The sequence below is a fragment of the Vidua chalybeata genome, chromosome 23 (genome assembly GCF_026979565.1).
Source record: "Vidua chalybeata isolate OUT-0048 chromosome 23, bVidCha1 merged haplotype, whole genome shotgun sequence".
NCBI lineage: Eukaryota > Metazoa > Chordata > Aves > Passeriformes > Viduidae > Vidua > Vidua chalybeata.
In genome coordinates this window covers 3269410-3396400 of record NC_071552.1, presented here as the reverse complement: position 1 = coordinate 3396400, position 126991 = coordinate 3269410, and the positions used below count along the sequence as shown (strand labels likewise).

At 45.3% G+C, this 126991-nt stretch overlaps 3 protein-coding genes across 10 annotated transcripts; all 3 read right to left on the bottom strand.

Moving 5' to 3' along the window:
- Positions 1–8246: 8246 nt before the first annotated feature.
- Positions 8247–26142, bottom strand: JHY (junctional cadherin complex regulator). Of its 8 annotated transcripts, none has more exons than XM_053963562.1 (10): positions 26047–26142; positions 24526–24983; positions 23705–24113; positions 21111–21594; positions 16795–16905; positions 14008–14567; positions 13017–13272; positions 10752–10832; positions 10030–10155; positions 8247–9328 (listed from the first exon to the last, which is right to left on the bottom strand). In XM_053963562.1, the coding sequence occupies exons 3-10, from the start codon at positions 24079–24081 to the stop codon at positions 9131–9133; spliced, it is 2193 nt and encodes a 730-aa protein (XP_053819537.1). In that variant the 5' UTR covers positions 24082–24113; positions 24526–24983; positions 26047–26142; the 3' UTR covers positions 8247–9130. The 8 variants fall into 8 exon arrangements, with proteins under 8 accessions (XP_053819537.1, XP_053819539.1, XP_053819540.1 ...); XM_053963564.1 differs by lacking the exon at positions 26047–26142 and adding an exon at positions 25924–25981; XM_053963565.1 differs by lacking the exon at positions 26047–26142 and adding an exon at positions 25758–25809.
- Positions 26143–27203: 1061 nt separating this feature from the next.
- CRTAM (cytotoxic and regulatory T cell molecule) lies at positions 27204–42898 on the bottom strand. Its single transcript, XM_053963237.1, has 10 exons — positions 42850–42898; positions 39245–39397; positions 37238–37390; positions 36935–37066; positions 33588–33758; positions 32638–33075; positions 30648–30794; positions 28861–28944; positions 28025–28172; positions 27204–27652 (listed from the first exon to the last, which is right to left on the bottom strand). The coding sequence occupies exons 1-10, from the start codon at positions 42896–42898 to the stop codon at positions 27622–27624; spliced, it is 1506 nt and encodes a 501-aa protein (XP_053819212.1). The 3' UTR covers positions 27204–27621.
- A 1768-nt stretch (positions 42899–44666) lies between these two features.
- Positions 44667–115510, bottom strand: UBASH3B (ubiquitin associated and SH3 domain containing B). The gene is made up of 14 exons (XM_053963457.1): positions 115264–115510; positions 69969–70022; positions 69292–69478; positions 68667–68865; positions 65520–65689; positions 64861–65069; positions 62016–62151; positions 61046–61166; positions 59326–59448; positions 56062–56154; positions 54858–55002; positions 53084–53190; positions 50013–50122; positions 44667–49031 (listed from the first exon to the last, which is right to left on the bottom strand). The coding sequence occupies exons 1-14, from the start codon at positions 115413–115415 to the stop codon at positions 48894–48896; spliced, it is 1944 nt and encodes a 647-aa protein (XP_053819432.1). The 5' UTR covers positions 115416–115510; the 3' UTR covers positions 44667–48893.
- Between the last annotated feature and the right edge of the window lie 11481 nt (positions 115511–126991).

The window sequence follows — 126991 nt, the reverse complement described above, 5'->3', positions numbered from 1 at the left end:
TTTGCTCGGAAATCTGGGGCGGGGGGAGTGAAACGAGCCGAGTTTGCTTTAGGTTCCCCCTTCCCTCCGAAGTGTCGGAGTTTTCCTCGTTCCCCGAACTTTCCTCGGGTGTAAAATAAATGTATACTCGTGGCAGCATGTTGTGGTTCCTGGGAGCGGCAGGCAGGGCAAATTTCACCCTTTATTCCCCGAATCCCTAAATCCTCGCCGCTCTTCCCACGCTCGCCGTCTCCATCCCCAGTGCGGGAGGTCGGGCAGAGCTTCCAAGAGGTGCATAAATAAAAAGAATTGTAAGAAAAGCCCTCCGAAGAAACAGGTAAGGCAAAAATTCCGCTTGATTTCATTCCGCTACGGGGAAGTGAAGGGCGAGCATCACCAATAACTCGATCTTGTCGGGGCTGCACGGAGCAAACGGCGCTCCCAGCCAGAAAAAAAAGGGATTTTCTACAGCTTGGAGAAGTGTCGGCAGCCTGATTCCTGCCCGGCTTCCAGGTGTGGATCCCGGATAATTCCCTTTTCCTCTGAAACAGCCCCGGAGCGGGTCCCGCGTTTGGCTCCTGCATCCCCCTCCCGCCTCCCCGCGCTCCGTGCCGCGCTCAGCTGGAGCAGCCCCGGCCGTGCTCGCTTTGCCTTTACCTTCCTGCCAGGGAAATGGGGTTCATTTCCAGGTAAATTCTGATTTTTTATGATTTAGTTTTGGTTTTGGGCCGAGCTGCTGGCTGGGGAATGCTCCGGGAGCGCGGCGGAGGCTCAGCGTCTCCGGAGAGGAGATATTGGGATTGGGAATTTTCCCGGGAAAAGCCTGGAGCGGGGGCTGTGCTGGCTCAGATATTCCCTGCTGCAGCAGCACCACGGCGGCGTGGCGGTGTCTCGTTAGGTTATTTAATTTATTTCCTTATTTTTCGGTTTTTATCGGAAAGTTCATTTGATCGTCTGGCGTTCTTAGCACTTTCAGGGCATTTTGGATTTTGGGACATGTCGTTTTGTGAGGGAAAAACCTTTAATTTTCCTGTTTAATATATAAAATATAGATGACTGAAATGTGTATGTTGGCTTCCTTTTTTTCGTGAGTCTGCCTTTCCAGTTTTTTACATGTAAAATAAAGCTCACACACTGTGTGTAGAGGAAAACCCCCAACACCCATCCACCTATCCAGGAAAAGCTGCTCGTCTTTAATAAATCCTTTCAGGACAATCATTTCCACCAACAAAATGCCACTCAACTCCCTAAAAATCAGGGTTCAGAAGGCAAAGCAACCGCTTTCCTGAAAGCTCGGCGCGGTTTGAAGCAGAGCCGGCTGGAAATGCCGCCCCCGGCTCCGGGCTCTCCCCTTCTCCCAACTCCCGCGGGCAGGGAAGCGATGGGAACTGAAAAAACCTGGAAATTTCACACTTCTTCTGTGTACTTCGCTCTGTGATTATTGTCAGCATTCCCCCACCCCGCACGCGTTTCATTGGGAATTATGAAAATTAAGATCAGATCCGCATGATTGATATTGATGGGATCCACATGATATTGATGGGATCCACACGATATTGATGGGATCCACACGATATTGATGGGATCTACATGATATTTATGGGATCACCATGATATTGATGGGATCCACACGATATTGATGGGATCCACACGATATTGATGGGATCTACATGATATTTATGGGATCACCATGATATTGATGGGATCCACATGATATTTATGGGATCTACATGATATTTATAGGATCTACATGATATTTATAGGATCCACATGATATTTATAGGATCTACATGATATTTATAGGATCTACATGATATTTATAGGATCCACATGATATTTATAGGATCCACATGATATTTATAGGATCCACATTATATTTATAGGATACACATGATATTTATAGGATCCAAATGATATTTATGGGATGTTTTTTTGGCCATGTCTGCCGCTGCTGTTGCAGGGTGGGGAATGGCTCGGGGCTGGCCTGGCTCTGCTCTGGGGTGCCAGATCTATGAGAAAAGGTCAAAATGCGACTCAAAACCCCTCGAGTCTCTGCTGTTGCTTCCCCTGCCACTCCAGGAACTCCCTTCCCAAAGCATTTCTGCCGATCAATAAAACAAACCCCACAACCGTCTTCACCTCTGGGCGGTTTTAGGCACCTTGGCTGGCAATTAAAGCTAAAAATCAGATTAAAAACCGATGCCACACAGGCAGAGTGTGAATATTCCCAGTCCAGGGATGTCCCCATCCCAGCTGGACATCAGAGCCTTGCAGGGAACAGGAAGATTTGGGAATCTGCTTATCCCACAAAGTTTGGTGCAAAAACCCCTGAAATTGAGACAGCTGAAGGAAACACTCACTGCCAGAGAAATCCCCTGGGTCACCAGCCAGCTCCTGGCCAGCTGGAGGTGGAAAAATGTCATTTCCAGAGAGTCTGGGCAATTTTGGGAACAGGTTATTGGGGAACGGAGATGGGTCTGGGAAAAAGGAAGGGCTGGGCAGGTGGATTTTTGTTTCTAGCAGAGATTTTTTCACTTTGAATTAATGAAATGAGGTTTTATTCAGAGATTTTTTTCACCTGGAATTAATGAAATGAGGTTTTATTCAGAGTTTTTTTTCACCTGGAATAAATGAAATGAGGTTTTATTCAGAGTTTTTTTTTTTTTTTTTTTCACTTGGAATAGATGAAATGAGGTTTTATTCAGAGATTTTTTCACTTGGAATAAATGAAATGAGGTTTTATTCTGGGATCCTGATTTATTCCGAGCAGCCGACTTTTCCCTGCTCTTCCCAAGAAGCTTGAGGAGTTGGGGAGAGATTTAAAGCTGCTCTCTCTCTTAAAAAAAAAAAAAAAAAATTAATTAATGTGTTCATTTGGGGAATGCTGGAGTGGAAGTGACTCACAGGAAATAATTGCTGGAAACAGGAAATGTCAGTGGATTTCCTATTTTTCAAGAAGATTGATTTTAATCAAAATTCTTCAGTGAGTTTTCTGAAATGAAATTGTGTTCTGGTGATTAATTTAAGACACAAGTGGTTAATGCTTTTTTTTTGTTGTTGTTTTCACTATAGAAAATCAAAACCCAATCTATAAAATCCTGCCATGAACCTTTGCTTTCTGTTTTGACTTTGAGCATTTTCCTGCATGCTGCCTTAAAGAATTTGAACTTTGATGGGTTTGGAAAGCATTCCAACCCCAATTCTTTCATTCTATGGCCAGAGCTCCATAAAAGCAGATCGGATATAGGTTTTAAGGGCATTTATAGAGCAAATAATTTGAATTTCTTGCTGTTATGCACACATGGAGGAAGTGGGGAAGGTGTAAATAACCCACGGCCAAGCCCAGCAATGACCTGGGCATGATGTAAAATTCTTTCTGTGAGTCTCTCCTCATTTCTCATTTCTGCTGCCTGCTGGATTCAGAGCACTTTTTTATCACTGATGTCCTGAGGGGTGTGGGCCATGCTGAGGAATTTTTCCTCTCTTCTAGTCACAGCAACAACAATCAGCATCACCTCAATCAACTGCGAACTCCTGCTTGGATGGTCCTGGCTTAAAAAGTGGCTGATTTTGGTCTTGGGTTTGTCTTGTTTCTAGATTTCTTGTTTCTTGGATTTATCTTGTTACCAGATTTCTTATTTCTTGGATTTATCTTGTTTCTAAATTTCTTGTTGCTAGGATTTTTTTTGTTTGTTTCTAAATTTCTTATTTTTTTTGGTTTATCTTGTTTCTAGATTTCTTGTTGCTTGGATTTATTTCTAGATTTCTTTTTTCTTGGATTGATCTTGTTTCTAAATTTCTTGTTTCTTGGGTTTACCTTGTTTATAGATTTCTTGTTTCTTGGATTTGTTTCTAGAGGTCTGATTTCTTAGATTTCTTTCTAGATTCCCATTTTCTTGGATTATCTTGTTTCTAGAGCTCGGAGAGCCACTGGTGGCTGCCCTGCAGGGGTGGGGACAGCTGCTCCAGCATTAATGCTTGGGAAGGCAGGAGGGTGGAAATGTGTGATCCTGATCCCACAGGTGGCTTTTCTCCCCACATTTTATCAAGGAAGAAGTTTGTTTTAAGGTTTTAGCACCCAGCTTTGTGGTGGCAGGAGCGAAGGTGAGCTGCCCACACTTCAGCCATTCCTGAAACCACTGCAGGAAAACACTGCAGCAAAGCACTGAAACCATTCCTGAAACCATTCCTGAAACCACTGAAACCATTCCTGAAACCATTCCTGAAACCATTCCTGAAACCACTGAAACCATTCCTGAAACCATTCCTGAAACCATTCCTGAAACCATTCCTGAAGCCACTGAAACCATTCCCGAAACCATTCCTGAAAACACTCCAGGAAAACACTGCAGGAAAGCACTGAAACCATTCCTGAAACCATTCCTGAAACCATTCCTGAAACCATTCCTGAAACCATTCCTGAAACCATTCCTGAAACCACTGAAACCATTTCTGAAACCATTTCTGAAACCACTGCACAAAACCACTGCAACCATTCCTGAAACCATTCCTGAAACCACCACAGGAAACCACTGCAACCATTCCTGAAACCATTCCTGAAACCATTCCTGAAACCATTCCTGAAACCACTCCAGGAAAACACTGCAGGAAAGCACTGAAACCATTCCTGAAACCATTCCTGAAACCATTCCTGAAACCATTCCTGAAACCATTCCTGAAGCCACTGAAACCATTCCTGAAACCATTCCTGAAACCACTGAAACCATTCCTGAAACCATTCCTGAAACCATTCCTGAAACCATTCCTGAAACCACTGAAACCATTCCTGAAACCATTCCTGAAACCATTCCTGAAACCATTCCTGAAACCATTCCTGAAACCACTGCACAAAACCACTGCAACCATTCCTGAAACCACTCCTGAAACCATTCCTGAAACCACTCCTGAAACCACTGAAACCATTCCTGAAACCATTCCTGAAACCATTCCTGAAACCACTCCTGAAACCATTCCTGAAACCACTCCTGAAACCATTCCTGAAACCATTCCTGAAACCACTCCTGAAACCATTCCTGAAACCACTGAAACCATTCCTGAAACGATTCCTGAAACCATTCCGAAACCACTGAAACCATTCCTGAAACCATTCCTGAAACCATTCCTGAAACCATTCCTGAAACCATTCCTGAAACCACCACAGGAAACCACTGCAACCATTCCTGAAACCATTCCTGAAACCATTCCTGAAACCATTTCTGAAACCATTCCTGAAACCATTTCTGAAACCATTCCTGAAACCATTCCTGAAACCATTCCTTAAACCACTCCTGAAACCATTCCTGAAACCATTCCTGAAACCACTGAAACCATTCCTGAAACCATTCCTGAAACCACTGAAACCACTCCTGAAACCATTCCTGAAACCACTGAAACCATTCCTGAAACGATTCCTGAAACCACTCCTGAAACCAGTCCTGAAACCATTCCTGAAACCATTCCTGAAACCATTCCTGAAACCACTCCTGAAGCCACTCCTGAAACCACCGCAGTGCTGCCCCAGACTGGGATCCTCTGGCGGTGTGCATCCTTGTGCTGGCTCTGCCGGGGCTGCAGGACAAACCCTGCGGTGCTCCCAGCACACAAAGCCAGCTCTGAGCAGCACCTGCAGCTCCCCGCTCTGCCCCTGGCATTGTGCAAAGCTGAACATGCTCCAGGATTTTGGCTCAGCAGCACTTCTGACCCACCAGGATGTTCTCCCTGCCCTTACCCATCACTGGGTTCTGTGTCTCTGGCTCCTCCTCACACCAGAGCTGCTCCTTTCTCCACATTCCTGCTTTTCCTCACATGGAAAACTCTCAGGTTTGGGCATCAAGGACAAGATTGTCCAAATTAAGATTGGATCCTTGGCAGGAGATAGCAGCAATCAGGTGCTTGGTTTGGGGACAGCAGAGCTCCTTGGTGGCTGTTTGAAGCACTCAGGGACTGCAGGACTTGGGCAAAACCTCACCTGGTTTCAGTCCTCATCTTATTTTCAGAGCTGGAATGTTTGCTGTGAGGTTTTGCCTTGTTTAATGTATTTGACTGATCAAATTAATGCTCTTGAGGGTGCCAGCAGCCTGCTCGTGCCTTTTGTGAGGTGCTGGGAAGCCAACTTTGGTTATTTTTGGAAGAAACACAATGGGGATTTAATTACAGTGACATTTTTCAGGTAGAACTGACACCAAGGCTTTGCCCACTGAAGGTGATCTCAGCTGCAACACTTCCAGAACCTCAAATATTGAGAAATGATGGCACTGGAAAGGTGTCGCCAAGAAAATGTTGGGAATTTCCATTGGGTGGTGCACACAGATTCCTCTCTGTGCTCAGTGACACCACTCAGCCCCTCCTTCAATAACTAATTCAACATTTGAGGTTGCTTTTTATTTAAATATTTTGCCTTCCTAATCTGAAATACATTAAATTTTGGCCTTTGGCTTTAAGCAGCTGGATGCTCATTGGTCTCTTTTGTTGTGCCACCATATCTGTGAAGCACAGGGAAAATCTGAATTTGTATTGAGGTAGGTTGAAAGATTTTCTTTCCATGCAAAAATGTCATTTTGTGGGATTTAAAACACCCAAAACACCAGGGCAAACAGAATTTCTAAATGGTTTGTGAGATAACCATCATCAGTATTTATTAAAAAAAAAAGTGGTTATTAAAATAATAATAAAATATATTAAAAATTTACTCTTCAAGATGCAGCATCTTATCCAAGTTTTGCAGAGGTTTAATATTTAAACGTTTCCTAAACATTCATTGTTTTATTAAGAAAAAACCCCAAATGAAGAGATTTCTCCCCTGATTTCTGGGAGGAGGATGCCAGCTAGGGAGGAAGGCGATCAATTAAGACATTAAGCATTTTGCACCACATGGACACATCTGCATGGCAGCCAAATAATGCAGCCATCAGCTCATTTTCAGGGGGCTGTTGCCTACTTCAACTCAGCCCTCAGATCAAAGAGAAAATGTCTGCTTGCATTTTCTCATCAGAAAAGGGATGCTAATTTAGGTTCCTTAATGTATGGTGATAAGAGACTTCTTCAATTAAATGAATTCTATGGGCCAGAAAAGGAAAAAAAAGGAAAAAAAATGGGATACAAAGGGAGTCAGGCTGGAAAGGCAGAAGTTCTCATTAAATCAAAGGTCCAATATTCATTACCTCCAGCATCTGGGGCTAAACACTGAACATGGAGCTCATCAAAGGGGGTTTAATGGGTTAAATTGAGAATATAATCTAATTAAAATATTAGATACGAGCAAATAGCTCTTTGATATTCATCTGAAGGTTTCATTAAAACAGGCACTTGAAGTTTGGATTAAGGGGGGATTATCACTTTTAAGCAGGAACAACAAGTTGAGGTGCCCTGAGCAGAAATGCTTCACAGTGTTACGGTTTGGTTGAAAAATAAAAGTAGGAAAGCAGAGCATGGAACCATTTCCCAGCCTGGCAGTGCCCAAAGGAGAGGGGAAAGAGGCTGAGGAGGAGGAAGGTTCCCTTCAGAAGCTGGAATTGGATGCTGTAAGCGACAAAAATGTCATGGAAAACATTCCCCCCCCAGCCTGGCCCGTGTTCCCATGTTGGACAATGCTTCTTCCACCAAGGCTTCCCAAAATATTCTTAATATTTCTCAATATTCCCAAAATGGCCTGAGCTTCCAGCTGTGAATCCAAGGGGATGATTGATCAGGTTCCTGCCCCTCAGGAGGGTTTGAAGCAAGGCCAGGTCCCTTCTCCACGAGGAAGGGCAGAATTGAGATTGCTTTGTCCAAAATTAAACTGGGAGCCCCCCATAAAAAAGAGACCCAATAAATGGGATAAAACAATTCCACATCATCACAAGGTGGTTGGGTTTGTCTCAATATTCCCCAAAATGTCCTGAGCTTCCAGCTGTGAGTCCATGGGCTGACTGAACAGGTTCCTGCTCCTCTGGAGGGTTGGAAGCAAGGCCAGGTCCCTTCTCCATGAGGAAGGGCAGAATCAGGATCACTTCTCCCATATAAGTTGGGAGCCCCCCATAAAACAGACACCCAATAAATGGGATAAAAAATTCCACATCATCACATGGTGGTTGGGTTTGTCTCAATATTCCTAAAAATGTCCTGAACTTTCATCCAAGGGGATGATTGATCAGGTTCCTGCCCCTCAGGAGGGTTTGAAGCAAGGCCAGGTCCCTTCTCCATGGGGAAGGATCACTTTTCCTCAAATTAAATTGGGAGCCCCCCATAAAAAAGAGACCAAATAAATGGGATAAAGCAATCCCACATCGTCACAAGCTGGTTGTGTTTATTTTTGCCTTTATCCAGCCTGTTTTCCAGGAGGTTTTAGCCCAAATTCCCTCGCTGTGTGCTCTAATCACATTTCATATGGTGACTTAATTCATAATTTGCTAAGTTAAAGAAATGGAAGCACCCTAAGAAACCCATCTGTTTGTTGTTATTTTTACAGCCTTAATCTGTTAAAAGCTGTTTCCTCTCAAACATGCAGCTCTCAATTATCCTCAGTTACCCAATATATTTTCCAACTGCTCCTGGCTAATCCCAGATTGTCTGCATGCTCAGCCAGGACTTGTTTGGAATTTTCTTGTCCCAAATGAAGCTTCAAAATTGTGACCTTTTTGTGGAAACTCTTCACTGAGAGATAACAGAGTAACAATTAAATAATTAGCATTTTGTCATTACCAGCTGCTGTGTTTGGAGCATATTTTTGTTCTTTTTTTTTTTTTTTTTTAGGAGCAATGGATTATTTTTGCTTTTATTTCTGGTCAAAAGTCTCTTCTGTACTTCAGAAAGAGAATATTGCTGGTGGTAAGATCATCAGATGAAACAGAAGTTTATTTTTAATGTTTTGTAGATATGTCTACCTGTTTATATGTCTAAAAATGATCCAGCTGTGATAAGCCAAGAGCTGATTGGTCTGGAAGATGCAACTGGCAGATCATTTATTTAAAAAAAAAAAGAATAGAGGACTATATTTAAAACACTATAAATGCAAATGGTCTATTTGTTAAACAAAAGAGATGCAATTCTAATATTTAAAAATAATTAAACCAGTTTAAATTTCAGGAGACTGGGAAATGAAGATGCGATGGTCACAGCTGAAAATAAACCAATTCAGGCACTTTAGCCTGGATCCCTGAGATTTCCCAAATGCCTATAAGATGTGAAGGGCTTCGAAAGCAGCCACAACTTCCTTCTCCTTCTCGTGCCTGCTCCACAAAGATTCCAGGGATGGGATTTTGGGTAAGCTGGTTCCAGCTGGAGCCTGGGGCAGAGCCTCCTTCACCTCTTGCTCTGATTGCCTCGCAATGAAAGTCTTTGGTCTTGGAATCTTCTTGGCATATTCCAGAGCCTAAAAGCAGGAAAACTGGGGGAACTGAGGGAGAGAAAACCTGGCCAATATTTCCAAAAGTATTTAGGTGGGTTAAGATATGTCTAAATTCCTGATCTTGTTTCTGACAGAATTCAATCCCAGATCCTTCAGTGGTGACTGCAACATAACCCAGCCCACGATTTGCTTCCTGACACCACTGGAAGCCACCTTAGACACTGAAGAAGTGTTTTTATTTGAAAAAAGAAAGAGCAACACAAATCTGTTACATTTATAAACATTTTTTCCCATTAGGCTCTTGCCCTCAGGCAGGGAGTTTTGCAGGTTAACAGGACAAGCTCAGTGAATAATGCACTTAACTATCAAAATGAAAAAGCAAAATAATGCCTGGAACGTGGAATTGGAGAGGGAATGGAAAGAGTTTTACAGAAATGCTGGAGCTGGCAGAGCCCTGGTTTAACCTGGGATGGGTTTTGGTGCCTGTGTGTTGCAGGGATTTGGGAACACCTCATGTCTCCAGTGGGATTATCTCATGTTGCTGGTGAAGCCTCCTAAAAGAATCCAAACCCCTTTTTGCCACCCAAGCAATAAAGTTTTGTCTCTTAGTGGTTTATGTTTGGGAATAAATGCAAGGAATTCTGATATTATTGAATTCACAGCCCTGTCCTGGAGCCTGCAGTCCTCACCCCTCAGAATCAGCTGGGAAGGGACTCAGCTCTTACCTTCTGTCTGCACCCTGAAGACACCTGGGGTTTTGCAGGCAGAAACCTCTGAAGCACAATAATATTCTTCATGTTATATTCCTTAATTTGCCTGGAATATTCCTTCTGCAGCTTTAGCTTTTCTTTCTGAGAAAAGCAGAAAAGGGGACTGGAATTCAATGGGGGATCCATCAATGAAAGCCTTTTCCCACCAATATTCCATTTCCACCTCTGCTGCTGTTCAACCTGGCTTTGCCATTGATCCCTCCTCAGCACACAACAGGAAGCCCTGATAAATGGCACAGCTTTTTTTAGTTGCTTTTCCCTTTTAAGAGCTTTTCCCTGGACTGAATAGAGGATGGAGCTCAGCAGAAATCTGACAGGTCCATCTTTATTCTGTCCTGAACAATCTGTCTCCATTTCACCAGAGTGCAGCCAAATATTTTCTCGTGTTTACACAACTTTTACTTCCTCTTTGAACATTTGGTGGATCTTTACGCTGGGAATAACAACTCAGCCACTTGAGTTTGTCATTTCCTGATGTGCAGTCAGCCCCGATTAATTCCTATTTCTGGATTTTAAAAATTAGAGGGTTAAAATTATCCCCAGGAGAGCTGCCTTTGCTTTTATTTGAATTTTCCTGTAGGATCTCCAGCTAGCCAAGGATATAAAGTCCCAGATAATCATAGATTATGATTTCTCTGCCACTCTCCCCTGTCTAAATTCACTTTTGGTTTACTCACTTTCTCTTTGATTGTTTCATAGTCAGGTCCAAGGCCTCCAAGCTTCATACTCAGATTGAAGCAGAATTTGGAGCTACCCAGCTGAAAACCAAACAGCAAACAGATTTTCCTTGATGTGATTTCACAGAGAGAATAATTCAAGGAAGTCTTGTAGTGGAAACCTCAGAATTTCATTTGCAATCTCAGTCCCACCCCAGGCAAGTCTCATTTTAAATAAGTGACCAACAGGAACGAGTTAATGGCGAAAGTTAAATGAGACAGAATTTCCTTTGGATCCAGGTGGAAATTGCCAATTATGCCAATCACAAAGTGATATTTTCTCAGTCAAAAATGACCTTTTGTGAGCTTTATTTGGAAACAGCTTGAAGCCACTCATTTGACTGTGATTAGAATGAGACTCCAAAGACATTTTTTGTAAGAGAAGCAGATAAATTATCTGACTTTGGTGGCAAAAATCAGGCAATTGATGTTAGAGAATAACCTTTCCTTGTTCTCAAAGTTGCCCACAGACAGCTGAAAAATCCATGTTTTGCTGCACAGCAAAGGCTTTACAAGAGCACAGTGAAGGCAGGAGTGGTGGGTGAAGCCATTCCAATATTTCAGGACATCACACAAAGACTCCAATGCCTCCATAATATTTCTATTTTCTTTCAAGGCCACATTTTTAGAAGGGAATTATGTTTTAAACACTTGTCAGTGAAGCTCATTATGATCATCTCCGTGATAATTTCAACCACAGAGTAATGCAGAACACCAATTTCTGTATGCAAATAAAATGAAATAAAATAAAATAAAATAAAATAAAATAAAATAAAATAAAATAAATAAAATAAAATAAAATGGGCATTTCTTCAAAACACAGGTTCAAGTTAAACTCAACTGCAGCTACATTAATTCTGTGCACTAAACTTCCTATTTGAGGTTTCTTTGTGTCAGCTATCCCTGTTCTTACTTGCTATAACTCACTAATTTTTAATTTGAGGTACAGTGAGGAGTTAATCTCGCTATGTCCCACAAAATCAGTTTTTTTTTTTTTTTCATCTAATGATCTAAAATATTTTTTCCAAAATCGGGTAGGAGTCGTACAAGAAGATTTTTTTTCTTTTGCACCTTTCCCAATTTCTGAATGCTGGCTTTGAGAGAATTCTGTTCACCAAACAATGCATTGCACAAAACACAGCAATAAGCAAGCTGAACAAATGAGCCACCAGGTACAGCCTTTAAAATCCAAAATATGACTTGAACAAGGAGGTTTTTGTGAAGATTCACAGGCACTGTGCAATTTGTCCTCCACGAGGTCAGACTGCCTAACCATCCTACATCAGCACAGCACACGTAAAGGGCACCCTGGATGTTGTGCTTTGTAGTATTATAAAACATTTTCAAATAATAGTTGGGATGAAAAGACTAACAGAAAGTTGCAATGAGCATGAGTGCATTTGTTTATTAGGAAAAGCTGGATTTTCCTGGGAGCACAAGCAGTCTGATTCGCTGTGCATTCCTCACATGTGAAGCGTGAGAAAACTGCTGCAAGCACGGGACAAGAAACAATGGTTTGAACAGAAAGGGAAGGAGATCTGCCCTTCAGTTACCATCATAATCCTAATTCTTCTTAGGGGCACTCAGGCAGCAATACCCAAACTGCATGAAATCATTATTCCAGCTTACTTTGTCTGCCCTGAGACCTGGAGCAAACTTCTCAAACATTTCATTTGTCACGGGCAGCCTTCTGCTGTGCTAAGTGGTGACACCAGGACAAGTGGGCATGCAGAGGAGACAGAAATCCAAGTTTTAATAAGGACCATCAGGAGGTTTGGGATGATGTTTATGCTGTTGGCTTTACAAATCCTCCAAATTTGGGGTTGGAATCCCTTGGACAGCAGGAGATTTGAGCTGGACAATAAAGGAGTGTGAGCAGGATAATGGATGGCTCAGATCTGAGCCTGCCTGCTGCTCCACACTAACAGCCTGACCCCAAATAATTTCATCTGTGGATAAATGAGAGGACAAACACTGCTCTGTGTGTCCCTGGAGCTAAACCAGACTGATCCAAGTGGATCCCTTTGCTCTAAAATCATTTCAGTGTCTATTTCTACCTTTGTTCCATGATTTTCAATGCTCTGCTGCGTGTCCATGTGCTTTTACAACATTTCTCAGTCCCTTTTATAGGGTGTTTTTTTAAAAAAAACCCTTTGCTTTATTAAGAAGAAACATTAGAGGGGGAATGGAAATGTTTAACCACCCAACCCACATCTATTTTCTCACCTTCTTGCTGGCTTTGGGCTGGTTTTGCTTTTCCCTTTGCAGGAGAGATCCTTCTGAGCTGCTTCGTCTCATTTTCCTTGGGTTTCCTTCAGAGCTTCCTGAATCTCCCTGGGAGCCCCTGTGTCCCTGGGGCAGGGCAGGTGGGAACAAACCCCACAGCCACGTGCCAGCAAAATCATCAAAATCAGAAATTCTTGGCTGCTGCTGCTCCTCCGTTTCTCTAAAATGGGAGATTCTACAAGCAGCTGTCGGTGAACTGTGAACAAAGCATGGAAAAGGCCTTCAAAAGTCAGGGGGAAAGAGTAAAAATCTGAATTTACACACAGCAGGGAGCTCAGCAAAGAACCTGAACGTGAAGATGGGAGCAGGGAGATGGGATGATGAGGAATTCACAATAAATGACTTTGCTTGCACCCAAGTGTATGGAAAATAAATGGGAAAAAACCCACAAATGGGGAAATTTTAGCCTCAAGCAAAAGTAGCTGAAGCCTATGAAAGGTTTTGGATCAGGCCTGCTGAGTACTGATAGAATTATTTGTTTATGTGAAATAAAACCTTCATTTTTTTAAATCAAGACAGGTGAAATTCTACATAATTGAGGATTTTCCTGCTCTCCCCTTTAGGGACAGACCTGACCCTGGATATTCACCCTGCAAAGCCAGTTTTGCTACAAACTCTTAATTTATGCACAATGCCCTTTCCTAGCTATATTTTAAATTTTCCCACCCAGCCTCCTAAAAGGAAACTTTAAATTGTGGAAATTTCCATACCTGGAGGACACAACTGTCCTTTTCCACTGCCACATTTAAAAATCAATAGCTATAATGAATCTTCAATTAGTGGTGAATTACAATGGCAGGTTTGTACCAAAATAACTTTCTACTTTGGACTTTAAAGCATTTTCTTGTCCATTTGTTTCTTTTCTGGGCATCACAGGGTTATGATAATATTATTTTATCACTTAAATCCTTATCGCAAACTATTCTAATACCTGTTATCCTCATGAATATGATTTTTGAAATCTGGAAGCGGTGCTTGATCCTTCACCTTTTCTTGAAAAATTGCATTAAAATCAGATGAAATATTCCCCAGTTCTGGATGTGCCTGGCCACTGCTGCAGTTATTCCTGGAAAAATGCTGCCCAGGGATGGCATTGGCTGGGAATTGATGTGGAATTCCAGCTGGAGAGTCACGCTGGTATTTCTTGTCCTCCTTACTGGCATACTCAGGATTTAAAACCTCTGCTGGGTAAAAATTCTGGAATACTGGGAGAAAATGATGGGCAGGTGTGGTAAGGATTGAATTTGGGAAATTATTAAAGCCACTTTGGGATTTTTCTGCTGGGCCAAGAGAAGAATTTGGATTTGGTGCAGAGCTGTGCTCCTGCCCCACTGCGGGGGGAGCAGCCTGAAATCCTGGGATTTGCTGGATCCAAGGCTTTGCTTCTGCTGCTCCTCCTGGGGCTTCTTGGCCACCACTCCTTGGGAAAGCTCTTCCACTGAGAGGCTGCTTGGATCCTGTTTGATTTTTCTGCAGGAACTGGTGCCGCTCCTGAAACGAGTTTCCAACAGCTGGGTGAATTTCACAGAGGATATTTGAGATATTCGTGCAGAAGCTTCAGCACTCACATCAAAATCCCTCTGAGCTGCTTGGATCTAACCCTGCTCATGGCTGGATTTAACCCAAAATTCAAATATGAAGGAACCCTCAGTGCAGAACAGGAGCAGGGATGTTATTTAGGTGCTGCTCAACGGATAATTCAGCATCAAAACTTTGCTTGGTGGCCTCAGACAAATTCTGCAGCTTTGGGCTATAAATTCAGGCCCTTGCAGATGCAAACCAGGTGTGGTAAATGTGGATGGAGGGAGTTTTATCTGCATGAGGTGCAAAAATAAAGTGCACAGATCTAAGCCTGTGGATAAGTGATACCTCTCTGCCAACCGCCTGGAAAAAATGCTCCAAAAATCAAATCAGTTCTTGCTTTTTATGTGCCAAATGTCAGGGGAAAATGGCTTTGCACACACTGTTAGACTGGCCCGTGGTAGAACAGCCTGATGCCAATTATATAAATAATATTATATAAATTATAAAATAATAGTAAATTATATAAATAAATAAGTATAAATTATATAAATAACATTACAGTATATAAATGATAAAACAACTATAAATTATAAATCATAGATATAATCTTATATTATATAAATAATACAAAATTATAAACTATAAATTATACAAATAATCTTATTCTAAACCAAGCACTCCTCCCTGCAAAACATAATCCAGAATTCAAGAACTGAAGCACACCAGGACTGCTATTTAGAGCCAAACTGCCACACTCTAAATCTGAAACTCATTTAAATCTATCACTTCCCAATTACAGCATCAGGTGTTGCCCACTTGGAGGAAAGACTCGGATTTCCTTCCAGGGAATCCACAAATCCATTCTCGACCCATTAAATCCCTGTGAGGGCTGAAATCCTCCACGTCACCCTCCCGGGTCTCCGGGGTTCTTTTGTGAGCAGCCCCAGCACGGGAAAAACGCTCAAAAACCGAATGAAAGCAGGTGTGAAACCCACCCAGCTCCAGGGTTTGGGAAAAGCTTCAGCCCTGGGAATCCTGACTCCTGGAGTTCCATGGCCTGGCACAAGGTGGAATTGTTTATTTGGGACTGCTCCCACTTTGGCTGCTGCCAGAATCGTGATCTGCTTAGGAGATGATTTGGTTGATAACTTAAAATTACAAATTAGTACATGGCTGTGTGTGATGGTTTGGGAGGATTGTGAGAATTTATTTAGGAGATGATTTGGTTGATAATCTAAAATTATAAATTAATACATGGCTGTGTGTGATGGTTTGGGAGGACTGTGAGACAGAATTTGTTTAGGAGATGATTTGGTTGATAACCTAAAATTATAAATTAGTACATGGCCGTGTGTGATGGTTTGGGAGAATTGTGAGAATTTATTCAGGAGATGATTTGGTTGATAACTTAAAATTACAAATTAGTACATGGCCGTGTGTGATGGTTTGGGAGAATTGTGAGAATTTATTCAGGAGATGATTTGGTTGATAACTTAAAATTACAAATTAGTACATGGCTGTGTTTGATGGTTTGGAAGGATTCTGAGAATTTATTTAGGAGATGATTTGGTTGATAATCTAAAATTATAAATTAATACATGGCTGTGTGTGATGGTTTGGAAGGATTCTGAGAATTTATTTAGGAGATGATTTGGTTGATAATCTAAAATTATAAATTAGTACATGGCTGTGTGTGATGGTTTGGGGGGAAGGATTTTGAGAATTTATTCAGGAGATTTTTCAGTTGTATTTTCTGGTTTACGGCAATTAATTCACTCCTCCTTAATTTTAGGGGACAAATCAGGCAGAAATGGTGAAGTTCTGGTTCAGAATTCTCCCAAACCATCAAACATGACCATGTACCAGTTTGTAATTTTAGATTATCAACCAAATAATCTCCTAAATAGACAATAATAGATTCTGTGAGCTCAGAATTTCTTGGCATTTTGCTTTAAATTTATCTAGTACATAAAGCACACATACATTAAATTACAGTGCTCATCTATTGACAAATATTTAAGGATTTATTGTCAGTAATAATTACTTTAAAAGCCACACGATGACAGCTTTAAACATCCAAATTCAGTGCTTTTATAGACATATTTCAACTGAAAAGTCTAAATTTTTAAAATATAAAATTCTAAAATTATAAATTCTACTGAATTTCCATTATTAAATTCTCTCAAAAAGGAACCTTGAGCTGCTGTCCTTTTGGGTACCGTTTGTCTTCAGGCTTCATTTTCCCAGTCTGGAATGCTGGGACATTCTGGAGTGGTTCTTCATCAACTGGTGTAGGATCCGTGACCTAAAAACCAGGAATGTTCATGGTCACAGCAATCAGGGGATGGGGAAATAAAGAGAAATCATTTGTGGCCTATGAAAATTAAAATTTGGCAGTATGGAATGGATGACAAGGAGAGAAATGGTTAAAGGAGAAAAAGAAGCAAAAGCCAATGAATGGGAGGGAGGATTCCTTCTACTTTAAAGAGGAATAAAAGAAAGGAAAATTGTGCAGCACAGAAACTCTCAAATGTCTGGGCTCCTCCATTTCCACGAGAGCCTCTGGATGCACCTAATAACAGAAAAAGAGCCAGAAACCATCCCTGGCCAGCAATCACACAAGAGGCTGGCAGGAAAAGCTGGCAAAACACAATAATGGGGGTGAAAAAGCACAGGAGGAGCTGCAGAAATAAAGTCTGGAATACACAGAGCCTGGCAAAACAAGGATAGCTCCACATAACCACGGCTGCAAATTTCTTTGGAGCAAGTTTTTTTGAGTTTGTGCAGTTATCACTGCACAAAGCCAGGTGAGATTCTTGTAAATATAGCAATGTATTTTTTTTTTCTTGAAATAAACTTTTTTCCTAATCTATAAAATTGCAGGAAATCTGATTTTTAACATTTTTTTTAGTTTCTATTTTTTGTCCCAAACTATCCTGCTGAGTATTTTAGTGGAAGTGTGTTGGGCAGTGTCTCTGTGACAGGAATCTCTGCTCCACCCCAGAGTGGTCCCACAGGAGAACTGGCAGTGGGAAGATTTTTATGACCAAGAGAATTATCAACTGAAAATCATCAGTGGGAAGAAAATGTGGGAAGCTGAGCCTCTCACTCTGGGGGTAAGAGATTAGGGCAGCTAAGAAAAGGTGGGCAGGGTTTATTGCTGAATTTATGGGTGATCTCATGGCTCCAAATTCAACGTAAATCCCTGGAAAAATTCCCAAGAAAATTAAAAAATACCACAGAGCTAGGTTTTCCTGAGCTGTGGACAGCCACAGATTTGCAGTGGATAAGATGTTTTTGGTGGAAGCAACTGACTCAGTGCATTGATGGAGTGCTGGGCAGGTAAAACATACTTCTACATTATCTCTTTGAAAGAGGAACAGGACACAACCTCTGCCAGCATTTTTTTTTTTTTTTTTGTGAACCATTCTATTAATACCAATCAAATTGAGAAAATGATCAAATGAAATTGCATTTTGAGAATCATAAGCTGTGTAATGCCTATTCTGTTAAATTGAGGCCCATAATTGCTTCTCCACTGAAAAGATACAACAAAGGCAGCAATCATGGCATGTCATTATCCCAGACTGGCAAACCAGCCTTTGCAGGGAGGACTTCAAAGCTTTGTGGTTCTCGAATTGCATTTGGCTGCTATTGTTGAAGCACAGGCAATCTTGATTAGGTGTTTACACCGAGGGAAGGCTCAGTGCACAGAGAGTCTGAGTGCCTTGCTCTAGAGCCATTAAAAAATTGTACATTATGTTCCTGGCTTTGAAGTAAGGGGCTTGGAGGTAGGAAAGCAACTCGGATTGAGCACAGCTGAGCTAGATTGGGCACTGCTTCTCCTTCTGCCTCTCTCTCTCTCTCTCTCAAAGAAACTCATCATGGGGTTCTTTAGGAATCAGGCAACACTGCAAAGGACTTGATGCTGTATAAAATGCTATATGAATTAGTAAATATACAGATCAGCACGGTTTGTGGTGTGTTTTGCTACCTCCAGCACAGAGAAAATCTGTAATCTGTAAATTTAAATCTTGCAGAACGAGGCTGGAAGTATTTTAACTCAGTTGTGCACAAAGTCCTGCCCTCAAAGCAAACACTATTTCATTACCACAACCCCTGGCAGCCAGCAGTGAGCAGATCAATCAATTCAGCTTCAACCCCCTGCAAAGCTCAGAAAAATCATTTTAGGGAAGCAGAGTTTGATTGGTGACATGTGGCTCATTTGTTTCTTCACGTACTTGGTGGTTTTGCACTTTTGGATAGAGTTTTCCAGGTGGGGTGACCAAAGCTGGCTCCTGAACCACCACAATCCTCCCCTCAGGACTTTTTTCACCCGTTCCAACGAGACTGAGCCATGGATATCTTGGTTAGGAATCAGTAAATGAACTGTCAGTTAACAGTAAATTAATCAGTAACTCCTGCCTGTCCTGCAGCAGATCCAGGGGTGGCTGACAGCAGGTGCTGATGCCACTCATGGAATCACAGAATCGTGGAATGCTTGGCTGGGAAGGGACCTTAAAGCCCATCTTGTCCCACCCTCTGCCATGGGCAGGGACACCTTCCACCATCCCAGGTCGCTCCAAGCCCTGTCCTGGAACACTTCCAGGGATGGCAAGTCCACAGCCTCTCTGTAACTTGTCTAGGTCAGGAATACACTTTCCTTCAGCCCCTCTGCCTGCTGTGTCACCTCTCTGCTGTCCCCACGGCCACTTCAGCACGATAATCTTAGCTCATAACCCTGACTTCAACTGATTCCTTTGCCCATTCCATATTTTTGAACTGTGTCTGCACAATGAAGTCCTGATCCCTGGCTCCAACACTTAGACAGGAGCGATTTCCAGAATTCCCTGAATAGCAAACATAATCATATCAACATAGCTCTAATTAGCATCCATCCTCACTCATTATTTTTACCATCATCCAAATTAGAACTGAAAAAAACAAGTGCTCTTAATAGCTCTACTAGAAAAAAATCCTGTCCATCATTCCTGCCACTGGAACAAAGTCAGAAAATTCCCTCTAATGTTGTGTCAACTCTTCATTAGCCTTGGCAGAGGTGTCACTTGAAGAACGACATCCCTAGAGTTTTCCAAGGTAAGAATTTTCTGTGTGGAGTGATTTATTGACTCCCCCTTTCTCATTATGCATAATAAGTAGCAAGGAAAAGCAATGAACTCGTTTCTAATGGTTCATTAGGAACTGTAATTACATTTCCTCTTGAATCTTGCCACAAGTTGTCTGAGGCTGTGCATAGTCAGAACTTCAGACCCAAGTGCTGATGTCCAGCATCAAATTTGGTTTGGGATCCTGACAGGCTTGGGACATCAGCCCATGGAAACCTCATGGAGCTCGAGGCCAGAGGAAACCACGGAGCTGCTGCAGGGCTGGAGCCCCTCTGGAGCCGGGCTGGGAGAGCTGGGGGTGCTCCCCTGGAGAGGAGAAGGATCCAGGGAGAGCTGGGGGTGCTCCCCTGGAGAGGAGAAGGATCCAGGGAGAGCTGGGGGTGCTCCCCTGGAGAGGAGAAGGATCCAGGGAGAGCTGGGGGTGCTCCCCTGGAGAGGAGAAGGATCCAGGGAGAGCTGGGGGTGCTCCCCTGGAGAGGAGAAGGATCCAGGGAGAGCTGGGGGTGCTCCCCTGGAGAGGAGAAGGATCCAGGGAGAGCTGGGGGTGCTCCCCTGGAGAGGAGAAGGATCCAGGGAGAGCTGGGGGTGCTCCCCTGGAGAGGAGAAGGATCCAGGGAGAGCTGGGGGTGCTCCCCTGGAGAGGAGAAGGATCCAGGGAGGCTTCCAGTCCCTAAAGGGGCTCCAGGAGAGCTGGAGAGGGACTGGGGACAAGGCACGGAGGGACAGGACACAGGGAATGGATCCCACTGCCAGAGGGCAGGGATGGATGGGATATTGGGAATTAGGAATTGTGCCCTGGGAGGGTGGGCAGGTTAACACAGGGTGCCCAGAGCAGCTGGGGCTGCCCCTGGATCCCTGGGAGTGCCCAAGGCCAGGCTGGACAGGGCTTGGAGCACCTGGGACATGGGAAATGTCCCTGCTCATGGATGGGCTTCAAGATTCCTTCTAACCAACTTTGCATTTGCTCCATGGAGAAAAATCTGGAATAAGGCATAGCAGAGAGAATAATTGTCAAACTCATGTTGGCCAAGCAGAAAAAATGAGAGGCAGCATAAAAAAGAGCCACTGATAAGGGGCAGTGCAGATGCCAGGAAAGAAGACAGAATTTCCTTAGCATCAAGATTAAAAAGTAGTGTGACATCTGTGACACTTCCCTGGTCAGGAACAGGCAGCTGGAACGTGGCCACCACTGGGCTTGGGAGCAGCTGGAGATTTGTCAGTTATTCCATAAAGGGTGACTTTATGGAATATTTCCCTGGAATTCCAAAGCTGTCACTTACTTGCATGATGGATTTCAAATCTGCTGCTCCCCTCTGCAAAGCTGAGAGTTCAACACTGGACAGACCTAATTTACAGAAATTAGGGAATTTATAAATTTACCCACCTGCCCTTGAAGAACTTGCTGCTTTTTATTGTGCAGTTCAAGATAGGAATTAATCTTCTCTGACTGTAACCCCAAAGTCCGTTTATTTTTTTTCACAAAGTTTTTTTTTGCTCTTTGGGGTGGATCCTGTTGATGCTGGGGAGGAAAGGCTTGGCCAGGATTATCTTTGGAATGAAATCCATCTGCAGGTTCCTTCCTTTTGGCTTGTGGCCCAACAGGGTTGTTGCTGGCCACATTTGCTCCATAAAAGCTGAATAATTCTGGACCAAACCCTGGGAGTGAATCCTGGGTCTTTGCCTCCTGCTGATTATTTTCTGAGGAGCCATCAGAATGGAGATAAAATGAATCCAGTGAAAAGTCCCCACTGCTTCCTCCAACAATTTGGGATGCTTTCTCTGCCTCAAAAAAATCCACTCCCTTTTTTGCACTCTTCCAATGAGGATTGTACCTCAGGCTGGAATATTTGTCCACAGGCAGTTTTTTCCTAATTAAAAAACAAACACCAAATTATTTCTGCATAAATTGTACAAATTCTGTATTATTTCAGTGTGCAAACAGATGTCCTGCCGTGGCCAAATGAATTATTTCAGTGCATTCAGTATGGGACTGGGATCAGCACAGTTTTAGCAAAGATTTTTTGGTAGAAAATTTAGGCAGGACTTCCTCTTCCTTTTTAATTTCCATCATCAGTGAATGATAAACTGGTCTAACAGATCACAGTGGAATACAATCATTATCATAAATTTGGCATAGAAATTTTTAAATCCTAGTAGAATCAGCTAAAAGGTGAAATGATAAATTGCATTGTTCTGTTGTCTCTTTAAAAATTTTATAGTCTACAAAAGGCAGTTTGTGTTGTTCCTTCTTCAAAGGCTCTGCTGAGTGAAATAAAAGTGAAATCCCTGGTAAAATCAGTTTTTTCAAGTGTCCTTTTGAGACTGTCCAAGCAAGAACAGCCTTCAGCTCTGTGTTCTTATTTCCTCTCCTCATTCCTGTGAAACATCATGATGCTTTGATTAAAAAACTCTTTCTAGAAAAGATGTAAAATCACTTTTTATTAAAAAACAGGCAGTGATTAGATAAGAGTAGAAAAACATAAATGAAAAGTCTGTGTGTTTGACAGATTTTTTTAACAAGTGGCCAAATTACTGCTCTGAGTTACATTTGTCATAAAGCAAAGCCAGATGCTCTGCCTTAAAAAATCCTCAGTTGATCCAATTTCTGATTTAAGACATGATCCAATGGGAGGAAAACCAACTGCAGGAGTCAAATCCATCCGAAGAGGCTTCCAGGAGATGTGCAGGCAGTGGCAGGAGGAAGGAGTGGGGGAGAAAAAAAACACTTTTAACACCATTTTTTCTTCCCTGGACCTGCAGGATAGCCCTGGTTTCTTGGTGACTCTGCCAGAGGACATTTACAGGCACTGAAACCTGGTTGATTCTTCAGCTCCTGTTAAAGAAATCTGCTGGGTTCCCCAACCTGTGGCCTTGTTAATGATATTAAAATAAATAAATCATTTATACATCCTTTCTCAAGGAGTTACATGCCTCTGCCTATATTTCAAGTGGCTCCTAATGACAAAACAATCATAACACAAATAACAATAACAAAGAAAGTTTGTCTTTGCTTTCCAGGTGAGCATGGCTGCCACGGTCTCCTGGAGCTGATTTCCACCAGGGAAAAAATCATTACTCCCAGCTGGCAGAGGCTGCAGGTAAACAGCACGAGGTGAGGCTGTTCTGAAGTGAGTGCAGAAATATGTGAGCTAATTGCAATGATTGAAATGGCAGAGGATAATGCTAAAGAGTCCCTTTGTGCTGAAATGTGTGCACAGAACCCAGTTGTGGGACTCAGCCCAGGTCACTGCACGGGGACAAAATGAGTGTGAAGAGCTCCTTCATCCCTAATCATCCCCAGACAAAAAGGGCACCTTTTATTCCTGCCCCCAGCTCCGTGGGGAGGTTTGGATGGACTCTGTGCTCCTCAACAAAAGTGTGGTGAGCAGACAACAGCTGCAGCATTTCCTCTTCAAATTCCGAGGTTGGTAATGGATGTAGAGAGGGGGTTTCATATGTATGTGCTGTGATATTTGCTCTGCTTAATGGACTGCACTGGAGTACTTACTGGGCTGAGTTCAAACAAAATAAAATCAAATTTCCATTTAATGAAGAGCCTCACATTCAGCACAGTATTCAGTCCAAAAAAATTACTAAAAATTAGAGCATGTTTCTAGTACAATTAACATCATTTGCACTCACAATAAAATATTCAATAACTGGCCATTTTGCTTGTTGAGGAGGTGAATAAAAGCATGCTATTAATCATTTAGCCTTCATTTATTTGTAATTTTATTTTAAGTAGACTATTAAATTGAAACTGCACATTGTTATTACTTTGGGTTTAATGTAATCCCTTTAAACTCAAGAATTATTCCCAATTTATCCGGGGTTAAACCTCCCATGCATATGACAGGATATTCAATTTTATTTTATGTACCGAGTTAATGCTTTCTGAAGGATGTTTAAATGTGGCCTTGAGGAACATCAGGTTAAAAGTGTCAGAATTATTCTACTCCACTAAAGTTTTTGCCTTACCTTCCACTGCCATAAATCTTTGGTTTTCCTTTCTTTTTTGTGTCATACTCAGCTCCTGTCTCCTCAGAACTCATCTCCTCCAAGCTGTCCTGTTCCACGATGTCATCCTCCAGGATGTCACCAGCCTCCTGCCTTTCCAGCTCCTGATTTTCCAGGATCCTCTGCTGGAGTGCCAGCTGGTTCTGCCTCTCCTTTGCCAGGCTCTCAGAGTCAGAATCCTGGGAATCCTCCAGACTGGAGGCAGAGCTCCTTTCCCTTTCCCAGCTCGCAGGTTGGAAAACGGGAGGCACGAGGATTTTCGGAGGGACGTCGATGTTGTTGGTGGTGTAAGTGTGTGGGGAAGAGACTGAAATGTATTTCATGCTTGAAGGATTCATCCCCTGTTTTGCACCGATGGCTCACACCAGCCCTGCATTTGGAGAACACAAAGAACATTTTAATAATATTTAAAAGCTGCATTTGGCTGCTACCATTGGCTTAGGCTCAGAATTTGACCTTCTATTGTTCAAACAATTCTCTATTCTCATCTGTCCCACTGATTTGCCTTTAAGCAATAATGTCAAGATCTCTACATATCAAACACAGGATTTACTGCTATGAAATCTCAGCTATTGGTGGTAATAAATGATGCAAAACCAGCTTGTGACAAAGAAAACTAAGCTGAGGCAAAGCATCTGTTAACTTTGAGAGTTAAAATGAATTTTGTTTGTTCTCTTCATGCAACTTTATACCCCCTGGCCATGTAAAATCAGCAAGAAGGTGTGACAGGGAGCACAGGGAGAACTGGAGCTCTGTCTAAATAAGCATTAGAGTTTCTTTACACTCGGCTGAAGTGTTCAGAAGCCGTTTGCACTGCCAGATATTCCCGAGTTGAAGTGGGAGGGAGGAAAAGGAGTGCTCTGAGCTGAGATGTTCTGAGCTGGGATGTTCTGAGCTGAGATGTTCTGAGCTCAGATGTTCTGAGCTGAGATGTTCTGTGCTGAGATGCTCTGAGCTGAGATGTTCTGTGCTGAGATGTTCTGAGCTGAGATGTTCTGAGCTCAGATGTTCTGAGCTGAGATGTTCTGTGCTGAGATGTTCTGAGCTCAGATGTTCTGAGCTCAGATGTTCTGTGCTGAGATGTTCTGAGCTGAGATGTTCTGTGCTGAGATGTTCTGAGCTGAGATGTTCTGTGCTGAGATGTTCTGAGCTCAGATGTTCTGTGCTCAGATGTGCATCAGTGCCAGCACACCCCGGCACCAGCACGGTCAGAGCTGCACAGGCAGAGTCACTTCAGTACCTGGGGATAAAGAATTTTGGATATTTTACTCTGCTGCTCACAGCCGAGTTCACCCTGCAGGCAGCCCTGACACCTGGACAATGTCCCCTGTGTGCCCTGTGTCCCCTGTGTGCCCCCTGTGTCCCCTGTGTCCCCTGTGTGCCCCCTGTGCCCCCTGTGTCCCCTGTGTCCCCTGTGTCCCCCCTGTGTCCCCTGTGTGTCCCCTGTGCCCCCTGTGTCCCCTGTGTCCCCTGTGTGTCCCCTGTGCCCCCTGTGTCCCCTGTGTCCCCCCTGTGTCCCCTGTGTCCCCCCTGTGTCCCCCCTGTGTCCCCCCTGTGTCCCCTGCTCCCGTCAGTGACCACGGCAGCCCTGGGAGCAGGGCCTGGCATGGGTAGGGAAGGAGGAATCCCCTGGCCTGGAGCAGGACCTCAGTCCCAGAGGAAAGCCACTGTGTCCCCAAGGCCTCCCCTGTCCCCAGCTCCCTGTCCCTGCCCCCTCCCAGCCCTGGTGCCCTGTCCCGTGTCCCTGTGCTTGTCCCGTGTCCCTGTGCCTCTCACCGCCGTTCCTGTGTCCCGTGTCCCTGTCCCGTGTCCCATGTCCCGTGTCCCTGTCCCGTGTCCCTGTGCCTCTCACCGCCGTTCCTGTGTCCCGTGTCCCTGTCCCGTGTCCCATGTCCCATGTCCCTGTCCCGTGTCCCTGTGCCTCTCACCGCCGTTCCCGTGTCCCTGTTCCCGTGTCCCTGTCCCTCTCACCGCCGTTCCCGTGTCCCTGTTCCCGTGTCCCTGTCCCTCTCACCGCCGTTCCCGTGTCCCTGTCCGTGTCCCTGTCCCTCTCACCGCCGTTCCCGTGTCCCTGTTCCCGTGTCCCTGTCCCTCTCACCGCCGTTCCCGTGTCCCTGTCCGTGTCCCTGTCCCTCTCACCGCCGTTCCCGTGTCCCTGTCCGTGTCCCTGTCCCTCTCACCGCCGTTCCCGTGTCCCTGTCCGTGTCCCTGTGCCTCTCACCGCCGTTCCCGTGTCCCTGTCCGTGTCCCTGTGCCTCTCACCGCCGTTCCCGTGTCCCTGTCCGTGTCCCTGTGCCTCTCACCGCCGTTCCCGTGTCCCTGTCCCGTGTCCCGTGTCCTGTCCCCGCCGTTCGGGCCCGGGCCCGTTCCGGGCCGCGCCGCGCTGTTCCCGTTGCCACGGCAACCCCGGGGGACGCCGGCCGCACCCACCAGGCGCGGCCCGCGGGGGGAGCGCGGTTCCCCCCCTCCCGCGGGCGCTGTGGTAGCGCCCGGGAGCAGCCGCTCTCCACTGAAAAACGGAATTATTTCCATTGGAAAACGGAATTGTTTCCATTGGAAAACGGAATTATTTCCATTGGAAAATGGAATTGTTTCCATTGGAAAACGGAATTATTTCCATTGGAAAACGGAATTATTTCCATTGGAAAATGGAATTGTTTCCATTGGAAAACGGAATTATTTCCATTGGAAAATGGAATTGTTTCCGTTGGAAAATTGAATTGTTTCCATTGGAAAACAGAATACGGCGGGCCTTTTATCTCATTCGATATTCAAATCCCAGTTTCCATCTTTTTTTTTTTTTTTTTTGGAATTTCCAGTGAGATATAATAGTCTGGAATGAGTTTTACTTTATGAGATTTACAGTGTCCCGTTCTGGGCTTCTCGGTGCAGGAACGACCGGAGGGAAGAGCTTCCCACGGAGGTGGTGGATCCCTGTTCAGCTGCCCTGGGAGGTTTTTGGATTCTCCCTGTCCGGAGCCATCCCAGCCCCACCTGGATGTGTCCCCGTGTCCCTGCTCCAGGTGACCCTGCCTGGGCAGGGGGGTTGGACTGGGGGATCTCCAGAGCTCCCTTCCCACCCCAACTATTCTGTGATTCCACAAAGGACAAAAATTCACATTTCCTTTGTTGCAGGGATTGGCTTTTACCCTTCTGGATCAGGAAGGGCTTCTGTAAAGCCCCGGAGAAATCCCGGCTCTCCTGCTGCCCTCATCCCAGCATTTGGGCAGCCCCACGCGGAACATCTCTGAAGATTCACAGCACCGCAGAATCGTAGAATAATTTGGTTGGATTTATTTTATTTTATTTTATTTTATTTTATTTTATTTTATTTTATTTTATTTTATTTTATTTTTAACCCTTTAGACATCAGGCTGCTTCCCAGGGAGAACAGAAAAGTCACGGTTGGTTTGTAGCACAGAGGAGATGACAAAATCAGTCGCAGAGGAGGTGACAAAATCAATCGCAGAGGAGGTGACAAAATCAATCGCAGAGGAGGTGACAAAATCAGTCATAGAGGAGGTGACAAAATCAATCGCAGAGGAGGTGACAAAATCAGTCACAGAGGAGGTGACAAAATCAATCATCAATATCTGAATTTGGGCCTGGGTGCCCTCCCAGGACGCTGAGTGCTGCTGGGGCTGTGGCAGAGCTTGGTGAAATGCTCTCGGCGTTCCAGGTGGCTCCGTCCACGTTTCCAGGAGCATCTCCCGGCCCCGCTGGGTGCCAGGAGCACCCCAGGGTGCCTTTGGGTGCCAGGAGCACCCCAGGGTGCCTTTGGGATGGAGCTCGCTGTCCCCCCTGCTCCTTCCAGTCGAGACCCCTGAAACCTTTGGCGCAAACGTCGGGGAGCTGCAGGTTCCTGCGCTTTGCCGCCCTTACACGTCCGTGTCCCTTCCACACGCAAATATTGCCTCACTTCTTGCCGTGGCTTTGGCACCTCGGCTCTTCTCTGGGGTTCCTGGAATTTTCTCTGGGATTTCTGGATTCTTCTCTGGGGTTCCTGGAATCTTCTCTGGGATTTCTGGATTTCTCTCTGGGATTTCTGGATTTTTCTCTGGGGTTCCTGGATTCTTCTCTGGGGTTCCTGGAATTTTCTCTGGGGATCCTGGAAATTTCTCTGGGGTTCCTGGATTTTTCTCTGGGGTTCCTGGAATTTTCTCTGGGGTTCCTGGGCTCTTCTCTGGGGTTCCTGGATTTTTCTCTGGGGTTCCTGGAATTTTCTCTGGGGTTCCTGGGCTCTTCTCTGGGGTTCCTGGATTTTTCTCTGGGATTTCTGGATTTTTCTCTGGGATTTCTGGATTTTTCTCTGGAGTTCCTGGAATTTTCTCTGGGGTTCCTGGAAATTTCTCTGGGGTTCCTGGATTCTTCTCTGCGGGTTCCACAGGTCCTTCTGTTACATATTGCACGTTGGATTTGAGATTTCCAGCTAAAACACAAGAAAGATTTAATTATTTGGTATTTATTATTAATGATTTGCTATTTATTACTTGCTATTTAATATTTATTATTTTTGCTATTTATTACTTGCTATTTATTATTTATTAGATATTTGTTATTTATTATTTAAATGTTGTGATTTCTTATTTATTATTTGCTATTTAGCACTTGCCATTTATTATTTATTATTTATTTGATATTTGCTTTTTATTATTTAAATTTTGTTATTTGTTATTTGCCATTTGGCACTTGCCATTTCTTATTGATTATTTATTTATTTGATATTTGTTTTCTATTATTTAAATGTTGTTATTCATTATTTATTATTTATGGCTGCCACCTGCTCTGGCCAGTCAGCAGCAATTAAATAAAACAAGAATTATTTATTATAATTAAATATTGTAATATTAATGAAATATTATAATTATATATAATATTATACTATTATAATACGATTATTATATTATTATAATTACTATTATAGTATATAGAGTATATAGTATTATAATAATATTATAATAGTATTACAAATACTATTATAATATTATCTACTATTATAATATTATTATATAGAATATTATTATAATAAGTATTTATTAGAATTAAATAAAACAAGCATTAATTATTATTTAAGCCAATAACATATTTACAATAATATGTTAATTAAAGCTTTTCACCTTGTCCATTCTTCTCATGGCCTGGACTGTCTTCGTTAGATCTGGATTTATAACTCTCCAGTGTCTGCTCTGAAACATCATTTTCTGTGGAAAAACCCACAAACATTAATTTAAAGAATTAAATTATTACATTTTCTGTGGAAAAACTCACAAAAATTAAATTAAACAATTCAATAGTTAAATTTTCTGTGGAAAACCCCAGAAAAAAATAATTTAAATAATTAAATTATTAAATAATTAAAAATTAATTTCATAAAATAAATAAAATCAAATAATTAATAAATTAATTATTTGATTTATATATAATATAAATAGTATATAATAATATATAAAGAATATATAACTATAATTATATATGAATAAATATATTATATAACACATAACACATAACACATAACACATAACACATAACACATAATATATAATATATAATATATAATATATAATATATAATATATAATATATAATATATAATATATAATATATAATATATTTTATAGTATATAGTATATATTATGTGTTATGTATTATGTAATATATAATATATAAAACATCATATATTATATATTATATATTATATATATATATATTATATATTATATATTATATATTATAAAACCATTTTAGAAAATTAAATAAATGAAATAAATAAATTTATTAAATAAAATATAACTATTTAATAATAAATTAAATAAACGAAATAATTGCAACCCCACCAAATTCCGAGCATGAGATGCTGAACTAGGAGAACGCGATTTTCCCCCCCATTATTCCTTCTCGCTCATGAATGTGGATTTTCTGTCACTCAGTGGTTTGGCCCAGAACATTAAACTTGAGCTCTCCAAATTCTTTTCCTTCCCTGTGAGCTGCATCACATCCCGAGTTTTGTTCTAACAGCACCCCCAGGTTTTTCCTTCTCCCCACAATTAAGGCAAAAAAGCTGCAAACCTGCCAAGAACAAATGGTTCATCCTCATAATCGCAATGTACGGCTTAGAAAAGGACAAGAATTAAATTGGCGTTACCCTCCAACCAACAGAGCTTTGCTCGTTTATGCAAAATGAGGATCCAGAGCGTGATCATTTCAGTAAAAATTCTCGCCCCCTGCCCGGAGCATAGGGAAGCTGAGGGAAGAGTGAAGCTGGGGAATTCCTCAGCTGGAGCTGCCCGGGCGAGCCCCGGGCGAGCCCTCTCCTCTCCTCTCCTCTCCTCTCCTCTCCTCTCCTCTCCTCTCCTCTCCTCTCCTCTCCTCTCCTCTCCTCTCCTCTCCTCTCCTCTCCTCTCCTCTCCTCTCCTCTCCTCTCCTCTCCTCTCCTCTCCTCTCCTCTCCTCTCCTCTCCTCTCCTCTCCTCTCCTCTCCTCTCCTCTCCTCTCCTCTCCTCTCCTCTCCTCTCCTCTCCTCTCCTCTCTCCTCTCCTCTCCTCTCCTCTCCTCTCCTCTCCTCTCCTCTCCTCTCTCCTCTCCTCTCCTCTCCTCTCCTCTCCTCTCCTCTCCTCTCCTCTCCTCTCCTCTCCTCTCCTCTCCTCTCCTCTCCTCTCCTCTCCTCTCCTCTCCTCTCCTCTCCTCTCCTCTCCTCTCCTCTCCTCTCCTCTCCTCTCCTCACCTCTCCTCTCCTCTCCTCTCCTCTCCTCTCCTCTCCTCTCCTCTCCTCTCCTCTCCTCTCCTCTCCTCTCCTCTCCTCTCCTCTCCTCTCCTCTCCTCTCCTCTCCTCTCCTCTCCTCTCCTCTCCTCTCCTCTCCTCTCCTCTCCTCTCCTCTCCTCTCCTCTCCTCTCCTCTCCTCTCCTCACCTCTCCTCCACTGCCCGTGCGCTTTCTTCAGCTTCAGCGCGAAGAGCAGCGCGATGATGAGCAGCGCCAGCAGCAGAGCAGCCACCAGCACGGGCAGCAGGAGATTCCTCTGCTTCCTCCCCACTCCTCTGGACTGGGCATCTCGCTCTGCAACAGAGCCCTGCACGCGTTAGGCGATGATATCTAACAATAATTATAATTAATTTGCTGTTCAGTGTCCTGGGAATTCAAACAAGAACGGTTTCACCCCCATGGATATGGTGGGATAATTCACCCAATGAATTGTGAAGAATTCACCTTAATGGATGTAAATTCATGTAGTTTTGAACTTCATTTTAAGATATAATATAGTTAATTATATATATTATAATATAATATGATATATAATATAAGAACAATAACAATATAATTTGCTGTTCAGTGTCCTGGGAATTCAAACAAGAACGGTTTCACCCCCATGGATATGGTGGGAGAATTCACCCAATGAATTGTGAAGAATTCACCTTAATGAATGCGAATTCATGAAGTTTTGAACTTCATTTTAGGATATAATAGCGTTATTGACATACATTATATTGTATAATGATTATATAATAATAATAAACAAATAAACAAATAAATAAATAAATAAATAAATAATTTGCTGTTAAATGTCCTGGGAATTCAAACAAGAACAGTTTCACCTCCATGGATATGGTGGGAGAGCAGAATTCACCCAATGAATTGTGAAGAATTCACCTTAATGAATGTAAATTCACGAAGTTTTGAACTTCATTTTAAGATATAATATAGTTAATGACATATAATATAGAGTGATATATAATATTATCTATAATAATGGTATAGAATAGTTAATGATAGACATAGTCATTAACACTGATTTGCAGTGCTGAAAGGACGGTGTGTGCTGTGTGTACCAAAACTTTGCATTCATAAGAGATTTCCCTTTCCTTTTCACACCCAGCAAAAGCCACAGAATTCCAGAGTGTTTTGGGCTGGAAGGGACCTGAAAGCCCCTCTGGTTCCATCCCCCTGTAAAAGATTGAGGCTCCCTCTCCATGGATGCTGTCCTGGCACGTGCCAGGATTTATCAGAGCAGCCTTTATCAGGATATATTCATTTTATGCTGTTTGCAATCACTGATATATCACTTTTAAACCAATAAAACCCAAGAGTTTGGGCATTTCTAAAGCAGCAGTTGATTTGCCACTGCAGGGCCTGTCGTGCTAAGCAGGTGCAGAACTCTTGGTGGGGTTTTGGGTGATTTTTTTTGGCCTGTGGAGGTTTGGATTGTGCTGGGAAAAACTCCTGAGTTCGGGAAGTGCAGGCTGGTGCAAGCACGGATGAAGAGGAATGGCTGAGGGAGCTGGGGGTGCTCAGCCTGGAGAAAAGGAGACTCAGGGGTGACCTCAGCACTCTCTAAACTCCTGAAAGGTGGCTGTGCTCAGCTGGGGTTGGGCTCTTTCTCCAGGAACTGACAGAATGACAGCCTTAAGCTGCACCAAGGGAAATACAGGTTGGATATCAAGAAAAGGTTTTTTACAGAAAGGGTGATAAAGTTCTGGAATGTTCTGCCCGGGGAGGTGGTGCAGTCACCATCCCTGGGTGTGTTTAACAAAGCCTGGATGTGGCACTGGGTGCCAGGGTTCAGTTGAGGTGCTGGGGCTGGGTTGGACTCGATGATCCTGGAGGTCTCTTCCAGCCTGGTGATTTTGTGAATTCTGTCATTCTCTAAATTCCGAGAAGAGTTGTTGCACAGTGCCATCTAGTGCAGCACATCCAGAGCATCCCAGCCTGGCTCCCACCCTGCTCCCGTCCTTCTTCCTCCAAGGAGAGGGATTTTGGCTGGGAAAAGGAGGAAACAAGCAGGAAATGCTGTGCTCTGTGTCCCACTCTCCTCTGGCATGTGGGATGGAACGCCGTGCCCGGCAGCATTTCTGTAATCCCGATTTCAGCTTTGACAAATTCAGGTGACTGAGACCAAACTCACCGTTAGATGAGACACCTGTGAGGTTTGGCTGGGCTGGCGGTGGTGCTGAGCTGGGAACTGCTGGATTCTCTGGGGATGCAGAGGGGCTGGAAACTTCTGGATTCTCTGGGGATACAGAAGAGTTGGAAACTTCTGGATCTTTTGGGGATGCAGAAGAGTTGGAAGCTTCTGGATTCTCTGGGGATGCAGAGGGGCTGGAGATTTCTGGATCTTTTGGGGATGCAAAGGGACTGGAAACTTCTGGATCTTTTGGGGATTCAGAGTAGCTGGAAACTTCTGGATCTTTTGGGGATGCAGAAGGGTTGGAAACTTCTGGATTCTCTGGGGATGCAGAAGGGCTGGTACCTGCTGGATTCTCTGGAGAACTGGAAACTGCTGGATTCTCTGAAGGGCTGGGAACTTGCGCATCCTCTGAAAGTCTGGTTGCTTGCTTGCAGCCTAAAGAAACCCCCCCAAAAAAGACAAAAATCACAAGAGGCTTTGCCACAGAGCAGATCCTTGAAAAACTACCCTGCCCTGCCCTATGCTCTGGATTGTTTATTGGGTTTTCTGCCCTGCCCCATGCTCTGGATTGTTTGGGTTTTCTGCCCTGCCCCATGCTCTGGATTGTTTGGGTTTTCTGCCCTGCCCCATGCTCTGGATTGTTTATTGGCCTTTCTGTCAGATCAAGGGTCTCACTTCCAGTCCCACCCTCAGCTTTCCTGCCCTCAGAATATATTTGCTGCTCTGGAATGAGGAATAAAACGAAACACTTCGCTGTGGGGAGCTTGGGGCAGGTGCTGCTGCTCAGCTCTGCCACTGAGGAACAGCTCCAAACCCTTTTTTTTTTTTTTTTTTTGCCCCAGGTTGCTCGTTTAAAAGCAGACCCCACACTTCTGTGTGCATCTGCAGCATTTTCACCACCTCGGGGCAGCGAAATCGGAGAGGCAGAGCTGGGGGAGCTGCAGTACCCGTGCTGGGGAGGTCCTGGAGGTGGACAGATGCCACCAGCCCCCGTGCCCCGAGGGCAGGGTGCTGGGTGATGCAGCTGGCTGTCACTTTGGGGCTGTAGCTGAGGATCCTCAGGGTGCTCCTGGTGCTCCATTTCTTCCCATCAGCTCCCAGCTGGTGCCTGGTGTCACCTGCACGCCCGTTGGGAGAAAATAAATAAATAAATAAATAAATAAAAGTGTCTCTATCACCCTGAAACGTCACACTGCGACACGAAATAACTCACAGAAGCAGGCTAGATGTAAAAGGAAAGAAAAAGAACTCAAAAAAGCCAACTTTATTTTCTGACTCCACTATATATACAATAGCAAAAGTGACAGTGGATTGGAGGGTGAAACTGCCACCTCTCCAACCACACTGGGCAAAGCAACAGTCCATCAATTCTCTCCACCCACAAAGAAGAAGGCAAAACAATCATTATTTACATGAACATGTGTGAGAAAACTCAATTAAAAATGTAAATATCAGAAGGCATAGGAACTTTTAGAAGAACTTTAAAACTCTCAAAAGAACAGGGCGACACTGAAATCCTGTTCTCCAGCACTGCTACAGCACATGGGTTTGACTCTTCCCCTTTTCCAGCTGTTGGAATTTACACACCAGGGTTCCTTGCCTTGCCACAAGGAATTTGGGGGAGTCAGGTGGGATTCCCAGTATTACTGATTACCTGATTCCTCCAGGTAATGTTGATGATACGGAAAAATAAATTTGTGTTTGATGTGAGCAGAGAGATGTGTTTGAACAGCCCTGGTGGAGGGGGAGGTGTTTCAGATGTTTGCCTGAAGGGCACAAATATTTCTGTTTAGAACGCAGAGCTTTTGATGCTCTGTTACCCTTAAATGAAAGAAATTCCCCATTTCCAAATGAACCTTTCCAGATCAGCATCTCTCAACCCTCTTTTCCATCCCCAGCAGGGCCAGGTAAGAGCTCCGAAAGGATTTCAGAAATCATCTTTGTCAGCAGCAGCTCAGTAATTACAGCTGGTTTGCCCCTGCTGAGCCCTGGTGTTGTCAGTAATTAAGATTTATTAGCTATTTTCTGATTAGTGTAAATATTTGCAGGAAGTGATTAAAGCTGGGAATGGAAGGGGGAGGAAGGAGAGTTACTCCAAGCCTTCAAAAAACGGAGAAGAACACAGAAATTGGAGAAATACTGGATTAGGGCAATGATTTCTTAACTTTCAAACAATTAAATTTGTGTCTCCCACCTCTTCATGCAAACGTGAAGAGAAAAACACTGTGAGGGACAGAGATAAAATATCAGGGGGGATCTGTTGAGGGTTTTGTGACTTCCCAGCTGGTAATCCCAGGCCCTCACACACAGCCCAGCTCTTCCCAAACACAGGCAGGATTTAAAAACCAGCTTTTCCACCATGCACTGCTCTAAAACACCTTTTCTGCATTGAAAAAACCTCAGGTTTTATCTGCCAACCTGATTTATTCTTCTTATTAACTCTAATTTCAGGCCAGAAAACACAACTCTCCGCTGTTTTCTAGAGCTCTTATTTAAAAATAAACCATCTTGGGCTGTCAGAACCCAAGGTGTCCCTCAGACACTCTTGGATGTTCTGGGCCCAGGGCAGAAGCCTCTGAGACCCTGGCAGGCAGCAGGAAACCCCTGTGGCTTTGAATCTGATCCATGGAACAATTTACCAACTTTGCAGGAAGAAGAAGAAATCACAAAAGTTTAGATATTATAATAGAAGTAATCACAGAGTAAAAGGTAGGATTTTTGAGTGCTGTACAGGGGGGGTTTAGGCCTTGTACAGAGGGGTCTGAGTTTTGTACATGGGGGTCAGAGGTTCTGAGATGGAGAGATTTGGGCGTGCCCTGTCCTCCTTCTTTCTCCTTCCCATCCTCCATGTTCTTGGTGATGTTGGCACTCATAAATTGGTTTAGAGTAGAAAGCCACTGTTCAATATAGGTGATAGGCATTGGGGAAAAACTAGAAACATTTAATAGGTGATGTGTGATATAAAAGATGGCACCAGGCCCTTGGGTGGGGGAGATGGAGACAGAGACGGAGACGAAGACGGAGACAGAGACGGAGAGAGACGCAGAGGGAGAAGGAGTCAGGGACAATGTCAGGGAGTCTGTGTGCCTTGAGATTATTGCAATAAACTGCCTTGAGACCACACGACTGGAGACTGCTGAGTCTTTCCTTGAAGGCACAGGTTGGAGGAGAGACTTTACCTCCCCCAGCCTGGGGAGACTCCGGCACTGGGCCAGGGGAGGTTACAGGCTCAGCTTTAAATATGTTGCTTGACGATGCAAAACACAAGTAAGAGTTTGTTGATGTGTGAAAGAAAAAGCCATTTGCATCCCTGAGTGTTTTTTTTTCTCACATTTTGATACAGATGTGCACTGGAGCTGAGAAGGCAGTGATTTGCAGAATAATGTTATTTATAGCACTGGTAGAATGGCAGTTGTTTGTGCAGCAGGCAGGGGAAAGGAGAAGAAAAGCAGCTGGGGCTTTGAAAATTCTGGCTCCAGGATTTTGGGGTTGTTTTAGCCCCAAATAAAGTGGAATTATCCCAAATAAGTGGAATTCAGTGCTGAGGTTCCAGGATTTTGTGTTTATTTTTATCCCTGTAGAATTTAATGCTGAAATTCCAAGGGTTTGGGTTTATTTCATTCCACTGAAATTTAGTGCTGAAATTCCAAGGGTTTTGGTTCATTTTATCCCAGTGGAATTTAGTGCTGAAATTCCAGGATTTTGGGGTTATTTTATCCCACTAGAATTTAGTGCTGAAGTTCCAAGATTGTGGATTCATTTTATCTGAACTTCCAAGATTCTGGGTTCATTTAATCCCTGTAGAATTTATGGGGTTTTGAAATTTCAGGGGTTTGGGTTTATTTTATCCCATTGAAATTTAGTGCTGAAATTCCAAGGGTTTTGGTTCATTTTATCCCAGTGGAATTTAGTGCTGAAATTCCAGGGGTTTGGCTTTATTTTATTCCATTGGAATTTAGTGCTGAAGTTCCAGGATTTTGGGTTTATTTTATCCCAGTGGAATTTAATACTGAAGTTCCAGGATTTTGGGTTTATTTTATCCCAGTGGAATTTAATGCTGAAGTTACAGGGGTTTGGCTTTATTTTATTCCACTGAAATTTAGAGCTGAGGTTCCAGGGGTTTGGGTTTATTTTATCCCACTGGAATTTCATGCCGACTGTTCCCCAGACCTGCACCAAGTTGTAGCCATGAGTGGCAGACCCAGCTGCTTTTTCACCCTCCAGCATCTTTAAACCACCCAAACCTGATAAAAAAAAACCGATTTTAGTGCCCAAAAAGTCTTTGAGCTCTTACCTAGGAGCTCGATCCCGTTGTCCAGCAGCCAGGAAATCTGGGGCTGGGGTCTGCCCCCCTGGGTGTAGCAGGAGAGTTTGATGCCTCTTCCTTCATCCTGGGAGACTTCCAGCACGGGGTGGGAAGGAGCAGCTGCAGCAGGAAGATTTTGGATCAGTTTTGGGGCATTTTCTACTCGTTTTCATCAGCATTATTGGAGGAGACTGAGTTAAAAGCAAAATGATGGGAAAATTCAGGTGTAGATTTGAGGAGCTGGCTCTGTTCTACTCCTCAAAGGAAAACAAAGCAGGTGAGGGAACTTACCCAAAATCTCAACATTCTGGCTCTTGTTTTGGATGTCCCTGCTGTAGTAGAAGCATTTGTAAATTCCTTCGTCCTGCACTGTCAGGTTGGACAGCTGGATGGACAATTCATCCTTGGAATAACGGAGCAGTTTGTACCTCTGGTCTCTTAAAACTGCAAGGAACAGAAAAACCAGCACACCACGGGGGTTGGCTCAGCAGAGGAAGTCAAAGCATGAGTTTTTATTTTATGGCATTTTAAAGTTTCAGTTTTTTTTTAATGAAAGCATCTCCTACTCTCCTTTCTCTCTCTTGACTTTCTAACCTTTAATTCTTTCCTCCTGCTGCATGATTTACAGGAGCCCTCAGGGTCAGCCCAACAAGCCCATGAACTTTTCCCACAATTGCAGCACAGAAAATGCTGCCCTTAAATTGAACTGAAACTGGGGCTTTGTTCAATCATCAGAGGCCTCAAAACTTCTCTTTTTATCTCAATTTTTTTTTTTTTTAGCTGAGGTTTTGACAAAATACTGAGCTGGAAGGAAATACCAGCAATTTGGGTGAATCCCAGTCATTCTTACAATTAAAACGGAAAGGATTTGACAAGGAATGCTGATTAGCTGCAGAGGGGGAAGGCCAAGGCACTCCTCATCCTGCATTTGGACCAAGAGGAGGAGAGAGAAGGATGGAGAGATGGGAGGGGGAAAGCAGAAATGGCAACTTTGGCTTTGCCAGCACATTTCAAAATCATTGTGATTTCCCCAAAATCTCCTGACGCACTGCACCGAATTCCTGTGAGTGGAAGAGTGTCAGGGCTGTCAGGAATGTCCCCTCCTGTCCCTAAAGCCAAGAGTGGGTTCTGTGCTGCCCTCGGGGTGCTGCTGGCAGCTCCAGCTCGTCCCTGAGAGCTCTGCTGCTGGGGGTTTCCATCCCTCAGGAAAAGATTTGCCAGGACTGCCAGGAAGGGGCTGCAGCTCAAACCCCCGCCAGGGGAAGGAGTTGATGCCTTGGATTTCAGCTTTTCTGTTTTCCATCTATTTGTAACCTGCAGTTCTTTAGTGTAGAACTCCAAACTCCACACCCAGTGTGAGCTGCTGCTTCCCCATTTGGGGCAGACACAACAATTCCTCTCCAGGCCTGGCAATCAAGGACCCCTCACTGCCTCAGGCCTGAGATGGAAACAAAAGTGAGTTGGGGGAGCAAACTTGGGGTAAATGACTTCATTAGCTGAAGCTGTAATTGGCAGATTCACCCCCAATATGCAAATAGACCAAACTTATAAAAGTGTGAGAACTGTGACCTGTTGTCCATTTTTGGGTGGGTTTTGTCTGCCCTAAATGTACCTGAAGGCCCTTCAACGAATAGAACTGCTTTTTATTCCCTTAATTTTGTCTGGCCTCTTTTTATGTAGCCCCAAAAGGCATCAATTTCTGGTGACCAGGAAGGGACAAGATCCTCTGGACACAGCTACAACTCCCCCCTGTTGGCACCTTGGGCATCAGAGTCCCCCTGGCCAGGGTGGCAGCATCCAGTAAAGAGGTGGTGGACCCTGATTCAGGGAAGAAATGCTGGTGTCTGCTCCAGATCAGGAGGCTGAAGGACAGCTCTATTAAAACTCTACTATATTACATTAATATACTATTTAAAGAGATACTATTTTATTCTATATATTTATTTCTTACTTACCTATCTAACTCAAACTCGTGACTCTGCTGAGAGCCCGAGGCACAGCTGGATCCCACTGGTCACTGACCCCAAACAACCTTCACCAGAATCCAGCCCAGCAATCCCTGCAGGTGAACAATCTCCACACCACATTCCACATGGGCAAAACCAAGGAGCAGAGATAAAGATTGTTTTCTCCTCTCCTCTCTGTGCAATCCTGAGAGACAGAACTATGTCTGTCTGTCTGTCTGTCTGTCTGTCTGTCTGTCTGTCTGGAGAATGTGAATGCCACAGCAGCAGCAGGGACAGCTCAGTGTCCCCAGCCCTGGTGGGAAGTGCCACCAGGCTGGGGTTTCACACTTACCCTGGTGGGTGTTGAGGAAAATGGTGAAACCCTGAGGGTTTGACCACTGCAGGGTAAAGTTGGTGTTGCTGGCGGTGCTGAAGTTGCAGTGAAGATTTAGATTTTCTCCTTCCTTCAGAGTCACAGAGTCACTGGCAGCCCCTGGAAACCCCCCTGCCACGCACCGGGGGGAAAAAACGAGTGGGAAATTGTGTCACGAAGCAAAGCAGTGATATTTTGCACAGAGAAATGTGTAAATTTTCCTTTCTTGCAATGGTTTTTGAATATTTCTACATTGCCAGCGTGGTTGTAGGGATAGAAATGAATTATTGTCATTGGACAGGTCATCACAGGCACTGTGTGACAAAGGTGTGGGATCTTCACCTGCCAGCACGACCTGATTTAAATATTGACCAGTTCTTAGGCAAGAAAATATTTCATTATTAAAAAGTATTTCATTATTTTTATTATTAGTTCAATAAAGAACTGAAGCAGACCCATTTCATGCACTCTCTCCCTGTATTTAAACACAAACATTCAATTTTCACTTATTCTATTACTATAACTAAATAATATTTAAGGTCCCTTCCAACCCAAACCATTCTCTGATTTTATGTCCCACTCTGGAGCTGTTGAACCTGATTTGCTCAGTGTGTGACTGAGCAGCAAATGACTTCCCAACACCTCTAAAAATGAGGCTTTTTAAACTCAGGAATGAAACTTCTTTTGAAAAAAAGCCCAAACCTGGCCTGGCACAGGTTACTAAAATGAAATTTCACTCTCTCTTTTCCCAACTCAATTCACAGGTGAGCAGTACAATGTGTTTTTTCTCTCCAGCCATTCTAAGGCAGATAAAATAATTGGTGAAAATATTTGATGACCTGGAATGAATTGCCTTCTCCAGACAAAAACCATGCCCTGGAGAATGCCAACATTGGTGCCTGGCGTGGAGTCAAGTAAATAGGCAGCAGGAGAGTTTTGTTTTCATTCCTGTTTTGTGTGTTTTGATTTGATTCTCCACCTAGCTGCAGTTCCCACTGCAGTTTGGGGAAATGAATCTTTCTGGGCTTTGGGGAAGATTTTCACATTCTTAAAAATTTTAAAGCGCTCTGAAATGACTTTTTTTTTTTTTTTTTTTTTTGTCGGGAATTTTGCAGGAGCTGATTTTTGCACCTCTAGAATCAGCCTTGTCTCCCTGTAAGGCAGCAGTTGCCCATGGGGATTGTGGCTGTGCCCGTCCCTGGGAGGAGCTGTGGCAGGAGGTGAGAGTTGCTCAGAGCAGCTGGGGGTTGTGTGTGGTTTTCCACAGGCCCCTCGGGTATTTCTGTCCCCGTGATGGTTTCCTGTCACCACCAGCAGCGTGGGGTCTGGCAGATCACACCTCTGGGGTGACTGTGGCGAGGCTGAGCAAGAAGAGCTGGGGGTGATGCTTGCTTTTCCAACCCGGGGCAGAAAGGTAATTTCCATGGGAGACCACTGGAAAATGGGTTTTGTTCAGAGCACGACTCACAGGGCAGCTCTTCCCTGCACAGGGGCTCTGCTCTGCAGCCACTGTGGTCACTACACGTGGGAGCTGTCCCCACGGCAGCTCCAGGTGTGGTGGCTTTTGTCCCACGGGGAGCCCACTTGGAAAAACCACTCTGCCATCAAGTGCCAGACCCACCTTCCTGGCAAGAAAGGGCAGCAGTTTGGTGCTGGGAATTGCAGGACGCACCGAGCAGAGTGGTTCTACTCTGGTTGCTATTCTTGGAGCCCCCAGGAAGTGACTGAGAGCTCCTTGCACTGAGACTTGCACTGAGAGCACGGGTGCAGAGTTGTCTGTGAGCCTGTAACCCTCAGCCACACCATTTAATGATTTTGGTGCAGAGTTGTCTGTGAGATTGCAATCCACCATCACCCCATTTAATGATTTTGGTGCACTTATCTGTGAGCCTGTAACCCACAGCCACACCATTTAATGATTTTGGTGCACTTATCTGTGAGCCTGTAACCCACAGCCACACCATTTAATGATTTTGGTGCACTTATCTGTGAGCCTGTAACCCTCAGCCACACCATTTAATGATTTTGGTGCAGTTATCTGTGAGATTGCAATCCACCATCACCCCATTTAATGATTTTGGTGCAGTTATCTGTGAGCCTGTAACCCTCAGCCACACCATTTAATGATTTTGGTGCAGAGTTATTTGTGAGACTGTAACCCACAGAGCCACCCCATTGAATGAATTTTGGTGCAGAGCTGTCTGTGAGATTGCAATCCACCATCACCCCATTTAATGAGTTTTGGTGCAGAGTTATTAGTGAGCCTGTAACCCACAGCCACCCCATTTAATAAGTTAGTTTTGGTGCAGTTATTTGTGAGATTGTAACCCACAATCACTCTGTTTAATGAGTTAGGTTTGGTGCTGTTATAGATGAGTAATGCGATGGTGTTTTTTTATAAGGTTTTAATAAACCATTTAAAATTTTTGGAAGTGACTATTATTTCTCACAGGTTATCTGTGAGATTGTAACCCACAGCCACCCCATTTAATGAGTTTTGGTGCAGTTACCTGTGAGCCTGTAACCCACAGCCACCCCATTTAATGATTTTGGTGCAGTTATCTGTGAGCCTGTAACCCACAGCCACCCCATTTAATGAGTTTGGTGCAGTTATCTGTGAGATTGTAACCCACAGCCACCCCATTTAAAGATTTTGGTGCAGTTATCTGTGAGCCTGTAACCCACAGCCACCCCATTTAATGAGTTTGGTGCAGTTATCTGTGAGATTGTAACCCTCAGCCACCCCATTTAATGAGTTGGTTTTGTCCTGGCTGCTGACCTGTGGATGGAGCTGAATCAATTCTGGAAGCTGAGGCAGCAGCTAGAAATTCATCCTGCAGGAGTCTGGGGCAAAACGGGGGAGAGGGGCTGTTCTGAGAATTAGCAAATTGTCAGCGACAGCCCTGCAGTGGTTTCTGTTCCAGGAGGGAGAGGGAATATTGCTGCAGCCCCAGGATCATGCACCCATTTCTCCTGCAAAGGTCAGGAGTGGAGCCTGCAGGGATCCTGTCATGGATTGCTGCTCTGCTCCTTCCTGCCCTGGATCCTCTGTTAGATCCTTCTTGGATCCTCTGTTTGGCACAGTCAGACATGAACCTGTCACGCTCCTGTGCCCGAAAGATAAAGGAGATCTGAATAAGCTGCCTCCTCCAGCAGGAGCGAGGAGATTGAGCACCTGAAGGGCTTTTCTTTTTCAAAGGACTTTGCAGGTTCTCCCTAAATTGCTCTGACTTCACACAATGCGCCGACAAAGGCACACTTGGATTTCTAACCCGGGCAAAGCGAGCATCCCCTTGGATCCTTTGCCCAAATTTTAGGCAGAATCTTCTGATACCCCAATGCTTTGTCACCTCAAACTGCCAGGGTCTCACTGATCCGGGGTTTAGGAGTCAGTGAGCTCACTGACTCCTAAAATGGGTGACAAAATTGGGAATGGGGTGACAAAATTGGGAATGGGGTGACACTGTAGCTTTGTCACCCAGACACCACCAGCACAGCCCTGTGCCCGGTGTGCCGGAGCTCTGGGAATAGTTTGCCCAGCTGGACTGGGAAGGAGAGCTGGGATGAGATAACCCCGGGCTTACCTCGCAGCAGGAGCAGCGGCACGGTGAGCAGCACCCCGGGCACGGTCATGCTGAGCCGAGCTGAGCTGAGCTGAGCTGAGCTGAGCCGAGCTGAGCTGAGCTGGGCTGAGCCGAGCTGAGCTGAGCTGGGCTTGGCTGGGCTCGGCTTCCTCCCTCTGCGGGGCTGCCGCTGTCACCGGTCCCTTTTCAGCGCATTTACGGTCACCTCAAGTCGCATTTACGGTGACTTCACAGCCCCGGGGTCTCTGCCCCTTCCCTCTGCCCCCACCTCGAGTTTCCTCTGCTGCTGAGACACCGGTGACCTCACGGGTCCCTCCGCAGGAACTGGTGGGCGACAGCACCGGGGACTCCGAAATTCGCCGCTCCAGCCCCGCCTGGCTCAGCTCGGGGAGGGATGCGCGGAGAGGGAGAAGGTGAAAATCAGAGAAATGTGGGTTTGGGGTCACCCTGCTGCCGTGATGCCCCGGGATTTCATTCCCCAAGGGTCAGGAAGGCAGCACTTACTTGGTGGATGTGTCAAGGCTGCTTAAAAACCCATTTTAAAATCCTTGGATTAAAAAAAAGTCACTCGTGGATGTGGCAGGGCTGCTTGAAAACCCTTTTTAAAATCCTTGGATTATAAAAAGTCACTCGTGGATGTGGCAAGGCTGCTTGAAAACCCTTTTTAAAATCCTTGGATTATAAAAAGTCACTCGTGGATGTGGCAAGGCTGCTTGAAAACCCATTTAAAATCCTTGGATTAAAAAAGTCACTCGTGGAAGTGGCAAGGCTGCTTGAAAACCTTTTTAAAATGCCTGAATTATAAAAAAGTCACTCGTGGATGTGGCAAGGCTGCTTAAAAACCCATTTAAAATCCTTGGATTAAAAAAGTCACTCGTGGAAGTGGCAAGGCTGCTTGAAAACCTTTTTAAAATGCCTGAATTATAAAAAAGTCACTCGTGGAAGTGGCAAGGCTGCTTAAAACCCATTTAAATGCCTGGATTATAAATGTGTCACTCTTGTGCCACCGTGCTGCTGCCCAGCAGGGTTTTGGCTGTGCCCGGGGGGATGCTGGAGGAGCAGCAGTGGCAAAAGGGAATTGCTGCTGTGGCGTGTGGCAGAACGGAGGTGCTCGAGGAGGGATGGGGACACAGCAGGTCCCAGGGGACGCAGTTCGGGTTTCCCCTTGCAGGTCTGATTGTTCCAGCCTGGTGTCCCCCCAGGTGTGTGATAACATCACACTCCAAGTCAATCTCATGATTTGTGATTCCCAAAAAGAATTTTTGGCAGATCCTCTTCTGGCCCTCCTTTGGCAACTGCTCAAAATTTGGTGTGGTCAATTATTACAGTCAAAATAAACTGAATTTAATAAGATAATTATGGTTTAAAACATGTGTGTGCTTGAGTGAAGTGGACAAAATTAATTATAAGCACTTTGTGTGTTTTATTCCTGATTTATTAGGATCAGTTTCCATGAAACTTTCAGGTGCAGGGAAGTGCATCACTCAGGGGATATTTGGTTGGTAAAAGCTGTGGCTTTTGTGTTCATCATCATGAATCAATTTTACTGGAAAACAGGGCTGCAGGTCATGAATTTAAAGCAGCTGGGTTGAAAGAGAAAAAGTTTAAAAATCCAGGAAAAGTAAATTTGGTTTGAAAGTTGTGGCTTCAGTTCCACACATCCAAACCCGAGAGTGAAATAACTCCAGGGAAAAGCTGAATTCAGAGGGAAAACCCCATCCCCGGGCAGGGAGAGCCGGACTCGGGAGGATTTTGTGCCATCTGCTGTCAAGTGAGTGAATTTCAGCCTCAGGAAAAAAGAAAAATGCAGCTCAAAATCCACCACACTCCCTCCGGACGAAATCTGAAATAGGAAGGGCGCTTGGAATCTTTATTAAATCACCTACGAGATATTTTTGTCTGACTTCTGAGAATTCCATTTAATGTGAGAAGCAAATTAAAATGCAGTGGTTGTTTTAACAGTTGTTAGCAGTCAAAACTGAGATTAAAAACAACCACCCACCCCCCCTGCCTGCCCCACCCCCAAAATAAAAAAATACAGATGTCACAGGTAATTACAGCTATTTTTGGCAATACAATTATTGTTTTTTTTTTTTTTTAAACAGCAAACTATTTTTTTTTCCCTCAAATAAATACAATCTGCTCACACTAAATAAAAAAACCAAAAACCGTAATAAACAGAATGATACAACAGGTTGAAAATGAAACAAAAAAACAAAAACAAAAGAAAGAGGAGCTGTTGATAACATCGAGTCTGAAGAGATGCCATGGAGAGAAAGTTCAGAAAATACATTTTAATGGCAAGTCATAAAGGAACTGGCTGAGTATTTTCTGTTGTGGGTCATGAAGATTCCCCAGGGGATGAATTTGAGGAAGTGGGGAGCAGCAAGAAGTGATTTAGAGCCTTTGCAGCCAATCTGTTAATTAACAGCCGCTGTTAATTGCATTTCTTTTGTTCAGTGACACCATCCCAAGCACTCTGCTCCCCCGTCCCTCCTACCTGAGACTTCCAAATCTGCGCCTCTTTTGAAAGAAAGGAACCCAAAGCACAAAGCAAAGCCGTTATTTGGGGATAAAAAATGCCACTCGTTAAATTCACTCGAATTTCATAGCAGAAGGAGGCCCCTGGCCTCAGCCAACTGCTGTGTGAAACTGCTCAGTGGGAGTGAAAAGGGAAATACCAATTTTTACTGAAATGATCACGCTCTGGATCCTCATTTTGCATAAACGAGCAAAGCTCTGTTGATTGGAGGGTAACGCCAATTTAATTCTTGTCCTTTTCTAAGCCGTACATTGCGATTATGAGGATGAACCATTTGTTCTTGGCAGGTTTGCAGCTTTTTTGCCTTAATTGTGGGGAGAAGGAAAAACCTGGGGGGTGCTGTTAGAACAAAACTCGGGATGTGATGCAGCTCACAGGGAAGGAAAAGAATTTGGAGAGCTCAAGTTTAATGTTCTGGGCCAAACCACTGAGTGACAGAAAATCCACATTCATGAGCAGCAATGGGGTGAAAGTGAAGCAGCAATTCTTTTGTCTTCTTAACCTCTCAATTAAATTAAAAGAAACAACATTTTTTCTCTTTTTTTCCCTCCAAAAAAGCCTTTTCAACACCAGACTGCTTAACACAAAACCCCCAAGAAAACTCAAAATGCTGAAGAAAATAAGATTCTTCTCCCCGTGATTCTTGACACCTAATTCGAGACAAGACTACAATTGTCAAAATATTTCCCAAACATCCAAAAATATATATATATATTTTTAAAGAAGAGTATTTTAACATCTACCTCCTCAACCAGGACACTTTTTTCTCTGTATCAAAGAGCAGCTAACACCACTCCAATTGTGCATTCAGCTTTTGCTCCCTCTCTGTTCCGTGCTCCTAAAGAAACTCCTTTTAATGTCACTCAACTCCAGCAGCATCTGAGCAATAAACATTAGAATACAACAATATTTCTTGCCCCAATTTACACCTTGCTGGCATGAAACAAAAAATCTGGAGAATTCACACGCCTCAGCAACCAAATTTTTTCCTTTTTTTTGTGTGATTGTCAAGTATTTAATGTAGATTTTTTTTTTTTTTTTGCATGGAGGAAAACAAGAAATGCTCTTCAGAATGTCTGTAGACAGCCAAAAACAGTTTAAATAACAATTAAAAGTGAACCTGACAGCGATAAAACCACACAGGAACAGGCTGTTTGTTTTTGTTTTTTTTTGTTTTGTTTTTTTCTCTGCCCTGTCCTAAATTTTCTCCCTGACTTTTCAGTTCCATCCCTGCTGTAATAAAGCACTTATGAGCGGCCTAAGGTGTGTTACACAGTCCTAAAAGTAGAAATAATGGAATATTCCTATGGAGTGTGGGAATAGCTGGGCTATGGCCAGGCTGGGCTCTGGGTGTGGACAGGAGGTGCGAGCTCCAAAGAAGATTTTGCTCCATCCCAATTCTCTCTCCTCTTTTGGGAAGCTGGAATTGCACTTTGTCAACCCCTGGTCGTGGCGGCAGCTTGGGGGAGGTGTCGGCAGCCCTGCCTGAGGGGAAAAATCCACCAAAACACCGCGAGAATTTGATTTTTCTTTGAGTGATAAACACCAAATCTCACCCATTTCAAACACCTGAGCACTTCGAGCAGAGGCAGAGCTGGGCAGGGACGGCAGAAATCTCTCCTGGAGCAGCCCAGCGTGCCTTGGATGCTGCTCTTTGTTTCGTTGTTTCGTGGTTTCGTGGTTTCCAAGAGGCTCCAAGGCCAGCCTGCTCTGTCCCTGCTCCCGGGGCAGCTTCGAGGTCTTTTCCAACCCAAACCATTCCGGGATGATTCTGCTCCTGGGAGTGCTCACACTTGTGGCCCAAAGCAAGAAAGGAGTTTGCCTAAATCCCTTTTAAACCCAGTTTTAATGCAAGCCTGCACTGCTGAAGTGCCTGCAGCAATTCTTTGACCAAAGCTGATAATTTTAGATAATTCTATCACCAAAAAAAAAATCTATAATTTATTGATAATTGATAATTTATCACAAAATAATTGATAATTTATCACCAAAGCCGATCATTTTAGATAATTTTATCACAAAAAATCTATAATTTATTGATAATTGATAATTTATCGATAATTGATAACTTATCACCAAATAATTGATAATTTATCACCAAAGCTGATAATTTTAGATAATTTTATCACAAAAAATCTATAATTTGTTGATAATCGATAATTTATCACCAAATAACTGATCACCAAAGCTGACAATTTTTAATAATTCTAATCCTAAAAGCCCCTGCTCTGCTGCCACTTTATGTTATAAATACCCTCTGTGGTGTATTTTGGGATGCAGGATTTTTTAGCAGCCTGCAGGCTCTGGCACCAAGAGGATCCCCCTGGTGATCCCAAATTTCTTGGTTAGAGATGGAAACCCTCCTCTTCCACTTTCCCCCAATCCCAACCCTTCCCTCCCTGGATAAATGCATCACATGTTGTTCCTAAATTGAAACTGTTTTTTTTTTTTGTTTTTTAGCTGCTTTGTCTTTATGACAGGTGGCACTTGGGAATTCCAGCACTGAGAATTCCAGCTGAATTCCAGCAGCTTTTTCATCCCAGCATTCCTGGAGCAACCTGCTGGCTGCACAATCTCACCAGGGCTGCCAAAGGGACACAGAGACACTCCTGGTGAATGGCCAGCACAAAAATCCCAGTATAAAAGGGAAAAAAAACCCCTTTTTCCAAAGCCTGAAGGGAATTTAAACAGCACAAACCTTTTAGGCTGTGTCTGGGCACACAGGTGGACTTCAATAACCAAAGTAAAGGACTAAAAACCCAAATCTGAACTTCCTAAATCCCCCAGGCTTGGTTGGAAAAGGCTTCTTTTATCTCCACTTCAAAGAAATTCCTCCCAGCTTTTGTTGTGCTGACTTTTGATGCTCAAACTTCACCTGCAACTGATGTGAAATTTGGAATTTTCCTCTGATCCAGATTTTTCCTTTATATCAACCAATCCCTGCACACTACCCAGCACATTTTGGGCACTCCCATCTCTGCCTGCTCAGAGGAGAGGAATAACCTGGTGCAGCCTGCAGAGGCAATGCTGGACTCATTTCCAGCCTTGGGGAAGGAAATCAAATCCTTTCATTTTTTTCTGGAAGGTGCTGAGGGTTTGGGGGCTGGGAGTGGAGCAAGCACGAGGCGCTGAACGAGGCTTCAGACACTTTGCAAAAATAGCAGTGAGAAAACAACCCCAGCATCCTGCCTGACACAGGGCTCCTTGTCCCTGCCGTGCTGCAGTGGCAGTGAAAGTGTCACCAGAGCTCCTTCAAGGTGAGGAAACCAACCCCGAGCTGTGCAAGAGCCTCAAGCTGTATTTCAATATTTTTTTCCCCCCCCCTCCTCAAATCAGCCCATTTTGGTGTAAATGAGACTTTTTGCAGGGCTGTGGCTGGGTGAGATGTGCTTGGAGCGAGCCACGGGAGAGATGAGGAGGGGATTTTCCTGCTGGCAATAAAACACGAGGGAGAAGAGGAGATCTCCAGCGCTGGGAGAGGCTGTCCTCGCTGGGGCTGGCCCTACTCCTGCAGCAGGGTTTCTCTCCAGTTAAAGCCTCCAGTTGGTCCATGTGTGAGAGGGAGGATGGGAGGGTCTGTGAGCTGCCAAACACCGGTGTCCCCCAGTTCTTCGCAGGAGCAGAACCCCAGGTAGGGAATCTGTGAGGAGAGAGATGGGAATTAAGGCAAAAAGCAGGGGCTGAGCTGGGCAATCCCAAGGGGTGAAGCCCTGCTCTGCTACTCCAGGATTTCACCCTGTTTTTTCTGTCTTTTCCTCACCCAATGTCCATTTCCAGATGGTGATTGACACACTGTGCACCACTGCCTGTGCAAAACACTGGGAAAAAAAAACCAGATTTTACCCTTGGAATGTGGGTTTAAAAATGTAGTTTTGAATGGAAAGTAGTTTTAAGAAGGTAGTATTAAGAAGTCAGTTTTAAGAAGGCATTTTTGATTGGAAAGTAGTTTTAAGAATGTAGTTTTTAATGGAATGTAGTTTTAAGAAAGTGGTTTTGAACAGAATGCAGTTTTTAAATGGAATGTAGGTTTAAATAGGGACCAGCTCCGAGCAAATGTGGTCCCAAACCAGCACAGCTTTGGGGGAAATATGGATGTTCCTGCAGCTCAGGGGTTCCCAGATGAGCCCTGAATGTTCCAGGGAGCCTCTGCAGAGGGCAGGAAAGGAGAGGAAGTAAAAATCCCACTATAATTCCCAGCCTTTTGACGGTTAGCATCTCTTTAGATCAGAAGGGGAAGTGCTGTAGGGCTGAAGTGCTGAAGGGCTCTCTGCACAGCCCCTGGCATCCACAAAGCCCAAAAGAGTCCCTGCAAACCCATCTCATGTGGGCACCTGACCCCACAAAGCAACAAACTGTCCCTGCAAACCCATTTCAGGTAGACACTGACCCCACAAAGCCCTAAAGAGTCCCTACAAACCCATCTTAGAAGGACATCTGACCCCACAAAGCACCAAACTCACGTGGGCCCCTGACCCCACACTCTGTCCCAGCCTCTCAAACCCTTCTCCCTCACCCTCCTGACTCCTGAAATGAGTAAAGCCCAGACCAAGCCCTGCTCCAGCAAACTGCAAATTGTTTTTGTCTCTGCAGAGCCAGGGCCCTGCTCCCTGCTGGCAGTTACCTTTCGGACCATCTGTACAAAATCCTTGGAGTTCTGAGGTGACAGCCCCTGGAGCTGGCAGGTGCAGGCCTCCAGGGAGGATGCGTGAGCCACTATCAGGATGTTATTTCCTGAAATAAAATGAGAAACACAGCCTGAGTTTTGGGGTCTGGGTGTTGGGATGACCCCAAGAGTGTAAAAGTCTCGTTCTCCCAGCCCCACAGCCAAAGGAGGAGTCTGAATGCGCAGGGTCGGCTTCTCAAGGTTGTTCATTTTCCCTTCTCTAGAACATTCTCTCTCTGCCCTGCTGAGCTCTGTCCAGCAGCTCGGCCATGGCATTCTGTCTGCCCTCAGGGCAGTGTTCACATTTTATACCAAAAACTCCGTGTGCCGTGGTTACAATAACGTGCCAATGTCTGTCATTGATGTTGGACAGTGTGTCTGTGCCTTAAACCAACAGAAAAGTGTCACCAGCACAGCGAGACATGGAGGGCAAGGGGAAGGAGAAGAAGGTCAGGACACGCCCAAACCGCTCCATCTTGTCCCCTTGAACACCATTCTAAAAACCCCAAAATTCCACTTTTCCACCCTGTGTTAACTCAACTACCACACTACTCAAACCCTTGTGGTTTGTAATTCCTCACACAAAATTGACAGTTTTTTCCACGGGCTAAAATCAAAGCCACAGGTGTTTTTGACTTCGTGCCAAGGTCCCCGAGCCCCTGCCAGGGTCTGGAGCCAGCCAGGGCAGCCACAGGGATGTGCTGGACTTGGACAGCTGAGGTGGGAGGTAAAGCCAGCTTTAGGGGCTGGTGCCCCAGATCAAGCAGCCTTTTAAAACATTTTATCATATAACAACACATCAAACTGTGAATTAAGGGGAAAATGGGATTTGTTAAGACGTTTAGAGTGTTTCTCAGTTTTCAGGGTAATGGTTAACTCACTCCTACTTGGTTTAAAAATGCTTTCAGGAGAAAACAAGAATTCCAGCGAGATTTCAGCTGTGCTGGGAAGCAGATGGTTTTTGCCTATGCAAAAATTAATTCCTATTACAACAAACACTTTAATTTCACTTGCTGGCTTTGCACAGTGGCAGCTTTGCATTTCCATTTCCAAGATCCTTTACAACCAATGCCCCACTGTGCTTTTGAATTTTGTGTGCAAACCATTAAAACCAAAGCTTAGGATGCAGACACAGGTCAGGGAGATGAAATCAGTGAAACGACCAGAATTTAGGAATTCCCAGAATGTTGTGGATCAACAATAACAGCTAGGGATTTTTTAAAAGTTTCAATATTGTGTTTGGAGAAATGCTCTAAGGTCTTTATGGGAATATAAACAGGGGTTTTAAAAAATTTTAATATTGTATTTGGAGAAATGTTCTTTATGGTCTTTAAGAACAGGAGAAAGGTCTTTATGGGAATATGATTTGGAGGAGGAGCTCAGACAGGGGAGGGAAAATGCCCCATTTAATGCTGGGAACACACAGCAGAGGGCAAATAACTCATTTATTCCCTTGGGAATAAAATCCCATATTCCAACGGGTCGGGATCCCTAAAATAATTCTGCTATTGATCTTTATGGACCTCTCTCATAAAATGAGCATATCTGAAATTCTGGTTCAGTGTCGGAGCCCAGCACATCCCTGTGGCTGCCCTGGCTGGCTCCAGACCCTGGCAGGGGGCTCGGGGACCTTGGCATGAAGTCAAAAACACCTGTGGCTTTGATTTTAGCCCGTGAAAAGCTGTCAATTTTATATAAGGAATTACAAGCCACAAGGGTTTTAGTAGTGTGATATTTGAACTAACACAGGGTGGAAAAGTAGAATTTTGGGGTTTTTAAGATAAGGGGTTCAGGGGACAAGATGGAGGGATTTGGGCGTGTCCTGACCTTCTTCTTAGTTTTCTTCTCCTCCATGTCTTGCTGTGATGGTGACACTTTTCTGTTGGTTTAGGGTAGAGATTCACAGTCTAACAGAGATGATGGGAATTGGTGAGGAAATTGTAAACAGACACACGTTGTTTTGAGTATATAATGTGGGAGCGCCCAGGACTCGAGGCCAGACCGCTGTGGCTTCTGCACTAGGCGGACACGGCAGGTCAGAGAGAAAATATCATAGATAAGAAGAAATAAACAACCTTGAAAGCGCATTCCAGGCTCCTCCTTGGGCTGCGCTCGGGCTAGGGAAGCAAAGACTCTTTTTGGTCTCCCTTGGGGTCACCCTGACCTTAGGAACCCCGAGAGAAATCCAGAGTTCAGAACTTTGCAATGCTGCTGGGAGAGAGCATGAGGGATTCAGGCGCGGGAATTGATCCCCTAAGAGGGGCAGATGTCAGGAATACTGGGATTGCCATGCCAGCCTGCGGGGTGCGGTTGGCACTGAAACATAAACTTTAAGGGAATTAGAGATTTTAGAGGAGCTAAGATTTTATTTAGAGATAAGCTTTACTGGAGTTAATTAAAATGAAGGGATTTTGTAAGTAGGCCTTGATGAAGTTAAGAGTTAGTAGTTAACTAAGAATTGATTGCTTGTCAACACAATGTTTAGTTAGCTGGGTTTGTAATGAAGAATATAGAAACTGACAAACAGCTTTTAGGAACATGAGACAATTGTGGGCCTCCTCTGCTCTGAAACCAACTGAAGACAAGGAATGGGAGTTCTACCGAGGTTCATTTGTCATATTTGCATTGAAAAGGTAGAAAGGTCAGAATGAGGAAGACTTCATTTACTTTCTCATTTTGGGACCCCTCCCCATGAAAGGGACCACCGACCCATTTCAAGGAACAAACTCTGCATGCTTAATAGCTTTGGGAATGATTAGCATAGGAAGCGAGGAATGGGATGCACCAAGATGATGAATATGTGTTTGTATTTTGGGTATTGAATTCCTGTGTGGATAAAAGGACTCTGTAATCATTGGAAAGGTGCGGTGTGTATTTGGGAGCTGTCCCGCACGCTGCCCGGCGCCGCAATGAACATACACTTCCTAACTTTAAACTGTCAGAGAGGTTTTGTCCGTCACAGTTGGATATCGGTGCTAGATCAATATCCAGATTTCTTTAATAAATCAGCGCCCCTGTGCAGCACCCACCTTTGCCTTTACATTCGCTGATGATTTCCTTCGTCACTTGGTAGCTCCTGCTGATGTAGGTGTCGTAGGACTCGGACACCGCCAGCTTGCTGACAGGGATGTGAGGTCTGGCGGAGAAAAGAGCACCCAGGAAATGGGAAAAAAGAATTCCAAGAATCCTGTGCAAGCTCCCTGATCAGGAGGAGCTGCCAGTGATGTGGGAAATTTGGGTTATAATAAGACAGAATTTATTTTATGCATATATTTTAAACAATAAAGAACAAGAACAAGAACAAGAACAAGAACAAGAACAACAATAATAATAATAATAATAACACCACAATATATTAATATAATATATTAGTATAATAACGGTATATAATTATATTTATATAAAATATAATAATACATAATATATAATTAATACAATAATTGATACATAATTAATATTTATATAAAATAATTATATATTTTTAATATACTTCATACATATTGCATATATTTATATACAATGGTATGTTTATATAGTAATATATTATTTATTATTCATAAAATATTATATATAGAATTATATTTTATAAAAATACAATTATATATAATATATTTTTATATTTCATGCATGTTGCATATATTTCATATATGATTATATATATAATATAATTTTGTATCTTTCATACATATAGTATATATTATATATATAATAATATAATTTATATAAAAATAGATAATGTAATGTAATATAATAAATTGTAATAATATAATATAATATAATATAATATAATATAATATAATATAGTATATTTTTATATTTAATATATATAGTATATGTTTTACGTATATTTATATGTTTATATAATTTATATATAAATATATAAAAATATATATACCTATATAATATATAAATCAATATATTTAATATATTATATATTTTTCATGACATAATTTTCAGGTTATATATATTTACATATATATTTCTATTCCTATACTTTTATATATGTCTACATATATAATATTTTATATAGTTTTCAGGTCATATTTTTTTATATACATATTATATATATATTTTATATAAATATACAATAATAGATATATTATATATTATATATAACATGTATTTGTATATATAACATATATTGCATATATAATATACATAATATACAATATACATAATATACAATATACAAGATAAAATATACCATATATTATATATTATATATTATATATTATACAATATACTATATATTATATAGTATATATTATATAGTATATAGTATATAGTATATAGTATATAGAATATAGAATATGTATTTTTAATATATTTTATTTGTATATTTTTATTTATATATTATATACTTATAGATAATATATAATATTATATAAATTTTATTTATTTAATTATTTATTTAAATATATAAATAACTAAATATTTAATATATATTTCTATATAAAAATATATATAAAATAAATAGTTATATAAATATAAATATCTATACTATCTATAATATATTATAGATATAATGTATATAATGTATATTATGTATATAATATATATTATGTATATATAAAATATATAATATAATATATATTATTTATATAATATATAGTATTATATATTATATATAATATATATAATAAATATATATAATATTTATAAAATATATATTTTTATATATATAAATAAAGAAATATATTTATATTTATATTTATATTTATATTTATATTTATATTTATATTTATATAAATAAAATGTCTCTATGATCTCTAGAACTGGATTGAATCCACCCCTCCGTGGTACCTGTAGGTTGTATCGACGCTCAGCGTGGCTGCAGCCAAATCCACCGGCGGGATCCAGGCGGGCAGGGAGCTCCCGGACACCCACTTGGTCCACTCGAACAGGCCGGGCTCCACCCGGATCTTCAGCTTGTTCTCCTGCTGCATTCCTGGAAAAAGGAGAGCGGGCTTCAGGCAGCAAAGGGCAGGAGGAGAGCAGCTCCACTGCTTCACTGCTAGTTTATTGTTTTCCTCTGGGAAATAAAGTGTTTATTTGATGTATGCCCTACCATTTCTTTGTAAATAATTTAAAATTATTAGAATAAAACTCAATTAATTATAAAAATGAAAAAGGATTAAATTTATTTCATGTATTCCCTCCATTTTACACAATGTATATATTGTAGGGAATGTCAAGCTCTGGCTGGCAGCTGCTGCAATTAGAAAAGGGCTCCTTATGGATTGTGCTGATATAAAATACATTGCCATGGAAAGAATGATTACCGTTCACTTAATATATAATATTAATGTAATTATAAGAATCTAATACAAAATTATAATATAATAACATAACAATAAATATTATATATATATAAAAATATATTGCTATGGAAAGAAAGATTACCGTTCACTTAATTTATAATAATGATTAATTCAATTATTAGAGTATAATATAAAATAATGATATAATAATAGAAAACAAAATATAATAATCACTAATATAATAATACATACTATATATAATGTAATGTAATGTAATGTAATGTAATGTAATGTAATATAATATAATGTAATGTAATGTAATGTAATGTAATGCAATATAATATAATATAATATAATATAATATAATATAATATAATATAATATATACATAATATATACATAATACTATATACTATATACTATATTAATAAAATATAGTATATATAGTCCAATATAGTATATATAGTAAAATATAGTATATATAACAATAATATAATGATATAATAATATACGATACAATAATAATAATAACGACACAATGCCATAATAATAAAATAATTAAATCAGCAATAAAATCAACAATAATTGCCATTCACCATGGACTTAGCCCATGCTTTTTATCAGTGTTACCATGCTTTTTATCAGTTTCACCATACTTTTTATCAGTGTTACCGTGCTTTTTCTCAGTTTGTCAGGGTTGTGTGCAGCCAAGGAGGAGAAGTCAGCCTCTCCCCAGGGGCTCTCACCTTTCAGGATGTTGTGGGCTGTCTGCACACACCGCAGGGATGGGGAGCTGTAGATGTAGTCTACGATGGTGTTTGTTTCTAGCAAGGCTTCACCTGCAAGGAAGTTTTGCTCTTTGTCAATAAATCCAGGGAAATGGCACTGCAAGGAGCTGCTCCTCGTGGGTCTGGCCAAAAAATGTAGCCAGAAAAATTGTACAGCTCTTGGATTTCCTTTCATTTGTAAGCCAAAAGTCAAATGATTCAACACAGCTCAAACCCAGCTGAATTCAGCTGGCTGGATGCTCTGCTAGCATAAATCACCATTTCATTACGCAGCTGGGAGACCACTGCAAACCAGATAAGAATCACCTCCACTGCCAGGCCTGTTAATATCAGGGGTTTTAGTATTCCTCTATCAGGGTTTTTAATATTCCTGTATTGGGGTTTGAAATATTCCTGTATTGGGGTTTTAAATATTCCTCTATTGCAGTTTTAAATATTCCTGTATTGGGTTTTTTTGATATTCCTATATTGGGTTTTTAATATTCCTGTATCAGGGTTTCTAATATTCCTGTATTGGGGTTTTTAATATTCCTCTATTGGGGTTTTAAATATTCCTATATTGGGGTTTTTTGGTATTCCTATACTGGGTTTTTAATATTCCTGTATCAAGGTTTTTAATATTTCTGTATCAGTGTTTCTAATATTCCTGTATTGGGGTTTTAAATATTTCTGTATCAGGGTTTTTAATATTCCTGTATTGGGGTTTTTAATATTCCTGCATCAGGGTTTTTAACCATTCCTGCATCAGTGTTTTAATATTCCTGTATCAGGGTTTTTAATATTCCTGTATCATGGTTTTTAAATACTCCTGTATCAGGGTTTTTAACCATTCCTATATCAGAGTTTTAACCATTCCTGTATCAGGGTTTTTAACCATTCCTGTATCAGGGCTTTAACCATTCCAGTATCAGGGTTTTAACCATTCCTGTATCAGGGTTTTTAAATATTCCTGCAGTTCCTGCAGAACCAAAGGAGAGCAGGGATCTGCTCAGGCTTGCAGTGAGCAGCAGCCACATCTTCCTTCTGCTGGAAGAGCGAAGGAGTGGCAGCAAGGAGGGGACACTCACCCTGACAGTGGCTGTCACCACGGCAGGCTGACCTAGAAATGTCTTGAGAGAAGTGGGGACATTGAGGGGAGGGACATCTGCCAGCCCTCTGCCACAGGAGCTGCTCGGGTCATCACCCGAGTTATGTGGAGCTCACACGGTGCCACCACAGCTGCAGCCGTGTCCTTGGACCCTTGAATGCCACGGCAAAATGTGTCCTCAGACCCTTTTAATGCCACCAGAAAAATGTGACCTTGGAACCTTTTAATGGCACACAAAGTGTGTCCTCAGACCCTTTTAATGCCACACAAAATGTGTCCTTGGACCCTTGAAAGCCACAAGCAAAGTGTGTCCTCAAACCCCCCTAATGCCACCAGAAAGGTTTGTCCTTGGACCTCTTGGATGCCACCAGCAGAGTGTGCCCCCAAACCCCTTTAATGCCCCACAAAGTGTGTCCTCAGACCCCCTGAATGCCACCAGTGAAGTGTGAGAGCACTTTAATGCCTCCAGCAAACTGTGTCCTCTAATCCCCTGAATGCCACAGCAAATTGGGTCCTGGGGCCCCTTTACTGCCACCAGCAAACTGTGTCCTCAGACCCCTCAAATGCCACCAGCAAAGTGTCCTTGGACCCTTCATTGCCACCAGGAAAGTGTGCCCTCAAACCCCTTTAATTCCCCACAGAATGTGTCCTGGGACCCCTTTACTGCCACCAGCAAAGTGTCCTCAAACCCTTTTAATGCCACCAGCAAAGTGTCCTTGGAGCTCTTCAGTGTGTCCTTGTGTGTCCTTGTCCCCTGAGTGCCACAGCAAAGTGTCCTTGGGGAACTTCAGTGCCACCCAAAGTGTGTCCTTGTCCCCTGAGTGCCACAGCAAAGTGTGCTGTGACCCTCTCAGGTCCCTCCTGTCCTGTGCAGACTGCAAACCCCGCTGCCATGTGGAGTCTGAGCGTGCTGCTGCTGCTGCACTGTGATTTATTTGTGTTCAAGGCAGGCAGGATAATTTTAGCTGGCCCAGTTTGGATGTGACCAGCACGGAGCGCTCGCAAGGGTTTGGAGGAAGCGCTCAGGGCTGGAGCTCGTGTCTCTGAGGGGCTGGGCTCCTCTCCTCACAGCTCTCCTTGGCTGGCAAAGGATTGTCTGTCTGTGCACAAACCAACAGGCTCCGAAGTCAGGGATGAGGACGGGGAGGGTGGCAGAGCACTGGAAATTATTTGTGACAATATAAAGCCAGGCAGACTGATAAAAGGATACTGGTGTGGCAAACTGGGTGAAAAAAGCAGATTTTGCATGAGGTGATGGCCACACTGCTGCACTTCTCCACAACGTGGATAATAAAATCTTCCCAATGCACCCATCCTTTGATGGCTCTGATTTCCCTCATGTCCCACATTTCTGCTTTGCCTTTTCCTCAGCTGCAGCAGCTGAAGGAGATGAGGTTTCCTTTGGAAGAGGGAAATTGCTGGGAAAGGTGAAGGGACTTTGCAAAGCTCCTCGAAAGATTTAAATCCCGTTAGCTCAGGCCATCCAATCCATTTTTTCCTGCCCTGCACCTTTCCTTTCTCTGATGGGGGCTGTGGGAGGAAGATAATGAAACTTCCTGGGCAAGATCTTCATGGAATCATGGAATGCTTTGTGTTGCCCTGATTTTTAAAAGTGTTAAGTTTTCTTTTATAGTTCTTTTGAAATTTTTAGAGTTCTCATAAAACTTCTTTAGCCTTCTGATAATGCTTACGTATTTCTACTGGAGTTCTCACACACTGTTCATGTAAATAATGATTGTTTTGCATTTGTCTTTGTGGGAGGAGAGAATCGATGGACTGTTGGTTTGACCAGTGCGGTTGGAGAGGTGGCAATTCCATCCTCCAATCCACGGTCACCTATGGAATTCTATAAATACCAGATGTTCAAATAAAACTGTCTTTTTTGAGCTTACCAAGCTTCTGTGTACTCATTTAGTGTCCAATAGCGACAGCTTTGGGTTGGAAAAAACCAAAAATCTCATGGGCAGGGACACCTTCCACTAGCCCAGGTTGCTCCAAACCCTGTCCAACCTGGCTTTGGACACTTCCATAGGTGGACAACTTGTGCCACACTCACGGGGAGCAATTCCTTCCCAAAATCCCCCCCCAAATGCCCAATCCAAAGCTGCAAGCTTTGCCTGCTGGGCAGCACTTACCCACGAGCCTCGCCTGGGTGCAGCCCAGCACGGTGATGGGAGCGTCTTTCTCGTAATCCCTGAAACCACCACTCCTCTGAGGTAAGTTGTGAGGCATGTTCAGGTTACTCCGCATGTACCTGCCTGCAGGGAGAGGTGCCAAGCTGGAATTATTCCCCCAGACAGAGGCAGGAACATCACACCTGACCTTCCCCTCTCCCACCACCTCGGCTGTCCTTTGCAGGTCCTGCCTAGGCCTGGCTCGTGAGCAGTTTTTGTTTTCCCATCTAAACCCACCAGGAATCTCACAAAATTAAATTAAACACCTCTCACCAGCTCAAAATCAGCACAGAATGTTGCTAAGGTTCTAAAATTTTTTTTTTTTTTAGGACCGATTTCCCCAAGGAAAATAATTTCTATCCCACAACAAACATTACAATTTTAGAGGAGGCTGGAATGTCAGAGCTCCTCAGCCATAGTTTAGAAAGAAGGGAGTTGTGAAATCATCCTTTCACTACAAGGTATTGGTGTTTTTGAGTAGAGGAATCTGTCTTTTAGGACAGATTTCTGATCAGCCCTAAGGCCAACACAGCCTGGAGCTCGAATTTGTTCTCTAGCCTGAAACCCGAGCATAATACTGGCTTGAAAACAGCAATTTATGCCCCAAAAGCCACTCTGAGCAGTGTTATTCTCATTTAACAAGTGAATGGCTCCATTTCATGAGAGCCAGCAGTGCAAAATATTTTCTTGATGGCAGCAAATGTTTTCACTGAACACTGACCACCAACATCACGACTGCATTTTCCCTTCGGTGATGCAACTGCAGAGTGCAATCACTCCTGCAATATTTCCCCAAATATTGCCAAATGGAGTATTTCCTCCCTGCATGACTTGCTGCTGCTGGCTGCACAAAAAACATCATTTTATGTTAAACCCACAGCTTCCACCAGGCAGTGGCCACTTCTCCTTCCTCCATGAAATCCTGGGATACCCCATATAACAATAACAGTGAATAACAACGGGCAGAACACTTCAAAGTTCCAGCTGCAAAGGCTCCACTTTAATATCAGAGCCTATTTTTAATCCAGTTTTCCAAGTTATGTTTTATTCTAATGGGTTGGTCACTTTCTTGCCCCTCAGTTCATTGGTTAGGAGGTGCCTGTGTGTGTTTGTGCTAAGACTCTTTACACAGGTGTTTATATTTTTTATTTGTGGATTCTCACAGGAGAGATTCCTTAGTTTTCAGGGATGCAAACTGCCTTTTTCCAAGAACAAATTGTTATGCAAACCCATTCTCATGGCTCTTTTCCAGGGGAACTTAACAGGCTACCTGTTAATTCAGCTGAAACAGCAAGGCCTGACTTTATAATGTGGAAGAGGTTTTACAGCCACTTCTGTGAGCCAGAGAGAAGTTTGGTAAGAGGATCCACGTTTACCCCTGAAAGAATTCTCTACCAAGGTCCTTGACATAGAAACCAAGAAAGAAAGAAGGATAAATAAGAGATAAATAAGAGAAACCTGCAACTGCCTGTTCCAATGAGCGCTTTGTTTGTCTCTCCTGACCAATGAGTAAACTGAAGAGTTTTGTAAGAATGTATAAAAAGCATGCAAGCTGTAATAAAAACAGTTTTCAAACCTTCTGAAAATGGAGTGTTGCTTTGTGTTGTGACTGTCTCAACTGTGACATTAAGAAGCCTTTCTTTTATAAGGTTTTACCTCCATGCAACACCCCTGGGCTCACCTTTGGCATCGAAGCACTGGGACAGCCAGTACTTCCCAAAAACCACGTCCATCCTCTCGCCGTGCCTGCAGACGAACAGGCAGCGCTTCTGAGGGCCCGGCTGGCTGCTGATCCTCAGGGGCTGCAAGGGAATTGATGCCTTCAGTCTGAGCTTTCATATTTTCCACGTTCTGTACTGCATTTAGAACTCTGAACTCCATGTAAAGTGTCAGCAAGTTCTCCTCACAGCTCAGGCACACAGAACAATCCTTCTCCAGCCCCAGAACCAAGGACACCACTGCAGCTTCAGCCCAAAAAGTGCAAACAGCAGGGAATGGAGGGGAGCAAACTGGGAGGATGGGGCTGCATCACCTGGAGCTGGAATTGGAAATTAACCCAATATGGAAATGGACCAAAACTTATAAAAGTGTCAAAACTCGTGACCTGGGGTCCATCTTGGGTGTAGCCATGGCCAAGCTCTTGTACAGCCCAAGGTGTGTCCTTTAAAAGCCTTTTAATAAATCCCTGCTTTATTCCTCTAACTCTATCCAGCCTCTGTTCCAGGCAGCCTCTCCAGGCACCAAAGTGACAGCAGGTTTGACCTTCAGCAGAGTGGAGAGACAACTGAGCAAGCCACAGGAGCCAGCCCCAGGCTCCTCCTGCTTTGCCCTTGTGCAAACATCACAGGGAAGGCTGCAGGATTTATTGCTTTTATGGGTTTGTGGGGCTCTTTGGGAATTTACAATCCTGGTACATTTATATATACATATAGTGCTGGTACATTTACATTTATTGTAGGTGGAATGAAGCTGCTGAAGGGGGCAGAGGATGGGGTCCTGCCACCCCAGCTGAAGAGGCACTCTGGGGACGGGGTTGTGTCATCCAAAAAACTCTGCAACTTGTGCTGCAGGGAGTGGAAAGGTAAATTTTTGTGGGGAAAATCCATTCACTGGAAGCTTGTCCCTGACAATTTCTGGCTGTGGGGTCCCACCTGCACGTTCTGGCAGATGATGGTGAGTGGCCCAGCGTCCCCTGGCCCTTGGTCTTCCTGCTGCCTTCTCTCCAGAGCCCCATCAGCAAAGGCTTGAAGGGATGGGCAAGATGTGGTGTTCAGAATGGAGTAGGACCTGCCAAAAATAGAAAAACATTGTGTTTGGGAGTGCTCATTGTGCTCAGGCTCCTCTCAGGATGTTTCTGTTTCTTCAGGAGCCGGTGGTAATTGCTGTTGTGATGTTATTTCATTATTATTTGGGTTTTAGTGCTGCTCTGAGAGCACCTTGCCAGGTGATGCACACAGGTGAGGAGACCAATTCCATCTCCATGGCCGCTCCCTTGGAAACAATTCACAGAATAATTCCCAAACTTTGGCCTGGGGGGCTCTCTCCACCCTGGAATAATCTCCTGGAAAATGCCAGGACCTTCCTGATGACCACAGGATTCTCTCTAACATCACCTGGGGACCTGTCCCTGTCACTGACCATGGACTTGTGGTCCCAAGTTTGGGAATTAATGGCAACAGGGAGTTTGCACTCACCTTTCTAGCACAAGCTGCGGCTTTAGCAGAAAGCTGGGGCCTCTCCCTGGGCAGTTTTCAGGGTTTCTGTGCCCAAAACAGTTTTTACACCTGCCAGGGACTCAGCCCTGTTGTTCCTGCAGTTTTCAGTGCTGCCTATTCCCCTTCCCACCTGCTTGGGAATTTATTCCCCACAGTGCTTCCTGTTAAGGGCAGCCAAAGGGATTTAAAGGACCCCACTCTACCTGGAGGGCCTTGCCTAATGATGTTCCCCCTGAATAAAGCTCTTATTCCCAGATATTCAAGGACTTTGACCAAAACCTTGGGGACTAAAACGTGACAGGCAATTACAGAAGCTGCCTCGACCCTCTGCTGACTCAGTTACCTCTGCTTAGTCATTAAAAAAATAGAACATTATCAGGTAATGGATGTGGTCATTTAGTTGGACAGAAAGAGTCGCCAGAGCTGGCACTTTTCAGTATCTTAAATACATCAGGAGCTGCTTCCTGATAGCAGCAGTCAGGATAAAATCTCAGAGGGGTTTCAGAGCTGGCAAAACAGCCCCAAGTGACTCTGCCAGTGGGACAAAAATAGGTCACCTGTGTGATTTATATGATTTAAAGGAGGAAAACACCCACAATGGTGTTGGTCCTGATCTATTATCTGCTGGAATTAGGGTGCAAGGATGACACTGAGCTACTGGATTATTCCTGAGTTCCCAGCAGGGGCTGCTCCTGCCCTGAGGAATTGTTCCCCTCGTTGCCCAAATGCAGATGGAGCATTGGAGTCAGCACTGATCCATCCTCAGTGACCCCAGAACTTGAATATCTCAGTGTGAACGGAATCTCAATATGAACAGAATCTCAGTTCTCACTGAGGACCCATCTCTATTTCTGTACAAAGTGAATTTCTCACAGCTGTCAGCCCTTCCTCCCATTTAATCCCTTTCCTGCCTTGCCCATATGACATTTTTTAAGGACACTGGTCTGGAGAATACCAAGGATTTTTTGGTTACCCCACTTCCCTCTGCCCCCAGGAGCTACCACACAATTTCTGAGCCTTTCTTTCTCTCTAAACCTTTTAATAAAGGCCACAAACGCTTCTCCATCTATTTATAGATGGCAGGATTTGCTGGGAATGGGGATGAGGCAGAGGCAAACTCTCAGTGTGCCTGGAGAAGAGCCACCAGCCTGTCTCCAGTGCTGCTGGAAAACACAAACTGCTGAGGCTGCTCCAGCTTAGTCATCTCCTAAGGACACTGTTTGGAAGCTTTTCCCCAGAAACCCTGGATCCATCTCCTGTCTTCTGGATGGTGCCTTGTCTCCCCTGCTCTGGCAGGGATAAATGAGGGGTAAATTAGTGATTTCAGGACCAGCATTCTGTTTAATGAATTCCCACTAAAATCAAGAGGCATAACCTTATTGAAAAGATGAGGGCTGAATTCTCACTGAAGCCAATGACAGGCTCCTGAAAATCTTGCTAAATATCCTAGGGAATGTTCCTGACCCAAAGTCCTTTTCAGCAGGGAATTATGCACGGAAGATGTCTCTTCCCAAATTAACTCTCAAATTTACACCTTGCTGATGGCAGGCCCACCCCAGAGGTGCCTGCACAGCAGTGCCTCTAGCAGCCATCTGCTCCAGCTCCAGCAGCCAGCAGCGAGGCACAAAGAGCTGCTGCAGCATCTCAGCTGCAGAAATCACCTTGTCCTCTAACCCCACGCTAGGGGAGAGCATCTGCTGCTCCTTGGCTGATGAGATGAGGCTCTGTGTGCCAGCTCCTTCCCCTCAGTGCCCTTCTCAGCATCCCTCCTCGCTGCCCCAGGTGAAATCCCAGCTGCTGCTGCTGCTGCCTTCAGTTTGAGCTTTCGTGTTTTCCACGTTCTGTACTGCATTTAGAACTCTGAACTCCATGTAAAGTGTCAGCAAGTTCTCCTCACAGCTCGGGCACACAGAACAATCCTTCTCCAGCCCAGAACCAAGGACACCGCTGCAGCTTCAGCCCAAAAAGTGCAAACAGCAGGGAATGGAGGGGAGCAAACTGGGAGGATGGGACTGCAGCACCTGAGCTGGAATTAGACAATTAACCCAAAATGGAAATGGACCAAAACTTATAAAAGTGTCAAAACTCGTGACTTGGGGTCCATCTTGGGTGTAGCCATGGCCAAGCTCTTGTACAGCCCAAGGTGTGTCCTTTGAAGGCTTTTCAGTAAATCCCTGCTTTATTCCTTTAACTCTGTGCAGCCTCTGTTCCAGGCAGCCTCCCAGGGCATCACTGAGTCCCTTTCTGCAGCCGAGGAAAGGGGAGGAGCAGCTTGACCTACCCATGGAACACCCAGGTGCCACATTCATCCGCCTTGGTGATGTAGTTTTCAGGGAGCAGCCCCGAGCAGCCCGTGGCAAGGGAAATGCCATAAATCCAGCCCTCGCTCGTGCTGGTTTGCTCCACTGGGGACATGAAAATGAAATCCCCCGGGACCAGCTCCAGCTCGTCGTCGTTCTGGGGGGTGTAGGGGTAAATCACTTGCAGAGTCTGGGGGAGAAAAAGCACAAAATGCTGTTAATGGATATCACATCAAACAGGCCCCCCGCCAGGTAATAATTAGCACAGACTGCAATTACCACAGAAGGCTGAATAATAATCTTTATTTTAAAACCCATTGCTCTTTTTTACACCCTAGCTCGCTGCAGGTGGAATGGATTGGTCCTTTAGTTAAAACACCATCACCACTGGCTAATTAAGAAACCACCCTTCGGTAAACAAATCTCCATAACACATTGCACGTGTTCACAACACCAGCAATAACCAGCAAGTGAAGATAAGAATTGTTTCTCGTTCTTTTCTCTGATCTTCTCACAGCCTTTTCCCGGAATGATGCCTGGGAAAGTTGTGTTTGTGGCCAGAGAGCTGCTGCCACAAATGCAAAGGGACCTTCAGCAGAGGGGTGATTTTTTTGGGGTGAAACGAGCTCCAGGAGTTTACCTCGTGGTTGACGAAGCGAATGTCGCGGGAGAAGATCGCGGCCACCCAGTCACAGCCCAGCTTGACATCGATGCTCTGGGCCAGCTTCTCCAGCGTGGGCAGGTGGCTGCTCTGGAAGTGATAGGCCAGGGTCACGTGGAGCTGCTTCTTGTGGGGCTCCACGTGGACATCTGCAATGGGGAGAGGAGGCCTGAAAACCCCTTTCTGCCAGGTTAGTGACCGTGGCTCCAACCCTGACGCTGTCGAGCCAGGGACGGGCGAAATGACTCGCACGGTTTCAGAAGGCAAAATGAGCATTTATTCAAAAGCACTTCTCTCTTTTATAGAGAACATCGTGAACATTCATTCCATTGGTCTTAGAGTAAAAACATCTCACCTGATTGGCACACTGGACTTAGGTCAGTGTGGTAGAACAGATCTATAAACAATGTGAATGGAAAGCAAGATAATAGATTGTTTATAGATTGTTAATAGATAAAAGATAATAGATTGTTTATAGATTGTTAATAGATAAAAGATAATAGATTGTTTACATTCCTCTGGGACTTCTTCCCAGGCTTAGCCTGGCAGAAATCTTTCTCTTTTTCTCTCTGACTGAACTGAGAATATCCACACAACAGAGCTGCACTTGCAAAGATGCTCCAGTGGGACAAGATGGAGTTCAGCTGGAAATCTGGGAGTGGGAGGTTGTTGCTATTGTATTAGGGACAGCTGAATAAAGCAACACAGGCTCCAAGATCTTCCCAGAGGGCAAGAGCAAAGTTTCTTAGACATCACATTCTTTTATAGACTGTTCTGAGAAAGATGGACCTGATGGGTCCTCAATCAACACCCCTCACCTCATTGGCTAATTGGGAACAGCACCCTTCTTGTAATCATCTTACAGGTAAAAAAAAATGTTCAAGACACCAGCTGCAAAGATTAAAGATGATTTTAATCCTTTCTCTGAGCTTTCTCAACGCTCCCCCAGAGCAATGCCTGGGAAAGTTCATCTGACTTTCTCTCTGAGCAGACTGTCAGCAGCCACATGAGGTGTCTAACATTGCACCCCGGTTCAAATGATCAGAGATTCAGGGTCTGATTCAGCCAGGGAGCCAGACAAGGCATCCTTGCAAACTCTGGAAACACAGGATCTCCTGCCAAAAAAAAAAAAAAAAAAAAAAAAAAAGAGATTTTTCCAGGCAGGAAAATCCAGAGGCTTTCATGAGCAGCTGAGGATCTTTCCAAAATAAACAGGTTAAAAATCATTATTTTTACTCTCCCTCCATTGTTCTCTCTGTTGCACTAAATTACAAATCCATGGAATTTTCAGGTTTGTCCAAGTTGATTAAATCTTTTCCCTGGACATTAGTTGGATTATCAGTTTAACCACTGAGGGTGAGGTATTCCCAAAATGTGGAAACATAATAATGATTCAAAATGGTCCTGCAGAAAAAAAAGAATCTGCACCAGGAGATGATTCCAGGTGAAAATATTTGGGCTCTTCCAGTAGATGTGGAAATCATAGGATACATTGTTTGCACATAATTTATTCTTGCTTATTCAACCAAAAATTGCAATTAGATTTGACTGATTATTCAGTCACAATTGCAGCTATTCAAAGACTTGGCTCCGAGTGCCAGCCAGGGGTAGCTTTGCAAGCTCATCCATCTTTTTTTTTTTTTTTTGTTGCTGTTTTTCATCAGCAATAAAAAAATGTGTTCAAGATCTCTGAAAAAAAAAAAAAAACCCTGAGACTTTAATGTGATAACCTGACCAAGCTGTGGCTGCAATGCAGCAATTGCCTTCCCCCAAAAACCCCAATTTGCCCTGAATTGGAGCAGCCTCAGGGCAGAAGATTGTTGGAAGCCACCAATGCTTCTTTATTCTGGGTCAGTGGGGTTTTTTTTGGATAAAAATTGCATTTTTGGCTCTGCTGGAGGGAAACACTGACCCCACTCTCACGTGGCTGCAGTGTCCTTGGACCTACCTAATATCTGCCTTCCTTTTAAAGAGAAAATTCCCTCCCTCTTCTAAAGGGAAGGGGAGTTCCAGGTCAGGTGAAAGCAACAAACTCCAGAGGTTCTGGACACTTCTGGCTCCCTGCTCTGGAGCAGGGACAGACTCAGAGCAGCCCTGCATGGCTGGGGGGTGCCTGCCCAGCACGGGAGCACCCCAGGAATGCAGAATTTGCTGCATTTGGATGCATTTAAGCTCCAGGATAAGGCTGGGATTGGGAAGGACTAAACCAGTTGTGTGGTGGGCAGGCCAAGCTGAGCTCTGCAGTGCTGGAGGGTGGGATTTTGGTGTTGTGGGTGCTGTGACTTCCCAGTTTGGAGGTGACTGGAGGACACTCAGCCAGGTTCAGCAGTGGAGAGGATGAGATTCTGGTTATTCCCCGTCCAGAAGCAGGAGAGGATCATGGACACGGCCCTGTGAGCTCTGAGGTTGGAAAGGGCACTTGGGGTCTTCTCCCAGAGCCCTTTTCACACCTCAGAAATGCAGTGAGAAAACAACCACGGCCTTGAAATGGCCGGGGAAAGTTCTGTGGTGGTGGCTGGAGGCGGCGAGCGGGGCAGGAAACAGCTCAGAGCAGCTCTGTGAAAGGGTAAAGAACCACCAAACGTCAGCTTCCCCCCCAGAAACAGCGCTGCAAACTCAGGCTGAGACATCTCCCAGCTGGAAAGCCAAAGCACCCGCTGGGATGTTTGAGTTTTCACTTAAAAATCAGGGATTTGCTTTTGAGCTTTGCTTCTTGGTGGCGTCAGAGCTTTGGGGTTCTGTAAAGGCCCAAACCGTGAGATTTGGCAGCTGCTTTGCTTCTTCATGGCATCAAAGTTTTGGTTTTTCTGGCAGTGCCTAAACTGGGCTCTCACGGCTTCAAAGTTTTGGTTTTCTATCAATGCCCAAGCTGAGCTCTTTTGGCATCCAAACTTTGTTTTCCTGACAATGCCAGGCTGGGCTCACCTGACACCAAACTTTGTTTTCTCTGACAATGCCAGGCTGGGCTCACCTGACACCAAACTTTGTTTTCTCTGACAATGCCAGGCTGGGCTCTCCTGACACCAAACTTTGTTTTCTCTGACAATGCCAGGCTGGGCTCACCTGACACCAAACTTTGCTTTCCTGACGATGCCCAGGCTGGCAGCTGCCAGAGCAGTCCCTCACCTGCTTTGGAAGCCGCCTCTGCAGCAAAGTCTGCAGCGAACTTCTTGAGCACCTCAGCACTTTCCTCCTTGACGAAGAGCCCGATGAAGTTGGAGGAGGTGTAGAGCTCCAGGGGCAGCGGGGCGGGGAATTTGCATTTCCAGCGCATCACCGTGGCCTGCAGGGCTTCCGTGAGAGCATCCACCTTGCTGTCCTCGCACTGCCAAGGAAGCAGGGCAGGCGAGGCTCAGGAAAGGAAAGGATGTGGGTGGGTGTCAGTGGTCTACCCTTCCCCTCATGCAGTGAGAAAAAGCACAGGGGTGTGTGGGAAAAAAATTTTAAAAAAAATCTGTGTTTAGAGATCCTCGGCCCCTCCCTTGTCCTCAAAGCAGGATCAGCTATCCCCAAGTAACCTCCCCAAGCTCCCCCCACCCATTCTCACGCTAAGGATCACTGGAGAGGATGAGAATTCAGTCTTCTGCTGCTGCTCTTCCCTGAAAACAACAGCTTAAAAAACCAATAACCTCCTCGAGCAGCCCAGACATCGGCAAAATCCCCCCACATCTCCCCCCCCCCAAAGCCAGGATGAAGTCTCCAGGCTGAGCCTGGCAAGGAATGGCTGAAGGAGAGAGGAGCTGTGCTTTACCATGAAGAACTGGCAGAGGGTGATGTGGGGGAAGATGTTGTGAGCTTTGTTCTTGCCACAGATCTGCTTCGACTGCTGCCAGAACTCCGAGAGCTTCTGCGCCAGGGGCCCGCTGGGGCGCAGGTACAGCACGTACTCCCGGGGCAGGGTGTCATCCAGGAACGGGTCACCCACGTGGGAGAAGAGCCTGGCAGGCAGAAAGAACTGTTAAATCGAGAGATAATCAGCGATTTTCTTCCCCCAACAAAAGCAGCTCCCCCTGCGCTGGCTGCCGGTCGTTGTCCCTGGCGGGTCAGGCAGAGCTGCTCTGCCTCACTCGCAGCCCATTAGCGCTGCTCAGGAATACACAAAATTGGGTTTTACTTTCAGGCTGACGCTCTGAAGATCTAAGCCAGGTCACTGCTTCTGCCTTTTCTGCCTTTCAGAGTGCAAACCACAGGGAGGAGGGCACCAGGAACCGCTCCTGCTCTCGGCTGTTCCTGCCTTTGCTGCAGATCACAAACCCTCCGGACCAGCCTCATTTCTGCACTGCTTATTTCCAGCACTTAAACAGCACCTCATTAACTCTGCAGGTGCTTTTCAGACAGCACCCCTGTTTAAACATTCCACATTCTAATGACTCAAACCCTAAATTCACCATTTCTGCTACTTTTTAACATTTATTACTTCATACCAACCAGTCGCATGCTGCTTGAACACTCCTTCCACCTGTCGATGCCAGCGCTTTTTGTCTGCAGAGAGAGTAAAATAAAGAGAATTTCAGTGCTGCTGGGTCCTGCTGCTGTGTGTTTGGACACTCGTGGGATGCTCTTTCCAATTCTCCAACCCCTTGGGCTTTTTTTTTTTTTTGGGTGTGCCACCTGTCAAATCCCCATCAACTGACTGAAGGGCAAAGTCACACAGCCAGCACAAAATATGAAATATGGACCTCTGGGTTTTCCCACTTCCCCACTTTTTCTGGACAGAGAAACACCAGCATTTAAAGGTCTCTTTGCTGGCAATTTCAGCATGAAACCCTGTTGCTATTGGACATGAAATGAGTACACAGAAGCTTGGTAAGTTTAAAAGAGAAAAATAACTAATTTTATTCAAACATTTGGTATTTATAGAATTTTAAAAGTGACCGTGGATTGGAAGATGGAATTACTACTTCTCCAACCACACTGGTTTAAAGATTAATCAATTATTTCTCTCTACTCACAGAGAAATATGTAAACTATTTTATTTATACATGAAATTGTGTGGGAACCCTGACTCTCAAATATGTAAACATTATCAGAATTTTAAAATGAGAACTTTAACACTTTCAAAAGAACTATAAAAGAAAACTTAACACTTTTAAAAATCAGAGCAACAAAACCCCAAAGATTTGGTTCTGGAAGTGCAGGAGTTGCAATGAGGAGGAGAAGAATCCAACAGCCACGAGAGGGCACAAACAGAGATTTTCCAGCTTACAAAAGCTCCCTTTAGTCCTTGCTCTACTCAAAGAGCTCTTCTGCTGCTTTCCCTTCAGGATGTCTCTGAATCCCCTTCCCCTCCAGCTGGGAACACCCAGCTCTCCCGTTCAGCGAGTTTCTGAGCACATGGAACAGCGTTAAATGTGGAATTGTGTTTCCCAAGTGCTCGACAGCAGCACGGGAAAGCAGCTGTGGAGCAGCCCAGCTCTGCAGCACCAGGGACAGCCAAAGGGAGGCATTCACCCAGAACCCAAATGGAGCAAGAATTATGAGTGAAGAAGGCAGAAAATGTCAGAAATTTTAGGGTCATGAGGCAGAGACGGGAAGGTGCAGAATTCCCCATGAAAAGGGGATTTCAGAGCTTCCTACTTAAGGGAAAGGGAGCAGATCCAGGCTCCAGCCCGTGGGTCTGGGGTCAGGGACCCTCCAGGACTTGTGGCCGTGCTGGTGTCACCCCTTCTGTCATTTCCAAATGCTCTGACAGCCCCGGAGGGTGTTCCTGAACGTGACCCCCAGCCCCCAGCCATGTGCTGTTGACTCAGCTGTGCTTCAGCCTTCCCCACCCCTTGAACACACACATTTTGGTTCGTTTGGAGGGTAAGAGGAAGGCAGAAAGATAATGCTGATAATGGTAAAAAAAAAACAACAAAAAAAAAGAGAAAAATAGAGGGCTGTGTTGCAAATGTGTGATGATGAAAATACTTCCTCCCCAGGCTGTTTTGCTGCCCTTTTCTGCCAGCATTCCCTGGAGATCAGCAGAGAGCTGGGCCCAGCTGCCCTCTGGAGGATGGATTTGATGGATTTGGGGTGGTGAACGCTGTGGGTTGGTGCTCCTGCCTCGCTGACCTTGCTCTGCTCTGGAAAATGTTCTATGCAAAGCAGAAACTGCTTTGCTTTGGAAAGCAGCTCAGGCAAAGGAGCTGAAAGATAAGGGGCACCTCTCTGAAAGATAAGGGGGATCTCTCTAAAAGATAGGGGGATCATCTCTAGAAGATAAGGGACACATGTCTAAAATATAGGGGGCACCTCTCTAAAAGATAAGGGGGATCTCTCTAAAAGATAAGCAGGACTTCTCTAAAAGATAAGGGGGAACATCTCTAAAAGATAAGGGGGACTTCTCTAAAAGATAGGGAGGATCTCTAAAAGATAGGGGGAACGTCTCTAAAGATAAGGGGGACCTCACTGGAACAATGCCTGGGCATTCTTCCTGCCCTGCTTCCATCAGTTGCTGTGCTGCCCTTGCTCAGCTCAGCTCCCCTCCTGTCTGGGTTGTTTCTGCTCTTTGGAGAGATGTGACTCTGCAAAACTCTCCTCTGAAGGCTGGCAGTGAAACCTGCCCTGCCAGGACAGCTCTGGCTCTGGAATGAGCAGTTTCTCTGGGATTTCCTCTGCCCAGATCTCAGCACAGACCTCTGGAGGAGCTGTGCACGGTCCAGCTTCCACCAGCCACCCTCGGGGACTCTTCTCCTTCATGACCTGATGATTCCTTGGAACAAATCACAGAGAGGAGCTCTGCTGGAATTAACTGCAGCTCCTGCAGTGCTTGGGGAGCCCGAAGGGAGGCAGAGAACACGAGGCTGGAGCCACACCTTTGTTCACCTGTGATTTCCAGAGCTGCCTCCATCATCCACAGGGACAACCAACCCCCTTTTCAATTTAATTTTCAGTGTGAGGAGGAAATGCTGCATAAAGCAAACAAGGCCAAAGGATATTTTTATCCCAGGACCTGCAACTGAGAGATTTCTTTGGTTTTTTCTCTCTTATTTTTTAATTTAGTGCCAGGAATGGTGCTGATGACTGATAAGTCTCTGCTTTCCTCCCAAAATCCCACCCTGGCCAAAACCTGGAGAGGACCCATCCTCCAGCTCCCAGGCCAAAATCAGCTTTTTAGAATTTGAGTACTCAAAACTGGTCCCAGCCATGCAAAAGTGGCCTGATTTTCACAACTGCTGAGTGCAGTGGGAGCTGGAAAACACATCCTGCTCCTGAGAAAATCAGGTCACTTAATTAGGTGACAAATTATGGCTTAGGTGCTCACATTTCCTCACGCTGGGTAGCAAGTGTTGGCTGTAGCGTTGTAGAAAAAAAAAAAAAAAAAAACAGTGACTCAGATGAACCAGAAAAGAGGAAAAAAGTAAGAAAATGACTTATTTTTCAGAATTTACTGGATGGTATCACTGAGTAAACGCTTCTGGTGATGCAAAATGGGTTCAGAAGCTTTGTGCAGCATTGCTGGTCCCCTGAGGCACCCAGTTCCTCCATCTCTTGGATTCTGAGATGAAGTGCAGGGAAATCATTTAAAAGCACCCAGCAACATGGAATAATCATTTTGAACAGACAGCAGAGGTTCTGTGCAACTGCAGCTCTGGAGAATTCGGGGAAGGGGAAAGAAAATCCTAACAGCAATGACTTCCAAATGCACAGCAGGTATTTCATTCACCGGGAAGAATTAAATGGGTTTGATTCTTCAACCTCAAAGCCCTCCCTGTGACACTTCTCAATGTCAGGGCCCAAGGAAAACCTTTCCCCACTCACTCACTGGTGAAATATTGCCAGGAAGCATCCCAGCTAAAGAGCTGACCCCAAAATATTCCAGCAGAATTGGTGTTGCCTCCCTGGCCCACCCATTGGTGTGTAAATGGTGCCCATTTTAACCCCAGCCCACTTCAAGGCAGAGCACAGAGCTCTGAGGGCTGCAGGATTTCCCTCCTTACTGCTGGAGGATTTTTGGCTTCCTGTCACTTGTGACTGGGGAAAAAAAAAAAAAAAAAAAAAAAAAAAAGGGGGGGGAATGTCAATTGAGCTCGGAAATATATATATCAATAAATATAAAATATAATGGCCAAATGCCATTTGCTTCAGAGGAAATGACTGTAATGGGGAATGAGGTATTAACCATAGCGAGAACCTTCGGCCTCAGAAGCACCACAGGAAAATCCTTCCTCTGCTGAGAGCTCAGCCTTCTGCTTCTAGTCCAGTTTAAAAAGTGGTTGGCTTTATCTAAGCCCAGCTTAAACAAGGAGGGTGAACAGACAGTGGGGAAGCCACTGCAAACAGCAAGAGCAAGGCATAGGGGGGACTACTCTGAGATAAAATGTAATACAGATAAAAATACATCACTAAAAAGCGTGCAAACTTCAGGGGGTTGATGCCCCAGCAGGGATTTCCATTGGCTCTTCTTTAATTTCACTAATTGTGCCATCAGCAGAGCTCTGCCTGCGAGAGGGACTCGGCTTGATTTGGAATTTCTGCTCTCAGAGGCTGCAGAAAACGCCAGCAGCAGCCTCTGCCTCAGCCCCTGCTCCACAGGCACGGGGGGATTTGGGAATGAGCCCTGCAGGGATGGAGGAAAGAGAGGGAATGACCAACTCTGCCCTTTCATCCCATCCCCCAAGCCCACACAAACTCTTTCCCCCTGTGCAAAACCCCTCCGAGGGATGAATTCATCACCTGAGTCTTTGGCCCATCAAATATTCCTCTGTGTAAATAAAGATTCTTTAAAAAAAAATATGCTGGAAATGCTTGGCTCTCCTCATCAGGTCCCACTCACAGGCCTGCCTGACAGGGTAAAATAAGAATTACAGCCCATAATTTATCCCAAATAAGTTTGAAAGAAGGATGCTGTCAAACAGAGCGTTTTTCCTTAGCAATACAAAATAAGCACCTTCATTTTCGCTTGTTTGTGCCTATAAAACATATTTATATAAACATATATTCAACTAGCTCTATGCATCTATTTAAAGCTTGGCTTCTTCCATCTCTGTTGGTTTCTGGTAAAAGAATAGAAAGCAAAATGTTGGCTGGCTCCAGGGAATGGGAAAAAAAATAGGAATTTTCTGGCTGCAGCTGCTGTTTGGAGCAGATCTGTCAGTGCAGGTACAGGTCAGGAACCCAATATTTAAATTTCTCCTTGCCTTACGTGTCAAAGTCATGGGGTGGGAGGTTCTGTTTTCAAACTCTGCTCTGTAACCTACAGTAAAGCTGTCAAAAATTCTCCACAAACAGTAAAACTCCCAGTATTTTTTGTGTGTTTTTTTCCAAATTGTGTATTTTTTTCCAACTTGTGTATTTTTTTCCAATTTGTGTATTTTTTTCCAGATTGCCCATCGAGTGACCTTTACAGATCCCTGATTTTTTGCAGTTTTCACCAATTCTTTATTAACAATCCAACAAGGAGAATGAGTCTGTTTTAGGCTTTCACACAACAACTGCACATTGAGGAATGGTTTTGCAGGGAAAATTTCTGTGCATTCAATGACTTGGTGATGTGAAGTGGGGAGAAACACCCAAATTCCCGGGTGCCATGAATTCCTTAATTATTCTGCACACAAAAACGGCCACAGTGAGGTGTTCCTCCTAAACGTGCTGCGCTCCTCTGGATCCTCAACACGCACAATTCTCTCGGCCACCCCCCAAAAAAAATCATATGGTGCTGCTTCTGTTCTTATTTGGGTGACCTTCCTGCTATAAATAGGGCCAGGACGGGAAGATATCACCAGGGATCCAGTTCCTGTTTAGGGCAGGGGGTTGGGGATGTTCCTTTTCTGCATCTGTGAAGGAAAAAACAACAAAACCCCCACGGTGTTTTTGTGGGGAGAACGACTCCGGTATGAGAGCGTGGCAGGATAATTAATTTCTCTCCCTTCGCTGAGTTTTACCTCAAATTCTCTGTTTTCCTGCCTGATGGCAGAGAGAAATCCCTGCTCATGCTGAATTCGCTGCCTTTAATTGCAGCCACGTCCCCTCCCGGAGCACCAGCTGGTTCTGCACCCCAAGATCCCCTTTGGGAACGTGCTGTTCCCAACCTCTGAGGTCAGCAGGGGCCACCAGCAGATCCCAGCTGTGGAAAACAGCCAGGTCCTGCCTGGAATACAGCAACTTCCAGAGGGGAAGTTCCTGGGAACGTGGCGACTGCGAGCTCTCCGTGCTGCATCCTGGAGGTCACGTAAATGTTTATGGAAGGTGCCTGGTGGGGCTGGAAATTCCCTTCCTCCCTCTTCCCAAGGGCTGGCTGCTTATCCCCAGCTCTGGAATGGCAAGCCCTGGTAGCAGGGAAGAGAGGGAAAAGGGCAAGGTGATCAGAAATGAACGTGGGGAACACGCTGCTGTGTGTTTGTAGTCTCCACAATTCCAAATGTTCCTTTTTTTCAGAGGACAAGCAAACTGCAGCCTGGCCACAGGAGGAGGAGGAGGAGGATGAAATGATGATTTTTATGTGCAAAGAACGAGGGCCTGGGCACGTGTCTCTTGCTTTTTGGAGTTATGTAAGACTTTGAAGGCGGATTTCTCTCCCCACATGTGCACCAAGTCATTCCCTAATCCCCTGCTCAGCCAGCTTGTTAAAGCACGAGGAGAGGGAAGCACAGGCTTGTAAAAAGTGGCCGGGATAAAGGCAGGAATGTGGCAGCCATTTACCATTTCCAAAGAGGCACAGGGTTTAAAGGGGAAGCAGGACATTCCCTTCCTTAGAACATCAACAGTGCAGCTTTTTGTGAGGCGTGGCCTTGGCTGTCCAGCTCCTGCCAGCCACTCCAGGTCCCTGCAGGATGGAGGAGGAACAAGGCACAGGTTTTTGGGCTGATTTGAATCGGTCACACCCCATCAAAATTCCTCTGTCCTTTCATTCCCCCCTTCAGCTGCAAGGCCCTGTTGTTAGGTTTGCTTATAATCCTGATATTGGTTTGCTTTTTAATTTCTGTTTTGGATGATATTTGCTGTCTGGCTTCCTGGTTCACTTCCTTTAGCTTCTCTCCCCATGTGTTAATCTAAGAGCGCTGCTCAAGCAAGCTCTGAAAATAGCAGGAGGCCTGAAGCTGGGAGTTTAAGAAAATGATGTCTCACAATTCCCTAATAAACCCACAAAAATTGGCAGCACCTCAGCTGCCTGGTCCAGGTTCAAATCTGACTGCAGGGCAGCGGGGACTCGCTGAAGGGAGGTGAGAAATAACTGCTGCTGTTAGAGGTTCTGCAGAATTGTGACCATTAGCAAAGCAGCCAGGTAGAGTTAACACAAATAAATTCACACACAACTGGAGCACATCCAGCAGGGGCTCGTCCCCTTCAAAACCTGACTTTAACAGCGGCCAGAACTGACCACGAGTTCACCACTCACAGGGAGCAGCTTTCATCTCAAAGCCATTAATCCATTTTTAGCTAGCCAGGAAGACAATGTCCTTGCAAGGAGCCAAGCTGGAGGTTTAAGGATGCTCCAATGCACCATCTGGAGGCTCGGTGATAGCCAGAAAAGGAAGCAGTTGTCACGCTGATTGGGAAGAAATGAAGTCCCACATTTGAGGCAAGCACGGCGCTTTCTTCTCCCTAATTGCTCCTCTCCCTGTCCAGGAATGAGATTTGCCACAGCTCTGCTTTTTTCCACAGCCTCTTTCTCCCACCAGGAGCGGGGTTTGGGCTGGTGGAGCTGCTGGGGGAATGGGAAGGGGGCAGGTGGCTGCCCCAATTTCCCTCTGCCACCTGGGCAGCTCCTGCCTGTCCATCTGTCACAGCCCTTCTGCAGTGTCCCCAGTGCCCAGCACAGCCCACAAACACCTGATTCAGGGAGGTGGGACAGCTCCCTGTGCTGCCTCTGTGCCCCCGCTCCTCCAGCAGCCCCATTTACCCCTCTGTACATCGGATTTTTCAGTAGATCTTTAGGAAGAGAAGAGGAAAAAAAAAAAAAAAAAAAAAAAGCAAAGCCACAAGTAGCACTTTAAAGTGCCAGTGTTAACATTTTCCAGCTTCTTGGGGTTTCAAAACAGGAAGTTTGGGGGCGGTGCAGTTGCACAATTTGCCAGAAAGCTGCTGTTCTGTGAAGCTGGTGACACGGGGCTGTACCAGGAACTCGAGCCCTGACGGCCACCAAGGATGGGACTTTCTGGGACGAATTCTCAGCAGGTTTTGATGTGCTGCTGCTGCCTGGAGGAGCCCTGTGTGAGCTCCTCTGGGCTGCAGTGGTTTGTCCTGCACAAAGCTGTGCTCAGGGGAGCTTTTCCCAGGCTGAGAGAGGAAGTGAGCAGAGATAACACAGCCCAAAGCCCCAAAAGAGAGCACTGAGCTTGGCTTGGATCTCGTGAGGAAACCTGTGCTGTAAAATCCCTCCTGGGTGAGGTCTGTGTGTGCTGCACACCCTCAGAGGGGCAGGGGAGTGTTGCTCTGAACTTGGCTCTGCTTGAGATTCGAATTGAGCTGCACACAACAGGTTTTGGTCAAAACTTTGTCAGTTTGGGCCCTGCACGACCAAATCCTAGAATCCTGGGATGGGTTTGGCTTGGAGGGGGCCTTGGAGATCATCTGGTCCCACCAGGGACACCTTCCACCACCCCAGCATGGCCTTGGGCACTTCCAGGGATCCAGGGGCAGCCACAGCTTCTGGAAAGCTTCCAGAGCCTCACCACCCTCATGGGGAAGAATTTCTTCCATCAATCCATTCACTGTTTCACTCTTTTTCTATCCAGTGAAGAAGGGAATATCTTGTGCTTGCCAAAAATGGGTGGGGGCTCAGCCACTCCCCTCCCAACATCTGCACTCAGCCTGATGTGATGCTCTTTGCCCTGATCATTTTTTGTCCATTCTGAGCCCTTACTTTCCCCTCAAGTGCTGATTTTCCCTTCTCCAGGGGCAGCGTGTGCTCATCCTGGGGACTCTCAGAGCTTCTGCGTGCTTGTGGGCTCCCAGCTCTGCTGAAAAGGCAAACCCCAGAGAGGGAAAATGGGAAGTGGACGCCTGGCATGAAGCTAAGCCTGCTCTCACACCTAAAATAGACTCAGGCAAAGCAGCAAGAAGGAAGTCTAAGAAATTAAGGAAGGTGGAAGGAAGAAGAAGGGTGGGGTGCTGAAATAGTTGGGTCAAAGGCAAAAAGAGAGACTCAAAATAGCCTCCTGCTCTAGACAGCTCTGTTCAGGAAATTTCTGAAGCCTTGTTGTTTTCAGTAACACACAAAATTCACAATATTCCAAATTAGTATTCCTCACTTTTTTTTTTTTTTGAGTCATCTAGAGAAGACCAATATTAATTATGTCAATATTCATCATGTCAATATTCATCATGTCAATATTCATCATGTCAATATTCACTATGTCAATATTCATTATATCAATATTCACATGGGAGATCTGGCCAAAGAAGCCCAAAATGCTGTGGGGAAAGGGGAAAAAGGGGTTAATGAGGGACATTTGCCACTGACTAAAACACCCCCAGAACAGAATTGGTGCTGGGAGTCCCCTGGTGCTGCAAGCTCCATGTGGGGGTGAGAAAGCACACACAGGGCTCAGCCTCTTGCCTCAGAGATTTTGAATGTGGTTACAGCAGTGAGCTATGGCTAAAGTCAAAGTTTCCATCAGGGGAAAGAGAAAACAAGTGAGGCAGCGAGCTCTGCTCTGAATTTCAGTTTGGGGAGCTGGATTTGGTCTCCTTCAGGTCACTTTGGAGTCCTCAGGTGATAAAAAAGCTGTAAAAATGTACAATTATTTTGCTGTTATAATCATGCTAAGTTGTAAATTCGTGGCCAGACTTTAAACTCTAATACCAGAATCAATATTAAAAATGACCCTGCAGTGTTTGGCTCAGTAATCTGGATTTTTTTTTACATGAGGTCTAACCAAGAGACTCCAAAAAGATTCATTCCTCACTAGGGAAGGGTTAAAAAAAAAAACCCACATTAAAATAAATATGTTTGAAGCCTAAAAGGGAACAGGAAATGAAGAATTGTGATAAAGTGAGAAACAACGAGATAAAGAAGGATCTAAGAATTTAATGAGCAAACTTCACCACAGACTGGGAAGATTTCCCTGCATACTTTCCTGATTTTGTTCTGGCCTGTCAGCTCTAAGTGTAGAGCCTTTTTACTCCTGTATCTGATCCTGCAGAATCTGTCAGTGAATTAGAAAAAAAAGCAAGAGGAAGACTTTAATGAGACCTGGATTTAGTAATTATCCCTACACCAAAGAGTACTTATGCATCTCTTTAACTCCAGGCATGTACTTACAGACTCCAGCCCTGCTCTTGTGCAAAGCAGGTGCTGCAAGTATTAAAAATCATCAAGGCTTTGGGGCCCTTCTTCCTTCCAGCAAAATTTCCAAGGATTTTAAACCAAGTGATGAAAGGAACTTTGTTCAGCTCCCTGAAAACCTGGGGATTTGGTGCTGGCAAGAACACAGGGGTGTGGTTTTTGCCCGTGTGTTTGCTCACAAAAATCCCCTCAAGCAGCAAAGGTCTGGCAAAACCCTCAGCCCTGCATGGTCCCACTGCTTCCCCTCTCCACAGGATCCTCCTTGACCCTCTTCATGGCTTTAATGACAGACTGCCCAATCCAGCACCTGGCACAAAGAATTGTTACTCCAGGGCTTAATTCCCACGTTTGTGGGGGGAAAATGTCACCTTCCTATGCCCCCAAATGTCTGTTTAACACCAAAATAATTCTGCAGCTGTGTCTTGCTTTAAGTTGCAAGAGAGTCAGGAACAGCTCTGGCTTCTCATTTTCAGGTGGTGCTTGCTCAACGTGGTCCTTTGCCACAGTGAAAAACAAAAGCAGCCCGTGGCAGATGCTGGCTGGTGACACCAAGAGCACAGGGTGGAATTCCACTTTCACTCTGGTGATCATCACGTCAGTCAGGGTTACACCTAATAAAGCACATCAGGAAAGAGTTGAGCACTGTAATCCCATTTTTCCTTCTGCACACCTCCCCAGTGCACATCACTGTTTTCCAAGGGCAGCTTTTCCTTGACCCTCTTCATGGCTTTAATGACAGACTGCCCAATCCAGCAGCAGGCACAAAGCACTGGTTACTCCAGGGCTTAATTCCTGTGTTTGTGGGGCAAAAATGTCACCTTCCTATGCCCCAAATGTCTGTTTAACACCAAAATAATTCTGCAGCTGTGTCAGAGACCTCAACAGGACACAGCCATGGTATAGATAATGAAATTCCAGCTCAGCACGTCTCTCCTCCATCATTTCAGTCTCTGCTGAGCTACCTGGGGAAACACGAGCATTGTTAAGTCTTAAAAAGTGCCCAGCACATCTGAGCACAGGGGATAGGAATTGCCAGGGCTCAAGCCCTGCTGAAATCCTGCCAGTTTTACAGCACTGACCAGAAAGGTGCTCAACTCCAATTCTGTGTTTTTGTATCCAGAATTACGTGATGTGGGTACTACAATCTAATGAAATCTCCTTTCCCCCCCTCGCCATTAGCATTTTTATTTTCGACACCTAAGAGTCGGCAGCAACGGGGTGGGAATGGATAAGGGCAGAGTCCTCATTCCTTTTTCCTGAGAAAATCTTGCTGTGTGTGAGCTCAGAGACACAGCCTGGCCTGTCCTCCACCTCCTTTATCGGGATCCTCAGCCAAAATTCCCACGGGTGTTCTGTGGCTGCTTGGGTACCTAAATAGTGGCAGATTTGGGGCTTCCCTTCAGTTCAGACCTTTGCCCGCGAGGACTCCCAGCTGAGCTGTGCTGCCTGAGCATGAAGTGGCTTTTCCCATGTTTTTTTTTTTTTTTTTCCCCCTCTCCCACAGCTCACACCTCATCCTAGCACCTCAGCAGCAGCGGGGACACATTTCCTGCCGTTGCCAGGGCTGTGTGGGATGGATGCTCGCCTCGGAGCCCTCGTTGTGCAGGCTGAGCTCTGCAGGTACTGGCAGACAGACAGACAGACAGACAGGCAGACACACCCCCCCCCCCCCATGAGCAGCACCTCATTTCCAGAGCTCAGCTCTCCCCCGCACCTCGGCAGCGCTGCTGTGGGGGTGTGCTGCTAAAATTATTCATGGGGGAAAAAAAAGGAAAAAAAAAAAAAAAGCCTTTTACAACTGAGAGCTGAGCCCCATCTTCTCTGGGCTTTCGTGTGTGGCTGATATCTAGAAAGCAGCCTGAGAAGTGCAGGTTTTCTTTCCTAAACACAGAAGGAGCCTCTTTTTCCATCTGTTGCAGCCTCTCTTCCCATCCTGCTGAGGAGGCAGCCTGCCCTGGGAGGGAATCACTGATCCAGGGACAATTCCAGGCACTGGCACCAACAGCAGCATCAGGAAGGATGAGAGCACCTTGTGGTGTTGCCAACTCTAAATAATATCTGTGCTTCCAGCAAGACCCCTTCCTCCACAAGTCAGAGTGGGCTCCTGGGAGCTGGAGCAGGAAAAATGGATAAATAAAATGAATGGCAGGTGTTTACAAAGGTTGGCTGTAAAGCTCTCTTGGTTTGTAAAGATTAGTTTGCTCTGCAGGCTCCTGTGGTCATGGTGAAGAACCTAGACTCATGTGAGTTTCCATTTTGGTAAATATTTAAGAGCTGCCTTGTGAAAAATAGGCAAGAAAGGAGAATCTATCATTTGAGAGGAATTCTTTGCAGTAAATTTCAGGGGCTGATACAGCAAGGCATGCCTGGTAAGTGACAGAATCATGGAATCACAGAATGGTTTGGGTTGGGAGGGACCTTAAAGATAATTTCATTGATGCCCTGCCATGGCAGGGACACCTTCCACTATCCCAGGGTGCTCCAAGCCCTGTCCAGCCTGGCCTTGGACACCTTTTAACCTTTTCTGTGCAGTGAGGCCTCTCTTAGGTCTGGTTCAAAGGAGCTGAGGCTCACAGGACTGTGCTGCACCCCCGTGTGTGTCCCTGGGTCTCTCCAGCTTCCCACAACAGCTCCTGAGCTTATCAGGATGTTTAAACCCAGTGGAGCAGAGATGCAGAGCTCTCAAGGGTATTTCATGTCTTGCCACTTCTCTGTGATAGAAAATAAATAAGAATAGGTTCTTGGATAGCTGCAGGAGTGCCCCATGTGGGAAAGACTGGGAGGTGATCCTGGCTATCAGCATCAGAGGACCCTGCCAGACACAAGGCTAGGACAGGCTGCAGACACAGGAGCAGCATCAGTCCCCAGCCAGAGCAAGGACTGGGAGAGGTCCTGGCATTCCCAGAGCTGCTGTTCACAGCAGGCCCAGAGGCACCTGAGCAGCTCCACACGTGGATCTCCTGCGTGGGGAGAGAGGGCTGGGTGCAGAGGGCTCAGACCTGAGAGTGCATCGAGCACAGCAGCACTGATACAGCACAGCTGCAGAGGGAGTTTGGTAGGAAATGCTGTCCTGGGAAAGCCAGAAGAGCAGAGTGTGTGTTTCAACAAGAAAAACGTGTCTGATGCCTCAGGTTTGAGCTTTTCTATTTTTCACATTCTGAGCTGCTTCAGTGTCTGGGTCTGGGCTTCACATGAGGGGATGGTGAGCTCTGTGCACAGAGCAGGGAGACAAAACAATTCCTGCTCCAGCTGGGCACCAAGGACAAATGATCCAAAGCTCAGGCCCAGGAGCACAAACAGCGTGGGCTGGAGAGAGAAAAACAAGCAGGATGGGAGTGCCTGGGCTAAAGCTGGAATGGGACAATGAACTGCAAGGTGCAAATGGAGCAGAGCTGATCCCAGTGAGAGCCCCCGGGAGCGCTCGTGCATTTTGGGACCATTTTGGTTCATCTTGGGTTCATTTTGGGACCATTTTGGTTCATTTGGGTGCAGCCCTGGCTGGGCTCTGGTGCTGCCCAAGGTGGATCCATGGAGGAGATCCTTTGAATAAATCCCTGCTTTATTCTGTAGCTCTGCCCAGCTCTGCTCTAGGCCAGCCTGCACAAGGCATCATGTCAGGCCCAGAAGAAGTCAGCCAATAGTGCAGGTGAAGAGGTCCCAGGTGCAGCCCTGCAGGACCCAGGGCCAGCAGCTGCTGCTCAGGCTGTGCACAGGCACAGCAGAGAGCACAGCCCCTCCTCATCCTCCTCTCCCCCTGCTCCCAGCAGCCCCACAGGACACCCCTGGCAAGCTCAGATAAGGAGGGGTTCCACCAAAAGAGGATTGCTCTGTGTGTGTGCAGGTCTCTCTCCTGTCTCTCCCCACAACCCTGGGGCAATTCAGGATTTCAGGCTGCAGTTGAAACCAGACCCTTTTTTTCAGTGCAATCCTCTTTGTTCTGCAGTTTAACATTTCATACTTTCAGCAAATAAATCGTGTGGAGTGAGGCTGAAGTGAATTTTCAGGGCAAATTCTGTAGGTAGCAGCCAGACCTCGGTGCCATTTGGGGGTTTGGGGATTTTTTTGGATGCTGAGCCCAGCTCTGCCTGGATTGCTGTGTGGAAATGCCTCCATCCTGCCAGGCAGGTGAACGTGTTGAGCTGCACAGAGACCACGAGGCTTTCACAGGAGCTCAGCATCAGCCTAATTTTGCTCCCAGTGGCATTGAATGAGGCAGAATTAGGCTGGAGCTGAGCTGCTGAAAGCTGTATCTTATCTTCCTCTTGCTGGCGTTGCCTAAAAATAAGGAGTCCAATTAAATCTACAGCAGTACAGAGTATGAGGGAATGTATAATTAATTTAAAAAATCAAAGGCTGTCTTACAGCGCTGATCAGCATTTAGCAGTGCTGCCACCAGCTCTTACTCTCTTCATTCTTCCTTTTTAATCAGTGATTATTGTTGGATCTCCTGACAGTGTGATCACATATTCTGGTGGTATTTCAACAACTGCATTCCCTGGGAGCTGTAAACATACCCACAGGAGGAGAAGGAGCGAGGGAAAAATTTATTACCCTGGTCCTGACATTTAACTGGAGCCCTGATATTGGTGAAGGATAAAAATTTGCTCGCTGTGATAGTCAGGGCTTTCATTTCCAGCACAGCCCTGACGAGAAACTAAAAGCTGAGAGAAGAAATTGCATGTCCAAGGTCACCTCCCAGAGTCATCACTCTCCTCATTGCTGTTTCCTGTATCATTATTGCTGTTTTCTGTATCCCAAAAACAAAAAGAGGGTTTTTTTTTTTTTTTTTTTTTTTTTTTTTTGGTCTACCAGGACAGCATAAGGCGGCCACCTGTGAGCACAGGGCTTTGTCACCTCCCAGCCAAGGGTTTCACACTTGCCCTGTCCCCTGCAGCTGAGGGGAGCTGAGGAGGATGAGCTCCTGCATTTCTGCTGGCAGCAATCCCAGGAGCTCAGCTGGATCCACAGAAGCTGCAGTGGCTCCATCTGGGCCCCCAGAGCAAACTCTGCCTTTTATTTTGGGTGCCAGCTGCTCCCAGTGGGACAACAGCGAGGGTGGGTTTGTGTCACCCCTTCCCGGAGCCTCTTCCCTGGCTTGTGCCCAGATTTCCCCACTTTCCCCTTTCCTGGTGCCGTTTCAGGCTGGATCCCTCCCTTTTTATCTGGGTTGTGCCCAGATTTTCCTATTTTCCCTTTCCTCATGGCATTTCAGGCTGAATCCCCCCTTTTGTGGCTGGGTTATGCCCAGATTTCCCCACTTTCTCCTTTTCTGGAGGGATTTCAGGTTGAGTCCCTCCTTTTATTGGAGTTGTGCCCAGATTTCCCCATTTTCCCTCCCTTTCCTCAAGGCATTTCAAGCTGAATCCCTTTCTTTTTAGCTGGGCTATGCCCAGATTTCCCCACTTTTCCCTTTCTGGTGGATTTTCAGGCTGAATCCCTTCCTTTTCATCTGGGTTATGCCCACATTTCCCCACTTTCCCCTTTCCTGGTGCCATTTCAGGCTGGATCCCTCCTTTGGTGGCACAGTTCAAAATCCTCCTGCTCCAGCAAGGACAGGCTTTTGCCTGGAGGGAATTCTGGGGGGAAATCACTCCAGAGGCCAGCAGGGGAGGCAGGGATTGTTCACCCCGTGAGCTGCAGGAGCCCTGTGCTGGTGGCATCGCCCCCTCTGAGCAGGGACCTGCTCCAGCCTTGTCCCCAGCCTTGTCCCCAGCCCCAGGAGGCGCCTGCAGGGCACCTTTGCTGTGCTCTGGGTGGTTTTTCAAAGAGCTCAGATGATTCATGGGCCTGGAAAAAGAGTGAGATGCAATCCAGACCTGAATGTCACCTGCTGCCACATCAGTTTATGTGGAATTCCTCCTTCCCTCTGCCTTTCCTTGCTGTGCCCCATCCTTTTTTTCCTGCGTGTTTAGCCCACGGATTCCCCCTGGCACTGCCAATTCCTGCCCTGGGCGATGTGATCCCAGGGCTCCTTCACGAAAATCACAGTGCAAGGCTCTCTAATTACTACAGGCAGGCAGAAAATAAATAATTGTGAGAGGGAAATTATTCCCAGCCTGGTCCTTGCACTCCCCAGGGTGAGTCTGACTCACCATTTCTCGATCCTCAACTAAATACCTTTTGTAAAAAATAGGGTTTTGATAAAATAATGTTTAATATGTCAATTTATTAACACTAGGTTTTAAAACTTAAAATAAGGTTTTTATAATAATATTTTTTTTTCTTAAAATTTTTTTATAAAAAATATTTAGGGGAAGATCAGCCACCCCTAAGTGCAGTGAAATTCAAGAGAAGGTCTATCCCTGCTGTAGGTTGGTGTAGAGCAGCTCAAGGAGGACAAAAAGGGATCTCAGAGTTCTCCAGGGACTTTTATTTGTACAAACTTCAGCCCTGGGCTGTGTTAGAGTCTTTCTGTCTGTTAAACAGAAAAAAATAAACTTTTCTTTTCACTTTGAAGCATGATTTCCTGCATTATTTAATATTCTGTTCAATGCATTTCGGTGCATTTCTCTGATCACCCCTCCCAATGGATTCAGGGCTCCGGGATCCAGCTCTGCTGCTGTCAGATTTAAAAATAAAGATCTCCACAAGAGTTTTTTTTTATGTAAGGAAGAGTATTTTTTACTTCTCTGCTGCCTTTGCTGACTGGGCACTGCTATAGGCTGCTCTGAACTACGCATTTGAAGTTATTTTTGAAATGTGTTATTACCCCGAAGTTGCATCTCTCCCTTTTTGATGCATAATTTAGATTTTAGCCTCTCATAAATTACATGCCTAAGGAACTGCTGATGCTTCTGGGAAAGAGAAAAGAAAAGGCTCCAACAACAATAATAAGGCTGTACAAAGTATTCTTTGTGGAGACTGCTCTGGATATGAACACATTTGTGCTTCTCTGAGTTTTCCCCTATTTTTGTCCCTGGGATGTTGACACAAACACAGAACCTCTATTGCTGGGTGATTCACCAAGATCAGGGAGATCTCGTGAATTTTGTCCTCAGCTCCCATCCCAGCTCTGTGTGGCGCCCAGATGGATGGATGGGGTGGGAAAGAAAGGAAATCCATTCGCTTTTTCTAATGCAGAAGTTTCTTCCTTGCACAGCAGCAAGGCCAGGCGGGAAATCTCCAGGAAAAGCAGGATTAATAAAGTCATGAGGGGGTTGGAGTAACTCAGTCTCGTGCTGCTTTTGGTTCTATTCTGCTGCTTGATGTTGACAAATCTATTTATTTTTGGGTGCATTTTATCCTCTGCTCAAAATCCTCTGCCTGTTGCTGCTTTCCTTTAGGTTACCATAGAATTTCTTCCAAAAGCTGCTGAAAAATTTCCCAGTGGCTTCCAAATGGCTCTGGCCGTAACATTTCTATTTACAGGTGTGGGAATTTCGGACAAGTGTATGAAATGCCACAGCTCCCTGCTGAACCTGGCTTCAAATTAGTAATGCCAAGTGTGAAGTTAATGAAAATCAGGGAAAATAAACTTTCTGTTGCAAAACAAATGGAAGATTTCTGCAGGCTCTGCGTTGTACCCCAGTAATTGCAACCGAGTTCATCTGCTGCTCCCGAGGTTAAAAAGAAGAAGAAATTATTGCCTGAAATGATCTGTCCAAGGAAAACTGAGATAAAATGGGGGATGGGGGAAAGAAAAAGGTCAAAAATTTGATGTTTTTCTAAGTATTGGAGGCAACATTAGCAGGTTTTTAAGTGTGTAATTTATGAGGGAAGTGATTCAAATGAGATTAGGCACTTTAAAAAATCAGCAAAGTGTGGAGGACATAATAACCTTTGAAGAATTTTAAAAGCCTTTTCACATTTGTATTATTCGAGTTCCTGACTCCTGTAATTTCACCTCTTTTTTTTTTTTTTTTTTTGCTGCTGTTGATGTTTTCATGGCACAGCTCCTAATATCAAGTGATTATTGCAGAATCAACGAGTTTCATTAGAAAAGGCAAAGTCAGTCCTTGTCCTTCCTGTCTGGCAAGAAAAGCTTAAGAAAACAACTTCAGTGTGTCCTAAATCCTTACAGGAACAGAAGCAAATCTCGAGTTTTAATGTTCTAATAATTAAATCTCAGTCTTTGAGCCAGGCCCAGGAGTTTGTGGCCTTTGTCAAACCCTGAGTTTTGCAGATTTCTGTTGGAGTAGGTGCAGGATGGAGAGGAAAAAAAGCTCAGAAACTCCAGCCCTAAAACTCTGTGGCAGTTCCCCAGAATTATTAAAAGTCGATTATTAAAAATCTTTACTTAAAAAAAAAAAAAAAAAAGGCTTTTTGGGGTCTGGCTGATTTTCTGTGTCCCTCTGTGCCATTACTAGGGAGAGCTCCAAGAGCAATTTTGGGGCAAAACATCACCACGTAAAACCTTCCTCATGAAAATTCCCATCGTTCTCCTCCTCTCAAATCAACGTGAATTGAATTGTTTCTGACATTTCCCACACAGAAAAACTTTCCTTCAGGTTTTTAAAGTCCCTGGCCTCCTCCAGCAGCTGTAGGACCTTTGCTAAAATCAGGAATAAAAGATCCTGGATAAAAGCCAAACCAGTAACACCTTGTCCAAATCCACGAGGATCAAGCACTTTATGTAGCCTGAAAAATCAACTTTTTTCCTGTCTGAGAGCTCCACATCTCCAAACCCAACCCTCAATTTTTGTCAGCATCGAGAAGAGGTGAAATTTTCCAAGAGGGATTTATTTTTTGGTTTATTTTTGGTTTGTTTTTTTTCCAACTGAGATTTATTTTTTGGTTTTTATTGTTGTTTTTTTTTTTTTTTTTTTAACTTTTTTTCCAACTGGGATTTTTTATTTTAAATTTCTTTTCCAGCTGGGATTTATTTTTAGGGAGCGGGGTGTTTTGATAACAATAGAGTTCTGCTCAAGCCTCCTGTCCAACATTTCGGCCTCAACTTTACCTTTGTGATGGAAATTTGGGCTTGCAGGGTGTTACAAATATTGACTTTTCACACATATTAAGGTGAATGATATATCTATAAATTTAAAATAACTTTGCTTTTATTTCTGCTATTACAAAAAACTTAGTAGCAGTAGTAGTAGTAGTAATTAGTTATTATATAAATAACTATATAATAGGTTATGAAGTATTTTAACTTTATAAAGTTAAAATTTTATTTTTAGTTTTAGTGTTGTAACTATATAATAGTTATATACATAAATATTATAACTATAATATATATAGTTATATATATATAATATAGTTATATAACTATAAATATATAGTTATATATAACTATTATAACTATAATATATATAGTTATATATAAAATGATTATAACTATAAATATATAGTTAAATATATAACTATTATAACTATAATATATATTTATATATATAACTATTATATAGTTAAAAGTGAACTATTTGTTTCGTCAGGATAACATCCAGTGAACATATAAAGACGACCCTACTATTAATTAGTAATAGAATTAATATATAATATTAATTATAATTAATATATTAATATAACATATATAATTAATAATTATTAATAGAAATGCATTAATATAATATTAATTATAATTATTATATTATATCAACTATCTACTACTAATTAATAGACCAACCATCAACATCTGCCGTCTAAAAAAAGTACAGACCAAGGGCCAGACTAAAAGTGATTAAAAAAAGGAGCTAAAACCACAGCCAAGAAACACACATGCTCTAAAAAAAAAGCAGACCCAAAGAGGGGCCACGCCAAATAGTTCCTAAAATACGTAAATTGATTTCTAGAAAAATATGAATATACAGAAGAGTCTATGGGTATGTGAATATACAACAAACGAGTGTAATAAAAAAGCATTTTCGGAGCGTCCTCCGAGGTAACGCTGCGCTCGCAGCTGAGTCCAAGACACGCCCGACTGTGATCTCTGTTTTACTCTCTGTCTCCTGCTGTCCTTCATGAAACTTTTCCGATTTTCCCAGCAGAGCGAGCCGTGTTTTTCACCCGGGGGTTGCTGCGAGGTCACCTGGAGGCAGGTCGGGTTTGTCATCCCGCAGGGCGAGGAAAGGTAACAGCACTGCCCCGAACCCCCGCAGCCAAGGGCTGGAATTGGCTTCAAAAGGCACTCAAACAATAACCTTTCAATGGATTCCATCACTTCCGTCATCAACAAAACATGATTTTCTCTCCGGCTTATCTGGGTGCCAAGTGCTGTGCCTGCACTACAATGCGCGCATTGTTCTTGCAGCCTGCAGGCTAAAATGTATTTTGGTAACTGCTGCTCTTCCCAACACAATTGCCTGCTGACAGTTATTCCAGCAGAGCTTTAACTCCTTCCAGCCGCAGGAACCTCTCCCAAAAAGGTTTTTTTTTCTTTTTTTTTTTTTCTTTTTTTTTCCCTTCCCCACGAAGAACAGAAAGGCACCTAAACCTGCGACTCTCAGTGTTAGATAACATGTAAATGATGGTGAGTCATAGTGGAAAATCGTAGATAAAAATTGCACAAAGGCTTATTTAAGCAGCATCTCATGATTCCTTCCCTGTGCCTGAGCGTGTGAGATGTACTCACACACACACACTCCGGAATAATGCTACTATTTGTCCATCCCTCTGCCCTGCAGCTGCCTTGGAAGAGTTGAGATCCAGAATAAAAATGAACATTCGTATCCATATTCATATTTTCATCTCCATCTCACATTCCCCACCGAGGCACGAAAACCCTGGACCAGATTTAATCGCTGGTACGTTTGTGACAAACACCCCAATCCCCACACTTTTTCCCATGGGAAAGCCTGCTGGGTTTTCGCTGGGTTACAAATGGGATATTCCTGATTTACAGACTGGAAAAGAGGCAGCTGCTGGGTGATCCTAAGAACCCAAAGACTGGGGATGGATTCCATGGGATGGCTTCCCAAATTTCACTCCAAGAACCACACAAGAACTGCTTGGAAAGAAGGTCAGGACAGGCAGAAGATCTGAGTTGTGGCAGGAAACACTGAGAACAAGGTGCTGGGTTTTTTTCCTCTGTGCATGTGGTATTTCTGTAATTCAAGCTCCAGCAGCAGCCAAGCTCTGAAAACAAACCCAAAAGAAGAGCCAAATATGTCAGTAGGAGCTGGAGAGCAATCCCAGCAGTGCCTGAGAGTTCAAGGATGGGAAATATTCCTGTTTTCTCCTGAATCAGAAACCTGCATGAAGTCCTCTGCTAAGGAAACATCCAGAGGGGAGAGAGAAAACAGCTCAGCCAAAACAAAAGATGATTTTAATTCCTGAAGGACACAGGTTCACAAATAAGAGCCAGAAAGCGTGGCTGGATTTCTGGAGAAAGGCTGAAAAAGTGCATTATATTGTAGAGAAGGAGTTTCCATCTTACTCATCCTGCCCAGCTCCCCACAGCCCAGAACTGCTCCCAGTAGGATCCTTTTATTTCCCTCCCCAGCTCAGCTGAAGGAAGAGGGCCAGCCGACCTCACAATTAGAAATGTTCTTCCCAGTGCTCCCTCCTAATTTGTCTGTTTATTTTCATGCATTAGCCTTTATGAGCTTCACGAGGCCACCTTAATTGCATTCCTTTCTGGCTGCTCAGGGAACGGATTTTTTCTCTTTTTTTTTTTCATGGATTGAAAGCAGGGTTTGGAGCCAGAGTCCTGGGAGCAGGGAGCTCTGGCAGGGACCACCATCATCATCATCATCATCATCATCATCATCATCATCATCATCTCATCCTCATCATGTGGGGAACAGCACGGGGTGCCAGTCCCAGGTCCCAGCCACTCACAATTCCCGTTTTATTCCTTTCATTCCCTCAGGGCACCTCTGGATTTCCCTACTGTGCCCACAGCTCCCTCCTGGAGGTGCCTCAGCGAAGTCTTGGTGATTCTTTTCTTCCTGAGCACCTCGGCTGGGATTTTCACAGCACCCTGAGGTGGGAGCTTCCCAAATCCCACCCACCTGGCTTTGCCAAGCTCTGCCTTCCTCAGCTCCTTCAGCCTCCTCTGAAAACCCCATCCCTGAAAGAATTCCTGAGTCAAAGCTCGTTTGTAACATCCGTGCTGGAATGGAGCTCAGGAGCTCCCAGAGGGAAATCACCAGTGTGGTGTGTCCACAAAAAGTCCACAAAAGATCCCAAAACTTCTGTGCACAGGCAGAGGAGCAGAAAAAAAAAACCAAAAAAGTGCCTGTGCACAGATAGAGGGGATGAAAAGACCCCAAAAATTCCTGTTCACAGATAAGAGGGCCTGAAAAGGCCCCAAAAGTTCTGTGCACAGGCAGAGGAGCAGGAAAAGACCCAGAAGTTCTGTGCACAGGCAGAGGAGCAGGAAAAAAACCCAAAAAAGTGCCTGTGCAAGAGGGGCTGAAAAGACCCCAAAGTTGCTGTGCAGAGCAGGGGGAGGTGTAAAGGCTAAAGGCTGCTCTAACCACCAAGTATCAACTTCATCCCCCACCCGCCTCCCACACACAACTCGAAATAACTTGAAATCATTTATTTAAGTGTGTCTGTATGGCAGCTACGTATTTAATGACTTAAAGGGACGGCATTTCACTTTGGAATAAAGGTGGATTTTCCATCGTTTGAGGGGAAGCAGCGCTCCTGCTCCCAATTTCCTGAGTTTTTTCTGAATGCTTTGCAGCTCTCAGGGGATTGAACTCCAGGCTGCTGTCTCAGGTAGTCATTACCCTCATTAAGAGAGAGAAAACCACAGCACAAATGGGTTCAGCAGCTAAACTTAGCACACAGTAATTCAGCGAGAGAACAAGGAGTGAGATAATTCTCCCATCCTGCTTGCTGAATATTAGAAGAAATAAAAATACATCTCATCTTCCTTCTGCTCCTGTTTGTTGCCTCGGGCATTGTCTTTTTGTGGATAATAATACATTCAGGGCAAAGAGTTAAGCAGAAATGTTTGTGGCAGAGTGCTGGGGACATCGTTCAGAGAGGAGGAGTAGGAGGAAGCACATACAGGGAAATTTCATGTTGGAATTATCCCAGGCTCACTGGGGATGGGAGCATCTGACTGAGTCACGTTATGAATGCTGTTGACACGGTGAAGGGTTCAAATCCCTGGAATTGTCTCTCCTTTTCTCCAAAGACTTTTGCAGTGACAACAGCCACACTCTGGTCCAGCTGCTCCCAGGAAATTCTGATTTTCGTGTGTTTAGCATATCAGTACCTTTGTAGCATTAATTTGGGTTTTATCAGCAGAGGAATATCCTTGAATGTGTTTAGGTTTTGTTTTAACGGGCTCCACTCATTTTGACCTTGCAAATGGGCAGGAGAGGTGATAAAACCAAGTTCCTGCTGTTTTTACCACCACATCGTGACTGAAGTCTGAGAGAGAAAATGAGCTGCAAGACCCAGCTCTTGGGTCTGTGGTTTCTGTGCTCCCAGCTTGGTAGGGACAGGACACCCCAAAAAAAAGGAGAGGATTTCAGCTCATACTTCTGGCATCATTTTCCCCATCCCCCTGAATCATTTAGTTTGGAGAGGACCTATGAGATCAGTGAGCCCAGTCCTTCCCCCTGCACTGCCAGGCCACCACTGACCGTGTCCCCAGGTGCCACATCCACAGTTGTGACAGGGACATTCTTCTCTCTCTCAAGATTTTTTCATAGAGGAGCACAGAGGAAAGAAAGAGAAAACAATTTCTATTTCTGCTCCTTGTTTTTTCCCATGTGGAATGTGTTTGGAGGATTGTTTACCTGGGGTGATTGCTTGGTTGGATTCTGCTGAGGATTGTTTGGGGCTGGTGGCCAATCCAACCCAACCCAACCCAACCCAATCCAACCCAACCCAATCCAATCCAACCCAACCCAACCCAACCCAACCCAATCCAACCCAACCCAATCCAATCCAATCCAATCCAATCCAATCCAACCCCCCTGTGGCTGGACTCTCAGAGAGGGTCACGAGTTGAGAGTTAGATTTGGTAGTTAGAACAAGTAGGTTTGTAGTTTTAGTATCTCTTTAAATAGTATATTGATGGATTATAGCATAGTTCTAATAAAGAAATCATTCAGCCTCCTGAACTGGAGTCAGACATCAGCATCCCCTCCCACCAGGTTCACCTGCATTTACAATACACAGTGACTTTTAAAATTCCACCTGCTCCCTTCTTCTGCCTCCACGAGTGGAATAAAACCGTGATTTTATTCAGGGCTTGGAACAAATCATCTTTAAGGCCCCTCCCAACCCAAACCCTTCCATGATTCTCTGATTCTGGGGCAGGCAGAAGTCTGGGATGCTCTGGGGGCGTCCCCCTGTGAACATAATTCCCCTCAGCCCTGTGGTCTGCACCTGAGATGTGACATTTGGGGAGTCCTGCCCTGGGAGTGTTTCCTCCTTGCAGCTGAGTAGGAAACACTCAAAGAACCACATCCTGTGCTGTCAGTGGGGCAAGAAGAAAGCTGCTGTGAGTTTTGCATTTCTCTGAGCCCTGAAAGCCTCAGCAGAGAGCAAACAGCACGTGGCACTACTGCTGTGGTACCGGAGGGAATCTCCTGATCTTCACAGCACCATTTCCCCCTGTGTGCAGTGCAAAAAAATGCAATTCCAGCCCCCAGACTGACAACTCCCAACAACACACCCCCCTAGACAAACCCCAGAGCTTCTCATTTCTGAGAAGTCACCGAAATGCTCTTTTAAAGGCACAACACCTGAGCGGGCTGTCAGCTGACATTTCAGCTTGCCTGGAACAAAGCAAGGAGGCAGTGGAGCCCTGGCAGCCTCCGAGCCTCGCTCCCTTCCTTGGTGGCAGATGGCAGCTTTGCAGGGGTGTTAGATCTGCTCAGAACTAACGGGGTGTTGTTTCTTCGGATGCTCCATCCTTCTCCACAGGAACAAACCATCCATCCTCACTAAAATACTCAGGCACAACCCAACAGCCAAGAGACTAAATTTTGACTGGGGGTAAAAAAAAAAAAAAAACAAAAAAACATTAAAAATGACACCACCTACATCGCCCAACCCCCTCTCAGATAAACAGGGTTGTTTACTATATTTTCTCATGTCTTTTGTCAGTTTAAGAGCTGAAACCCGTGTGGTGCTCACAGCCAGGCTGCCCAGGAATGCTGAAATATGCAGGGTGGGAGAAGCCCTGATGTCCTTCAGCCCCGGAGCTGCTGTTTGCTCAGAGGATGGGGCAAATCCCTGCCCTGAAGTGCTCACAGCTCAAACAGAGGAGGGAATAAACAGTCCATGGGACAGAGGATGGAATAAATTATCTTTGGGGCCTCTTCACTCCTGGACCAAGTGGGTCGGATGTGTTGTGCAGGTCTCAGGTGTTGTTTTATTGAGTTTTCCGCTCCCAAGGCAGGGTGGCTCTGCAGCAGCACCATCATTTTGGGATTTCCCCTTTGCCACAAGCTTGGCTGTGTCTGGGAGGGTCTGGCTGGCTGACAAGGCACCAAGGAGGGAAATCCAGAAAGGGATTGAAAGTCAAGCTGGAGCCAGGAGCTTGCAGCACTCTGAGGGTCAGGGGCATGGGGATTTGGAGAGCAGCTTTCACCCAGGACACCCCACTCTGCACCCCCAGGGTGTCCCCCCAACACCCTTATCATGCAGTGCTGTGAAATGCCCTGAGGTTTTTGCATGAAACGCTCATTTTTCAGTGGAATTCTTGTGAAAAATGAGAAAATAAGTAGAAGGGCTTTCTGTGGCAAATATTACACAAATATGGTAAATAAACATAGATTCATAATAGAAATATAAAATAGAAACATTAATTATAAATATAAAATAAATATAAATCATAAATAGAAAATATAAATATAAAACAAATATTAAATTATAAATAAATATAAATAAAACACTCCAAGCCCAGGGCAAGACCTGTGCAGGATGTATGACTGGGGGGTTGGGTGGGGGCAGCCAACAGTTATAAAATTGCCTGATATTTGGTCACTCACATGACACTCAGCTTTGCTCCACAACTGAAAACTGAGACCTGTTTGTGTGACTCTTTTTCCATCCCGTCAGCAGCTGAACCCTCTGTCAGCTCTGACCGCTGCACCTGCTCAGAGCAGAACCCCCAGAGCAGCTCCCAACGCTGCTGAGCCTCCGAGTGGCCCGTGGTCAGATGAGATTCTGCCCCCCCAGGCCTGCAGGGAGAGGTTTTGGGTTTAATCCCAGCATCTGGCCTGCATTTGGTTGCAGAATAAAGGCTCACTCATCCTTCACCACCACAGTGCTCCTGCCCCAGCCCATCTGGGCGGACTCCTCATCTCCACAGTCCTGCTGCTGTCCCTGGACTTGTTGGCCTCTCACAATTTTCCTACAAGCTGTGGTGAGGGAAAATCCTCTCGCAGTGGATCTGTTCTGCAGGAAGAGGGGTGGAAGGCGGCTGGCCCTGAGCTGTGCTCACCTGGCTGAGCTCCTGGAACAAGCTCTGTTCGCAAGTGCGGGCACGAATGGACGAACAGAAGAGGCAGCAAGCATGGAAGGAGCTTTTCCACCCACGCAGCAGCTACAGCAACACCTTGATCTGCCACCAAGTGACAGCCCAGCTGTTTGCTGCTCTCAGTCACCTCTGCAGGCTGTGACCTTCCCCTGCAGGTCGGAGGAAATGGGGCGGCAGGGATCCCAGCTTGGCTCTGGTCCAGCTGTAGGCTCCACTTACTGCAGCTCCCTGCAGGTGCAATGTCAGCTCACATGGGGCTCCTTTCTTCTGGAGAACGGGGCAGAATTTCCCTCAATATTCCTGTATTCCTGTTGTGTTGGAGGTAGTACAACTGGGAAAGAAGTTGTGTGCTTATACCTGAAAATGCTGGCCCTCTTGGTGGGAGAATTGTGCATCCAAGTTTCTGCAGGTGCAGGTGTAGCGGTGTTGGGATCTCTGACTTGGGAAGGATGACGTGTAGGACTCCAATGATTTTAGAAGGTTAATTAATTACTTTATTATAATTATACTATAACTATATTATACTATATTACACTAACAAGAACTATCACTAACTAACTAGAAAACTTGTGACTTTCTCCTGAGAGTCTCGACCCACACATGTGGATCTAACTGGTTAATGAAGCTAAACAACTATTACTAGAATTTAATCAAGCAATCACTTCGGGCAAACAATCTCCATACCACATTCCACATGGGCACAAACACAGGAGCAGCAAATGAGATAAGAATTGTTTTGATTCTCTTCTCTCAGAAGATCCTGAGAAAGCTGAGTCTCTCTCTGTTCAGAGGGCGTGTGAATACCACACAGGTGGGGTTGGTCTGAGCCTGAGATCAGCTCAGGGGGTCAGAGCATGGTGCTAAAAATGCCAGCGTTGTGGGTTTGATGCCTCTATGGGCCATTCATGGAAGAGTTTGGCTCGGTGATCCTTGTGGGTCCCTTCCAACTCAGAATATTCTGTGACTGTAACTGGATATTCTGGGATTCTGTAATTGGAGATATCTGCTCTAGTTATTTGTCTGGGCTCTTCTGATAGTCCATGGGCAGCAATACAAACTTTTGGGGCACAATCCACTGCATCCAAAATCACCATATGACGATACAGCCGTTCCTGTATTGCTTCCCTGCACTCCCAATTCTCTGCTATCACCCATCCAAGAACAAGCTCGGCTCAGAATCCAGGGAATCAGGCCCTGGGATTTGCTTGTATCACACTGCACCAGGACTCTGTAACTGGTTTATAACTCTGTTCATCCAGGGCTGGCTCAGGGCAGAGCCACATGACTGCTCTGCCTGGGAATGGCTCGCTCCTGCTCCTGCTGAATAATTTCTGGGGTGTTCCAGCAAGGCTGAGCTCAGAGTATTTGACAGTGAAGTGTGGCATGGCCATGCTGGCTGCCAGGAGAACAGGGGAATACCAGGCAGATAAGACTCACACTGAAATGTTCAGATAATTTTTTTATCTAAAAGGGAGAAGGGGGATTTCCCACTTCTGCTAAATGCCTTTTGGCTTGCCATCAAGAGGGAATTAAGCTCAATGATACCCACCAACATCCTGCTTGCTGTAACTTGTGTCCTCAGATCTCTCCTTTTCCTTCAAATATCAGTAAGATTGAACTGTAGATTTTAAACTGTACTTGCTATGATTTAATTACAAGCCAGACCTCTGCTCCCAATGATTTCACGTGTCTTTGCAATATTATCCTTGAAATCTGCATTACACTCAGCCTGGTACCTGACGGGCTCACAGCAAGGAAATGCCCAGCCCAGATGAACCACAGCTCTCTTAATCTCTCCTGAAGGCCAGGGTTTAAATCTATCTGACCCAGCTGTCAAAACTTACACTAAGATTAATAACTAAACTCTTCCAAATGCATTTAAGAGAGTTAAGGCCATGTCCATGCTTTCTCCAAGGTCTCTCAGTAAAAATAAGAGCAGAACCTACACGAGTGTTTGAGGAATAGAGGGCTTGGATATATTTGGGGAGTGAGGCAAAGCAGAAGTTTGACTTTATTTCACCAAAAAAACTCTGTCCTCTCTGCTGAACCAGAACTCAGGTTTGGATGCTTCTAGATATGGCTTAAACCACCTAAAAAAAAAGCTCAGGAGCCTTGGGCATCCTCTGGAGTTGATGCAGATCTTTATTCAGACAACCTGAGATCTGAGCTTGAGAGTTTCTGTGCTTAAAAGCAGAAGCAAACGCTCTGGAGTGCTTTGAAGATGGTGCTCTGAGTGGTGGCACTTACTGGCACACACTGTGGTTACAGTACAAATGCTTTAAGAGAGGGAAATTAAAATTAGGATTGGCTAACAGAAATGTTAAGAAACGTGCAAAGGTGTGATTTTATTCATCAAGCTCCTACGAGTGTGGTCAGCAAGACCCACAAATATGTTGTAGGACAGTTTTTTTTTTGCCAGTGGCAGCTTTTGCACACAATTTCCTGGTGGCTGAATCATTTCCCCCCACAGACCCCCCACAATAATTCACTGGGTGATTGAGATGCATTTTTCAGTTCTATTACGTGATGATTGTTGTCACGCTTCATGTTCTTTTCCAAACCAACAAGCTCTCATGGTTTCTACTTCTAATTCTGATGGTTTGTGCTGTAGAGAGGGAGGGGGAAAATACAGAAGAAAGCAAACCACACATTGGCCACAAATGGCTGCTTAACTTCAAATATCTGTTGTAGGAACATTGTGTCTGTGTGGATAAATGTCTGCATGTGCCTGGATATAGGTAGAAAACAGGTATTTTCTGTGTATTTTCACAGCTACCAGCCCTAAGGACCCTCAGGTATGTTCAGCGTTACAGATCTGTTGTGTTGGGATAGATTTTCGACTGCCTCAGGATGTTTTGGGGCAGCTGGAGAGTTGCAGAATTGCTGCAGGGTTGGAAGGAGCCAATTCCTTTCTCTCCCCAGGTTCAGGAGTGCAGAGGAAACAAACTGCCCCTGTGCTGGGTCCTGACAGCTTCCCTGGGACTGGGAGGGGGCAGAGCAGGGAGAAAACCCAAATATCAGTGCTTGGGTGGAAGGAGGGACCTCCACCATCTTCTGCCCCTCTCTTATGGCTTGTAAAGATTATGGAGATACTTAAAAGTCAGAAGGGATCCAAGAAACCAGAAGAACATGACTTACGAAAGGTCAGAGCAGACTTCAGGAGAAGGAGAATTGCTGTTCCTCTCCTTTGAGTGCGTCATAAAGAGCCGGGGAGAGGAAGACACAAAAATCCTGTGTTTGAACAGTTCTTTTCACCTAAGGTGGGCCAGCAGCCAAGTCACCTGTCACCAGAGCATTGCTGTCACCAGAGCAGTGCTGCAAGCAGAGCTGACCCCAGAAATAACCACTGCTGGCAGATTTACAGCTCCGCATTTCTGACCTTTGCTTCCTGCCCCGAGCAGGAACAGTTTCCTGCTGTGCTCCCTGTGATGCTCCTGGGAGAGGGAAGGGAAGGAAAGCAAGCCAGGGAGTGTTTCTGGGATGTGTTCAGTGCTCTGAGCCACCACTCCATGGGAATAGGAGATTCTGCAAAAGCTGAGACCCTGAAAAGGGAAAATATCTGTACAAAACCCTCGCAGGGCCGAGGAGCAGGGCTGGGAAGCGTTAACGTGGTGGGGAGGAAAGGGACCACGTGTTCCCAGTGATGCTGAACCCCCCCTGGGGAGGGCTCTGCACCTGGGGGGGAGCTCACAGTGGCCATGGCCACCTCCACTTCTGCTCTTCGTGCTTCCCCAAACCTCTGCAGAGGTGTCCCCTGGCACAGGGGGCTGGCTGGGCTGACACTGGCCCAGAGCTGGGTGCTCACAGGGATTCAGGAGCCTCCTAAAAGTCAAACCCAAAGGTAATTCAGGGCTCCCTGCAAACTTAGGGCAGTGCCAGCAAAGCACAGCACCCTCTGAGGCCTGCAGGGCTGGGTTTGTTGGGTGTTTGCTGTGCGGACACGTGCAGCGTGGGGAAATGACTCTGTTTTCAACCAGGCTGTGCTCAGCTTGCTCAGGGAGGCAGAAACAAAATATTCCTTTACCTCAGTCCGTGCCATTCTCTGAGCTCAATGGCATGTAAATATATGTTTAGGGCTTTCTTAAATCAGAACCTACAAGTCCTTCTCTGCGTGCCCCAACAGATCCATTCAGCCACCAGCACAAGGGATTCATTGTCAGCAATTGCTGCAAACATTTCCACCTTCCCTTCCCAGGCTGGCCTTCTGACCAGCTGCCAATCTCCTGGCCAGGCTTATCACATTTCCAGAGCTGCCTGGGGTATCAGCAGCACACAAGCCAGGCAGGAAAATCAATGCTTCCAAAGGCTGCTGGATGCAAGGGAATGATTCCTCTCCAAGGCAGTGTGCTCTGAATGAGGCCGGACAAAGGGAAGCTCTGCTAATGATTGATTTTTGAGGGAGAGGAGCTGTGTCTTTGACCAGGCTTGAAAATGAGTTGTTTAAAGGTAAAGCAAAAAAAAAAAAAAAAAAAAAAAATCCATGCTGGCTCAGGGAAGGTGACTGTGGCTGTGCAGAGTGCAGGGATGAGGCTCCACCTCTAATGAGGAGAATTGAGAGGGCTGTGCTGCAGACACAGAAGTGCTCTGCCGTGAGAAACGAGACGGGGAGAGCTGATAACGAGAATGAAGAACTTCCTTTGATTATTGCCTCTCATTTCCTATAATGCAATCTACATCTTGAAAGAAAGCTCTTGTGTTCGATGTTAGATCCCCCTGCCTCCTCCACGTGGTTAGAAGATATTAAGCAGCAGCAATGAAAGAGAAAGGTTAACCTGGGCGAGGTAGAATATAAACCTTTATTTTTTTTTTTTTTTCTGAATTATGAGATGCAATGTAACACCACAGGTACAAGAGGAGCCAGTTCAGATATGCAGCCAAATCTGGCAGGCAGGAAAGTGCAGAACCTGGCTGTGGGAGCAGCCAAGACAGTGCTGAGAGAATCACCAAGGAGGGGATGGAATTGTTGTCTGGATGCCTGAATACTTTTTAAATTCCAGCCCCAAATCACTGCTGAAAACAACTGCTGAATCCCTAGATTATGTCAGACATCCCATCCCATCCCATCCCAGGTTGTGTGCTCAAATGGGACTGGTGATTTGGCTTTGGACAAGGGACAGGCTCACGAGCCACGAGCAGGCGCAGGTTTTGGATGCTCCCATTTCAGCCCTGGAAGGGTTTTGGGGGAGGGCAGGATGCACCTGGCAGAGCTCACACACGCCTGCTTTGCCACGTGGAAACCCGAAAAATTGACAGCCAGTCTGGAAAACAGAAGCTTCGTCCTTCTGTCCTGGCACTCCCCTCCCCTCGCTGCGGAGGGGGGATGGAGATGACACTTCTCACCCTGCTGATGGCACAAAAGCTGCTGGAAATTTCTCTGCCTTCCTCACCCCGCAGTGGGAGGCAGAACAGCCACAGCTCCGCCAGGGCAATGCCTGTGCTCAAAACCCTGCTCCTTCACCAGGAGATGAGGGCACAGCAGGGAGCAGAGCCAGGGCATGGAATTGCACATTTCAGCCCAAGCAGGATGCGCCAACACATCAGAGAAAAACCCTCCTTGATCAACACCGAGAGGAAATGAAATTCGAGCCGCTAATCCAGATAAGCCAATCGAGCAGCCCTGGTGTGGGATGGCCCTTAGCCCACGGTAACACCAGCACCACAGGGCTCCCAGCAAAGCCCACCCTGCACTGGACTGAAAACCAAAATTGTTCCAGGGCTGTGCTGAGTAACCCCGGAGCTGCGCCTGTGTTTGAGCTTGAGCAGCACCTCTGAATCCTTTGTCACCAAAATCCATCCTGAGGTGGGATCGCGTGTGGGGACCTGTGTGGCTGCTGGGAGCATTCCCTCTGCCCAACTTAGCCCTGAACTTCAAAAATCACAGGAATATTTATCCCTTAAACATCCCTCAGCAGCTCCCAAACCTGGCTGGGATGCTGCTGATAATTCTCTGCTTGTTTTACCACCACCACCACGGAAGCCACAGTTTTGAGGAATTTTCATTGCAACCAAAAACTTGTCTGTGCTTTGACTCACACCTTGAAGCAAAGGGACAATTATCTAATCACAACACTCAATCCCGTTTTTGTAAGCTCATCTAAATTGTTCAACTGCTTCAGATACTTCAGTGATTAGAGAGATATTCCACAAATAAACTCTCTGCGTGTTCCTGACACTCAGAACCAATGTGCTGCAAGCAAGGGGAAGAAAAAGCAGCATGGAAAAAGGATTGCTTCCTCACCATCACTTACATCCAGCCTAAGAAACCACAAAATTTCATGTCTATTACTGAAATGAAAGTCACATCAAAGGTCCTGCAAGGTTTGGAGATGTGCTGCAGCAAAACTGAAATAATATCCAGTGGGTGGAAGGCTGAGGTGGATGCCTGGAACAGCAGCTAATTTCCACCTAAGAGCACATTTTTGGGGTTATTTATGGCCTGATGGCAAATCCAAATCACCCAGCTCCAAACCCAGTGCTGCCAGAGCCTCTCTTTGTGTCCTCAGGCAAAAACCTTAAAATGCTTTCGTGCTCAGGGAGGTGCTTAATTTGCAGAGACACTGAGCCTCCCTCAGCCAAGGTTTCCCAGAGTGGCTGCTGGCTTCAGCTCATCCCTGCTGGACTTCCAGAAAGGCCCTGGCTTCCAGACACAGCCAGGCCCTCAGGTTTCAGAATTACTTCCTTTCAGTGAATAAACCCAAACCCCAGCAACACAACTTCCTCCCAGGTGCTGCTAAGTTAGATTTTTAGGGGATTTTTTTGGGGGACTTTTTGGTGATCCAAGGGGGAATCCTGCCCTTTTTGTGGTCCAGACACAACTCCTGTGCCCCATCACGGTCACAGCTCGCATCTTTGATGGATTTATCCTCCAGAACACCTGTGAGACAGGGAGTTACTGCACTCCTGAAGCCAAAAGAAGGCAGCACCCTGCACTTGGAGCTGGCTGTGGCTCCAGGAACCAGGGAAGATGTTTTTTCTGCACTGGTGGCTCAGTTGTGCCGTTCACTTCAGCTTCCTGTGAGATCTGAGAAGGTTTTCAAGTGACTTTTAGCTGTCAGAAAGGATAAAACAGCCCTGTGAGTGTCCTCCCCACTCCCACAGAATTACGAGAGGGTTTTGGGTGCTGGGTTTGGGTTGGGTGCCCTGGCACTCACTGCTCTCATCCCTCCCCATGCCTGCACAGCCCCCCTGGCTGTGAGGAGGGGCTGAGGTGACATCTCTGCCATGCTTCTCCCCCAAAACGAGCTGCTGACAGCAAATCTGTAAAATTCCTGAGCTGTCATCCAGGGAAATCCCATGACACCTCAGCAAGCTCCTGCTCCTCTGCTTGGAAAAGCAGCAGTGGCAGCAACACCAGGAGAATTTTATCTGCATTTGTCATGGAGATTGGTGGGGGGTGAGCAGAGGGAGGAAATATTAAGGCATGGCAATCCTGTTCCCATGCTTTGTGATCCCAGAATTTACTTCCAAACCTAGCCCTGCCAGCCTGGCCTCAGGCACTTTGGGGACGACACATTTCTGTGAAAGATTCTTCATTTCCCCCCTCCTGTTGTCACATTTTCTCTGGGCAGCCTTGGCCCTGCCCTCTGAATGTTCCCTTTGCAGCAGATGGGGCGCTCTGAACACCCAGAAGGAGCACAGGAATCAGCAGCTGCTCCCTGGAGCTGCCCGGGAGAAGATGAAAAGGATCTCAGCAGGCCCCGTGCCCTTGGTCAGGCTGAGTCACAGCAGAAACCTGGCAGGACACAGCCAGGGTGAAGAGCACAAATTCCTCCACGTGGGATGCACTTCCAGAGGAGTTCCAGGCCGTGCCCAATAAAAGCTGGCAGATTTTAGCAGGAATATGTGAGTCCAGCTGAATCCCAGGCACACTCTGCACTTCCAGCACATCATCCTTCCCCCTGGAGCTCCCAGGGGCTCAAAGTCTTTTGATCTCAGCAAGGATGAGCAGCTTTGGGGCAGGAAGCTGGGAAAGATGCGTTGATCCCCAAAGTCAGGGTGTTTGTGGGGAGTTAAATCCTCTCTGTGATAGCCTCTGGTGGGCTTCTTTGGGAAGCTGGGCGATGAAATCAAGAATCCTCATAAAGGCTGAGCTTCCCATGAAAGCAGAAAATTTTACCTCAGGGGGAAAACAGGCAATACCAGCGGGGAGCAGGTTGTTTCCCCCCCTGCAAATCACACTCTTTTCACCAAATCTAAACAACACTTTAAAATCCACCCCTACAGCTGGGTGTGAGGGGTCCTGATTGTGCAGAGCCCCACACAGAGCTCACCAGAGATAAACTGGTGACTGGACAGGGCAGGGGGTGGATCCCCTGTGTTTGCTGTGGCTCTGGAAGGAGCATCAGCTGTCCTGTGCCATCACACACTCTGGGGCTCTGGGGCCCTTCCTGACTCATCCTCTGCCGTGCTTGGCTGATGTGTCTGAGACACAAATAATCAGGGTTCCCATGGATCCAGCTGCCTGGAAAAGCAGGATTATGTGCCTGGAAAAGCAGGATTATGTGCCCCAGCTCCAGGCAGGAAGCTGGAGTCATTATTTATAAAATACTCCACAGCCCCAACACTCCCCAGTGTGGGGTACTGGGGAGTGTGAATGTGCTGTGAAACACCTGAGGTTTCTATTTTCCCTCCCAGAGGCTTTGGTGCTGACTCTTATTTATGCCCAGGCTTTTTTGCATTCCCTGAGTGGTATAAAATACCCATTTCTCTAAAGGAAACTTTGCTAGCAATGAAAGTTGGGTTATTTTTGGGCAAGATGCTCAGCTGCAGTGTGTTATTATTGCTCCAGCAAAGGAAAAGGTGCTGGACTGATTTACACTCCTGGAAGGCTTTGCCCCTCAGAAGATGAATGCATTTGTGGTACAGCTATGAAGAGACTGTAAAAGGAAGAGAAATGCGATTTTTAAGGTGCAGCTGTAAACTCCATTTACCCCAGGTTTGCTCCTGTTGCCCGTGGACTGGTGTGAGTAAGAACCAGCTCCAAATCTGGGTTAGCTGGAGATTCCTTTGAATGGAGCCTGGGAGAACAGGCTTATCCCTGGCTAATATATTGTGATCTGACACTTAGTGGGGCTTGGCAGCTCCTCTCTCTCAGAAGGAACTATCGATTGTGAGGCAGAAATCCAATATAATTGTGGAGCAAGGGAGCAGGACACCACTGACACCACTTAGAGCCTGCAGTTCTGGAGAGCCCTTTGTCTCCAGTGGATGGCAAATGTTAATTGAGGTGCTCTCTCTAGCATCAGGAGCCTCCATGTATTTGTCTCAAGCTGCATTTTTCTGTCTGTAAAATGGGACTGGTGCTTCTCTGGGAGTAGCTGTTCCTCATGCAGCTGTGGATTTACCCTGGGAAAAAAAAAGGGATTTTGGAAGCACTATAGTAAACCCGACAGGAAGAAATGCTGATGTCTGGTTCTAGATCAGAAGGCTGAAGGACAGCTTTATTAAAACTCTACTATATTCCATTAATATACTATTTAAAGAGATACTGTTTTATTCTATATATTTATTTCTTACTTACTATCTAACTCAAACTCTTGACTCTCTGCTGAGAGCCCGAGGCACAGCTGGATCCCACTGGTCACTGACCCCAAACAACCTTCACCAGAATCCAGCCCAGCAATCCCTGCAGGTGAACAATCTCCACACCACATTCCACATGGGCAAAACCAAGGAGCAGAGAGAAAGATTGTTTTCTCCTCTCCTCTCTGTGCAATCCTGAGAGACAGAATTGTGTCTCTCTGTCTGGAGAATGTGAATGCCATAGAGGCAGTGCTGGGATCAGGGCCTGGCTTCTTCCTCCCTTCTCCTCATCCTCCCCTCCAGAGGCTCTTCCTGGCTCCTATTTAGTGTCAGCTCCTGGGGCAGGGAGATGTTTACCTTTTCTCCTTGCACAACAGGGCTGTGGAGCATAAAAATCACATTTCTGCTCACAGGGGGAAAATGATCACAGGGGTTTCGCCTCAGCACCAAGTCAGGGCTTGAAATTTGCATCACGGCATTGCAAAAATGGGGTAAAATGGGGAACAGCTCAGAAGGAAAAGAACACCACCTTGTCTATTTCAGGCCTTCCCAGTGCCATTTAATGCCTGGAAATGTCTGGGACATCTTGGTCTCAGCCATTCCAGCGTGTGCTCATCCCATTCATGGCATGAGTCGTGGAAGAACTTGCTGGGTTTCACTGAGCACAGGGGAAAGAAAATAGTCATTTTTACACATCAGGAGATGAGAAATCTCCCTAAAACACCCCCAGCTCTTCACTGGCAAGTGATGTCACGGTCAGCAGCCCCAGGTGAGGAATTCTGCACAGTCATGGAGAGCAGAGCGTCTCCAATACTTCATGGAAGGGTGAAAAGTGGCGCTTGCCTTGTGTTTGGTAGTGCCAGGGGGTGATGGGTGGGAGTGAAGCACAGTTAGAAACTCTTTCCATGCCAGGCTGTGGTGTCTATCAGAGTTCCCAGTCTCTGGGTTTAGCACAGAGGGCAGATATCCCAAGGTTTGCCCAGCCCCAGCCTTCCAGCAGCATTCCCAAGGTGTTCTGCTGACAGGGACTGGCCTGCAAGGCGCTGCCAATGCCAGAACTCAGCCTCGAGGGCACAGATTTGGTGTCTGGGGAAAGCAGAGACATCAAACACATCTCCCCTCCCTCATTCCAGGCTCAATTTATAATTACTGCCTTAAATTTTATTCCGATCCTGACCACACCTGACAGAATATTGTCATACCTGCACGTGCCACTGTGTTCTTTTGGGAATCTTTGTGGGAAATGGGAATTCTGAGGCTCCCCAGGTGTGTGAGGCTGGTGTCTCTAAGCTCTGTACCATTGTGCAGGAGCACCTCAAGCCCCACCTTTGGCTGCTGGGACTTGCTAAACTTCAGGAGAAGTGTTAAGAGTGAGTTTGAAGGGACAGCACCTTGTGAACACAGACAAGAGGTCCAAGGTGTCTCAGACACTGTTTCTGCAGGCTGACAGCTGCTTTGTTATGGCAATTTCAGCAATCCCTCAATTTCTCACTGTTTTTTTTTTTTTTTTCCCCTCCACTTTTCTGCTGTCCAATCTCAGCCTTTGTGCACCACCAGGCAGCAGAGAGGTGAGGACAGAAAAATATCCAGGACTCTTCTCTCTGGGTGTGTTTTTAGAAGGGCTTCATGCCTTGTGCAGGCTGGCCTAGAGCAGAGCTGGGCAGAGCTACAGAATAAAGCAGGGATTTATTCAAAGGATCTCCTGCATGGATCCACCTTGGGCAGCACCAGAGCCCAGCCAGGGCTGCACCCAAATGAACCAAAATGGTCCCAAAATGCACGAGCGCTCCCGGGGGCTCTCACTGGGATCAGCTCTGCTCCATTTGCACCTTGCAGTTCATTGTCCCATTCCAGCTTTAGCCCAGGCACTCCCATCCTGCTTGTTTTTCTCTCTCCAGCCCACGCTGTTTGTGCTCCTGGGCCTGAGCTTTGGATCATTTGTCCTTGGTGCCCAGCTGGAGCAGGAATTGTTTTGTCTCCCTGCTCTGTGCACAGAGCTCACCATCCCATAATGGGAAGCCCAGACCCACACACTGAAGCAGCTCAGAATGTGAAAAATAGAGAAGCTCAAACCTGAGGCATCAGGCTGAGCCCTGGCGTGGCAGTGCAGCCCATTGTAGAGCACAAAGGCTGCAGAGAGCCTTGGTGCTGGAATCCAAATCGCTGTCAGCTGCTGAGGCACAGCTCCTTTGATGACTCTGCTTGTTGAGGATAATTAGACTGGTGCAGCACAGACACACACACGGATGTCTCTATTCTTTCTGCAATTGCACAGCACATGCTGTGAATCCACGATGAGCTCTTAGTTAAAACCCAGGGCAGTGTTTTCAACTCTGAGCAAAATTTGGGAGTCCAAATTCACTTTAAAAAGTGATTTAAAAACACAAAAGTGTCCTCAGGAGCCAGCCGTTGATATTTAAAAGCACCACGTTTTTAGGGGGTTTTTAATTTTTTTTTTTTTTCTCATGATCTTTCAAAGAATGGATTTCCCCCCTGACTTCTGCCAGTCTCAGGGGCTTGCAGCATCCTCTGAGCTGCTCCGCAGGCAAGTGGCAGCAATAATCCAGGGGTGAACTTCCAGAGGGCTTTACAAGAGGCAGAATTCTGCAGGAAACAGCCCGACACGCTGCCACTGCCCAAGGGGGAAGGAGAATCAGCATTTAATGCCAACAAGGCTCCATTCAAACAGGCTGGATATCTGAAATTCTTGACCTGAAATCCAGGACTTCTCCCTGTCACTCTTTGTCTTGAGAATCTCATCAGTACATTTGAGCCGGCTCCTGCCAGTGGTATCAGGTCTGGAGATAGGTGAAGAGAAGGAAAAAGGGACAGAAAAGATAACACTGGTATCTGCACGCCTCCAAGCTGATAGGAAGCTTGAAAGGGAATTGCATCCTTAGGATCAAGTTTTTAACTGCTTGGGGCTCTGACACAGAAGGCACAGAGCAATTTTTCAGGCTCCCTCAGTGACATGTGAGGTCTGGGCTGCACTTTCTGAGCTCCTCTCCTTCCTAGAGCAGAGGATAGGATCAAGTTCAGGACCTTGGCTCCGAGACAAGGAAATCATCAGAGGGACGGAAGCCCAAGGAAATGTTTTCTTGTCACCATGTAATTTTAATACCAAAACAAACCAAGTACTCAGGGACCAGGAAACTCTCTGACATCTCTGTCAGCGTTTGCCAAAGTCAGATAGCCTTGAAAGCCACATCTCAGCAATCCAGGGAATGCTGGCTGGCCCAGGGCCTCACTGCACACGGTGACGCTGCTCCAACACTCAAACACCAGATCCCAGTGAAGTGTGGGGCGTGCAGGCACTAGAAAGGAGTTTGCTTTTTGTTTTCCTCCCTGAACACACACCAGCTCGTTCTCTGGGCCAGCAAGTCCTGCAGGGACTCCGTGACCTTGGCTGAGCAATCTCTGTGCAGGGAAGCTCTGACCTTAAACTCTTTCCTCAATGTTTGTGGCAGAAACGTTTCATGGATATCAGCCCCGAATATCTGATTGTTCCAGGGCTCCCAGCCATCAGATTTGATTAATGGCACTTCTGTGTCCATTTGATTAATGGCACTTCTGTGTCCAGCATCCTGAATCACTGAGGAGGTAACACCAAGCACTGCTGCTGCCATTACCATTTTGCAGTGTGATCTTATCACAGGAATGTCTCCTTTCCCTCTGATAAGAGGTCTCCCTCCCTCTGAAAATGTTGTACCATGTCATGGAAATAGTTGTTCTACTAAGTCTTGCCATGAATGGACTGAAACTTCACAGATTCAGGTGCAAGTCTCAGCCTAACTATAGATTTGATATCTAAGCTTCTCTGTGGCTCAGTTTCAGAATATACAGTGGAAATAAAGAGCCCTCTGTGCTTTATCACTTTAGATCTCTGAAGTAAGGAACTGTCTCAGGGAGATCCCCCCACCCCAAACACACTGGAGCCACTGGCACAAAACAACCTGAATCCTGCAGGAATCATTTCAGTCCCACAGCAGAAATCTGCAGTAAAGTCAGTAGAAAAAAACAATTTAAAATCCATGTGCAGAGCAGCCGTGGGACTGAGCCCTAAATGGATGTTTTTGCAGCCTTTCTCCAGAGCACCTCCCTGGCAGCTGCTGCCTTATCTCCCTGTCCCTGTCCTGCAGACCTGTTGGATCCCCTCCAGGACAGATGGACAGAACAGTTCCGAGGCCTCAGAGCTAACCCAGGAACTGCAAAACACAAACCAGAGCAGTTCAGTTCACTCCAGCTGCTCCAGTCTCATCCCCTAAACCCTGACATGGGCACAGAGCTGAGTGCAGGGAACCAGGGACTCCCCGAAGGAGCACCTCCAGAACTTCTCCCTCTGTCACCACTTGGAAAAGGTCACAAACCCTTCCTAGGAGCCTCGTGCTCACAAATGTCCACGGGCAGGACTGGAAATGGGAATATTTTACTCAGATGGTTTCTCTGCCACACAACCCACAGCTCTATCCAAGCCCCAGACTCCTTGTCCTGAGTGATCAGCACAGAGCTTTAGGGGAAGCTTTTCCTTAAGCCCTTGTAGCTACAACACCTGGATTTTCCATTCAAGATTCCCTCCAGTGCTGATAAACTTGGAAATCCCTTTCAATGGAGCCTCCCAAGCTGCTGCTTCCAGCAACATTTCTGCCCAGCAGCTTCTTCCCTTGGGATGGGGTTTCCCTCCACGCCCTGGGCCAGCACCAGTCACTGGGAATCAGGAAAATCCTTCAAATGCTTGGGCTCGACTGGGACTTGGGGCTGGTTTTAGGCTGGGTCTTTGCAGCAGGATGAATTTCAGCCAGCAGTATTTGCAGAAAACAAACACCCTGAAGGCAAAGCGGGGAAGACAGGGAAACCACTTGAAAATTGAAAATTATGAGCAGCACTTCACTTCCACGCAGTCATTTCCCAACTCCAGCTCCAAGCCTGGAGGAAGGAGCGACTCCCAGCCTTGCTGTGCTGAAATCCTGCGACGTTGCTAAGTCTGTTACTAAGCAAAACATGTCTTAGCAGGCTAAAATCCCTTTCAAAACACCAGAGAAGCTTTTACTGTTTGTAAACTGGATCTGAGCTTCATTTCTTCCAGAATAATGAAACCTTTAATGCTTGTAAATTCTCATCGTTTCTGAGAAGGCAAATCCAAGTCAGACTGATTTTACCCAGGTCCAGGGAATTAACTCCTCCTCAGGCCATGGACACAGAGTTAAACCCTTTTCCAGGCCCAGATGAGGGGAAGGAACATCCATTTAGTTTTGGAAAGCTTTGCCACCTGTGTCATCTCTTCTGCTTATCAGAGACAGCACCGTGACAGAAAAAGCACAATATCTCTAATTTAAGTGTTCTGGTTGTGGGCAGTGATTTACCCAGCCTGAGTAATGGCAGGGACCAGGGAATTATCTTCATTTTCTTAGGCCTGGATCTCTTCTGCAACAGCAACTCAGAGCTGTGCCTTGAGTTCAGAGTTGTATGCAGCAGCTGAAACATCTTAAATTTTATACGTTTATATATCCATGCAGTATAACCATTTATATATCCATTCTGTGAACCCAGAATTAAAACAAAGAAAGCAGGATTAATTCTTTTTCCTCATGCTAGAACTTTAACTGTCTGGTTTTGAGGATGTTTTGGAGGAGGTTTAAAGGCTGACATGAAACTTTTAAAACTTGCAGGTTCTGGAGCCACATTGATCTCTGCACTATGCAGGATAAATAAGTTTCAATAATTCAAGTTTGGTCAAAGGTCTTCTTCCATCCTGAATGAAACTGCAGTCCATCACTAATTATTTTTCAATTTTAGCCTTTTATAGACACATTATGGATTTTTTAAAAATTGCTTCTACATGCATAAGAGTTGTAAGTGATCCCCTGTGGTTTTGATGGCCTGTAAATTACTTTGTGCTTTTCTTCTCTCAACTCTCAGGGATATACAGGGATTCTAAACAATAGTGAGAGGTGCTGGCAGGCAGACTGGATGACAATTAGGTGGAACCACTGATGGGGGATTCATAACAAGATGATAAATAATATTTTGGGGCAACTGGGAAATAATATTTGTATGGAATCTCTTTCTGGAGGAATCCTCCTGTTCTGTTCAGGGCATTGAAGCCCTGGGGGTTTGATTAGGCCTTTGTGTGAACAAGGGAAAAATGCTTTTCTTGGTGCCCAAATTGCAAAATGGGAATTATAACCTCACCTTTGCCTTCCTTGCTTGCTTCAATCAGAAACTCCTGGGGATAGGGACAGCCTGTGGGAGCAGACAGTGCGTAATCTAATGGGCTAATTGCAAAATAAAATAATAATAATAATAATAATGGCTGTGTGCTGGCAAGAGCCAGCAGGGCAGAACAGCAGCTCGTGGTGATGGTTCAAAGGGATGACACATGCAGTGCTTGAGCAGGTGCCGTGCTCAGGTAGAACCTTCCAGAAGTGGTTTGAACTTCACCCTGTGAGTCAGAGGAGCCCTGAATTGCAGCTGGGGCTGGGAAGAAGGAAAACAGACGGACTTGTGCCAAAAAAATTCTTCAGAGGGGGGAACAGGGAAAACCTCAAAGGTCTCAGTGTGAGCTGTGGGACACTGCCGTTGGTGCAGATCCATGAATTGCAGTGGTATCTCAGTTCAGAGAGGAAGAACACGTCCTTTGATGGGCCCTTCATGCCCAGTCCCCCATAAACCACCTGTAGGATGGACACATGAAGGGTTTTTTGAGAGCCCCTTGCTGTCAGCACAAGATCCATGGCAGTTTTGCACCTGCTACCTGACATCCTCTCTTGGTTCCTTCCTGCCTCAGCCCAATTTCCCCCTTAACTGAGCCATCAGCAACACTTGGAAATCACATTTAGCCTTTCACCTTCAATTATTGGAACACACACAGGGTAAAGCTGAAAGCCAGGCCACGTGAGCTCTCCCCAGGATCTCTCTGCTCAGTGCCACCCTGGAACTGCAGATTCCAGCTCAGCCCTGTGCCCGTGACCCTGCCTGAGCTGCTCCTCTCTGTCCCTGCTGTCCCCAGTGAGTGCCCCCAGCTGCACCAAGGAGCCAGGAGGCAGCGATGGTATTTTGTGACATGCCTGACAGACTTGTCTGACAACTTGGAGGTTTGTTTTGCATAAGCCACCCAAACAGATGGTCACCACTTTTAAGTACCAGCCTGGCTCGTGTTTGTGTGCACAGAGCTGAAATCCCATTTCACCGAATTCCTGCTGGAGCTGTGGCTTTGGGGCAGCAAACAGAGGTGGGAGAGTTTGGGGGGAAAACTCACAAGGGCTTTAAGGCTACTTCTCCCTACCAAATCTGGAGGGAGATGATTTCATCTCGCTGGCATCTTGGTATTGTCATTCCCACTTACAGAGAAATGCTGAGAGTTAAAAAGCATTCTCTGGACCTTTTGGAAATGTCCTTTGGCCATGCACTCGTTTCTCTCAAGCTCCCAAACCTCTGCTCCGTCCACATCCTACCCTTGGTGGCACCGCTTGGATTTTACTGGGTTTATTTCCATTTTGCTTCTTGTGTGGATTTTAATGATGAATTATTTGTAGCATTTCCAGGGTGAAACAGGGGCACTCACTGCTCCTTCAGATGGGATGAGAGGTGCCTGTCCCAGTCCCAGCAGAGAGCTGAGCTGTCACACAGGGTTATCCTGGACTCAAGACAGCTTTACCCATCTGCCTGGCTGCTTTTCCAATAAGTGCTTTTTGCATTTAGGGATACTTTACCCATTTTTCTGGCTTGCTCCCTGTGTTTAACCTTCTCTGCTCTGCTGAATTGTCACACAGGGTTAACCTGAACTCAATATCAAGACAGCTTTACCCATCTGGGTATTGGTTGGATTTCCAATAAGTACTTTTTGCATTTAGGGATTCTTTGCCCATTTTTTCTGGCTTGCTCCCTGTGTTTGACCTTCTCTGCTTTGCGTGGTGAAGTCTGAGTGCATTTTAACAAATGCCAGTGCTTTTTGGGCAGGAATGTGACCCATAGACACAGTTCCTGAGTCAGGTAACAGCAGGGCTGCCTGGCAGCCTTGATGGCACTGTTGTGCAGGTTTCATTCATAGGATCAAGCTCTTTTCTTTTCTTTTTTTTTTTTTTTTTTTATTGCAGCTCCACTGGAAGATACACATCTTTTCTTCCAACCGAGCTAAGCATGAAGTCACTGCTCTGCCCTGCTCTTCATTTGCATTCACTGTGTCTAAAAGCTGTGTGCTGATCTCAGTAGATAACTGACAGCCAGAAGGAGTGCAAAGCACCGTGGAAAACAAAAATAAGATTTCCTGCATGTGCTGGTGGATCCATGCAATCCCACGAATCCACAAGGAACATATGCCCTTAAACTGCATGTGCCTGTCTATATTTATATTAAAAAAAACCCTGTGACAAGACAGGCTGCAAACCCGCGGAGTTCTGATGGGTATCAACAACAAACTGAAAACTTAGGGAGATCAAGGAACCATCCCGATCCCCACCGGTTTCATTTGCATCCCAAAGCTGAGCCCCACCTCAGGAGTCACAGTTCCCTCATTAAGTTATCATTAGTTCTCTGCCTGATTAATTTAAAGCATAAGCACACACAGGGAGGTTACACCAGGGCGTGATTGGGCAAGAAAAACCGAAGCACTTCGGGCTACGGATGGAAATCTCCTTCTGTTGCTCCGTTGCTTTTAGGGTGACTTGTACACGGCTTGAAGAAAATCCCCCGGGTGTCCGAGCTAAAACAATTTCAGTTTGGGTGGAAAAAACTGCTTCCGTGGCCATCCCCAACTCGGGACGGTACGGGCGGGCTCCGGGTGGGGACCCGGAGTGCCCGGGGCTCCCGCCTGGCGGGAGGAGGCGAGCGGAGCATCCCGGGGGTCCTGCAGCATCCCCGGGCCGCTCGGGGAGCGCATCCCCTGCTCCGGGACAGCATCCCCCGCTGCCAGGAGCGCATCCCCTGCTCCGGGACAGCATCCCCCGCTGCCAGGAGCGCATCCCCTGCTCCGGGACAGCATCCCCCGCTGCCAGGAGCGCATCCCCTGCTCCGGGACAGCATTCCCAGCTGTCGCGCCGTTCCGAGAGGGCATCCCCAGGCCGTATCCCCCGCAGCCCGGGACAGCATCGCGCCGCTGCCCCGGCCGCCCCGGCAGCGCATTCCCCCGGCTCTGGGAGCGCATCCTCCCGCTGCCGGGAGAGCGTTCCCCGCTTTCCTGGCTGCTCCGAGGAGGCATCTCCGGGCCGCCCGGGGAGCGTATCCCCCCGCAGCCGGGAGAGCACTGCCCGCTGTCCGGGAGAGCATCCGGGAGAGCATCCCCCCGCTCCGGGAGCGCATTTCCTTCTCCGGGAGAGCATCCCCTTGCTCCGGCACAGCATCCCCCCGCTCCAGGAGCGCATTTCCTTCTCCGGGAGAGCATCCCCCCGCTCCGGCACAGCATCCCCCCGCTCCAGGAGCGCGTCCCCCCTCTCCAGGAGCGCGTCCCCCCTCTCCGGCAGAGCATCCCCCGCTCCGGCAGAGCATCCCCGCCTCTTCCCGGGCTGGATCCCCGGCTCCCCGGCGCTCCCTCCCCGCGTCCGGCCCCGCGCCGCTCCGGAGCAGCGAAGCCGAGCGGCGCCCGCCTCTTCTCTCTCTCTCCCCCCTCCGTAAAGCGCAAGAAAAGAGGGGAAAAGCCCCGCGGGGCAGCGACTCACGCCCGTGCTTTGGGGAAGCCCATGGAGAGCAGGATCTCCAGCGACGAGCCATGTTTGATGGTCCCGGCGCGGTGCTGGCGGTTCCGCCGGGGGATGACTTTGCTGTACAGCTCCTCTCTGGCAGCCATGGCGAGCGCGGCGGGCTGGGCCATCAGCGCGCAGCCATCGCCGCCCGCGCAGGGCCATGCACGCCGCGGGCTCGGGGACAGCGCCGGGGACAGCCACACGGCCGGGGAGCCGCGGCGACACCGCCCACGGCGAGCGGAGGGAGGGAGGGAGGGAGGGAGGGAGGGAGGGATGCGGGGAGCGCAGCCGGGATGCCCCCGCCCCGCCGAGGGTGGGTGGGGGATGCGCGGGAGCGGGCAGGAGAAATGAAGGTTTCCTTTAAAAAAAAAAAAAAAAAAAATTAGATTTTTTTTTTTTTTTAAGGAAAAAGAAAGCACGTGCACGCGCAGTTATTTTGGGTTTTTTTGCTTTTTTTTTTTTTTTCTTTTTGTTTTGCTTTTAGTATGATTGCTATGTTTATTTATTTATTTCGTGGTTTTTTTTTGTTATTGTCTTTATTAGGAATCTCTTTTTATTTCATTATTTGTTTGTTTGTTTTTGTTCGCTTAGCCTTTATTGTAATTTTTTTGTATTTATTTGTTTGTTCATTCATTTATTTATAGATACATAAATTCTTTTTTCCTTCTTTTTCTCCTTCTTTCTTTCCTTTTCCCCCTCTTTCCTTCCTTCTTTCTTTCCTTCTTTTCTTCTCTTTCTCTTTCTCTCTTACTTCCTTCTTTTCTTCTCTTTCTCTTTCTCTCTTACTTCCATTCCTTCATTTTTTTAGGAAATCCTCTCTGTGATCCCAACCAAACTCCACAAAGAGCGACGAGGGGCGGTCAGAGCTCTCCAGGTCTCCCTGTGCCACTTCCCCTGCCATGGGATGGGTTGGGTTGGAATAACCCAAACTTAAATCTCACCCCACCCCCCCCCTGCCATGGCAGGGACACTTCCCACTGTCCCAGGTGCTCCAAGCCCTGTCCAGCCTGGCCTTGGGCACTGCCAGGGATCCAGGGGCAGCCACAGCTGCTCTGGGCACCCTGGGCCAGGGCTGCCCACCCTCAGGGAACAATTCCTAATTCCCAATCTCCCATCCATCCCTGCCCTCTGGCAGTGGGATCCATTCCCTGTGTCCTGTCCCTCCGTGCCTTGTCCCCAGTCCCTCTCCAGCTCTCCTGCAGCCCCTTTAGGGACTGGAAGCCTCCCTGGATCCTTCTCCTCTCCAGGGGAGCACCCCCAGCTCTCCCTGGATCCTTCTCCTCTCCAGGGGAGCACCCCCAGCTCTCCCTGGATCCTTCTCCTCTCCAGGGGAGCACCCCCAGCTCTCCCTGGATCCTTCTCCTCTCCAGGGGAGCACCCCCAGCTCTCCCTGGATCCTTCTCCTCTCCAGGGGAGCACCCCCAGCTCTCCCAGCCCGGCTCCAGAGGGGCTCCAGCCCTGCAGCAGCTCCGTGGTTTCCTCTGGACTGGCTCCAGCAGCTCCACTCAATGATCTTTGTGGCTCACCTGGACGTGGCTCAAGGCAAAATAGCTGTGCTCCAAAATTTTTCCCTCATCCTTGTGTTCCCAGCAGCTCTGCTCCCTCCCTGCAGGTTCCCGTGGGCTGGGTGGGACAGATATTCCTGCTTTTCTCCTCATTCTATTTCAATTCTCCTCCTCATCCTTCTCCTTTGCCTTCTTTTTCCCCCTGACTTTCCCTTTTTTCCACTTTTCCTTTCACTTTTGAGGCCAGGCAGATCCTGCTCCTACAGGCCCAGTGGAGAGCAGCCTGAAATCCCAACCCTGCCAGCAGATAAAAACCCATGAAGAGGCATTTTTAAAAATAGTTTATGTTGGGGAAGGAAATCAATACTGGCAACGACAAATCTATCACTGCAGTTGTTATTATTTGCATTAGGGAAAACCAACAGCACATTTCCATTTTGTTTTATCAATGAAGGGGAAAAAAATAATTCCCCTCACAGCTCCCTGCTCGTTCTTCTCTGGTGCCAGTTGATTTTCTGCCTCTTTATCCACAGGGAAAAGCCATCCCTGAACTGAGGATGCCACAGAAATTCCAGCTCCAGAAAGACACGGCACAAAAAACCAAAACCAAACTAAAAAAGTGCTTCTTGTTCCTCTCTTAAATCACTTTTAACTCCTCTGATGTTGCTGAGGTTCTTTAATTTAACCCACTATTAATTGGCAAGGACTTCATTAAAGCCAGAGGGTGAAACCAATTTAGTCGTGGATTTCAGCTGTGAAATCAGGATCAGGCACCCAATCCACTCCATTTTAATTCAAGAGGAGAATTAAGGGCATTAATAACAATATTTTCTATTCCATTTTAGCACAGCAGGAGAATTAAGCGTGTTAATAACAATATTTGTGCTCAAATTTGGATTGCTGGAGCCTCCAGAAGGGTTTGGCACCCGTGAACTCATCCAGCAGCACAAAGGCCCTGGAGGAAAAGATAAAAATCCCAAATTAACCCTGATCCCACCTTCCCATCTCCCAGGGGAATGCAGGGGTCTGCAGCCAGCAGGGAATGTTTGCACTTCTCTCCCTGGGCCTCCCTCCTGTGCTCCAGCTGAATTACTCAACCAGGAAATAACAATAAAAATGAAATTTGCTGTGGAAGCAGCTTCCAGGGGCTTTGCCCAGATGGGAATCTCTTTCCTCTGGCTGTGACAGATTCACACAATAAATTCAAACAGAAATAAATCCACGTTAGGGAAGTTGCAATATCGAAGTTTGGTTGGTTGGATGAGCTGCTGCTTCAAACAAGAAGGAACAGAAATAGGATTTTTTTTTTTTTTTTTTTTGAGGTGAGACTGGCTGGAAATGATTTTCCAAACTTGCCAAGATCATGTCCTTGGAACTTTAATGTCTCTGCATTTGGCTGGCTGGGCTTCTTTACATGGAAACCTTTTTTTTTTTTGGGAAAAAAAAAAGGTTTCTTTTTCTACCCCCAGCTATCAAATGTGTGCCTGGAAATAAAGCTGCTGCCACCTTTTTTTTTTAATTTTTCTTTTTTTTTTTTTTTTTTTTTTCTTTTTTTTTCATTGTAAGCCTGAAAATGAAAGCTGTCACAGTGATCAGATAGGGAAAGGGAAAAAAGTGAAAGTAGAAAGCCAAATTTTTAAAAAGGAGAACACCCAGAAAAATGTGTTGCAGCCTCCAAAATTAACAATAATTTCAGCGAAATAATCAAAATGTACAAAATGATTTGGCTTTGTATGAAAGCTGTGATATTCAGTTTATTTAAAAAGCTGTCAGATTTTCACAGAGAACATTTCTGGTTTGGTTTTTTATTATTATTATTATTATTTTTTTCACATGGCCTTGTGTTGCTGGCCTGATCCCAGATATTTCTATTTGTGTTCATTTATTGCTGCTCACCCTTTTCCTGTTGAGTGCAACAACTTTTGGGTGCCCAGAGCCAGAAAAGGGGTGCAAATTCCTGCTCCAAGAGCCTTGTCTGTGCCCTCCGGGAAATCCTAAATTTTCCTGACTGAACCCCAATTCTTAGCCCTTTACCTACAGGAAAATGCATTTTTTGGGGATTATTTTTATCACTTCCTCGGCTGAAGGCAGAATTGAGGGGGGAGTGCTTTAAAAAGCCACTCTGCACAGGGAGGGGGGATTTCCATAGGAAGAGCTCAGGTTTCTGAGGAATTTGAGCCAAATTTAGCTTTTTTTTCCCAGCCTGGTGCTGGCATGGGAATGCTTTGCTCCCTAACAATGGGAATATTCTGAAATAAACGGCTCAGCAGCGGGGAATGGAGCAGGGGCTTTGCTTTTCCCCTTATCCCAAATCCATCCTTGGCAAATCCACCCTCGTTTTTGATTTCCCTGCCTGCTCAAGGGATGGCAGCACACAGCGAGCGTGTGCTAAAGAATCACAAGGAAATTGAAATTAAAAATCAAACTCTGCCCACCCTCAGCAGTTCCCCTCCACTCTCACCTCCTTTTATTTTATTATTTTATTTTATTTTATCTTATCTTATTTTATTTTATTTTATTTTATTTTATTTTATTTTATTTTATTTTATTTTATTTTATTTTATTGTATTTTATTTTATTTTATCTTATTTTATTTTGTTGTATTGTATTTTATTTTATTTTATCTTATTTTATTTTATTTTATTTTATTTTATTTTATTTTATATTATATTTTATTTTATTTTATATTTTATTTTATTATATTTTATTTTATTTTATTTTATTTTATTTTATTTTATTTTATTTTATTTTATTTTATTTTATTTTATTTTATTTTATTTTATTTTCCCCAGTCTCCTGAGTTTCCAAGTGTCAAGGAACAGTGATTTATGGCTGAGGAAAATCAACAGCTGCCTCGCACTTGATTCAAAACAGCACCAAAGCAGAGGGGAAATGATGATTTCATTATAATTTAGGAGTTTTTGTGAAGCTGAGAGCGAAGAAGCAGCAAACTCCAGCCCATTTTCTGTGCTGTGGGTGCCGAGCCTTGGTGGAAGTGGAAGAACAACATTCCTGAGAGCAGCCTGGAGGGATAAATCCCCTTTGTGCAGCTTTGCCACCTGTTGGGGCTGGATGTGGAGCTGGAATCAGCATTTATTCCCGTCCATCCCACAGGGATAATTCCCTGCCTTCCCACCCATCTGCCAAGGTGCTCCCTTCTCTCAGCACTGCAATATTTCAGTCCCCCGGGGTGTTCAAAAACAGAAGGAGCAGCTGGTTTATGGAGCAGGATCCTCTGCTCTGTCCACAAGGATGGGAAAGGAGATTTTTTTTCTTTTTCCCCCATTTCTCCCTCACCTCAAACCTCTGCCACGAGGTTTGGGCTCTGGGAGAGTTATTAGGGCTTCAGGACTGGGGGTTTTTTATCCATCTCCAGCTTTTATTGCCTTTGGGGTTGAGACTCCAAATTTGGCTGCAGGTGTGGAATTGTGGGGTGAAAAAAGCACCACAAGCTTCATTAGAAGGGCACTGAGAATTTGCTTTTCCAGCTCAGATTTCCTTCAATTTTAGAGTGTGTTTTCCTCGTTAAAATTAAAAAAAAAAAAAAATCCACTTTAATTTCACCATAATCCCTTCATTTGGGCTTAGAGCTATGGAATTGAGCAGGAATAAGTCAGGAGGCAAAAAGTGTCCTTCAGGTATTTCAGGGCAGCACATGACAGGTGTAACCTGAAAATAAAAGAGAAATAAAAGAATATATTCCCTTTAAAAGGCTTTCAGCTCTTTTTGGCTCTGCTGTGAGAGGAAGGATTTTGTTGCTGGGCACTGGTTCAGTCCAGAGCTGGGTTCTGAGGGTGGCCAGGGCAGGATTTGCCTTTATTGGGCATTAAAAGCCAAGCAAGCCACATGTAGAGAGTGGCTGAGGCTTTGCAAAGTGAGGCTTTACCCTCTCCTAACCAGGCAGGGCTGGGTTCTTTCACCTACCTGGAAAAGAGTTACATTCTGCTTTATTTTAATTTATTTTAATTTCTCCTGCCTTGGCCCAGCAGCTGGGGGAGCTCTGGGACAAACCTGCCAGGTGGGATTCAGCTAAAACCGCTGGCAAATTAAAATATTGCTGTAAAATCCACTTTTATTGGTGTAAAAAAAAAAAAAAATACACACTTTTATTGGCATAAAATCCACTTCTTCTGAGCTGGAGAAGAAGCTGGGCTGCTCCCTCTGCTAGCAGGAGAAGAGTTGAGTAAATGAAATATTTACAAAGCCCCAACTTGCAGCCCACGTGCAAGAAACATCCTGATCCTTGGCTGGGTTATCTCGTGGATCCCCTGGCTGTCCCTGGTGTGAACCCAGTTTATTTCCACCATCATTTATTTGCTGGGGACTGAGCCAAGAGAGAACGTGGTACAATAGAAAGCTGCTGGGATTTCCCCAACTCCCCCACACAGAGAAATGTGCTGAGCTGCAGGAGGTTGTACAAAGTCTGCAAATCTCTTTCTTTTGGGGCTTTTGCTAGGCTTGGAATTATTATTATTTTTTTTTTTTTTTTGGTGGTGGTGATTTGTTTAGCTGCATTCCTGGGCCCTCGTTGGATTCTCTGGAGGAAAAAAAAATTGCTTTTGTTGAACAGAATATTGGAAAGGGAGGGGATGGGGTGTTTGTGGTCATTTGAAATCATCCTCATTCTCTGGTAGAGTTGATTGAAATTGTAGAATTGTAGAACTGGAATTGAAATTGTAAAATTGTTTGGACTAATAGGAGAATATTATAAGAGGATATTGAAATAATACGAGGGTTGATTTAATTTGATCTCAAAGACTGGCAGGAACCAGCTGGAATCAATGGGGTGGCGCTTTGGTTCCTTTCCTCATTTTTCCTCAGTTATTTTTGCTGTTTAACTTTCCTCTCTTTGTGCATAACAGCAGCCTTTGAATGGAGAGGAGCCTGGAAGTGCTTCTGTGAAAATGCTCAGCCAAGTTTCACAAAGTTCACTGGAACAGAAATAATCAACCAGCACATGGCAGAGATAAGCACAATTGGAAAAGGAAATATTTCTAATGTAATTGTCAAACAGGCTTAGGGACATAGGAGATCGGTTTTTAACGTCTCTGATAAGATTTTTATCTGGAAAATATCACTTTAGCAATGATTAGAGAAGAGGATTGTTTTACATGTACGTGTGTGTCCATTATAAACACATTTCGGTATCTTGAGAGGAACTTAAAGCTGTAATTTCAATATGAATGAGCATCATCCAACATCCTGCTCCTGCTGGAAGTGTCTGCAATTTATTTCATATTTAAATCTTCATTAGATGAGTGGCTAAAAGAGAGAGGCTGCTCTGTGTAAATTAAATTCCCCCGTCTGTGGCTCCATGTGTAACTCTTTGCAATCATTTACTCAAATGTTACATTCATCCTTTGGAGCATAAATTTCCATGGAACTTTGATTTCAGCTGCTTCTCTCTTTATGTGAGTGCTGCAGAGAATGAAATACTCTCGGTCCAAACTCTGATCTGGATTGATAATATTTAGCATAAACCTTGCTCTTGTCATCTGGAAAAAAAAAAAAGAATAAATCAAATTTCATGATTAAGACAGTCCTAAAAGTGCACACATATGTTTAATTTTACTACTCAGAGTATCCTTGTTGTATTCCCAGCAAGGGAATTATTCCCTGGACCTGCTGGGCTGGGGCCCAAGGTAAGACTTGATGCCTTACTCAACACATCCCATCAAAAATAAATTTGTCAGTGCTCTGCAGCTCTGGCCTGGAGCCACTTGCAGTTGTTTTCCCCTGCTTGTGTTTCGTGTTAGGATTCTCAGGGATAAACAAAACCAGGGAGGCAAACAAGGGAAGGAAAGAGTTCCTGTTTGCAGATCCCCTGCCCATCTGTTTCTCATTCTGCCTGACTCCGGGGAGCGTTTCCACGCCGTGCTCATCTCATTTCAGAGAGCACCCGGCCCGGGTGAGCCCGGGGCTTCCTCCTCCAGAGCTCACCCCAAATCCCTGCAGGAGCCCGGGGCTTCCTCCTCCAGAGCTCATCCCAAATCCCTGCAGGAGCCCGGGGCTTCCTCCTCCTCAGCTCACCCCAAATCCCTGCAGGAGCCCGGGGCTTCCTCCTCAGCTCACCCCAAATCCCTGCAGGAGCCCGGGGCTTCCTCCTCCTGTGCTCACCCCAAATCTCTGCAGGAGCCCGGGGCTTCCTCCTCCTCAGCTCACCCCAAATCCCTGCAGGAGCCCGGGGCTTCCTCCTCCTGTGCTCACCCCAAATCTCTGCAGGAGCCCGGGGCTTCCTCCTCCTCAGCTCACCCCAAATCCCTGCAGGAGCCCGGGGCTTCCTCCTCCTGTGCTCACCCCAAATCTCTGCAGGAGCCCGGGGCTTCCTCCTCAGCTCACCCCAAATCCCTGCAGGAGCCCGGGGCTTCCTCCTCCTCAGCTCACCCCAAATCCCTGCAGGAGCCCGGGGCTTCCTCCTCAGCTCACCCCAAATCCCTGCAGGAGCCCGGGGCTTCCTCCTCCTCAGCTCACCCCAAATCCCTGCAGGAGCCCGGGGCTTCCTCCTCCTCAGCTCACCCCAAATCCCTGCAGGAGCCCGGGGAGGCCACTGTGGCACTCATGTTCTCTGAACAGAGAGACATCATTCTCTCTCTCTCTCTCTCTCTCTCAGGGTTTTCTCCTGGAGAAGCACAGAGAGAAGAAGAGAAAACAATTCTTATCTGTGCCTGTGGTTGTGCCCATGTGGAATGTGGTCTGGAGATTGTTCACCCAAGGGGAAATTGCTGGATCTGGACTGGATTCTGGTGACGGTGTTTTGGATTCATTGGCCAATTGGATTCACGTGTGTGTCGGGACGCTCAGCAGAGAGTCACAAGTTTTCTAGTTAGTTAGTGATAGTTCTTAGTGTAATATATTATAGTATAATAAAGTAATTAATTAGCTTCTGAAATCACTGGAGTTCAGAGCTCATTCTTCCCAGGCGTTGGGGGTCGATAGGTGACAGTGATGCCTTGAGAAGGCTGCCCTAGAACAGAGAACAGACAAGGGGGATAAACCTTCCTCTCTTAAATAGGAAGGAAAGGAAAAAACAAAAAAGGAAAATATTAATATAAAAGGAAATATATTCATATTTCTATAAAAGGAAAATATTCAGTGTGCCTGTCTCGAGGTCTGGGTGTCAAGGTGACCCCAAGAGTGTAAAAGTCCTCATTTCCCACCCAAGCAGCCAAAGGAGGAGTCTGAATGTGCAGGGTCGGCTTCTCAAGGTTGTTCACTTTCCCTTCTCTAGAACATTCTCTCTCTGCCCTGCTGAGCTCTGTCCAGCAGCTCGGCCATGGCATTCTGTCTGCCCTCAGGGCAGTGTTCACATTTTATACCAAAAACTCCGTGTGCCGTGGTTACAATAACGTGCCAATGTCTGTCATTGGTGTTGGACAGTGTGTCTGTGCCTTAAACCAACAGAAAAGTGTCACCAGCACCAGCGAGACATGGAGGGCAAGGGGAAGGAGAAGAAGGTCAGGACACACCCAAATCCCTCCATCTTGTCCCCCTGATCCCCATTCTAAAAAACCCCAAAATTCTACTTTTTCACCCTGTGTTAACTCAACTACCACACTACTCAAACCCTTGTGGCTTGTAATTCCTCACACAGAGTTGGCAGCTTTTTCCACAGGCTAAAATCAAAGCCACAGGTGTTTTTGTCTTCGTGCCAAGGTCCCCGAGCCCCTGCCAGGGTCTGGAGCCAGCCAGGGCAGCCACAGGGATGTGCTGGGCTCTGACGTGCCTGAACTTCTCCAGGATCCGCTTTGGGCACTCCGGTCCTTGTGGGTGTTGCTCCAGGGGATCAGCATCACTGCAGGGCAGGGGGAAGGCTCCAGCAGGGAATGTCCCAAAGCTCCCACGGCCCTGGCTGTGAGCACAGATCCCAAAGCCCAGCCTGGCTCCTGCTGCTCCTTCCCTGCACAGCGCTGGATTTTGGTGCTGCACTCCCCTCTGGTGTTGGATTCACTTCCACTTCCCTGCTCATGCTGGATTTCCTCTGCCTGGAGAGTCCCCCCACACCCTGCTGAATGCAGCTTTAACTTGCCCTCCCGTCATCCTCCCCTTCCCTAGGATTTTTTGGGATAATTGAATAATTCCACATGCCGTTTTTTAATTTCCTCCCCCGTTTTTGTGCACTGAGAGAATTCTGCCCAGCTTGGCAACCACGAGAAGAGGAGTTGCCCTGGGATGGTGACATTTTGACTTTTTGATGAACAAAAAGAACATATTTCTCCCCAAAGGGAAAGGCCCTGCCTGTCCTTTCCCCTCCAGTCCACGGAGTTTAAACCAGTGCCAAAATCAGGGTCTGTCCCAGAGCTGTTAAACCTAAAGCAGGGTTGTATTCCCTGACTTTTTTTAGGAGTGATGAGTTTTTCCATCAGCTGTTGTGTCCCAGCCCTGGTTTCTAATTCTTTTTGTAAAGAAAAATCATGGAGTAGTAGAAAAATCATGAAAACTGAAGCACAGTGACTCCAATTCATTATTTCTCACTGGGATGAAGAAAGAGGTTGAAGCTACCTAATCCCAGTGGGACTAAACGTGTTTTTTTTCCAAGTTTTGCTGTTCCTAACCTTTTTTTTTTTTCTGGAGGTTAAGCTCTCAGAGAGGCATTTCAAAGCAGGGATCCACAACTTCACACCATTCTGCACAATATTTGGGTACTTCAGCAAATCCCAAACCTCCAACCAACCCAAAGCCGTGGTTTTATGGGGTGTTTAGGATCAGAACCCCTTCTGGCACTTGCAGATCAGCTTCTCTCCCTCAGCTCTGCTGAAAGGGATTTCTCACCCTGAATTTTGCATGGGAACGTTTTCCACTTATGTCTCCACGAGCCTGAGAGCTGCTCTGCTCCCAGGAAAAAGATAAAATTAATAAAAATAATAACGAATAAAATAAATTTCTGTGAGAAATGTGTCCCTCTCTGGGGTGAGGGAGTTGCTGCTTGGCAGAACTTCTTGGTGGGTGTTTAAACCTGGAATTCCTCCCTGTTTTCCCCACACAAAGTGGGTTTGATGTGTCCACTCCTGCTCCCAGCTATCCATTTAGAGCAGGAGGAACTTCCCAGCAGCTCAGGGAAAAGAAGAATGATAACACTTGGTTTTAATGACTTGTTTCCATTCCTCCTCCTCCTCCTTGAGAGCTTGGCAATTATTTATGACAAAACAAGGAGGGGAAAAAAAAAAAAAAAAAAAGAATTGAGTTCCAGGATGTGCAGGCCAGGAGTGTGATGGAAGATGAGGTTTGCAGACATGATGTGAGCCCTTTAATGGGCTGCATTAAGGTTTGGCTGGGCTGGGATCCTGAGCTGCCTCTTGGAGGAGTCTGAGGTGCCCTGGGAGTGCTGGAGGAAGGGCTGGGGCTTGCCAGGGATGGTTTTTCCATCCTTGGAAAGGCAGCAGAGCTTTCAGCGTGGAAATAAGAATCCCAGGGTGAAGTGGATGAGCTGATTTCATTCATCTGTGCTCAGGCTGGGAGGCAGCAACCAGGCTGTTCCTCAGTGGAGATCCCTGTTCCCTGCCTTTAAATGATTTTAAACTAATAACCAACCACTCATGGCCCACAGTGCAGATTTTGTATCCAATTGCACAATACCACTTAAACCCATGGAGAAGAAGGTGAAGAAGAAGGAGCAGCCTCCACCCTAAAACCTCCATATTGCCTTTTATATATTACTATATTCTAAAGCTTTAAACTCTAAATTTTCACTCCAACAAACAAAAAATGGAGCCCTGTCTCTCTCTCTACAAGGCCCTTTAAGGATGAATTGTCCAATTAAGAAATGACATCCAAATTATTTTTACTTTTAACCCAATATCCAACCACCCACACCCTGCAAAGTGGACTTTTTTATCCAATTACAAAAAAAAACCAAACCCATGGAGAAGAAGGTGAAGAAGAAGGAGCAGCCTCCACCCTAAAACCTCCATATTGCCTTCTATATATTACTATATTCTAAAACTTTAAACTCTAAATTTTCACTCCAACAAACTAAAAATGGAGCCCTGTCTCTCTCTCTACAAGACCTTTTAAGGATAAACTGTCCAATTAAGAAATGACACCTAAATTATTTTCACTTTTAACCCAATAACCAACCACCCACACCCTGCAAAGTGGACTTTTTTATCCAATTACACAAAACCACCCAAACCCATGGGGAAGGAGGTGAAGAAGAAGGAGAAGAAGAAGGAAAAGAAGGTGAAGATGAAGGACCAGCTTCC

Bases quoted from the DNA above. Each gene is read 5' to 3' on its own strand.
- JHY (XM_053963562.1), bottom strand. From the start codon at position 24,081: ATGAATCCTTCAAGCATGAAATACATTTCAGTCTCTTCCCCACACACT. The intron at 21,595-23,704 runs GTAAGGCAAAAA...TTTTTTAATTAG, and splicing joins AAGATTTATGGCAGTGGAAG to GAAAAAACTGCCTGTGGACA. The intron at 10,833-13,016 runs GTGAGAAAATAG...TTTGGTTTTCAG, and splicing joins AGCCCAAAGCCAGCAAGAAG to CTGGGTAGCTCCAAATTCTG.
- CRTAM (XM_053963237.1), bottom strand. From the start codon at position 42,898: ATGACCGTGCCCGGGGTGCTGCTCACCGTGCCGCTGCTCCTGCTGCGA. The intron at 39,398-42,849 runs GTAAGCCCGGGG...GGTGCGTGGCAG, and splicing joins GCCGCTGCTCCTGCTGCGAG to GGGGGTTTCCAGGGGCTGCC. The intron at 27,653-28,024 runs TCCAGAAATCCC...AAGTGAGGCAAT, and splicing joins CCAGAAATCCCAGAGAAAAA to ATTTGCGTGTGGAAGGGACA.
- UBASH3B (XM_053963457.1), bottom strand. From the start codon at position 115,415: ATGGCCCAGCCCGCCGCGCTCGCCATGGCTGCCAGAGAGGAGCTGTAC. The intron at 61,167-62,015 runs GTGGGACCCCAC...ATTCCCTTGCAG, and splicing joins TCATCTGCCAGAACGTGCAG to CCCCTGAGGATCAGCAGCCA. The intron at 59,449-61,045 runs GTGAGCCCAGGG...CTCTCCCTGCAG, and splicing joins CCAGTGCTTCGATGCCAAAG to GCAGGTACATGCGGAGTAAC.